The sequence below is a fragment of the Hibiscus syriacus genome, unplaced genomic scaffold, assembly GCF_006381635.1.
Source record: "Hibiscus syriacus cultivar Baekdansim isolate YM2019G1 unplaced genomic scaffold, ASM638163v2 tig00110940_pilon, whole genome shotgun sequence".
Taxonomy (NCBI): domain Eukaryota; kingdom Viridiplantae; phylum Streptophyta; class Magnoliopsida; order Malvales; family Malvaceae; genus Hibiscus; species Hibiscus syriacus.
In genome coordinates this window covers 1,075,655-1,219,833 of record NW_024062923.1, presented here as the reverse complement: position 1 = coordinate 1,219,833, position 144,179 = coordinate 1,075,655, and the positions used below count along the sequence as shown (strand labels likewise).

The window sequence follows — 144,179 nt, the reverse complement described above, 5'->3', positions numbered from 1 at the left end:
GAGCAATATAATGGTTCCAATGTCTAAAGTGAACCTTGCACCCATGTCAATCCAGATCTAACTGATATTTTTCTCAATAGTTTAGCTCTAATATGAATGACATCCATTTGAGTTTAATTGATGGTAAAAAAAATAATTCTTCTAGACATTACAAAATTGACTTGATATAACTAGAAATTTATTGGCTTTGCTTTTACATTTTCCCAATGTATTTCTCCTCAATAGATAATATAGATTTGTATACATTTATATACACACATATATAACTATGTGTGCGCATATATATATAATCGGGGTAATTGATGCATTCAAATTATGAAAAGGACGCATCAGACAGTAATGATCAACATCAATAGAAAGGACAAAAAATATCATAGAGATATAGATAACACTACCAGTCAGCAGATCATTCACTGGCCAAAAGTCCACCAAGATTTAAAAGGGGAGCAAGGTTATATCAAACATCCAATCAAGTCCAGTAGCAAAGTTCAAAATTTAGCAGGAAATTAATCATACACCTTTTACATATGCAACTTACGATCAAGATTCCCAGCATATTAGATACCACTGTCATTGCAAGAGCAATTGCCGTGTTCCCCCCAGCAAGCTGCGTATAAAAAATTAAGGCCTTCTTTAAACACAAAGCCAAAGACATCAAGGAATTTGTGTAGACAATAAACAACAATATGCATGCCTGAGTAAGTGCAACTCCACTTGATAATGTTGTTGGCATACACATAAATATAGCAAGTCCTGCAGTTAAAACAAAAGAAATGATTATTTTACAATTCATGGTTGGATTGTGCCTCCTTGGATCAACCCACCAATTTTCATGGGACTGTCAAGCAAGGGTAAGAAGAAATAAAAAGCCCGAGACCTAATCATTTTTCCTTTCTTTATTGGGCCAGACTAGAATCACTTCTCAAACCTATGAAGAAAGTATAAAGTTCTACTGGAATGGATTGTGGGCCTAGAGGTTTCGAACCCAAGTTAGAAATACAAAGGAAAAGAGTTATCTATTTGGCACTGTTCTTTTTCATATAGATGTAGCTATACAACAATCTCGATTCTGGATTCCATGGTCCAGACGCAATTCCGTGTTTGACTCTTGGGTTTGCTAAGGCTTTCATATTCAAGTTGGGGTGTTGATTAATATTATTTCACACTGAATGAGACTTGAGTTTGTTATGTTTATTTTTTTGAAATAAAGTATTGCTTATATTCCAATAGCATCCTCAATTACAAGTTGTTTAATACAATCAGGTTCATCCAGGAAAAATTCAACTGGATTGTGGTTCGATAAGGCCCATTGAGCCAAAGCATGAGCAACTCTATTAGCGTCCCTACTCACATAAAACACCAATTGCCAAAAGCCAACAAAACCAGAGACAATCAAAGTAAACCCTAATGAGTTTTGAGTATCTTTTTCATATTCTTTTTTTTTCTTTTCAATAGTAAGTTCATCTGTACATCAAATTAGTTTGAAGTTGCCCACGGTTAATATCAAAGTACTTACAGTCCCCTCACAAAAAGGTCAAAAGTGACAAAACTAAGACAAGTATAGCCAAAAGCAGGAAACTTTATTTAGCAGCAGTTCTAAAAGGTAGTCAGATCCTCCACAAAATTGGCACATGCATGAATAAAGAAAAACTAAATGGATAATTCCTAAATGGTCCTTCTCCTCCCCCCCCCCCCCCAAAGAGAAGGAACACAGAATGTAATCTAGTAGAATGAAACCATCCTATACAAGAAAAATTTGACATCTGCAACAAGCATGAATTGGAAGCGTAAAAAATGTTAAATCTCTATATAATTTTGCTAGTATGTACTCATTCCTTTGTGTTTCTTTAAAGGAATTAACAGGAGATGTTTACTTTAACTTGTAACACGGCTGTCATTGGAAAAATCGACTTGTTATAAGGGAACTGGACTCGATGGCCACTTGACATCACCGAGTAGAAATATTCCCAACCATTCATATTGAAAAAATGAGGGAAAGAATTAGATCTTTTGCAAACTTACAAGCAGATAAGAACAGAAATATGATAAGTAATAAATTTTCTCAACTTCATTTTTTCAAATGATAACACCAAGAAAGAACGAAATCACCCTTGAACAATATAAAAGATGAAGTTTTATTATCAAAATTCAAACCTGTAACAAACTCCTGAGGTTGAAGCGGAATTAGCATTATAAGCCTTGAAAAGTATGGAGTAAACAATAGGATGGAACACTGCAATAAAAGAAAGCAATAAGTATTTAACCAACTGTTTCTTCTTTTTCTTCTTCTTCTGGAAGGAAAAAAAGAAAGAAAAAGAACTGGCCTGGCTCATTTAACTAATGCTACATTATAATGCAGAACATTGAAACAAAACCTCCCAAAAAAAGAGAAATGCAACATTTTAGCTCATTCTAGAACTCTGAGGAAGCTCCAAATTAGAGCAGTTGCTCTCAACTAAAGCAGCTTTAAGTCGTTAAAGTAGATAATGAGTTTCCCCTTCGACTCCCTTCCCTTTATTTTTGATCACTCACTCGGACAAAGGAATCTATCCTTTGATTTTCATTTATTCCTGACATTTCCTTTTATCTGAAACACGGCGTAGTAACTCAAATTAAAAATCAGAAATCTGGTTTAATTGGTATAACTGGCAGAGATAATTGCACAGAGAGGCCCAAAAAAACTAATATACATGAAAGAGAGAAGAGCGAAACACAAAATGAGAAATGAACCTACAAAATGAACAATGGAACATAAGAAATTTGAGGTCATACTAGCCCAAAAAGTCCCACGGGCCATGCTTTGGCAGCAGCGCCAATTGCATCACTGCGTAGAGTCAAACCTGCATAATTGGTGGCTAAGATTTGCATCATAAAATAATATCATTACCATGAGACAGAAAGCAGCAATGCTAATATCTTACCTGAGACAACAAATATCCCAAAGGGGCTAAATTTTGACAAATAATATTTATCAGCAAGACAGCCAAGGGTAGGATTTGCAAGTCCAAATGCTACTCCACTAGTAAGTGCTGCAACCAAATTATTGTTATTTTGGAGAATGAAAATAATTATACCACAAAAAGAAAAAGAAATTTTAAAGCCAAGGAAAAAAATTCACGATTATAGGAAAAGAAAAACTTAACATATTCACATTTTCCTCTTTGGGTTCAAGTCACCTTTCGATAACATGAATCGTCGCCAGTCATTAGCAGGGACGAGAAGTACGTAGGTTTATCCACCTACTATAATCAGTACTGGAGGCGTTATTACTAAATTGTGAGGATTCGTTCAAGTTTTCTTTTAGCCCGTGTATTGAGCAAAATTTTCTCCCCTTAGATAATAAAACTAGGGGCATATGTTAAGTTGCCAATGAACAAAAACTATAAAAAAAAAAAACAAAATCGAAGCACTAACATTGTCAATGAACAAAAACGAAAATGCAAGATAAAAATGAAAAATAAAACTATAAAAGCAAATCGAAGCACTAACAATCCCCAAGAACAAAAACTTCATTACCTAGGGAAAGGAATTATCGGAAGCAAATTCATCAAAGGCTTTATCCATTTAATCCACTAGCCAAATCTGAACCATGAATCTGCGACTCAATTCAAACTTCGTAAGTTGCAAGAGGATAAAACGCCAAAAGAATTAGTGAAAGAGAAAGTGAGAGTAAAAGCTTAATTTCTAAGGGAACCTCGTCGGACGGTGTACATGATCTGATAAATGTTGAAATGGAACGACGAGGAGTATTGAATCTGAGGGAGCGACTGAAGAGACAACAAGTTTTCCGGCGAGTAAACGGAGTGGTGACGGCGGAAGGAAGCGTCAAATTTAGAGATTGGATGTTTCCCGCCATAGACCACTCAAACAACATCTGAAAGTGGTGGTGCTCCAAGTCTCTACTCTACAGCCAAAGTCTTTCTGCCTCGAAAATAACAGCAATTTCATTTTTAATAAATAAATAAAGGGCCTAATTCAAAAATACACCCATATCTGAAACTCCGAAATTACATTTCACAAATACACTAAATTAATATATTATAATTAAAGTAACAATTCATAAATAGTAATTATTAATTTAATATTTTTTTATTATCTATTAACAAATAAGTAAATTATTAATCATTAATTAGAATTTTTTTAAAAGAATATTTTTTAAGTTAACTACTAAAAATTTAACAAATTACTCTCAAACTTATCGAGTCGAGTTGGACCTTGTTCGACTCAACTCGTTAAGATTTCAAGTTGAGTTCAAATTCGAGTTGAATCAATCTGAATTAAACATTGATCGAGTCGAGTTTGAGCAGCTCACGAATTGTTCAACTCATTAAGACCCTTAGAACTACCATCTATTTATTTTTTATATTTAAATTAATAATTATATGTTTATATCAAAATTTATATTTATTTTAGGTTGAAGTAAATTACTAAAATTTTAGAAAATGGAGAATTTATAAAATTTCAGAGGACGAAAACTTATTTTTAATAAAAAAATATAATTAAAAATATAAATTATATGATAATTTTAAATTTTAAATAAGACGATCTCTCTTTACTCGATCCATTCTTGATTAAAAAACCTCAACTTTATGACATAAACCAAATTGTGGTAATATAAAATAATTGCCACACGCAGATACACCCACTCAACCAAACTCCGTTTCTAAATAGAAAGGAAATTCATTATGAACCACTCGTATATATATATCTGTGAGTCTGTGACCCCTTAAGTGTTTCACATAAAAATTATTTTACATCAGAAGTAGAAGCTTTTAATGCGTTTCACAAAAAATTAATTATATAGAAATTATAATCTTTTAATAAGTCTTAAAGACTGTTAGAAGCTATATAAATGCATGTATTAATAAGCTCAGGATGTTAGTTGGGCAATTAGGGGGTTCACTATCTAATCACACTCATGTTTTGTCCGTAAATTCATACGATATTAATAATAAGTATTTATTAGATGTTTATTAAAATCATTCATGTGTTTCACGTATACTTTTTATATGTTAATAATTCATTATATATATATATATATATATTCTATTTTGCATGCATAATTATTTTGCTTGAATTATTTCATAATTGTATCTCAATTCATTTTATATAGTTTGCCTTAAATGTTAAGGATGCATTTAAACCCATACGAAAATTTAATTATTACTTTAATAATTATGTCAGTATGGTTATAAAAAAATTTACTTTTCTATATATGACTGAAAGAGTATAATTACATATATTTATATCAGCTTTGAAATGATTCTCCTGAAAATTTATACATTTTATCAAATTAATAATTTAATTAATTTAATCCTTCATATTTAAAAGTTTTATCAATTTAGTCTTTATTTTTTTCTCCTAAATTATTCGTTATTCTCCCAAAAATGCTATATTATTTTCCTGGTATAATAATAATTTAACAAAAACTTTCGTTTGCTTTGTAGTAAAATGAAGTTATCCAGCTATGTTTGGATATGAAAAACTCTAGTTTGGTAGTATTGTAAAAAATGACTAAATTAATTCATTAAATTTGAAGTGTCACATTTATTAAATTGATATAATATCTAATTTTAAAGATTAAAAATTTTAGGTTAAATTATGTATTTAGTCACTCAATTATCATTTTAGTTCCGTTTTGGTCACCCAACTAGTATTTATTCAAAATCATACACAATGTTTCGTTTTGGTTACCGGTCGTTAAAAAAAATAAAACTACTAACGGGACAAATTTTTATTTTTTATACAATGATGACGTGATAATATCTTATGGTAATACTTCAACATCACAATTGAATTTGTAATGACAGGTGACTAAAACGGAACCAAAACATAACGTTAGATGTGATTTAAAAGAACAATAGTTGAGTGACCAAAACATAATCAAATTGATAAATGGGTGACTAGATACAAAATTTACTTAAAACTTTTATTATATCAAGCCCATATCATCACTAGACTGGAGAGCAGAGACAGAATAGACTGTTTTGATTAAACCATTGTACTCAAATTAAAAAATAGTATTTTAATTAAATGATTATATTGTAATTTTTTTAAAAAATGACCTATTTATTAGTAAATATGTAATCGAGTTACCTTTAATGTATTTTACCCTATAAATATATATTAACGGCCTGATTGCCTGATTGGATTCAGTTGAAAATTTTTGCAAGCCGTCGTCCGGGCATGAAAGTACAATAGGCTCCATGCCGCTGGACTTCATTTATTTCTACCCCTTTAAACTCATCAATGCATAAAATTATTATTGTACACTCATCAGTATCCAATACCATTTTCAACCTAATTAACACTAGTAATTTTTTCAACAAAACAAATTATTAAAATTTTGAAACAAAAGATCAAATAACATTAAACCTATCTTAGGTTTATTGATGAAAAACCATAAGCAACAAAATATGATTTTTTCCAACTCAATTAACATTATTACCTAAAACAATATCAATAAATTTCGGTCTAAATAATTATATGATACCTTTAAAAAATAAGCATTTAAATAAAGAAACTGATTAACATAAACATTTTTTTACACAAATTATATTATAGTTTAATTAATATTAAATTTAAAATTCCATCTCGAATAATGTTTTTTATTAAAAAAATCTGAAAAGTATGTTCGTCTGTTGTTTTCGTCATTTAACACCGTGCCACCTAAAGGATGGTGCACGAAAAGCTTTGCCTATGGCGGCTTTAATTACTCCACCTGCAATTTCATGCTCATCTCATTTTTATACGCCCTTAACCCCAATTACCATCTCTCACTACTCAACAATGACTGCTTTCTTTTCATTGCCTTTCTTCTTCACAGTTGCTGCGTTCTTTCTTATATGTCTGCTTCGCTCTTTTTTTCGCAAGTCTCAATCGAAACGTCTCAAACTCCCCCCGGGACCGCATGGTTGGCCACTTGTTGGCAATCTTTTTCAGGCTGCTCACTCTGGCAAGCCTTTCTTTCAATACGTCGACGATCTTCGCCGGAAATATGGGCCGATCTTCACTCTGAAGATGGGGACTCGAACGATGATTTTACTCAGCGATGCCAAGCTATTCCATGAAGCTTTCATCGAGAAGGGTGCTGTCTTCGCCAGCAGGCCCCGAGAGAATCCAACTCGAAGCATCTTTAGTTGCAACAAGTTCACTATCAACGCCGCCGTTTACGGCCCCGAATGGCGGTCTCTGAGACGAAACATGGTTCAGAATATGCTGAGTTCGAGTAGGATTAAAGAGTTTGTCGGCACAAGAAGGCAAGCGATGGATAAACTCATCGATCGTCTTCGAGCCGAAGCCGAGGGTAATGGCGGCGTTGTTTCGGTGCTGAAAAACGCTCGTTTCGCCGTGTTCTGTATACTCTTGGGGATGTGTTTCGGGATCGAAATGGATGAAGAAACTGTTGAGAGAATGGATAAAACAATGAAATCTGTTTTGATTGCACTCGATCCAAGGATCGACGATTATCTTCCCATTTTAAGCCCCTTCTTCGCCAAGCAACGGAAACAAGCACTCCATGTTCGTAAACAGCAAATCGAATACATCGTCCCGTTCATCCAACAGCGTCGAGCGGCTCTTCAAGACCCAGGGTCGGATAAATCCGCCATGCCATTTTCGTATCTCGACACCCTTTTTGATCTAAAAGTGGAAGGAAGAGGCTCGGAACCATCCGACCCAGAGCTGGTCTCACTTTGCTCCGAGTTCATCAATGGCGGAACCGATACCACCGCGACTGCACTCGAATGGGGCATAGCACGGCTGATTCAGAACCCGGACATCCAATCCAAACTGTTCGACGAAATCAAATGGACGGTCGGTGATCGAACAGTCGAAGAGAAAGACGTCGAAAAATGAAATATCTGCAAGCAATAGTTAAAGAACTGTTACGAAAGCACCCGCCGACCTATTTTTCATTAACTCATGCGGCCACCGAGCCGGCAACTTTGGGTGGATTCGACATCCCCGTCGATGCAAATGTCGAGAGCTTCTTGCCCGGGATCAGTGAAGATCCGAAAATCTGGTCCAACCCGGAAAAGTTTGACCCTGATAGATTTTATTCAGGGAAAGAAGATGCGGATTTAACAGGCGTAACAATGGTGAAAATGATGCCGTTTGGTGCTGGGAGGAGGATTTGTCCAGGATTAACAATGGCGACGGTTCATATTCACCTCATGTTAGCAAGAATGGTTCAGGAATTTGAATGGACTGCTTATCCACCAAATTCCACCATTGATTTCACTGGGAAATTTGAGTTCACCGTGGTGATGAAAAATGCCTTGAAAGCAATCATCAAGCCAAGGTCTTAAGGGTGATATCATACACATTGTAAAATATTAACATATTTTAAAGTCATTTTTAAATAAAATTTAGATATTTGAATTTATTACTTATATTAATAAATAAATTTAAATAACAGATCATTCATATATAAGTAATTTAATAAATTCATAAATGATTAAATCAATATTAGATTAATCCCTATTTAATGTGTCACGAAAATATTATCATTTTTCTTGTAATATTATTCACTATTTAATTTTTTAATATTTTCGTCATGAACTCCCATACACGATTAATCCACGTCTACATCGTTTTTTAAAGAATTTGACATAAAACAATATTATTATCATATTCCTAAAAAACATATATGATTAATTAATTAAAGTTTTTTCTTAGGAAAACATTTAGATTATCTTGTTCTTTTCCTGCATGTTGGCATATTAAAGAACCGACCATATAGTTGCCTACCGTATAAATTTTTATTTAATGCACCTAAAATGTAGTTCAAAATTGATAATGATGGTTTAACTTTAGAAAATTGAAATTATTGATTTCATGACACACGTTCTTTGATTGTGTTCATTTGAGAGAAAACATAATCATGTCAACTTCTAAGATGTATGTATCAGTTACTATAATCTCAATATCTTATTATTTCTTATGATTTAATTTTGAACCGAAATTTTATAATTTTATACTTTTTCAATTTTTAATATACTTTTTAAAAAATATTTATACAATAATCTTATGTTTATTCTTATCGTCATACAATTTTTCCAATGGTTAATTTCTTATAAATTTGTAAATTTAAAATCTCACGGTCAAGGATCATTTTGAAACCGATCCTTGCTTTCATATAATACGAGCTTCAGGCATATATATATACAACATGTAGGGTAAAGAATATTTCTTCTATTAGCCTATCTTGATTTAAAGTCGTCAATAATTTTACGACATTGTTGAGTTTACACTACACATGATAAACACATTATATTTTTCTTAGAATTGATTCATCAAAATCTCATTGCATCCGCAATAACATTTCCTTCTAACATCAATAGTTCGTGGACTAAATATTATTTACACATTAAAATAATTCGTTCCTACTTCAATTTTTCAAAAACTCATACTCCATGCATGATTTAAAACATCATGCACTGCCTATAACTTTGATAAAAACATTGAATAAATTCCTAAGCTTCTTGGAAAAAAAATTATTTTTTAATTGACTATCTCATCACCTCATCTCACCGTCCTATCAATGTTCACCTTCACTCAACCTAAAGGAGGGTGTTTCCATCAGGGACGGGTCGGCGTTATAGGCGGGTGGGGCTATATCTAATTACCTTTTAAGTCACCAGTAGTTTTAAAACTATTGCAATTAAGCTATTACCCCTCCAAAAAAAATTAGTATAGTTATTTTTAGGTCACTGTTAGTTTTAGAATTAATAGAATTAAGCATTGACTTTAAATTTGTCTGGTTTAATTACTTTTTAAAACCTTTGAATTTTAAAATCAGTAAAATCATGTAACCCCTAGACCCGACCTATACGTTACGAACAAATCTAGCAGATTACGATAAAATTTTTCAAAACAATCTTCAATAATTTAAAACCATATTACGAATAAATATCTTTAAACATATAGTTGGTAACATTAAAGTTCAATTACAGTAAATTAAAGTCGTAAGAACTGAGTAAATAAAATATTCCATAATCAGTATCGAAACAAATATAACATCAGTAAAAAAGCAACATATGTCGTAAAACAAGTATTTTCAAAATATAGGCACGAGTCACCCAAAATAAATGCAACTCGAAAGATAAAAATATTACAACAAAATGATATTGTACGAATGTGTCAATCCTCTAAGTGTCTGATCCATGTGCCTATCCAAAAGTATATGAAAGGAAAAAGTTTGGGGGAGTGAGCTAGGGAGCTCAGTGTGTTCCAACAATGCAAAATAAAAAAATACAATTAAGTTTCAAAATAGGTTCCTTATCAAAGTTATGAAAACGATAGTAGAGTTGTAGTTTAAATACATAACAACCCTCCAACCATACACCATATGTGATTTCCTATAACTGCATCCATAAGGACTTACCCTAGGCCCAAAGGGCATAGGTGCCAACTTAAGGGGGCCCATTGGGTCCATAAGATCTTACCCAAGCTGAAGCGTAGGTGCCCACCTAAGGGGTGTGCCCTTATGCCTATAAGGACTTACCCAATGCACATAGCAGAAGAGTCACCCTAAAGGAGTACCTTAGGGTCTATAAGGTCTTACCACTATGCCTATTGAGCTTAGGAGCCCACCCAATGGTCGCCTTAGGTTCATAAGAAATTATCAGCTTTATCGGTGTTGAACCTTTATAAGGAATTACCAGCTTGATCGAAGCTGAAAATGTAGAGACTTCATACTAGATCCTAGAGTACACCGAAAAGAATAGTTTTCAAATAGTACTAACAATAGCAAGGAAATTAGAGTTCAAACATATATCAATTCAATAAAAACAGTAACCATAGAACATGAATCAGACAAGCAAGCTTAAAACTTCAATAAATAAAAAATCAGGCTTGAAACAGATAAATCATGCGAAATTAAATCAGGTCAGCTAGCCATATTACAAATCAGGTAAAACAATCATGTGCACATGATATTTCAAACAAGTATTTAAAACAGATATATATATATATATCACAAAGGAACACACCTCGCAAAAGGAATCGGTCTGATAGATCTATCGAGCACCAACTTCACACGTTATTCAATTGTACCAGAATGAGTAATCATGGGCTCTCAAGGTTGAGCAGATCGGGAGGAATCAGGTCGAGCAGACGAATGATCAAGAGAATCGTGGGTACCCAAAATGGCGATCAGCAAAAATGGTTACGACGCAATGACCTGTAGGTTGGGTTTTGAGCGCACGGAGACGGTGAGCCTAGCTACGGTGGCGGTGAGGTGAGTAGATGGACGAGGCGACGAGAATGGGTTCGGTGATGTTCAAACGCTAATCCACGATGAATGGTGTGCAGGCGCGACGAGTGGCTAACGGGTCTACAACTGCGGTGACCAGGCGCTCTTGATAGAGATAGTGGTGACACGCACCGCCAGCCAGAGCAAAGAACGACGATGAGGGCAGCCAAAAAATCTCCCTCTTCCACGCGATGAACGGTGGCTGATTTTGATGTTCCAACGGTTGGGGTCGGGTGGCGGGAGGACGCCGGTTCAACCGACGGTGACGTGGCACATAGACGACGGGCGGAGCAGGGTGAATTGTGGAGGGCTGACGATTGGGGTTAAGGGAAAATTTTGGGGATTTTCGGTTGGTTCACGCTGGGGGTTATGGAAATGGGTTAACCCATTTTATTCAATCTAAAAGAAATGTTCAATTTATCTTCATTGCCATTCTAAGAGACTTTATAGCATGGATAGAGACAATAGATACAACTCCTTGGATGTATATGTAATAGACTGAACCAAATCCTATATTTGGTGGAAATCTACGATATATGAAAATTGAATTTGCTTTTATCTACAACTGTGTTTTTCTATAGAGATAATGTCAATATGAAGCAAAATTGTTGATTTTTTTTAGTCCAAAAATTCTCTCCCCACGGGGACATCCTAGGGGTTAAGAACTTGAAACTCCAATCTAAAGGTCTCAGACGCGATTCATGAAACGATTGTAATTGGAGTACGGGTTGAGTGAGGCTGTCTCTCATATTGTAAGCACAATAGCCATGTCTACCTAAAACACTTGATATGAAAATTACTTTTTTATGCTATTAATGAACTCTGTGTATTCTAACTATTGATAGTAACAATTTTCATATTCTGTTCTTCCTTGTAGGGATGGTTTTTAGTCAGTTATGAAAATATAATCGACTGTCAAAACTGATCCATTTTAAAAAAGTGACACTGACTGAAACATGAGTTAGAAAGTAGACTACTCAGAACCAAATAACTTTCGAGTAACTTCGTTCACTTTAGGTGAAATCCAACTAAGTCATTGTCCAAGCAAAAAGTAAAAATAAAAATAAAATAGCATTTTCATCAGCAAACACTGATGCAAAGGATTGAAAAGTAAAGAACGATTGTAATTGACACAAAAGATTGAGAAGTAAAGAAAGATTGTAACTCTGGTAATCTTTGAAAAGATACTGAGGTTTGCTTCTTCTTCTTTTTTCCCCTTTTGAAAGAAAAATTAAAGTAACAATTGAGAAACTAGGACAGGTGACCTTGTCTCCTTTTGCAAGTGCACATGCACAAATGATGGCGGTTACTCATAGTGAGAATTAAGGATACGAGTGTTTGAAGGTAAAGAGTCGAGTAACGGAGTAGTGGCAATGTAAGGCTTTGTAAAAGTAAGCGTAGACCGCAATGAAGAAATAACAAAGAGAGCGTAATGGTTGGTAGAGGAATGATTGAGACTGGAGGAAGGAGACTAGATGAGAGGTAGCTGCAGTGCAAACATGAGAGAGATTGTTCAACATTTGTAAAGGTAGAGAACAGGTTCAAGTCTTGAGCCCTGGGGAAACCAAAAAAGAAAAAAAAAGGAAAAGAAAGAGGAAATTTAGTATCTAAATTTGTGATAATGTATTTTAATTAAAAGGTAGAAAAAATGTCATTTTTATCGGGTTCGGTTCCTTAAATCAAACACCGAAAACTGACCAAATAAACTGAAATAAGCACCTCTCTAATTGTATTGAACTGAATTTGGTAGTTTTACCTCTCCTTTTATCAGCAGTTTATGCTAGCCCCTAATATCTTATCCTCTGATTTTCTAATCTAAACTCCTTTTATTTGCTCCTTATCCAGTGTGTCAAATGCACCCATGCACGTTTCACGTATATGCAATTCAAATTTTGTTTGTTTCACAGAAAAGTTTAACTAGTTTACGAAATTTCAACTGATTTACAAAAATTATTGTATGGAAGTCTCAAATAGTTGAAGGTTAAACTTAAGAACTGTGTTACATCTTTTGGTTGTTTAATGAATTTGAATGAGAGGTATTATTACTTTGGAATATCTTCAATGTGAATCAATCTGATAGTAATATCTGTAATTATGGCAATCTCAGTTAATGCATGGAAATAGGGATGGCAATGTGTCGGGTCGGGTTTTTGGGTCACTCGACCCGACCCGAAAATTAAGGTTTCACCTGACCCGAAATAATTAAAAAATATATTTTTATTAAATAAAAACAGTGATTTAATTGAAAAAATTTATATATAGAGGGGTAATATTGTAATTATCCCTAAATATATAGGTAAAATTATATATATTTTTTAGGGTCGGATTTTTTTCACCCTAAACCGACCCGACCCGAATAGTACATTTTTAAAAAAAAAATATGACCCGATCGGGTCGGGTCGAGTCGGAACCCGTTGGGTTCGGGTTGAGCTGCCATTCCTACATGGAAATCGTTTTATATTTTGGAGCCATTCTATGATGGGACAAATGCAATGAAATTTTTGCATAATAGAGGAAAGAAAGTGTGTTAACCATTTCGCTTGCTTAGTGTTTATCATTCAACATGCAATGATTACAGGCTGAAATCATCATATGTGGTTTAAAATATGTGAATGGTAGATTGATTAAAGCATTATAGAACCTTTTTTTTCGTTGAAGCATTAACCTAACCTTGAACATGGATCCTATTGGTTGAGTTGTTTGTAAATTCCCAGATAGCGTTCAGCTATTCTTAATACAATAATCTACCGAGCGATCTAATGGTGTTTGGTTGCTTACTCGTGTAATAAATCCTTTTGTACCAGAGTTACTTTAAACTTAGCTGCGCTCATTTCATGTGTTGTCTTGCTCTATCCCATAATTATTTACCGCATCACCTGTTGTCATTTCTTTCGATCTATCTGTTTTCTTATTTTTTTAGCTACGGATGGCTGATATTCCGATACTGCTAGCAGAACACAAAAAATATTCTACCTGAGCATAACACATCTTGGAAGAGAGCGGGAATTGAGGAAGACTGTGTGATTTATATATGGCAAACAATAAAATGGTTGAGTTCTATTGGACATTACTTGATTTTATGTTCATGGGTCCTATTGGTTGAGTTGTTTATAAATACCGAGTTGGCATTCGACTATTCTTTATAAAGTAATTCATAGAGTTGTCTTATGATGTTGGGTTACTTACTAATATAATAACTCCTTTGTTATTGGGATTACTTTGATCTTAACTACACTTGTATCACGTGCTTTTTTCATGATCCATATGGGAAAACGAAGATAGATGGATCATTGTATTTTCATCTTGGAGATAAACCCATTTATGTAAATATTAACTTACCCTTTCCCTCAAGCTGGGACTTGTTACAAAAGTAACTAGTTCAAGCTACATTCAAAGATATACATGCATTTAACCCAAATTCCTGGAGTACCCACTAAATCTACCAAAGAAAATCACGTGGATTTGTTTCAGTCCATATAAATATTTTTGAAGTTCTTGCCAAAAATGATTTCAAAGTTGACATACCTTATCATACTTCCTTTGAGCAACAAATCCAAAGTCCAAGTGGTTGCTTCATGTAGACTACTTGGAGATCTTAGAAACACATTCTTGATATCTAATTGATGCAAAGGCCATTCATCATATAAATGAACATGAGTTAATTTGGCTAACACCATAGGTTTTGCGCAAACCATTTAGCAACAAGATGAGCTAATGATCCATTAGGACTTACTTTAACTGCAAACATCCACAGGCACTCGATAGCTTTTTTCTTGCAAGTATATTTAATAAAACCATAGTACCATTAAAATATATGGCCACCATCTCTTCTATAAGTGGATCACACCAATCAAGGTGAGCGAGACTTCATGTAGGGATTGAAACAGGATCTAATGATGCGATAAAAGGGCTGGAAGGTGAAGAAAATAATTATAAGACACAAATGATGAAATAGGATAAACATGATCGACATTTATCTTTTCAAAGGGAAATATGAGGATTGAGACTAAAATCAGAATCACTAGAGGCAGGATTCACCCATAGAGTTTGGTAGGACATGAGTTTTGGGCTGCTTATCATCTTGAATAGACATGAATAATAGGTGGCTGAGTATATGTCTGATCAGTACAGTAATATTTTGATAACCTAGGTTAATATACACCAACAGATCATCTTCTAATGTGTTAAATATCAAAAATTGAAGATATATAAAGAAAAGAGTATTCTCAAGGAAAGTGGCCCAAGTAAAAACAAGAAAATGTTTAAAGTCGGAAGAATAACATTTGTAACCTTCTTGAAGAAGCTTCATTCATTCAATCCAAGGGCCAAGGGCTTATAATTTGTCAACCTCTGAGAATTTTAAAATGGCAAACCATAACTACCAAGACATGCTTAACCCTAATTCTAATAGACTAGTTGAGCTCCCTTGAAGCCAATTCCCAACCTTGAATTCATCCTTAAAGGTGATATTGCTGAATTTGAATGAGCATGTTAACTGCTTCCACTAGACGTTGCACTTCCAATTCTCTTAATAGAATCCATGTATGCTCCTGAAATTACCAGTCTCAGCTTTTGAAGGAACTTATTCTCACAATCAGTGATCGAAGATGAACAAGGCAAGGCCTTAGCAGCGATTAGAACAACATTTTCTCCATTTTCAACATCAATTTCATATAAATCGGGAAAAACCTCCTGAAAATCATGTATCAACGTCTCATAGAATGACTTACTTGGAGGGATCGCATTGACAACAAAAATCCCAGATTCACAAAGAATTGTTCTAGCAGATAAAAGAACATCCTTGCTTACAAATTCCATGGGGGGAGCACTAACACCGTTTCTCATATTATCAGAATCCAAATCAACCATAATCACATCAAACTTGGGATCAATATGACCTACATCTCCACGTGCAAGTTTATCCATAAGTTCCATGCCATCTCCAACACAAACCCGAATTAGATCCCCATCCTCCAATCCAAAGTACTTGCGAGCAACCCTTAACACCTCTTGATCAACCTCAACAGCAATAATCTCAAAGTCCAGTTGTGTTTTCAAGAACCCAACTAGAGCTCCACCTCCTACCCCAAGACACAGAGCTTTAGGTCTTAACCCAGCTTCAACAAGCTCTTCGATCCGTGATCCAGTCAATGCAAGACTAGCTACCATTGGCACCAAATAAACATGCACTAAAGTCCCCAAATCAGGGCTAAACTCCAAACTATCGTTTCCTATTTCAAGTGAATCCAAACAAGAAACCTCCTTGGGCACAATTCGAATCTCCGTTTGAACCAAATTAGGCATCCGTTTAAACCTCAGTCTCCTCCTAAATTCCCTTCCTTGATTAGCACTCTCTATCTCAACATCTTCAACAAGCATTTCACCAACAAAACTCCCAATACATTTCTCTAAAACTAAGCTACAAATAACATTATCCTCATAACGCGAAAAGGGCACTTCCAAGTTTCCATTTTTGAAGTAAATTTTAGGACTTAAAGCAATTACCAGTGGCTTTAGAGTCATCTCCAGGTTGTTTAGGGAATCGGAATCGATCCAACGGCGGTAAATGGAAGGTGAGCTAGAGCCGTCGATGATAGGTTGTTGTCCGATTAATATGAGGCGTTGGATGTTAGGGGAAGCGAGGAGTAGTTGGAGGTGGCCGGCCTCCGTCGAGAAGAGCCAGTCGGACTCGCGATGTTTGGGGACGATCATGGCGGCGACATTCGGAATGGGGGAGAGGAGGTGGAGGGTAGAATCGGTGAGTCGAGGATGGCGATTCGAATGAGTGGGGAAGCGAGCGAGGGATCGGGAGTTAGATTGGGGTTTGGGATGGTGAAGGAGAGGAAGTGTGAGGGATGTATAGTTTCCAAGACAGAAAATTCTACAGCCATTCTTTTTTGTTTTCGTCAATCTTCATTCAGCTTTGGGCATCTGCAACAGTTGAAGGATTTGTTAAATATAAATCCCTCAAATACTATGACTAACCCGACAAGGCTGGAGGGACATCATATCACTAATTTAATTCAATCATAATATGGAATCAAATTATTTTTCGAAAAAAATTAACGAAGATTAGGGAGGATGAAATTATTGAATTGTATGGGTTTTTCATATCATTCGATTATAAAGATTGGATTTAAAAAGAAAAAAGAAGTTTATATGGGTAGAATTTATGAAAATATACTATTTTATATTTTTATTGAATAAAAATAAAGAAAATACAAACAATTATTATAAATCCTTATATATATTCAATTATTACTTTTTGAGTAAATTTTAAAGATCGATTGTACTTTTCCAAAAAAAATTAAAATTCAAAACTCATCAAGCGGACTTAATATAAAAGTGAATATTATTTTTTTAAATATTTTAAGTTTTAATAATTATTTTTATAGGGTGTGTGCATTACTATATTAAGAAAGTTTTGAATAACACTTTATATTAACTTCAAACCATTCCAAAAAATTTAAAACTAACATGGATATAAATAATAAATAAATAATTTTACAAACCTATGTGAGCCAAAAGAAAATATAAATTAGTGGGCTAAGAAAAAGATAAAACTTATATTACATAATAAACTTAAAATAAAAGTTTATTCTGAGTTATATTATCTTTTTATATGATAAGTCTTCTATAGTTCATATGAATATGATTTTGTCCGTCCTTTTATCATATTTTGTCTATTTTTCGAACATATATTTTAAATTTGTATTCTTAAATTTGTTTATTTAGTTATCTATTATTATTTTTAATTCTAATATTCGATATTAGTATGTACCGTAATTATTGGAGATAGATCACTATTGAATTATAACGACGTCAATTTATCAACAAATCATTATTGACAATATTATATATTAATTTTATATTAGTATTGATATGGTTTTATTTTACTGTTGATAATGGTGTCTATTAATATCTATCATTGTTCAAATTTTTATTGAATTATATATGGTTTTTTTTATTTTTAAGTAATTAATTTTAATTCTTCTAGTATTTTAAAAAAATAGAATTTAACATTTAACTTAATCTTATTTTAACCTCTCTTCTAATTCTTTAAATTACTTTCTAATTATTTAATAAAATTAATAATTATTATTAACTAAATAAAACTTTTATACAGAATACAATTAAAAAAATTAACGTGATCCAATTTTTTTCCCCAAAGAATGACGTGAGAAAACAGTTAAATTATACTAAATCAAACCTTATCTCTTATATATATATATATATATATATATATATATATATATATATATATTAAATTTAAAATAATTAATCCAAGCGAGAACCAGAGTGTTAACAAAGAGTCAAAATCTTGAACTGAGTTTGAAGCCGAGGCTATGGATAAATAGGTAGTTAGAATAGTAACAATACACCTCTTCATGTGGCGAAAAGCCGAAGAATCCAACCTACCTACACCCGCTTCAACTTACCGTCAACGTATTTACGCAACCCTTTCCTTTCTTTCTCTTGAATTTTTTTTAAGAACCTTGAAAGTTGATAAAATAAATAGAGAGGAAATTGGAGTCAACAATCGACGGCCATGGCTGCACTTCGGCCGCCTAAATCGGTATCCGCGATGACACTTCCGATGCTTGCGAGAGGTTGGACGGTGATAGTAGCTGGGACGCCATTGAATGGACCAAAATTGAGGTTTCCCCCTCCTTATTTGGGATTCTAGGGTTATCATTTTTTTTTGTAAATTAATTTATCATTTTCATAACTAATTAACAATTTTGTTACTGTAGCGGGCTACAAGATCGGTTTCGGATGTCGATTTGGAGTTTTTGCTTGAAGCTGAGCGAGTCATAGAGGAGGTATTTCAGAACTTTTTCTTCTATTTTAAATTCCTGTAGAATTTTTTGGAATTATGGATTTTTAATTCTAAGATTGAAATGATGTTAAATAAAGTTTCTGCTTTTTCTTTAAATGTTAGAATTATCTCTTCTTTAACTGTTCAAGAATCTCGAATCATCTCTTCTTTTTCTTATTTTCTTGATTAGTATGTGAATGATGTTAAATAAAGTTTCTGCTTTTTTCTTTAAATGTTAGAATTATGTTTCTTAAAGTAATGGCATTTTGGAATATTTATTTCAGGGCCATGGCGTTGTTCTTGTTAATACTGATGAGGCTGGAACATTGTTTGTTACCAACTTCGACTTATCTTTCTTGTAAGTCATTTGCTTATGGCATTTACTAGTTTGTTACCTATTGCCGTTTTGCATTATTTGGCCAACATCAAGTTAAGATTTTTGGTGAAATGAAGATATTTTGGGTAGTAGCACAGACCATAATACAACTTGAAATAGATACATTGTCCATAGGGATTATAAAAACAGCTCTAAGCTCCTGACAACTTTCTCAGTTACTTGGTAATGGTGGAGTTCACTCTCTAATTTTTAAGGCAAATGGATCCAAATTAATGTATGTCTAATAACTGTTTCTTAATATTGATATCAGCCTTACTATTGGAAATTAAATGATGCCACTGTACTATCTGTTTTGATTAGTAGTCAGCATGGATGGATGTAATGGTTGCTTATGTTGAGAAGAAAATGATGATGGGAGAACAAGAGATGGACGAGATAAATGCTTTGGCAAAGAACTCATTGGTATTACAGGAGATGAGAATTATAATAGTGTTCACATGAGCTAGTGATGATAATGAAAAATAGACAGTACTGCATGTGTGTCGGACTTATTGTTCTGTTGCATTTTATGAAACTTCATTGGCATTGAAATTTACAAATCCCTTTTATGTATGTATCATTAGTAGCATAGTACATGTATCATTCATTTCTGTTACCTTCAATGTAATTGATCAATTTTACCTTTTTTCAAAAGAGTGAAGGCACCAGAAATATTGCTCCACTAGGTACCATTCCGCTGGCAACAATTGAGAAATTCAACAAAATGGTAAGTTAATTATTAGTTTTAAGCTTGGAGATATTAACTTTGAATTAGATCTAAAATTCCTCTCTTATCAAAAAAAAAAAAAGATCTAAAATTCCTCTGTGGATAGATTTATTATTTTTATTTTTTATTTATTCTTTTTGCATTGGTGGGTATATGTATAGGCAGTGAAGAATCAACCAGCTCCTCGCCAAACAGACAGGTCCCGTCTCGTCGTCTCCTACAGATCATAGGTACTTTATGGATTAATGTCTCAATTGTTTAAAAATATGGTTTACTTATTTTTTTCCTTTGGATTAATATACGTTTTCCTTGGTCAGTGGTATGAGTGAGTTAGTTTCAGGCTAAGTGGTCACATTTCTGTAATTTGCACCTATGTGCATCTCTCATTTTAACTCTGGTGGGTAGGCTTGCTGATAAAAGCATAAGCACCAGAATAATAAACATGCATAAAGGTTGTTTGAAAGAGAATGTCCAAGTACATATCAGGAATCATACTTTTCCCATATTAAAATATGTCTGAAAATTTGAAGTTCGATGGGACACAGGGCTAGAGAAAGTGGTAGGAGCTAGGGAAGAGAGAAGAATGATAGGGTTGACTTTTTTGCAGAATGGGTGTAAGGCAGTAAGGGTAGAATTATTACCATTATGCACCACTTTTGAATTAATGCTACAATAGATTCTGTAGCTAGAAAAATAAAAAAATTACTTAGAAAATCCCCAAGTTTGGTTGAGTCTAGAAAGTTGATATTTGAGGGGAACTGAGGGAAACTAGAGTGTACCTCCTACTAAAATAGAATTCCAAAAAAGTAGGCGAAAACCATAACATTCACTTAAATGATAAAAGATGGTTTTATGAGATTGTGTGGTTTTATGGGACATGGGGCTCGCTAGGGAAAGTGGTGGGAGCTAGGGGGGAGAGAGAGAATGATTAGGGTTGACCTTTGGTTGCAGAATAGGCGTAAGGGTAGAATTATTACCATTATGCACCACTTTGAATTAAGCTACAATAGATTTTGTAGCTAGAAAAATAAAAAAATTACTTAGAAACTCCCCAAGTTTCGGTTGAGTCTAGAAAGTTGATATTTGAGAGGAACCGAGGGAAATTGGAGTGTAACTCCTATTAAAATAATTTCCACACAAGTTTAGGAAGACCATAACATTCACCAAAATGACCAAAGATGGTTTTAGGATTGTGTGGTTTACTTTCCAGTTCCTAGACCTCCCGATAAGGTTTTGAAGTAGATACAACTTCTACCAGAAATTTTCTTGTCATAGTTTGATGCAAACAACTATGCTTTGTATTGTTAAATTGTTTCAGTTCTTATTGAGGAAGATCAGTGCTGGTCTCACTGATATATGGAAGTAGAAGGATCCAAATGAATAGAACACTTGTTAAAATCGATCGTGGACTCAGAAACACACCAATTTCCCCCACCTTGAGACCAGCTTTTCCAAAAAAGATCCATTACAACATAGTAAAGGGATTCCATGCAACTCCACTGAACAAAGCCATCGGGACTCCATCTACACTCATAAGTGGATCAAGCAGTCGAACCAAAGTGACACTTCATCCCTTCTGTTTTTCCACGCCTCCTCGAACTCTTCCTTCGACCCAAAGGTTATAATGCAAGAGTTCCAGGTAACCCCATTTAGTTCCCTTGACCTTGATCCCTTTACTAGCCAACCCCTTCACTACTGTCCCCAGATCAAAATGGGATTTAATGATCCCAGTTATTGATCTTTTCACCCAATCATATTCGTCTGGGGAATATGCATTTCCCACAAATTCCTCACCCTACTTCCTTGTCTTTATGGCCTTCCCAAATCACTTTAGACGCCGGACCTTCTCCTTCCATCCAAAGACGCTAACGCCTCCTTGTAAGATCTCTCATCTCTCAGTCGGCTATAAGATTCTGGTCCAGCTCTTCTACTCCGTGCGTATCCTTTTCCCCACTTATCAAACTTCCTTACTGTCGTACTTCTAACAGCCTTTAGTCTCTTCTTCTGGTACTTAGCACTCCTACTGATATTTTCTTACCATCAATCCAGATACCATTAATTTTTGCTATCGCCCTCAACAACCCATCCTCATTAGCAAACTGGACGAAAGCAAACGTATAATTTCTATAATTCGGCTTGTTGGAATTATTCGGAATGTAGACACGAACAACACTCCCCTGTTGATGAAAAAATTTCCTTAAGAGTTTTCCTAGTTACCCTTTTACTCAGATTGTCAACGAAAACCGTCCACTCCTCACCGGAAAACTGACCAACTGAAAACCTCTCTCTCCTCCCACTTTTCCCTGACACTCTCTCATCTTACTGATTGTACAGCAGTGGTTATGAAGGGGGTTTTATGAGGTCTCGCAATTTATCAAAAAAAAAAAAAAAAATCCAAGATTTTTAAACTTATTGAAAAGTACTCTATCTTATTCTAATATAATATTTAATGTTTATATCTTATCATGCAATTATGTTTCGACTTGCTTTAGGTCATAGATTCTGGCATTCTAGTTTTCTGATTTAATTGGTATGGAAATAATGATGGACCTAAAGGCTTCTCTTCCTTTTGCAGGAAAAGATATGAGAATTATTGTGTTTGGTTTCCGCCCTCGAACAAAGCAGGTCAGCTTTAGCCATCTATTCTTTGGTTTCCTTTTATATTCTCAATATATTTTTTACTTCTATATTCTATTATTTGTTTTGCACCTAAGCATTCAGCTCAGTTCTAGGTGCATGTATTCCCCCGCTTAACACCGACTCTAAGCGCATTGGATTATTGGATGTAAGGGGGGAGATGAATCATATAATGTTCGTGAAATAATCACCATACTTGTACATGTTTCAAGGAAGTTCACTTCCAATTATGTTATTATTATTTTTACATTAATGTTGAAAAGGATAACACTAAACTCCTATTCTTTAACCTTACAGATCAATATTTAAGTAATTATATGAAGGGATTAATGTGGTTGTAATTTTTCTATTCAGAGACTGTCATATTTGATGCATTACTGAGTGTGCAAAGCCAGCAAGAGTCTGGGATCTTTATGCCTTTGCTTGTAGACCATCCAAATTCAGTAACCCAAATTCAAAGGTCTGCTTACTGAATGAATACTTCCGCCTCCTTGGAAAAGGCCATCGTGCATCAGTGGATATGGCTGAAGAGGGTCATTTACATTGTCTAATGATTATGGAGAATAAGTGATAAAATTCCAGCTATACAATGGTCCGAGTTACCATTTGCATTGATTGTTCCAAAAAGTATCAGGTAAGGCATTGAGATCCCCTTGAGATAACAAGAGGAAGATGTGAAACCAAACTAGATCCAATCAATCACATCATCGTGGATGAGGCTGGTTTCATAATTTTTGCTCTAGCTAAGGAACTAATTTTAATTCAGGCTTACTATTCTAGTGACGAGAAGTGATCCAAGCTTCAACTTTTCGTGCAAGGTGTAGGATACCTGTAGTTTCTTGGTGTCACCATGGTATGCTACAATTTGTGTCTATGTTGTGTGCGAGAGTTTTTTTTTAAATATATGTCCAAATTTTGTGATGCATTTTTCTATAATAAAATTTGTGATACATGCGTTTAATAACAGGAACCGGAGCAGTTCTTGCCCGTTCATCACAACCTTTCGTGGTCTATGATGATATAGGAGGTATGACTACGTTCTTGATTAACCCTAAAACCTTCTGAAGTTTCATTATAAAATGATGTCCAGGATAAATCACATCTATGACAAAAATGCTATTTGGTTTATCTTTCAAAGACTATGGAGCATCTAATTTTTCATTTAGTTGGTCTTATGATGAATATGAGGAGGTATTCCTAAGTTCTTGATTAACCCCAAAACCCTTCAGCGAGAAATAAGTTGGTATATATTGCATATCTAAGTTTTTTAATAAATTGATGTCTGGTTAAAATGATATCTATGACAAACATATTATTGGTTTTTCTTTCAAGTATTATTACCATCTAATTTTTCTTTTTATGATTCTGCGATAGCAATGCTGATGAAAAATTGGTTGCTGCACTTTGCACTCAACTTGTTGGTGGACAAGGTTCAAGGAGGTACTCATTTTTGTTTGTTTCTGTAGATATCGCAGCTTGTTTCCTACTTAAAATGCTACTGGAATAAGAGGTGCATATCAATCGTCAAAGTAAAATGTGTTCATTTCATTGTTACATAAATCGCAATAGCCCACGATCTACGTACTGAACGTTACGATCCAAAACGCGGTACGAACGCGTTCGGATCGTTTCAAAATCGCGATCCGGTACATCGTAGTTTTGCAGCAGGGATAAGAGAGATGCAATCAGAAAAATAAAGGGATTGGGGTTTGAGAGAAAAAATCAGAGGAAAAGAAGGAGAGGGGAAACCATTCGGGGAAACCAGAAAAAAACAGTGAGTTGAAGAGCCTCTTTAGGTGTTGTCATCGTGGCCTCACAGGAGCTGGAAGAGCCCATCGTTGTAGTAGACATTGATTCTCTCGAGTTGAAGATCTTGGTCTCCTTGGTAACGACCGGTTGGATCTATACCGTGCTCAGCACAAACACCTCCCAAAACTTGGCTCCGATTTGGTTGTCGCACTGGCCACCTTGAGTGTGAAAGAATTCCTGCTACAAAGCAACCACTTTAAAAAAAAAGATGGAGCGATAGGTAGAGAGAGTGTGAGAGTTTTCAAAAAATTCCAAAGATTTTGATGGGGAATGGACCGTGTTCATTGATAATCTTTGTAAGAGTGTGACAAGAGGGGTGTTGAAGTATTTTAGTCCTTTTGGTCAGATTCTGAGGATTTTTATCCCCCGTTTTTTAGAAAAACCAAATTATAAGTCCTCTACTTTTGCTTTTGTCCAATTTGCTGGTGAGGAAAGCAAACAAGGCAATCCAGTTCGTGAATGGGAAGTGGATCGATGGGAGAAGAGTCTCAGTAGGAATTGCTAAGTATCAAAAGGTGAAGAGGAGAGAAGCTGCGGACGGGAAAGGAAGTTGGAGACCAAGTTAGGGGATAGGGCTAATTCAAGATCTGGGAGGATAGCTGAGTCGGTGAGAAGCATGAGATGGCAGATCTTATAAGGAGGTGGTGAATTCTGAATTTAAGGAGAGAGGTGAACCTGTTTCAGGGGCAATACTGGAGGTCAATAAGAAGAACGCATCTGGTGTGAGGAACGTTTGGGAGATGCATATCCCATTAGCCAAAACAGAATAGGTTAAACGTCACTAACAAGGATTATGAAATCTTCCTTTGACCATGACTTGTGAAGGAAGCTTTGGAGTTAGCGGGCATGAAAGTTCAGGTGGTTAGATGGGCTATGTTTGGAATGCTTGCATCATTATTTTCAATTCGGTAGAAGAGTTCTCTAAGGCATGGACGAATAAAAAGGAAGAGCTGTTCATGTACTTAGACTGGTTGGCTCCAGTTTTGAACAAGGAGGGTGTTCCGACGGCCCTTTGCCAGGTAGAGCTATTTGGTTTGCCTCTACAGTGCTGAATGTAGCATTCTTAAGTAAACTTACAGAGAAGTGGGGTCAGTTTTTATATTTTAACGAAGATCATGAGCAGTTCAGACCTATCGCAGCAAAAGTTTTGCTCAGGGTGGAAAGTCCTTATGATGTTCCCGAAATGGTCCCGATAGGCTCATATGGGAGATCGTTCAAGGTCAAGACCTTATTGGGGTCTGTTGTGAATAAACCAGAAGTAGAAGCGGGAAGGAAGAGATGGTGAAATTTTCAAAAATTAGAAACAGTGGTTATGTATTGTCTGACGAGGGAGATGGTAGTCATCCTACTCTGGATGCAAATAGGGAAGAGTTCACAGAGGATGCTAGGCGTAAGTTATTTCTTGGCTTAACTATGGGCAGAACAGTGGAGTGAATGAAGTCAGTGGGGGACAAGTCCAATCGAGTAAGTCAACTAATGATAATTCTGATTGGGGCTGTCAGGTTTCTTGGGAATGAGGACAAGTCAAAATGACAATCACTTGGGCCTGGGTCTGAAGATAAAATTGAATCTGTTCATTCTGAGGACAATGAGGCTGCTGTAGCGTTTCTAAAAAATTGGTTCCTAATGGTCTGCTTTTAATTTAAAATGGGTTGGGATAAGTTTATCTTACAGCCCATGCTATTTTTGAAAATCAGTTTGCTGATGAGGAGGGGATTTAGGGTGCTGGAAGATAATTTACAGGGGGAGAAGGAAGTTCGTCCAAGCACACTGGGAGCTGCAATGAGTAAAGAAAAGTCAGGAGGCATGAAAAGTCTGGAAGGGGATAGCACTAATAATTTACAGATCATAATGATGGAGAAAGGAGCATATTTTCAGTAAGTCAAGCGGAAGGTTCAAAGAAGAAGAAGAAGGTCAGGGAGGACAATCGGTGCAACCTCATTGAGGAAAGCTTCTCAAGTTCGAGAGGAAGGATTAGAAGTAAGGAATACCAAGAGGTTGTATTGCAGATCCTGTGAGGGTTGATCAGATTTTAGCAATGAGATCATCTTCCTCATACTGAACATCAGGAACAGTCTATCCTCGGCCTAAAAGTATGGTTAATCGAAGAAAGTTGAGAATTGCTCCACGTAATTCAGGAAGTGCTTGTTCGGATACTGAAGTGTCTATCAGCTTTTATGATAGAGTGTATAGAAGGGTTTGGAGAAGTTTGGTAAGAGATTCATTGGAACATGTAAGGGAGGTATCCCAGTCGTCCAATTCTTCAGTTAAAGCACTGAACATCAGGAACAGTCTATCCTCGGCCTAAAAGTATGGTTAATCGAAGAAAGTTGAGAATTGCTCCACGTAATTCAGGAAGTGCTTGTTCGGATACTGAAGTGTCTATCAGCTTTTATGATAGAGTGTATAGAAGGGTTTGGAGAAGTTTGGTAAGATTCATTGGAACATGTAAGGGAGGTATCCCAGTCGTCCAATTCTTCAGTTAAAGCAAGGTATGAAGCAGCGGCTACTAGGGAGGTTTGTGAACTACTGGGGATCACATTTAAAGGGGGGCAACAATTATTAGAGGAGGAGATTTTTAAGATGGAGATGAAGGGGTCTTCAAGGAGATCATGAAGGTTTTTCGGGCTGCTATGGGTTTTTAGATTGTTTAGTCAAATGTCAAAGTTAAAAGTGATAACATGGAATATAGAGGTCTTGGGAGAAGAGAAAAAAATCAGAGCAGTGGACAGACTTGTTAATAGAGAGGCCGTTCATCTTATTTCTACAGGAATCAAACTGAGCGTCTATAATAGTGGGCTTTGGAGGAGGTTAGGGGTAATTTATTGAAAGGTCATGTCTTTACTCCAGCTGAGGGTTCGGTAGGTGGGTTGATAAGTTTGTGGAATGAGGATTTTTTGAGGTTACTGCAGTATTTAATCAGAGCAGATTCATAGCAATAACAAGGAAGTTAAAGTTATACAACTTTGATTGTGTTCTAATTAATGTTTATGGTCCGGCAGTAGAGGAAGATAAAGAGGAATTCTTTAGGGAGCTATTGTTGTTTTGTACAGAACTTGAGTATGCCAGTTTGCATAGGGGGATTTTAATGCTTATTTGGATACAGAGGAGAAGTGTGGAATGGCACAAAATTGGCATTCCTTGGATTTGTTTAGATCCTTTGTTCAACAATTGAATCTTATGGGTTTACCGTTAGTTGGGGGAAGATATACTTGGTGCAATAATAGAGAGTCTCCAACTTGGGTAAGGCTGGATAGGTTTATCTTTGGAGGTGCATTCCTAAATCAGTTTCCTAACGTGGTTCAGAAAATACTTCCCAAATCCCTTTCAGACCATAATCCCATAATGTTAGTAGAAGAATGTAACAATTGGGGACCTAAACCTTTTCGATTATTCAATTACTTGCTAGAGGAAGAAGGGTTTGTGGAGTTGGTTGAAAAGTCAATGTCTAATGTGAAGATTACTAATGGTCGAGGGGGTTTATTTCTTTACTTCGAGGAACGAAACAAAATATCAGAAATAGGCCATATTCGACTCTCGAGGGGATTTATGAAGATATTTCTCAGTTAGAAAGCAAGATAAATGGTCTGGAACTGAAGTTACAAGGAGGAGGGATTTCCATCCAAGAACGTGATTTGCTGTTTTTGTCTAGAATCGAGCTGTGGAAGTTGCATAGGAAGGAAGAGAGCATTTGGTTACAAAGATCAAGATTGAAGTGGAACTTGGAAGGGGATAGGATACGAGGTATTTCCATTTAACAGCTACTAAGAGAAACAAAATGAAGGCAATTTCGGCTTTGAAAGTGGCTAATGAAGAGATTTCAGATCCGGATAGGCTGAAAAACTATGTATTTGAGTATTTTAAGCAAAATTACAGTTCACAATCTATGTTAGAGGTAGAGGACATTAATCTTAATTTTGCAAAATTATCAGAGCAGAAGAGTGGCCTGGAGGTGAAGTTTTCAGAACAGGAAGTTTGGGAAGCAGTGTTTCATTCGGACAGTTCTAAAGCCCCGGGTCCTGACGGTTTCACGATGGGTTTTTTTAAGAAATTCTGGCCTATTTTGAAGGATCATCTTTTGAAGTTTGTGGATGACTTTCACAGAGGAAGGAGTTGGGAGCATGGGGTCAATCATGCTTTTATTACATTGATCTCTAAGAAACTAAATCCTGAAGGCATTGAGGATTACAGACCTATAAGTTTAGTTGGTAGCTTGTACAAAATCATCTCCAAAATCTTATCGAGAAGATTGGTTTCAGTGATTAAAGATTTGATCAGTCCATCGCAGTTCGCTTTTATTCCAGGTCGGCAGTTTGGATTTTGCTTTTATGGCCAATGAATCTATTGATTATTGGTGGAAAAAAGGCAGGAAAGGAGTGGGTTTTAAAGTCGATTTTCAGAGAGCCTATGATTCAGTGGAATGGCCAATTATTCTGAGATTATTGAAGGTATTGGGCTTTGGAGATAAATGGATATCTTGGATGGATATTGTATTTCTTCTGCTTCAATTTCGGTTCTAGTTAATGGATCTCCAACACCAGAATTTCATATGGGTAAGGGGTTGAGACAAGGGTGTAGTTTGTCCCCTCATTTGTTCAACATTGTTGGTGAGCTCTTAAATCTAATGTTGAGTAAGGCTGCTATTCTTGGCCTTTTCGAAGGTTTCAGTATTGGTAAGGTCGGTAATCTTTTTAATTTGACGCATCTACAGTTTGCAGACGATCTAATCTTATTCTGCAGAGACTCCTCCACCCAAATTCTTAATATTAAGAGAGTTTTGAGGGTGTTCAGTTTAATTACAGGGCTTCATCTTAACTTGTCCAAGAGTAAATTGTTTGGGATTAATATGACAGAAGACAGTCTACAAGATTTTGCACTGGAAGCTGGTTGCGGGATTGGATCTTTTCCTATGATTTATCTAGGTTTACCTATTGGGGCGAATAAAAATTCTGAGTTGTTATGGGAGCCCATTTTACAGAAAGTTTACTCGAGATTAGCAGGCTGGAAAGCAGCTTCACTTTCGATGGCTGGAAGATTGGTGTTGGTAAAATCGGTGTTGCCATCCTTACCTATTTTTTACCTCTCTATTTTAAGATTCCGGGGAAGGTAAATCAGAAACTAAATTCAGCAATGGCCAGATTTCTTTGGGGTGAAGTTTCAGACAAGAAAAAAGTTTATTGGGTGAATTGGAATACGATATGTCAACCATTTGAAGAAGGTGGCTTAGGAGTTTTGGATTTGAGTTTGACTAATAGAGTTTTGCTTGGGAAATGGGTTTGGAAGTATGCAAATGAAAAAGACTCAATGGAAAAAATTAATTTGATGTTTGCATAATATCAGTACGTTATCTTTGTCAATAGGCAAAGCTGTTTCTCCTCAAGATTCTTGGCTATGGAGAGGGATTCTGAGTAACTATGAGAAAAGGACGTGATTGGAGAGTGTTTGAGGTCCAACTCGAAGTTACAAGTGGGGAACGGTAGGTCAATTGAGTTTGGAATGATATTTGGGTCAATGGATCTTCTCTAAAGATATAATTTCCTAGGATTTTTGCCCTTTCTACTAAGAAAAGGGGTAAAGTGGCTGAATTTGGTGCCTTTGAAAATAATGGATGGGTTTGGAATATTACACTAAGGAGAAATCTTTGTGATTGGGAGTTTGAGCAGTGGTGTGTGTTAATGAGTTTGATTCATAATATTGTCTTGAATGAATCTATGGAGGATTTTCTAGCTTGGTCGGGGAAAGGCGAAGGCGTGTATTCGGCAAAATCGGGTAGACTCACTATTTCAAGTAGAATGGGAACTCCTTATCAGTGGAAGAAATGGGTGTGGTCTGGAATGGCTCCTCCTAGAGTAGAAACATATCTTTGGCAGATTACTCATCAAAAATTGGCAGTTAGAGTGGAATTGAAGAAAAGAGGGATTTCGATAGAAGATGTTCTGTGTCCTTTATGTCATAAATATGAGGAAACAATCCATCATCTGTTTATTTCGTGCTCGGTTGCAGGAATTGTGGTATAGATTTCTAAGACTATGGGATATCTCTTCAGTTATGCCTCAAGAACCTTCTTCTCTTATTTGTTCCTGGTCTTATCTAAGGAGCAGTCTACTATTTGGAAGTTATTCCAGGAGTCGTTCTATGGTCTTTATGGAAAGCTAGGAACTCAGTGGTGTTTGAGAACTGGAAACTAGATACTTCTTCTTTGTTCTTCATTTCCAAGGTTAGATTAGCTAAATGGTTTTTAACGAAATTCCCTAATGCTAATATTCAGGTTGACATACTAGTAGGAGATCCAACGTTGGCAGATACATTTCACTCTATTTCCTATAAATCGAAGAAGGCTATCTACTGGTCTCCACCTCCTACAGATTTCTTTAAATTCAATGTTGATGGAGCAGTGAGAGGTGATGGGCTGCAGGGTGGAATTGGTGGAGTCTTGAAAGATTCGAATTGCAATATTTTAAACTCGTTTTCTATAGCGGTGGGTCATGGTCCTCCTATGTTAGCTGAGCTGAAGGCTATTAAACAAGGAATTGATCTATTCCTTTCGTCTAAATGGGCTTCGAAAGGAAGATTAATCCTAGAGTCTGATTGTAAATCAGCAGTTGATTGGATTCTGTCACCAGTTTTTGCCCCTACGTTTCTCAGTACTTTGGTTAGGGAAATTGGGACCTTAGCTTCTGCTAGGGTATTATTGTTAGATGTATTCCTAGGAGTTGCAATTCGGAGGCAGATAAGTTAGCTAAGGAGGGAATTGGTTGATGATTATAGCTTTATGGTTGGTTTGGTTTGTATTTTATTTTGGGAAGTTATGATGTAAGATGTAAGATTATGTAATTTTGGTTTATTAATAAGATGTGGTACTCTTTTCCTCCTTCCGATGTTGCCTCTTCCACTAGAGCCAACTAAGAAGAAGGTTTTTAATGAGACCTCCTATTCCTATAAAAAAATTGAAAATGGAAGTAGGAAGAGCCTGGTTTTTATATAAAATATATTTCATTTAGTTTTGGTCTAATTTTGATTTTAGATCCTCTATTCTACTCAAATTTAGAGATTAATCCTTTTACTTTTTGATCCCTCTAAAATTCAATATTATTAAATTGAGCAGTTCAGTTGATAAACCTCAAATCTAAATTAAATAAAATAAGGCAAACAAAACATGCATTTCTAAATTTCTTCTATAATTGATCTCTATCTAAGAAACTGGTACATCGCACTGGAGCGATCCGAAATAAGTCTACCCCCCCTCGTACCGAATTTTAGGGACCTAGCAAATTGCGATCCCGTTCCACGTTCCCGTACCGGAGCGTACCACGATCCATGTGACTATGGTTCATTTATTTTATATTTCAACAGATTTTACAATGACATCATTTTCATAATCATGTGGGGGCTTGCTCACAGAGAAAAATCTTCATGTTTTTAAGGAACCATTTTTTTTAGAATATGCCCTGATAATATACGTGGTTTTTGAGCTGCAAATGCTTTGATTATGAAAGTAATGTTTGTATAGGAACTGCTGGTGTTACCTTTATTTAGTATGATTTCTTCTGCCAATTTAGGAAGCTATATATTGCTGATGCAAGACCAAGAAAAAATGCATTGGCAAATGGAGCAATGGGAGGGGGCTCAGAATCTGCTTCAAATTATTTTCAATCTGAGGTCTGTCTTAAGTTTGAGCTTGGAAGATATGCATCTTTGTCTAAAAATTAGTGACCTGAGTTTCTTGTATTCTCCTTATCAGGTAGTTTTTTTTGGGATAGACAACATACACGCAATGAGAGAAAGTTTTGCTCGGCTTAGAGACTATTTAGATACTCATGGTGCTGCATCATCAGATGGAATGTCATCATTTTTGGTTAGTCCTTCGGTCTTATCCCTATTGAAGTGCATCAACTCACCCTTTTCAGACCTGTGTATTTAGAGATAATCATGAGGATATTTGGTGCATTAAATTGGTAAAAGTTCCTGAAGAACTAAGATGCATAAACCTTCTTGCTAAAGAAATTATAATCTACTTTATTTTTGGTGGATAAAAGGCTAGCTGATAATTCCAAGGGTATACTTAGTATGATTTCCCCCTATTGGTAATGGTCCAAATGGATTGAATTCAATGATTTGTATGAATTAGTTAGTATTGTAGTGACAGTGGTCTGTCAGATTTTTCAGAGCATCTGAGATTGGTATTATCAAGAACATAAGTTGACAAGAATTTCACATGAAGTTTTATATGGTCCTGTCAACTATGTAGATGCATGATAGTGTTATAGTGAACATCTAATCTATGGCCATTGTAACTTACAGAGACATGGTGGTTGGACCTGGGGTGGAGGACATCTGAGCAGTATGTCTGCTTCAGTAACCCTTGGTGACAGTGGTTGGTTAATACATGTTCAAAGTGTCTTGGCTGGTTCAGCTTGGATTGCTGCACGCATTGCTTTGGAATCAGCATCCGTGCTTGTGCATTGCAGGTCAGTATTATTTTTAGTTCACGCCTTCATCTATTGATATCTCCATCTTTGTTGCATTCAAGTATTTTATCTATTTATTTTAAAGTTGATTTCTGGGTAGGAAATCTCTCTGTTCTGTTTCAGACTTTTTTTCAATGTCATTTACCAAAATCTCTGTAACTTAATGATCAGCATTATTGTTTTCTTTCTGATCTCAAGTTCAAATTATTGCTTATATATCATTGTTTAACTGGGGGAACCTATGTCACTTTGTGAAATGGACTTCATGACTTCAATTCTGTGCAAAAAGTCATTTTCTTTTTAATTTTGTTTGACCGAGTTGGTTAGGTAGCCTAAATCTAAAATTGTTAAAAATGAGAAAAGAAAAGAGAACATGTGAAAAGCTATCTAATAGTTCAACCCTATGTATAGAAACCTCAAGGCAAAATTCATTGTGATATAAAATGCAAGTCAGATTTCAGGCTCAAACCCAATTTACCTTAGAAAATAGATAAAAGGAAAAAGATTAAAAAAAATATATGTTTCTCTCCATCAGTAACTCTATGGCATGAGGCCACTGCCAAGCTCATCTGCCTCTCCCCACCCCCATAATAAAAATAAAAATAAAAATTCCCTTCTAATCTCCTCAGTCATGCCTTATTCTTGCTTATTTATCATTGTTTAACTGGGGGAACCTATGTCGCTTTGTGAAATGGACTTCATGACTTCGATTTGGTGCAATAAGTCATTTTGACTTTTTAATTTGGTTTGACCAAGCCGGTTAGGTGCAAAATTGTTAAAAATGAGAAAAGTAAAGAGAACATGTATCTAATAGTTCGACCCTATGCCCTGTAGAGATCTCAAGGAAAAATTCATTGTGATATAAAATACATGTCAGATGTCAGGCCCAAACCCAATTTACCTTAGAAAGTAGATAAAAAAAGATTAAAAAATTTCTACCTCTGGCATGAGGCCACTGCCAAGCTAATTTGCGCCCCCCTTTAAAAAAATAAAAGTTCCCTTCTAATCTCTTTACTTCCTTAGTCATGCCAACAACTGCATCTACCGGTAAATTATTTTAATAACATTACATGCGTTGTTGTTTACCTTTTCTTTATGACATCTAGCTTGTCAGTTTAACTATCCTCTCTGGACTGCTTTACTATTTAGTGATGGATGGGATAGAACAAGTCAACTGGTTTCACTTGCAAACCTGATGCTAGATCCATATTACCGGACATTCGCAGGTTTTCAGGTATTTTTCTGAGCAATGGCCTTATCAACAATTCCCTCCATCCTTTGTGTTTTCCATTTTTTGAATCTGTCTCTCGTTTGCAGCACTACAGCTTAAGCCGCATATTTTGTTCTAGATTTTGCTTGTACCTTTTCCTCTTTACTTCCACTTTGTGAGTCGTCATCACAATTTGGTATTACTTTTTAGATAAATAACTATTATATACCCCAACAAAGAAATGTTTTGCAGTTTCAATTCCCTTAAGTCACATCCACATGGGATGCTGATAGTGTTTCAGTGCCCTGAGAACTTGGACTTCGAATAACTTACATAAATGTCTTGTTCTGGACTATTTTATCTTAATACAGGCACTTGTTGAAAAAGATTGGCTAGCATTTGGTCACCCATTTGCAGATCGCATTGGATTGCCAAGTGTGTCTGGAACTTCATTTGATTTAACCACACAATCTTCTACTGGAAGCCTTTCATCCTCTCTAGCGCGCCAATCTTCAGGATCATTTACACCTCAAGCTCCTAATTCATCTCATGCGCAGAACAATTATTCCCCCATATTCTTGCAGGTGCACATGCTGAGATATTTTTGGTTATTCTCTCACTGAAGTTGATTTCTTTGTTGATAATTTTCACTTCTAATGGAATTGTGATTTTATAAGGGAAAATTATTATAATTATTTGGTAGAAGATTCCTTCTTTTAGTTTTAAAACACTTATTCTCCCTTAACAAGGAACAACATGAAAGAACCGTTAAAACGTTGATGAAATATGCTGAAAATTAGATGTAAAATGAATTTTTAAATCTATTTTTTTGTTTAAAGGAGTTCGCCGAACTAGTAGGACACGTTTGTATTTTCACTAAAATCTTTGGAGGCTTCTATCTCTGATGATTCATGTAAATAATAAACGTCATATTTTTTTCTGATGTTAATTAATCGGTATATAATTTCAGTTCACTGAATTATTTGAGATCTGATTGTTGCGTTGGTTGTTTTGCAGTGGGTTGATTGTGTTTCCCAGTTGTTAAGGATATATCCATTTGCTTTTGAGTTCTCCTCAGTATGCATCTTTCTTTATGCATGACATTAATTTCTTTTCGTATCGAATATAATACATTTTTTGTAATGTTGTCCTCTGTTTTTTCCCATTGTTATTGACTTTCTTGCTTTGTGGTGATTTAGACTTTCCTAGTGGAATTCTTGGACTGTGTTCTTTCCTGTCGTTTTGGAAATTTCTTGTGTAACAGGTAAATTCTCTGTCAGTAGCTTTAGCCTGCTGTGTCAGCTTAAGTTGTGCTTTCTGAAGAATATTTTTTTTTTGTTGGGTGGGGTTCTGGGGAAAAAATTGTTCAACAAACATATAGGGCATTTAGAGGCGCACTGGTGGTAGTTGCCCATTCTATGTATTAGTTGTGTTATGAAACACAAAGCAATTCCTTTGAACTAACTTCCATTTTTTTCCCATCCTCCATGATCAATACCTTATAGAACTAAAATTTAAAAGATACTTTTACGTCACAGCAAACATATCTGAACCATGGCTTTACTTGAGACAGATGCAATTTGCTTCTGAGATTGCATTGGGTTTCTTCCATTTGATTGTTAAGAAAACTAGCCATCTGTTACCTTTCCATTCAAAATCATACTGCCTTTTTTATTTTCATAATTTGTCACTTGTATGGAAGAATAGTGTATATTTGTGAGTAACACCTATGGGCATCTTGATTCTGGAATTATTATGTTTATTGTTACAATCATATGCATTTCAAAAATATCAGATGATCTGTAAGCTTGCAGAGTGTCGAACAAAGTGTATTGTTCTTTCTACCTTCAAGTATGAGATACAATTTTTTTCATAAACTTTTGAGGAACCTAAAATTATTTTCTTCACTTGTTATTAGTTTCCTCCAAACCCCCTCTGATATGTCAAGTAACTTGTTTTTATTTTCAGTGAGAAGGAGAGACAACAATGTGGTGTCTATGAAGCTTGTGGATGCTTGTGGGTCTATTTGGCTGATCTGCGTTCTTCGGAGGGGAGTTCACATGCCCATTATAAATATTCTATGACCCATTGAAACATAATGGTCCACTTTTTCCCCCAGCTGCTGCTTTGGCCCCAACACTTTGGCCCCAATTCCATCTTCGTTGGTCTTGTCCTTATGAATCCCAAGCTGATGAGCTCGAGGCTAAATGCAGGAATATGGCTATTAAGTTTTCTGAACTGAAAAAGGTATTTGAAAACTGGGAATTGAAAGAAATTCTGTAAAAGAGAATAGAAATAAATTCACTTTTATGTTTCTTTGAAAAATTCTAGGCTACTATTACTAATACAAGAAACTATCATATTCTAATGCTTAGAATCCGTAAAGTACTAGAGATTAGGCGGCAACAAATCAGGTATTGATACTGAGAAAAATAAAAGTAAAATAATATTCCTAAACTAACTCCTAGAAATATGGAAATTAATAAATTGATGAGCTGTCAACACTCCCCTTCAAGCTGATGAATCTGTTCACCATTTCCAGCACTTCAGAACTAGGTCTAGGAAGTCCTTTTCTAAGGACATATGCTATCTGTTGTTTTCTAGTTACATTGGTCAAGCAAATTAGCCATCTAATATTTTTCCTTTGATAAAATGCCAATCTCTCCTAACATGCTTTGTTCAGTCGAGATGAACTGGAATTTGTGCAATACTTATGGCTGCCTTAATAACACTAAATAGCCTTAACCAAATCAGCTCACAAGTTCCCTGTGAAGGGTTATAAATTCAGCCTCTGAGCTGCTGCGAGCTACAATCACTGGCTTCTTATCCAATACAGATTTAGTCACCATCACTATTCATAAGAATGATTTACATAATCTATAGGCGGATCTTACAAATATGTATGATAATGATTAATGTATTGGGAAGTAAGGGACCAAATAATGGAATGGAACTCAACCCCTTCTTGCTTCTCCAAGTAACCTGTCATTTGGAAACTCCTAAATCTATAATCCACTAGCCATTAATTCTGAATTTACAAAAAAGTCAGAGGAACCTTTGGGTTATAGAATAGTTTGATGTTGGAACATGTGTAACAGCTTGGCATTCAGCAACGTGAACTTATAGTTGTTCAAGTTGTTCTTTGGTAGGCTGATCCTTTTTTTATTCTCCTTTGCAACTGAAAACCTCTACTTTGTTTGTCTCCTTGTTTGCATGACCTCAAATTTACTCTCTTTTTTTATGTATATTCCAGCAAGTTTCTCTAATGTGATAGGGTTTTCACAATCACACCAGCCTTTGCCATTTTTCCAGTTCCCCACTAATCTCCTGGGATTGGCAGCTTGATATATATATATTAGAAACACTTGGTTCTGCTTGGTATGAAGGATAGAAAGGAGTGAGGATGGGAAATTTAGAATGTAATGGTTAAGTTACAGAGTAAGGAAGTGTTATGAATCTTGAACATTTGATTAACAAATTTTCCATCCTTCATACCAGGCAAAGCCTTAGCGACCAGTTCTCTGTTTTTGTTCCTAACTAACATCATAAGCTTCTTGCTTCCTTCCATCTGGCTTCTGCAAATGCTTTTTTAATCGCTGGAAAAGGTTCTCCACAAAGAAAATCAAATACCCAATTTTCTTTTTAACATTGTTTGATAAACATATCCATCTGCTGCCATAATTTAGTTAAATGTTCAAATATTCAGTCACTAAAGTTTGGTGTTTCTTAGAGAAGACTGAAATACAAGAACTACACTTTCGCGTTTGTTCAGTTTGCAAGTGAGGAAGGGAGGAGGAGGGCTATTCAGTGTGTTAACGGAACGGATCGACGGGAAAAAGAGTTTCAGTCGGGTTAGAAAAATATCAGAACAACAGGAATAGAGAAGTTACTGAAGGCAGGTCTACGAGGGATGGGCCAATCCCAATAAGGGTGGAGAAAACAAATGGTGAGAAGCATGCTGGATCTTTGAGAAACCTGAGGGATAGTAGATCATACAAGGAGGTGGTGGAAACGACCAATAGAGAGGATTGCGGAAATGTCAATAAAGAGGATGGTCAAAGGTTAAGGAAGGCTGCTAATGGGATAAGGAATGTCTGGGAGATGCATATCTCCTCGGAGGATTCGACTTGGGTGAAAAGGTCTTTAACAGGGGTAATCAAGCATTCCTTCGAGTAAGAATTTGTTCAAAAAGCTTTGGCAAGTGAAGGAATTCAGGTAAAAATAGCGAGATGGGGTTACGCATGGAATGACTGTGTTGTAACCTTTAAATCGATTGAAGACTACTCTGATATATGGGCAAGAAAACAGGAGGAGATCTGTTTTTGGTTTGATTGGCTGGAGCCATTGCTAAACGAGGAGGGAGTTCCATTGGCGTTCTGTCTTGTGGAATTAATGGGATTACCGTTATTATGCTGGAATGTAGAGTTCTTGGAGAAACTTGTTCAGAAATGGGGAAAGTTCATTGGCATCTTGGATTCTTCAAAGAACAGGTCAGATTTATCGTCGGCAAGAGTTTTGATCAGGGTCGCCAGTCCGTTTGATGTCCCTGAAATGGTCACAATAGGGTCTTACGGCAAATCATACAAGGCCAAAGCAATACTGGGATCGGTATTTTTAAAACCGGAGGAGTTTTCCGGGGGGATTGATGGTGAAAATTCAAATTACGGGTACAGTGAAAATCATTTTTCCGAGGAAGAGTGCGGCCGCCGTCTGACTTTGGAACAAGTTGAAAATTTTAAGTCTTCTGAAGACTCTATGCTGAAGAAAGACAACTGGCATGATCAGGAACAGAGGAGTAGGTTGCAAAAGGGGGATGGGGAGCAGCTTTTACCAAAAAAGTCAAATATGGATATTTTAGATGTCGGGTTGTCAGATTTGCGGGGAAAAGGAAAATATCCTGCTGGGGAGCATGCGGGACTTGGTTTCAGGGAAGAATTGGGCCTAGACTCTCAAGCCCAAGACTGTAACAGTTTGATTTCTGAATCAAGCATGAAGATTTGTGTCCTCCAGGGCCTGCATATAATCTGAAATGGATTGCCGAAGGGTCCAAAGGCAGATTTATTCCCCAATTAAACAGGGAATGGATCAAGTCCAATGATGAACCGATAAAGGACGTAGTGGTCTTGGACAACGAGGTTAGGAATGCAAAGGTGTGGAGGAGGAAAAGGATGATGTTTCAATTAAAACTGTTGGAACTCAACCAATGGAATTACGTAAGGGAACGTTTTCTAATGGTCAGAGGAGCTGGAGTCCGTTGGTTCATTTGTCCAGAAGTTTGGCTTTGACGAGTGTTCCGGTGGGAAGATGGAATAGAGGAACTTGTAATAGAGTATATAGAAGATCAAAAGATAGAAAATTCTGGTATGATCCGAAGATAGAAGAAGAGTTGTTGCGACCAGCTGAGGCACTGGACCAAAATAGAAAAGCTTCCAATCCTTTATTGACCACCCCGATCCCAGGAAGATGGAATAATTAGCGACGATGAGGAAGGAGGTCCATCTAAAATTGTAGTAGGAGACTTGGACCAGCATTCAGGGAGTAGAGAAGTGCCTCGATCAGATTGTCAGTCTCGAGCAGTTATAGGAAAGAGAGTAGGCGACAGAGAAGGATTTGACTAGGGAAGCTTTGGATGTGGCTAGTTTACACACAGTTTCTTCTCCCTCCTTTTCGATGTTTTTGGAAGAAAGCAGTGGCTACGTGGGAGGTTAGTACGATGCTGGGGATCTCATTTAAAGAAGGCAAGAAGGTGTTTTTAGATAAAATTATTGAGCTTGAGGAAGGATTGGGGGTTAGTAGGAATTGTTGAAATAAGGGGTTATTGTGCTTTTTTGATTTGAGGTTTTTGGGATATTTGTTATATTTATGAGTAACATTAATATTATTTCGTGGAACATAAGGGGGTTGGGGAAGAAGGAAAAAACAAGATCTGTAGCTAAGTTGGTCAGGAAGAATAAGCCGAGCATTCTACTTATTCAAGAAACAAAGCTAGAAAACTGTTCTATGGCTCTAAGGAAAAGGATAGGGGGTTGTCTTCTCGAGGGATGTATTTTTTCACCAGCTGTTGGGTCTGCAGAGGGTTTGCTGGTAATGTGGAATGATAATGAATTTAAAGTGTCCAGTAGTTACTTAAGTAGCAGGATTATTGCAATATTTGGGAAGTTTAAGAATGTTGTTGAAGAGTGTGTGATTATGAATATTTATGGTCCTTCCACTGAATCTGAAAAGGATGAATTCTACAGGGAATTATTGGAGTTTGTTTCAGCCCAATCGGATCTACTTTGTGGGGGGGGACTTTAATACGTATCTTGATCCGGCTGAGAAGATGGGAAGGTCTCAAAATTAGCATTCTGTTGATATTTTTAGGAATTTTTTGCAGCAAACAAATTTAATTGATCTTCCGTTGGTGGGAGGAACTTTTACTTGGTGTAACAATAGGGAAGAATCAACCTGGGTTAGGCTTGACAAGTTCTTAATTTCTGGTAATTTTTTGACCTGCTTTCCGAACGTAGTTCAAAGGCTACTGCCTAGGTCCATATCAGATCATAATCCGGTGTCATTGGAGGATTCGTATGTAGACTGGGGTCTTAAACCATTCAGATTTTACAATTATTTATTAGAGGAAGAAGGCTTTGAGGAATTGGTTAAATCTTCAATGGTTGACTTGATGGAAAGGAATAATAGAAGGGGTATCTTCAGTATTTTACAGGGAACTAAAAAGACAATCAGAAACTGGTCAAGCAGGAAATTCAATGGGATTTCAGACTCTATTGAAACTTTAGAAGGGCGAATTAATGAGTTAGAATTGAAGGCACAAGGTAGTAATCTTTCTCCGCAGGAGTGGGACCAGGTGAAGCAATTTAGATCGAATCTCTGGAGGTTGTACAGGATTGAAGAAAGTGTTTGGTTTCAAAGAGCAAGAACGAGATGGATTAAAGGAGGGGACAAAAATACTAGATTTTTCCACTTGTGTGCTCTAAACAGAAACATGAGAAATGCAATTACTAGTCTGAAGATTAATGGGACTGTAGTTTCAGACCCGTCTCTGATCAAGACCCACATTTATGATTTTTTTAAGACAGCTTTTAATTCCATTTCTACAATGGAAGTGGAGAACTTATTTCTGGATTTCTCTAAACTGTCAAGAGAACAGTCTACAAAAATAAAGGAGAAGTTTTCAGAACAGGAAGTTTGGCAAGCTATAGCATCCTCAGACAGTTCTAAATCTCCTGGTCCGGATGGTTACACAATGGTTTTCTTCAAGAAATGTTGGCCAGATTTAAAGGAGCAAGTACTGGAATTTTTTAACGATTTTTATTTCGGAAGGATGTGGGAGCATGGAGTAAATCACGCCTTTATTACCCTAATTCCGAAAATTTTAAGTCCGGAAAGTGTTGAAGACTATCGACCAATTAGCCTTGTAGGAAGTTTGTATAAGATCCTATCAAAGTTCTATCCAAGAGACTTAGCAGCTGTTGGTGACATTATCAGCCCTTACCAGTTTGCGTTTATACCAGGGAAACAATTGTTGGACTGTGCATTTGTTGCAAATGAAGGGATCGATTATTGGAGAAAACAAGGTCTACAAGGGGTTGTTTTCAAAGTTGACTTTCGCAGAGCATACGATTCTGTTGAATGGCTGATTTTGAACAGAGCAATGAAGGAGATGGGCTTTGGTATTAGATGGTGTTCGTGGATCTCACAGTGTCTCTTCTGCTTCAATTTCGGTTCTGGTGAACGGTTCCCCTTCGGAAGAGTTTACTATGGCTAAAGAACTAAGACAAGGTTGTAGTCTCTCTCCGCTCCTATTTAATATTGTAGGTGAGTTGCTGCATTTGATGCTAGATAAAGCAGTTGACAAAGGACTTTTCCAAGGTTTTGTGATTGGGAATTCTGCGGATTCACTTCGGTTATCTCATCTTCAATTTGCCGACGATCTCATCATTTTTTGCCAAACTTCACTTACTCAGATTAAAAATGTCAAAAGGGTGTTGAGGATTTTCAGTCTAATGGCGGGGTTGCATCTAAACTTAAAGAAGAGTAAACTTTATGTTGTAAATGTTGATGAGGATATTTTATTAGACTGGGCATTGGAAGTGGGCTGTTCTGTTGATCGTTTTCCCACAGATTATTTGGGTCTTCCAATCGGTGCTAAGAAGAATTCTGAAGCTTTATGGGATCCTGTCCTTAAAAATTTTAATTCAAAACTAGCTGGGTGGAAAGCTTCTTCTCTGTCCTTGGCTGGCAGGACAGTTCTATTAAAGTCAGTGTTGACTTCCCTACCAATATTTTTCCTATTTTTCTTTAAAATGCCTTGCAAAGTTGGGAATAAATTAAACTCCTTAATGGCCAGATTTTTATGGGGTGACAGTGCGGATAAAAGGAAGATCCACTGGGTTAGTTGGGGTACAGTTTGCAAACCAATGAACAGTGGTGGCCTTGGGGTTCTTGACTTGAATCTTTCTAATCGGGCATTATTGGGGAAATGGGTGTGGAAGTTCGCAAATGAAAAGGAATCCATATGGAAAAGAGTGTTATGTAGTAAGCATAATATTAGTAGTAATACTATGTCTATTAGTAAGGTCATTTCTCCAAAATCTTCTTGGAATTGGAGAAGTATTGCTAATAATTTTTTGAAGAATGATTCGGCGGGTGAGTGTCTTAGATCATTTTCGAAGTTGCAAGTAGGCAATGGTAAGTCCATATCTTTTTGGACTGATCCATGGGTGGATGAGGTTCCTTTAAAAACTCTTTTCCCTAGAATTTTTGCACTCTCTACTAACAAATGGGGTAAGGTTGCTGATTTTGGAAGCTTTGAGTTGAATGGTTGGCAGTGGAACATTATTACTAGGAGGAATTTGTCTGATTGGGAACTGGAACAATGGTTGGATTTGATGATGAAATTAAAGGAAATAAAACTCACTGATTCGGTTGAAGATTTTCTCTCTTGGTCTGCAAGTGGTGATGGGTTATTCTCAGTGAAATCGTGCAGGAAAGCTCTTGGTAAGGAAGTTGGGGGTATTGGTTTGTGGTCAAAAGGGGTGTGGTTGGGTTTGTCTCCGCCTCGTGTAGAAGCTTTCCTATTGCAGTTAGCTCACCAGAAAGTTGCAGTTAAAATGGAGTTAGTGAAAAGAGGAATGTCCTTAGAAGAAGATATTCTCTGTCCTTTCTGCAAGGAACATGAGGAATCTGTGCAACACTTATTCATTTCGTGTTTTGTAGTTTGGGAACTATGGAATAAACTGACAAGCTTCTGGGACTTGTCTATTGTGCTACCACAGGACCCTCCTTCCTTACTTAATTCGTGGGGGAGTTTGAGGTTGAATTCATTGATTTGGAAGTTTATCCCGGGAGTCGTTTTTTGGTCTATTTGGAAAGCAAGGAATGCGATTGTGTTTGAAGGTTTAAACCTTGATAGGCTGTCTCTCTTCTTCCTTGTGAGATTTAGGTTATCTAAATGGTTCCTAGCCAAGTATCCTAAATTCCCTATTCAGGAAGATCTGCTAATTGGGGATCCATCACTTGCTGATGGTATTTCTGTTCCTAAACCTAAGGATCATTCTGTTATTGGTTGGCTTCCTCCACCTGTTGATTTCGTAAAGATGAATGTTGATGGAGCTGTTAGGTTAAATGACTCGATTGGAGGTATTGGAGGCATTTTAAGGGACTGGAATTGCTGCACTCTTTTGACTTTTTCAGAGAATATTGGTCAAGGTCCCCCACCAGTTGCAGAGCTAAAGGCTATTAAAAGAGGCATCGAAATTTTTCTAGCTTCAAGTTGGTCTGCTGGCAGTAGATTGGTTGTTGAGAGTGATTGTAAGTCAGCAGTGGAGTGGATTCACACCCCGTCTTTGGCACCAGTTTTCATGTTGCCTCTTGTTAGAGAAATTTTGTTGATCCTTTCTGAAAAGGTGGTTTTAATTAGGTTAATTCCAAGGTCTTGTAATGGGGAGGCAGATAGTTTAGCAAAGCAGGGGATCGGTTGGTTGTATGTTTTAGTTATAGTTTATTTTTCTATAGCTGTAGGTTCTTGAAGTAGCTGAAGTTGTTAAGTCTAATGTAAAATCATCTGCTGTATTGTTAAGTCTTATGTAATTCCGGTTTGGTAATAAAATGAGGCACTCTTTTCCTCCCTCCACTACTTGATCCTTTCTGTTAGGAAAGGGTCAACTATGAGGGAGGTTTTTAACGAGGCTTCCTATTCCTATCAAAAAAAAAAAATTCATTCAACAACTTAAATACATAAGATACATCCAGGAACAACACCCCTATGTAAAACATAAAACCATATAACGCCCTAAAGCAACCAAAAACAACAAAACAAACTTAGACTAAACCTACTAAGCTAGGTCCCCATCAGCTGCAGGTGAGTCCTGATTACCAAACTAGCAAAATAATTACAAAGAAAGAGCCTATACAACCGAAGAAAAATCAGAAAACAGTACAAGAAAAAGCCTTCTACACTCAACCAATCCCCTGCTTAGCTAGCCTGTCAGCCTCCAAATTACAACTCCTATGAATCCAATTAAGAACACAGCCTTTATCATAAATTACAGCCCCAATTTCCTCCACCAGATCACTGAAAAAGATAGGGGCAGATTGCAGTTTAAGAATCCAGTCCACTGCATTTTTGCAATCACTCTCTATAATTAATCTTCCCTTTTTAGCCCAATCAGACGAATAGAAGAAATCAATTCCTTCCTTAATAGCTTTTAGTTCTGCCAAAATAGGAAGACCAGGCCTTACTGCAGTAGAGAAAAAGGCTAAGGAACAGCTTTTAGAATCTCTCAAAATACCTCCAATTCTTCCTTGCATCCCATCTCCACTAACAGCCCCATCCACGTTAAGTTTAAACACATCCGAAGGAGGAGGAGTCCAGCCAATAAGCTTCTTTGGAGTAGAGGAAAGATGAAATTTATCAGCCCTCGAAGGATCCTCTATTAGTAGGTCAGTCTGAATCTGAACAGAAGGGTGTTTAGCTAAATACCATTTTGCCAACCTAAATCTAATAATAAAGTACAGACCGGATCTGTCAAATTTCCCATTTTCAAACACAACCAGATTCCTTGCCTTCCAAATTGACCAGAAAACAACAGCCGGGATGAACCTCCAAATAATAGAATTCTGCCTAAGGTTCGGCCAAGAAGAGAGAAGGGACGATGGACCTTGAGGGAGAACAGAAGAGATTTCCCATAACCTTAGAAAATTGATCCACATTTCCCTAGCAATAGAACACAATAAGAACAGGTGTTCTATGCTTTCTTCATGGGAATGGCATAAAGGACAAAGCACATCCGCCATGTGAATCCCTCTTTTTTTTTAATTCCACTCTCACTGCTAATTTGCGATGACAAATCTGCCACAAAAAAGTTTGGACTTTAGGAGGGGCTAGTCCAGCCCAACACTTTTTCCACTCAAAACTCCCTTCAGGCCGAGTTTTTCAGATCAGCTACATTTAATTAGCCAAGTCCCATATCTACTTTTCTGTCTTGTAGAATAAATAAGTCCAGGAAATCTTGGGTTCCATGGAATTAATGAATCATGCCATAACCATAGAGTCTTCTGACTCCCAAGTTGAGTAACCTGCTTCTCCTTCCTTTGGTTTTACTTCGGCGCCTATCAAGTAACCCAATTTTCCTTTGCCTCAGATTTCTAGCATAATCGAGACCATTCAGGAAAATCAGTCCCATTAAGTTTTTATTGGGTTATTTGGGGAGAATGGGATTCCCCACCAGTAATAATTGCAGATGAAGACATACTCGTAGAAGGTTCAGACTTCAGATAACACCTTTGAAGTCTGAACACTCTATAGTCACATCTGCCTCGACTGTTTTTAGCCAAAATAAAATCAAATAGCTCTGACTATGAAAACAGGGAAAAGAAAGAATTTATATAAAAGAGAACAGAAAGAAATTGGCTGTTTTCATTGAGGAATTCAGGTACATTATACAAAGAACTATCCCATTTCTAATGCTTAGAATCTGCTAATTATTTGGAATTAGGTAGCAAGAAGTTTGGGAATGATACGGAGTAATCAATGAAAAACAAACCTTGAACTAACTCCTAGAAATCTGGAAATTAATAAATTGATGAGCTGTCAACAGTGTTAAGTTTTACTGTTTTCAGCCAAATTGTCCCCTCTCATTATTCAGAAACACATGGTGTAATAAATAAATTGGGAACATGTTCCAAATTTGTAGATGGTTCGCCTCTTGGAGTCAGTTGTGTTTTTTTTTCACACTAGGATTTGGGTGTTGCTTTCGGTTATTTTGGTTTTTAGTGATGTGAGGCACGGGATAGGTGTGAGTTGGTATCGGATAGGGTTGTTCTTGTTTTATCTGGCCGTTTGAGTTCTTAGAGGTTTTCTGGTTTTTCTTGATTTGATGTCTGTATCTGGATTGGAGTGTTCTTTCCTCTAAGGTGTACTGGTTTGTTTATTTAATAAATCATGAGGTACTCTTTTCCTTCCAATTTTCGTTGACATATGGTTTAGTATGTTGATGATTATGAAGGGGGTTTTAACGAGGCCTCCAATTCTTATCAAAATAAAAATTGGGAACATGTAACTGTTCTTGCTAAGCACAAGATTCTTTTTGAAATATTAATTGGTGGTTGTGATGTTAGCAGGCTAAAGAAGCGGCTGAAAAGAAAGCTAAAGAATACTCGTTGGCCATGGAAACGTTGAAAACAGAGTTACTGAATGAGAAACGGCTCAGTAGCTCTGCAATTAACTTAGCCAAAAGAGCCAGCAAGGAAAGTGCTGCCATTAAGCGAGCCATACAATCACTCGGTTGCAGGGTTAACTTCACAAGTAATGGTGAATGTACTCTTGATGTTGAAAGCAATTCAACAAAAACTCGGGAAAAAATTATGCAGTTTCCTCCTATGAGGGAATCTGATGGTACAGTGCATGATGACAAGTCAGATTTATCTGTTTCAATTACAGTTGTGTCAGACGATGTGGTTTCCAGCAGTCCACTTGGTGGAGTATGTGAAACTTTATGTCCTCTGCGTACACGAGATGGCAGCTGCCAGTGGCCAAATGCTGGTTGTGCTCGGCTTGGTAGTCAGTTTGTTGGACTGAAGGCAAATTTTGATGCATTTGACCACCTTTCTATTTATGATAGTTATTTTGAGTCTGAATGAAAATATGGATTTGTAGTTTCTATATATAATCCAATGTCACAGGTTCAATACACAATACAAGAAACCAGAGATTTTCACTCTCTTGTTAGAAGCCGGCAGCATAAAGGTACCGTCCCTGCTTTTCAGATTCATCTGGGGATACCTTGTTTAGAGAATGTAGAATCATTTGTTATCTATCTAGTTTAGATACGGTAGAGGGCAGAAACTTGAACTTGTGCATTCAAGGAGCAATGCATTTGATGCTGGTTCAGTTCTCGGTACTTTCTTCAGTATAAGCTGCTATTACATGGCCGTTCTTTTCTTGAATAAGATTAGTTAGCGTAAAGATACCAAATTCCTGCACTATCACCCCATAATCAATGTATACTGATTGACTGGCTTCATACAGGTTCACTAGTAAAACTTCCTTTGCTTGATCTTCGTATGTTCTCTCACTCTTGCAAACAAGGTGTCTTCTTGGGTGTCAGGCTCATTTCCGAGTCGATTAATGAAGAAGATGACTTCATGCCTGCTTGAATGAAAATGGAAGCAGATATTAGCCTGTAACTAGATTGACTGGCATGGAGCACTATTCACTTGCCCATGGAATGTCATTTAGTACGTTTAGTATTCCCCTGGTTCTAGGAGTCAAAACCTTATATGCCGAGAAATTCCGAATTTCAGATGAAATTAGCGCCAAGAAGATTGTGTGCATGGATATTTGTCCCAGAAGATGAGGATTTTCAAGGCTTTCGGTGTTTGGAAGCTGTCCTTGTTTCTGTGCTTCGAGCAACCGCTCAGTAAACTGGCTTTGCACTTGGCAGCCACCAAGGTAACTAAACAAAGCTAACACAGTCGATTCTTTTGCTGATGTTTGTTGGTGAAAAAAGGAGACTATGGAGAGGATTCTGTAGTTAAATCCTTCTTACATTAATGATACGATGTAACAAAGGAATTTACACAATATCCCTTACGCTTTTGCCTTTGAATTTTCAGATATAAAATTATAAAATTATAATCAAATATCATTTAATTTGTTTATTGTTTTCTAGTATCATGTTTAAAATATATATTTTAAAATAATATGTTGAACATTTTCTTTTGAATAAAAAGGAGACCTAAGGCCTTAAGTTGGGAAAATATTACTTTACGCAATGACAAGGAGTACCAAGAATATTGTAAGATCTAATATCAACTAGCATATCAGGGGGTGATTCAAAGACTTCATAGATTCGTTAGGTGTCAGCTGGAGCAACCTATTTAGCAATGAAATCGACTGTCGAATTTGTTTCATGGTTTATCAGAATAAAGTCCACTGTTCATGCTTCGTGACAAAGGTAATCAATTGCTCGAACCAGAGAGTGCGGACTAGGGTGGGAGGTTGGCGTCAGCAACTTGTGGGCATGGACATTATCGGTTTGGACAATAAGGCGTTCAAACCCGTTTATCCATGCGAGGGAAAGATCCACAAAGACACCCATAGTTCAGTTTGGAGAATCGAGGATCAACCTTTTTTTTTATTGAAGGCCAGGAGATAGAAGCTAACACAGTCAATTTCTTGTGGTTCCGGGTACAAACACTATATATGTCAGGGTACATGAGTTTAAACTCAAATGATTGAGAGTTTCTGAATAATTAATATCTTATATTCACCTAAATTAATTTAAAAAAAAATTATAAACACTATTTTATCATTCAAATCTTATTTAAATTTTTTCTATGAAATTCGAAAGGTTACAACACGAAGGTATATACTAAAAACGAAGAAAATGGGCTTTATTTTCAAATCGGGGCAGTGGGCTGCACTCTTAAAACCCTAAAGTCGCAAAAGTTTCTGCAAAAAAGTTTAACCATGTTTCTGTCCAGATTTGTAGGGAGGACAGCTCTCTTGGCAGCTGCTAAATCAGAAAGCTCAGCCGCCGCCGCCGCATTTAACCCTCTTGAGCAGTTTTTTGAGGCTGATAGAAACCTCGATGATCAAAAAACCTGTCTACGGTACTTTCTTTCTATATTTTTCCGTTTTTCTGAACTCGGGTTTCCATTCGTCATTTCTTATTTGCTATAATAAAGTAAAAGCCACTGGAAATCTTTCATGTTCTTTCAAATTTTGAATCTGTGGATTACTGGTACCACTTACATGCTAGTTTATGTCATTCACTGCCTGCAATTGATTTGTTGTCTTATGCTTTTTAATGGGCACTGTTTCCCAATGGTGGAGTTACATTCCAACTTAAAAAAGTCCAAGATGTGATACAAATTGCAATTTTAAAGGCTTAGTCGAATTTTAGTAGTGTCCTTTATTTGAATAAACAACGATAACTACCTGTTAAAAAATGTAGATAACATTGTCATTCTAGCAAAAATCACTCTCTTGCATCATCTTAATCAACTTTCAGTTACCCACGGACGGAATCATAGCAGTGGCCGAAATATTAAACTATTTAATAAAAATATAAAGACTTATTACGTATTTAAACTCGAAATTCAGCATAGACCAATCAACCTTAGTAATTAAGGGATTGTTGTTATCCTTGAGTTCCCGGGTTCAAGCACTTATGTAGGGGTACGAGCGTTCATTGTCAAATACTTAAAAGTATTTATACATATATTACCTTGTATTCACTCTAAATTTAAAAAAAAAAACTCAAAAGACAACTTCTAATTTGTCTAATATTTAAACTTACAATGACTTAAATTGTAATTAGACCAAAAATTTGAGAACACAGACTTATCATTTTTTAGTTTTACCCCTACTTGATTAAATATTTAATAAATTTTTATAATTTTTAAATTTAAATATTTATTTTTACATAAACCAAAATACTATTAAATCAAAATTATATCGAATATATAAATTTTAACATGGGCCGGGGCCCCCTTGGGCCCTAAGGGAGCTCCGTCCCTGCAGTCACCTGAAATTTAATCCTGATGCTAGTGATGTCGTAATTAAGAAAATATTCAAGTTATGGCGCGCATACACCACAGACATCATTCTTCCTGCCACCTCGGGTGAAAAATCTATTTTATCACTCTGTATTTATAAAGTTATTTCCTGCTTGTTTAAACTGATAGTCATCCATTGTTTCACTAAATTTTGATTCAAAGGTTATCTGTTTGAAGTTGCTTGTTAGTAGGTGTTGTGGGATAGATTACAACTTTGGTATCAGTGTGATAGTCTCATTGGAATCTAATATGTGGTGGTATGCTTTAGTTTTGATAAACTGGTCGTGAATCACTACAACAAGATTCTTTCAGCAGATCTATGTATTTGCTGGAAATGCCATTTCCTTAAGGAGTACAACTTGTTTTTGTTAACTTTTCCTGGAGTAAAGGATACACTGGTATTGCAGTATTTTCCTCCGATTAGACAAACGATATTTTTATGTCAACAATTTCTGCATAAATTTGTATCTGGTAAATTAAACCTTAGTCCGAAGTCTTTAGTTTTCTGTTCATTTTTTTCATAATTAAACCAAATAAAGTTCTCAATCCCTGCCCTTAAAGCGCCAGCTGTAATTCAAGACCCGAGCCATGTAGCCATCATTCTAGTTCAAGTTCAAGGGCTTTTCTGATTTGTGCAATTCTTAAAATTTCATTGTTTCAGGTCGAAGTTGAAAGCTTCTGAACTGCGTCTAAAGTCCTGGGATGATCTCCATAAACTATGGTATGTTCTGTTGAAAGAGAAAAACATGCTGATGACACAACGACAGATGCTTCAAGCCCAGAACCTGCGTTTTCCCAATCCAGAACGCATCCCCAAGGTATAATAATCTAGCTGCTACTGCTTGTCATTTGATCTAATTTGTTTTGTTGCTGGAATATCCTCAAGGGTCTGTGTGGATGAGGTATTTTAGAAAGTAAATTCATTTGTTAGGATATGAAATGCTTTAAATCCAATTGCTTACTGGGTATTTTTCTTGCTGCTGCTGAAATTTAGGCGAGGAAGTCAATGTGCCGTATCAAGCAAGTACTTACAGAAAGAGCAATTGAAGATCCTGATCCGAGGAGGTCTGCTGAGATGAAGAAGATGATAAATGCTCTGTGATATTGTACTAAACTGCCTATCACTTTTCTTGAAGCCTTCCTATTGTTTTGTTGTAGAGATTTGATACTGCCCTACTGTTGCATGTGCAGGACTTTATCCTTCCATTATTGAATCAAAGACATCAGTTCTTTAGGGACATTACTGGTATGTCTTTATCTGTTTTGGATTCCAGCCACATAATCAAAAGAATGACCCATTGGGGTGTATTCAATCAATAATTGGATACTGCCCTACTGTTGCATGTGCAGGACTTTATCCTTCCATTATTGAATCAAAGACATCAGTTCTTTAGGGACATTATGGTATGTCTTTATCTGTTTTGGATTCCAGCCACATAATCAAAAGAATGACCCATTGGGGTGTATTCAATCAATAATTGCAGCTGATCATGAAGGAACACTCTTTAGTCTTTCCCTTCTGTACTACTTGACTTTCTGTCCTGAAAGTTTCTCTGTTAATTGGAAATTTTCGTTTATCGATTCAGTCAGCTAGAAATTTAGCCATAACTTGACTATTGCATCCAATTTTGGCTCTATAAGCATACGATTAAGAATTTAGTTGTAAAAACAGAATAGGTCTATTCGGTTGAAGAATGCAGATATCCACACTGAAAATTTTCTTATTATTGCTATTTTACTTTGATTTTAATCTGGGTTTTGATTTTACCTTTTGTTTCATTCTTTTTTGTTTATAATATTAAGTGTTCAAAGTAGTATCGAAATTGAATGATTTATCTTGACATAAACACTTTCAAAATCATGATCATTTGGATTATTTTTACGCTTTCCAGAACTAGATTCAATGTCATTGACTTTAAAGAATTAATTGACATTTTTCAATGTCATACAATTTGTAATTTCATTATCATATATTATTTACAGTTAATTGACATTTTTCACGATATATAATTTGTAAATTTCATATTCATTGTATATTTGCTTTAAAGATAAATGACATTTATTAGTCATTTAACTTTAGGTGTTGTCTCATTTCGGTTACTGAATTATAAAAAGGTTCCAATTTTACCACTAAACTTTTTGATTATTTTTTGTCACTAAATCGTTAAATCATTAATAATGTGGTAGTGTGGTTGATATCTTTATCGTTTTCCTACAAAAAAACAGTTGACTCCTCCATTTATTGTCTCGGATCGGTCGTCAAATATCATCAATCATCGTAAGATTAATTATAATAAAAATTTATAGTAATTGTTAACTTAAATTGCAATAAAATTTTATTACATTTATTTTATAAAATTTATTGGTTATAATAAAAATTATGAATTAATATAAAAATATATTTATAACATAAAAATATATTAATTTTACAACAACTAAAAGATTAATGAAGAATAGGAGTCAAAATAATAATAATAACTATAATTGATAATGTTAGTAACTATAACATAACATTTAAAAATTTAGTGATAAAAACATAAACATACATAAATTTATTGACATTTGGTGTAGTTTGCCGTAAAAAATCATCTAGGTTTAAGATGCCACCCGCTTGGCCGCCTAGTTGCAACTTGCAACATTACAAAGAATGGTTCAAATGAATGCAGCCGAGCCGACCAAGACGATAACCGGTTAAGTTGAAAATTACATTTTTTTTTCTCTTCACTTTGGCTTTCATTTCACTGTGTACTTTTGAAGTTAAGTTTCTGGGTTGTGATGATTGAACCATGTTTTATTATTTCTGCAAAACACTAATCTCCATTAGAGGTGGAATCAGAAGGGTTTCACCAGCACCTCTGTATCTCAGTTTTATTCAAAATTGTGCAGTAAATTCATTATCTATTAGATTCATTTCAAAGATTCCAAGCAATGAACACCCATTTACAGTTTCTTACCTTATAAATTCTTGTGGGTTCTCTCCAGAATCCGCTTTATCAGTTTCCAAAACAATACACTTTGAATCCTCCGAAAGGCCTGACTCTGTTATCAGCTTCTTCAAGAACCATGGCTTCTCACAATCCCAAATCAGAAACCTCATTAGGAGAAGACCCAGATTGCTTTTTGACAAATCCTGATAAATCCCTTGTGCCTAAATTCCAATTCTTTTTCTCTAAAAGTATTTCACGTTCTGAGCTTAAAAGGGTCTTATCTTCAAATCCCCATGCTTTAGAATATGATTTAGATAACAGAATTGTCCCCGGTTTCAACTTCTTTAAGGATTTGACTCAATGTAGTGATTATAATGTTTTTCTAGCTTACAAGAATTGCTCAAGCATTCTTACACTCAATTTAGAGTCCATCTTGGCTCGTAACATCGCGGTTTTGCGAGAGAAAGGGGTGCCTGAATCGATCCTTGTGAATAAACTTATTGTTCACCCAAGAATCTTTGCTGTGAATCCTGAAAAATTCCGAAGAACAGCTGAAGAAGTTGAGAAATTGGGTTTTGATCCCTTAAAGCAATATTTCCTTATAGCACTTCAAGCTTTTATACAGATTAGCAAATCGACATGGGAAAGGAAATTTAATGTTTTTAAGCAATGGGGATGGTCTGATGAAGATATTATTTCTGCTTTTGGGAAGTATCCTAGGTGTATGATCTTTTCCGAGCATAAGATCTCCGCGATTATGGATTTCTTTGTCAACGAAATGAGCTTGAAATCTTCTTATATTGCAGACCATCCAGTTGTCCTTTCCTATAGCTTGGAGAGGAGAATTATTCCTAGGTGTTCGGTTCTTAAGGCTCTGTTATCCAGAGGTCTGATCAAGAAATACTCCGTTTGTTCTTTGTTGCTGTATACTGAAAAACAGTTCCTCCAGAGATTTGTGACCCCTTTTCAGGATCCTTATTTTTTGAAGTTATATGAGGAGAAGCAAGCTCTTTCACATTAGATACCATGATCGTAGATGCTAAAACCGAACAAATGCGACTGTCCATCATGTTTTTAGGTAAGTTTTGGTATTCTTTGTTTAGAATTGTTATATGACCAGTGAAACTTTTTTCAGCTATTAATCATTCAGTAAACTGATTAACTATCACATCTGTGTTTAATTTGTGCTTTGTAGTTTGTATGGCTTCAAAATTTGATGAACTGAAGTTTTGCATGATGATATGCATCTATGTTCTAATCTCGTCATAGTATTAATCTTCTTGCCTTGAATGAGATGTGTTGCTTACTATATTGTTTGGACTTGCATGTGAATGTCAGTTATGTGTTTCACTCTTGAGTTAATATCGTTAGTAAGGGGCTGTTTGTTTACTTCAGAATGATAAGCGCTGAATTATTCAAATGCTGAATGATTCAAATGCTGAATGATTCAGAGGCTCTGTATGAATAAACTCTGAATGTGACATGTTGTTTGATAATGACTCTGAATCATTCAGAATGTACTTCAGTGCTGAATCATTCAGAATGTACTTCAGTGCTGAATCATTCAGAACTATTTTACTGAATCAGTCAGCACTGAATCATTCAAAAGTGAGAAACAAACGCGCTGAATGTTGAACGGTTCAACATTCAACGCTGAATGGTTCCATTTATAGCCAAACAAACAGCCCCTAAGTGTCGTATATGAACCGGGGTTGGACTAAGTGCATTATAATTATTTTAGATAAGTTATTAAATATAGTTTAATATTTTAAGGGAAAGAGAAAAATAAAAGAATTTGCATACCCATTTTGTTGAAGAAAAAGACTTAAAATTTTTGGATCCTCATTTTCAAATTTTTAGATCAGCCATTGATATGAACTATTATTTTGTGTATTATTATAATGTATGTGTTAACGTTGTTGATAAGTGTTGAATCAGTCAACAAATATTTACAAATATATAATACACAGAATGATAGTTCGGTATCACATTGGATATTTTGTCATAATTCATATGCTATATTAGACAACCATGATAAAATAAGGGTTAATGCAAAAATTAGTGTTTAAATTATACCCTAAATTAATTTTAGGTGCCTAAAGAATGTTTTGTAAAAAATATAACGTTTTCTCCGTTACATTTTTTTATTAATTCTGGTTAAGTACAAAGTAATATATGTTCAAAGATAATTCAATCTTTTAACATTGAACGCTTGTACCTCTGACATTCATGGTGCTTGAAGTCGAGACCTCAAGAAATAACAACAATTATATATCACTGAGGTCACTAGGGTTCGTGCTTCGCTATACTTTTAAGTGTCTATGTAGCAATGACTTAAAAAAACCTCGTTAAGTGACATGTGTCATGTTCATATATTTTTTAAATTTTTATTTTTTAAAATTAACTTAAAAATAATATTATTATTTAAAAATACCCAAATGTTTCAAAAACATCAAAAATACCTTAAGTTTCCTAAATTCAAATTATCCAACTCCTTTGTCGGTCGTCATTTCCGTTGATGTCGGGCGCGACAACTATTGTTGCTGTTGTCGATTGCATACCCGATTTGTTTACTCGTCAATCATGTTAAAAAATATATGGTATTTATAATGAAAATATATGATTTTTCGAGTCAGGAATTCGACACGCTATTTTTTCTAGGTTTCTACGTCGGGCCCAGGTAAAAAAATCCTTTACCCGGGTATCGTCGACCTGATGCCTGATTTCTTATACATTTTTATTTTTATTTTATATTAAAATTTTTATTCTTAATTCTCAAATTATTCTAACATTTTAAATTCCTAATTTCTTAAATCATTTCACTCTAACATTCTAAAATATTAATTTTTAAAATTATTTTACCCTAAACAATCTAAATTATTTCTTTTAATTTCAAAAATTAAATTAATTATATTTTAAATAAATTGTATCTTTTAATTATACAATTTAAATTTTATGAATAGATTATGTATTATAGATTTTTAAATTTTAAATTTTTATTTATTTTTTAAAATAATATAATTTAAAAAAAATACTAAAAAAATTAACCAGATACCTATGACTTAAAAATGCAAGTACCCAAATTTTACGGATATGTAATTTATAGATACCTAAAATTGTGGATACTCGATTTTGAACACCCTTACCAAATCGACCTTACATGTCAGTCGGAACCAGTGGTTGCACATCTTTTACCGAGTTGACAGTTGGTTCTGGTCTAGTGGTGTGGGTTTATTCTCACGTAATCAAAACCTTGGAAGCGAGTTTCCCCGCAGGAATAAATCAATTGATGCTATCACCTCTGATTTCATGGAACATTACTCATCTACTCCTCTAAATTCTCTTCTCAATGAAATACTGAGCTCTTTGCCTTCTGCAATTGGGGTTGACGGGTCTTCATCATTTGAACAATCTTTTGATAAGGACACGGGACACCGAAGGAAACACCGATAACGATGCTAGTAACACACGAGGGAACAATGATGGGAATGGGACGACAAGAGATTTCTTGGGTCTTAAAGTATTTCCCAACTTAGCCGAGCTTAAATATCATCGTTTCAGCACTTCTTCTTTAATATATGGGCAACAAAACCAGCACAGTTAAACACCATGGCAAGGTTAGGCTATGGTTCTTCAGATTTCCCAAGCTCTATATATAGTGGCAAGGGCACTGCTTCATATTTCATAATTTTTTATGGAACTTGATAATTTCTTTCAATTTTAATTATAGTTCAATTGTTACATATATCAATACAGTGAATTCCTTTTTAGAACATTTGAATTCCTATACATTTTATGTAATTAAATAGTCTTTGTCCAATGGAAAACGAGGGTTGAGTTAAGTAGTGGTACGAATCCTATCCCAATATATAAACAGCGCTTGGATTTTGTCTGTAAAACAAAAGGGAGCTGCTCCCTTAATGGCTATAGAGCAGAAGAGTGGGGTGGTTACGAACGGCCCGGGGGGTGTTGGTTTGGGTTTTTTAACCTCATAGAAGGGAACGACCGGTAGATACAGTTATGGCGGCAATGACGATGACGGCCGAGAAAGAAATTAGATGATTTAAGTTTAGGGAGTTATTCGAAATATTTGAGTTTTTTTTCCGAAATATTTGAGTTAAAGGAGTTGCTCCCTTTATGGCTATAGAGCATAAGAGCGGGGTGGCTACGAACGAGAGAGGGAGGGGGACTTGGGATTTTTGACCTCATAGAGGAGGAGGATCGGTAGATATATAGTCAACGGCGGTCGACGACGGTGACGACAATAATGACAATGATGGCTGAAAAAGGAGTTGGATGATTTGAGTTTAAGGATTTTTTGATATTTTCGAAATATTTGATTTTTTAAATAATAATTATGTTTTTAAGTTAATTTTAAAAAAATAAAAAATTCAAATATATAAATATGAAATTTGTCATTTATCATAGTTTTTTTTAACTGTCGTTATTGTTTGGACACCTAAAAGTATAATAGAGAAACATTGAGCAAATATTTTTAACGGAAAATTCTTTAGATACCTAAAGTTAATTTAGAATATAATTTGAACATTTATTTTAGCATCAAGCCTTAAAATGATCTAACAAAAAAAATAATAGTACAAATATAATAAAATATTTACACACTAATTTAACACCCTTGTGCCAAAAACAATCACAATATAACAAATTTATGATTAGTGAAATGTTAAATTTGCAACATGATATATTATTGGATAAAAATACAAATTTTTGCCAATGTGTAATAATTCAAATAACAGACCGTTTTGGGTGAAGAAATCGAATTATCTTGTTCAATCAACTGCTCATTCTTTCATCATCGGAGTCCAACAAGATTTAGTTTTAGGGTTCCAAATTGCTGGAACCAGGAATCTCTTCCCTTCGTTTCCAATGGCATTGTAATTCCCACCCGTTTTAGAATCAGTAAGGACTTTTCCGGGGTCTCCTGGGGCGGCGCATTCACCAAAAATGCTTCTGCAAACCGTTGCTGGTCCGAACGGTTCGAATTCATTTCCACAGAAAAGCCATAATTTTGGGGACTGAGTACTGTATCAACCAGTGCTCCGGCAAAGGCAGCTACCATTGCATCACCCGCCATATTTTGATTTGGTGGTTTTAGGATCGGTCCCTTTGGGCCACTGTCAGCCTCGAAGAAAGGCCATCCGCATGCTCCAGGGCATTCCGTTTCAGGATTTCCCACCACGATGTATGATTGGTTGTTCTCTATGATAGAGATTATTTGATAACTTAATAATTATGTAATTTGTATGTTATAACTAAAATAATTATATAATTTACGTGATTTATTAATAAAATAAAATATAATATTTTAATTTAATTTAAAATAATACTTATTTTATAGTAAAAGTTATATTTTTAATATTTTTTTTATAATTTATTTATATTTTTCTAATTTATATTAATTGGTTGTATTTTATATTTATCCCAAGTTTTGTAAGTAGTATATAAATCAAAATTTAGTTTACAAACGTGTACTATGCTCTTACCGAGAAGGCCTTTATCGGCACATTTTCCTGCGCAGAGTCCATCGACGGTGACATCCCTGGCGGCAACGATGACGGGGAGGAGGTCAGTATCTCCATGAGTGACATCTTTGATGAGATCTGGAATAATTTTTTGCTGGGTCAAGACTTTCCCATATTTGGGACTAGTACTCTTCTGTTTCTCCGCCACCACCTTGATTTCCGGCGGTTCTCCGGGCTTGGCTCCCGGGAGTAAGGATTGGTAGCTTTCAACCACTTTCCACCATGTCTTAACTTGAGGCTGACCTTTTTTTGTGGCGGATTTCCTTTATTTGATGAAATTCCTAATCAGATTCTTCTGGACATTATCATTTTGATCCGCGTACCAAATAAGCATTAACTTCACCTTTCCGGTGAGGATTGGGCCGCCGTGATGGGTGATTTCTGTTTTATCTGTGAAGGGGTCGAAGCTGATTCCATTGCCGATACATGGAAACAACGAAAGAAGCAAAAAGAGGTAAATTATCATTGTTGCAAATTTGTTATTAGAATTGGGACGAGCCCAGAAATTAGTTGCTAACGGACGAGTTTATTTCAAATTTAAAGGAGAAAGATTATGCTAATTGAATACACTAATTTCGTCCTTATATTATACAATATATATATTTATATTATAAATTATATTTACATTTTTTTTTCTTTTTCTTCTCAGGGCCCAACAGTGGACCAAACCCAAAGTTTTCCAGAAACCCTAGCAGTTTCCCTCCTTAGCGCCGCATACCCAGGGACTCCCCATGCTCCACGCCTCGCCAGCTGCTCAACACACCCGGTTCTCTCGGTCACAAGCAACGGTCGTGGGTTCCAAGCAACTAACAAGCATTCAAACAATGAGTTTCAGTTTGTTTAGGACTCTATGACTAAAAATAGGATGTAAATAAACTATAAATGGATGTAATCAGAACCCATCAAGGGACACTTTTTTTTTTCACAAAAGGTTAGACCGAGAATACAAAAACAAAAATTACACAAAAACTACGAGCAATATTGGGTTGATATCGAAACATTTTTTTTCAAGATTCTCGAAAGCAACAGAAGGTAAAGTCCATACCGTGTACGTTTTGAGGCTTGCATGCTTGTTGTTTCGTTGTTCTTTATTCAAAAAATACCAAAGAAAACTGTTTGGCCGATGAACTTTAGGGGAAGGATCGAGATTTTGATCTCAGATCTACCCTCCCCGAGGCCTATTTCAAAAAAGGATTTGAGATTGAGTCGAGGGAGAGAAAGGCTTTCAGAAAAAACCAATTTTTTTTGGGTTTGCCGCGATGATCGGTGGCCGGCGCCGACCAACGGCGGCCGGCGAGGCGGCGTGTGGCCTTTCTGGGATTTTACGGCGGCGTGTTCTTCATTTCTGAAGAACACGCATGAACAGATGAAGGAAACGAGAGAAAGAGAGAAAGCTCTCGGGCGAAGAGGAGAGAAATGAAATCTCAAAAAAATATTTGAGTCATATAGTTAGCCCAGCGGACCAAACCGGCCCGACCCGTGCTTATATCAGATCCGCGTGTTTTGCTAAAAGGGGCAAACTGCGTTTTGGCTCCCTCTGTTTTGAAAAACATTCAATTTGGTCCCCAAATCGGTGGGTAAACTTCATTTTGGCTCCTCTGTTTGAAAAAAACATTTAATTTGGTCCCAAATCGGTTTAATTTCCTGGTTATATTCTAATTCTGCCATCTAACCTTATTTGTTTCATTTTACCCTTTATACTTATATATTTTAGTATATCTCGTATTTGCTCTTTTATACATTGATATTTGGATTTTTATTATTTACACTATATTATATTATATTCCTATTAGTTTATATATATATTACATATTCTTCTTTTATTACATGCTATTTATTATATATATATTACTCATATTTGCCTTTTTATATATATTATTTTCTTTGTTTTTATATTTGTTGTTCATGTATATTTCATTTACTATCTATTTATATTTTATATTTTTTCTTTATTTGAATTTTCGTATTTTTCCTTGTAAATTTTATTCATATTTCATTCTTAATTCTTGTGTACATTATACTTTCTTTATTCGTTTGTTCGCCTTATTTTTTTCTAATTTTATTTTTTATTATCTAACCATTTTTTCAATTTTTTAAGGATGTTTTCAAAACAATCAGAAGTAAGTAATTCAGGGTCAAATTTTACCTTTTTAATTTAACATTGCAATTTTATTAAATCATGACAACTGGAAATTACGTAGTACCGAAAGGGCGGTTCAAGGGTGCTAATCCTTCCTTGACCGTAACCGACTCCCGAACTCGACACATCTTTGGTAAGACGCAGATCAGGTAAGAAATAAGGTACCCGGTCAACCCATTTATTTTTAAATAAATGATCGGTGGCGACTCCCAATCCACTTTCCTAAGTCAAAGCCCAATTCCGGGGCACAACCGAAAGACGGTTACGACAGCTTGGCGACTCCGCTGGGGACACAGGTAAGTGAGTCAGGCTAAGGTAATTTCCAGTTGTCTTTTTAACGAAAAGGGTAAGTTTAAATTTTAAGGTATATTTCGATCCTTATTACTTATTTTGATTATATTTTTCGAGTAAATAGTTGGACTGACCGTTTTCTAATGATTTCAGCTTTCCAAACATTTTCATCTAAAGCTCTAAACCCGAGCTCCGAACCCTATTTTAAGTGGGGGTGAAAGCGACGCCTTCGTGTGAATTTATTCACCGTGCGGGCCTAGCAAGTAGCCTTCGGGATTCATATACCTTATGTCTTCGTGTGAATTATTCACCGTGCGGGCATAAGGGAATGTGTCCCCTCGAGTTTAACTTAGTCCATACAAGCCTGTGATGGGTTAGGACTAAGGGTCTGGCAAGCCCAAGGGGGCACCGACAAGGAAAACTCGGGTACCGTTTTTAAAACCTAAACCGGGAGACCATGAAGAATTAGAGCCTACCCCGAAACCACGTTCCAAAACTTAGGATTTTTTTTTTACCCTAACCATGTTTTGTTGCGCTTTTTTTTTCCCTTCCGTCATTTTTATTTGTATTCTTATTTTACTAACGTTTTGCCTTTGTGTTTGTTTTCTAGCATTTGCATCATTACAAGAGGCTATTGATCCCTAAAAAGCGTTTGTTATACACAAAATAATTCGAATTAATGGACAAAGGTGTTGTAATACAAGAGATTGAAAACGCTGAGGCACGACTATGGTCGAGAAGGCTCAGAAAGAGAAGGGAGACAGCCTTCAAGGAAACTATGTGTCAGAACTGGTTAGTTATGCCGCTGTCAGCCTGAAACAGAATAATGTCCAAGAACTGCGAGACATTTGGGACAGTTGGAAGAATGACAGAAAGCAGAAGTTCAGCCAACGATATGGTGATATTGCCCTCTTGCTCCATGTCAAGACTGATGAGCCCTTACTCCGAGCATTAATTCAATTCTGGAACCCGGGATATAGTGTTTCACCTTTAACCAGGAAGACATGGTGCCCACTATCGAAGAGTATACTACTCTATTGCACTGCGAAAGCATCAAACTAGAGAGGGCATATATTAAACATGTCAAGAGTCAGCCCTTTAAGAACGGACTGGCCAAGATTGCAGGGGTTGATGAAAAGTGGGTGACTGATCGACTCCGGCACAAAGGTAGCGGGGAAGGAATCGAGTGGATCCATATAAAGCAACTAATGAAAAACCACCCTGATGAGTGGAAGACTATAGACCTTTTTGCACTGGGTCTGTACGGTTTAATCATATTTTCGAAGGCTTTGGGGTGCATTGACGCTGCCGTGGTGGAATTATTTGAGCAACTTTCTAAACGAGTTAACCCAGCACCAGCCATCTTGGCCGAGACCTTTCGATCTCTCAATCATTGCCGAAGAACTGGCGGAGGAAGATTTTCCGGGTGTATTCAACTCCTTCAGGTTTGGATTCACAGCCACTTCTGGAAGACTGACGGGGTTGCCTACTGCCGTTTCAGCACCACCTATTCACCTCTAGGTGAATTTATTACCTTAAAATGGCATGAAGGCGCCTCGAAAGAAAAATGGATGAAGGTCTTTACGCATCTTCAAGACCGAGATATTGTCTGGAGAGCCCCTTGGTTATTCCTCAGTGATGTTCTTTTTCGATGTGGTGACTCCGACACTGTGACCTTACTTGGACTTTGGGGAGCAGTCGGGTATGCTCCGCTATTAGCACTTAGACAGTATGGAGCACGTCAGTTTGTCCCAGCAACATGCGGTTTAGCTAGGTCAGAGTTTGAGTATCACGGCGACAGCTATAAGAAGATGGTCAAAGAAGCAGCCAATTCGTGGAGGAAAGTATTCCGAATGGATGTTGTAGCTGCCAGAAGCATGCTCACTCCAGATTATATGGAGTGGCGAAGATTGAGAAAGAATGACAATATCCCGGTGCCAGACTGTGATGACACCCGGACCATGGAAGAACATCTCAGGCATGTCCCTTCTGAACTCGAGATAGCCAAGACCGAGTTTGAAGCCGTGAATAATGAGCTGAAGCAAAGAATAAAGGAACTTGAAGCTGAACGTTATCAGTGGAAGCTTGATGCTGACTCTCAGAAAGATCGGGCAGAAAAACTAGAAAAAGAACAAAAAAGAGTCCGTTTTGAGCTCGAAGACTTGAGAAAGGGGTATCAAGATAAGGTCAAGGATAACTCCAAGTTGAAGGTAACCACTGAATACTGGAAAGACGAAGCTCATAGCCTGAAAAGGAAGTTTGAGGGGCCTGATGAGAAAGCTTGGAAAGAACAGATGAAGACTGCCCAAAGACGCTTGGCAGATAGTCAATATCAGAACCAGCGCTTGAGAGTTCGGATAGCTGACTTAGAAAAAAGACATGAGAAAGATGACAAGACAATAGCTGAGTTAGAAGCTATTATAGATGGGTTCAAGAGGCAAGCAAACGAGTTTCAGATAGTGCCTTTCGACGGAGGATTACAATGGCGTTTCGTTGGGAACAAGCACAGCGAAGGGTGAGGGCCCGAGACGCAACCATACGAGATTTCCTGGATCAAGTGCAAAAAGCAGCCCGTCATCTTCACGGCCTAGCAAGGGAGGCTGGTGTGGTTCGACAAGGCATCCTACCAGTAACAGAGGAAGGCAGAAGACTTGTCAACCTACTGGAGGCTGTTCGGGGTCTAGAGGATTTAGTCCGAATGTACCTTTAATATGTTTTTATGTCTCTTAAAAGATAAGACATTTTTGTCTGAACAAGGGTTATTTATAATAATGAACACTTTTCTGGATCAATGCCTCCAATTGCATACATCATACATTGCATTTTATATTTCATGTTTGGTTATTTTATATTTTCCATGTTTTTACATTCGTATTAACTAACAGAACATGTCTCAGACACCGAGCTTACCACCGCAAGCATCAGATACACATCACCCGCACAATACTCGAGCAAAAAGAGACAAATGGAAGCCAGAATAGAGAAGATCGAAGAACACATGGCAAGACTTCAAAAAGAGCTAGAAGATAAGATGGCTCAGAACAGTGAAAGTACTCTTGAGTCCATCAAGAAAAATCAGGAGTCCTTGGTCGACCAAATCGTAGCCAAGTTGTCGGGTCTACAACAAGCTAGTGCATCAGGGGGCAATTCTTCCGAGGGGGTGGCCATACCACCAACCCCGCAAGTGGTTCTCTCACCCGGAATATTACCCGGGGACGCATCTGCTACTAAAGGGAAAGCAGCACTACCCGGGGACTCATTCGTTACCAAAGCGAAAGTTGCACCTGCTGTGAAGATACAAACTTCTACAATCATCCCTGATGATCATCTGGATGATTATCACGTCCCAGACTTTGACGAGGAAGATAAAGCTAAAAAGATGGAAGAGAAGATAAAAATATTAGAAGATCAAATAAAGATGGTCCAGGGAGACCATGATTATTATGGAGTGGACGCAATGGAGCTGAGCCTAGTTCCAGACTTGGTGCTTCCACCAAAGTTTAAAGTTCCTGAGTTTGAGAAGTTTGATGGGAACAGTTGCCCTTCAGCCCATATTACTATGTTCTGTCGAAAGATGACAGGATATGGCGGGAATGACCAAACTCCTGATCCATTGTTTTCAAGAGAGCCTGTCCGGTTCAGCTATTCGGTGGTACAACCAGCTTAGCCGAACTCATATCAAGACGTGGAAAGACTTAGCCAAGTCTTTCCTGGAGCAGTATAAGCATATTAACGATATGAGACCAGACCGGGTCATGTTACAAAGCCTGGAGAAGAAACACAATGAGAGTTTCCGACAATACGCACAGAGATGGAGGGATTTATCTGTGCAAGTTCATCCACCTTTGGATGAAAAGGAAACTAGAAAGCTGTTTGTACAGACCCTGAAGGCACCTTACTTCGGGCATTTGGTAGCAATCACGTCGGGGAGTTTTTCAGATTTAGTCATGGCCGGCGAAATGATCGAGTTGGCCATTAAACAAGGAAAGATTGAGGGAGGAGACTCCAGTAAAAGGCCTCCCACGAAAAACAAGGAGCGAGAGATCAACAATGTGAACACCTACAACGTCAACAAGGGGGTTACAATCTCAAGCTCAAATTCCACAGCAGCTGTACCATCCGGTACTTCTAGACAGAACCAGAGAGAACCGAGAAGAGAAAGGGAAAGGGAGCAGTTTGACCCCATTCCCATGACGTATAAAGAATTATACCAACAGCTCTTCGACACTCATGCAGTGTCGCCTTATCCTATGAATCCAATAAATCCCCCTTACCCGAAATGGTATGACGAGAGCGCTCACTGCGAATACCATGGCGGTGTGCAGGGGCATTCGATTGAAAGTTGTCTTGCATTCAAGAGACTTGTGCAAAGAATGAGAAACAAGAATTGGATCACTTTCAACTCCGGAGCACCAAACGTCGCTCAGAATCCCTTGCCCAATCATCAGGAGACAGGAATCAATGCCATTACTACTGAAAGGGGAAGGAGAATTAAATCAAGTGTTTCAGAGATCAAGTCTCCTTTGGCTTGGGTGTGGAGCCAAATGGTGAAGGCAGGGCTTCTTGCACAATACCCAGATACGACAGAAAATGAAGATGGTAACCATTGTTGTTACCACAACAAAGAAGGGCATAAAGTGCAAGATTGCCCAGAGTTCAAATTGTTAGTCCAGCTCATGATGGATCGAAAGGAGTTGGAATTTTACGAAGAAATTCAAGATTCTTGGGAAGCAGATGTTTGTGCCACCGGAGAATCATCAGATAGAAAATTTGGTAGGGGTAGTCCTTTGATAATTACCCCTAAGGCAAGTATGACAGTGACAACACCAGCCAAGGTGGTAATCTCCGCACCGCGGCCTTTTCAATATAAGGACAATCGGCAAGTGCCATGGAAGTACGAATGTCGGGTGAGTACTTCCGGAGGAGGTAATAGTAAAGTGGGGCAAAGACCACTGGAGCCATTCAAAGAAGATATGCTAGTCGTCAATGAACCTATAAAGGAGGAAGAAGCTAAAGAGTTCCTCAAGATCTTGAAGCACAGCGAATACAACATTGTAGAACAGCTCCACAACTCACCTACACGTACTTCAATGCTAGCACTATTTTTAAGCTCGGAAGCACACCGAGAAGCGTTGTTAAATGTCCTTAATCAAACGTTCGTGCCACAAGACATACCAGTCAGCAAGATGGATCGACTGGTGAACAATATTCAAGCTGATAATCTCATCTCGTTTTCAGATGATGAGATTCCATCCGGAGGAAGAGGCCGAACAAAGGCGTTACATATTACTACCTACTGTAAGGGGCACGCTTTACCAAGTGTCTTAATCGATAATGGTTCAGCCCTGAACGTGATGCCTTCGATTACATTGAAGAGGCTACCAATAGATACCTCTCATATGAGAGCTTGTCAGAATGTGGTCCGAGCATTTGATGGGACCAAAAGAGAGGTAATCGGAAAGATTGAGGTACCATTGACCATCGGACCAGCCACCTATGATGTTGAGTTCCTTGTGATGGATATCATGCCGTCCTATAGCTGTCTTTTGGGAAGGCCGTGGATTCATCAAGCAGGTGCAGTACCATCCACGTTACACCAGAAAGTTAAATTTGTCATTGACGGGGCCTTGGTAATCATCAACGCTGAGGAAGATATCGTGGCAAGCGTGACCACAGAGGCTCCATACATCGAAGTAGATGAGGAAGCGGTAGAATGTTCGTTCCGCTCCTTGGAATTTGTGAATGCCACATTCGTGGCAGAAGGAAAAAGAATCCCGAGACCTCGACTCTCCAAATGCACAAGGATGGAGATCAAGCAAACCCTAGGCCGAGGCGCAAGAACCGGGAGAGGTTTTGGGAAATATTTGCAAGGAATGATCAACCCTGTCCGTCCTATCCCAAAGTTAGACCAATTTGGGCTCGGTTTTCAGCCCAGTTATCATGAAAAGAGAAAGGAGATCCAAAAGAACCGGGAGAGAAGATTAGCCAGATTGACTGGGAACGAATTTCAAAGGAAGCCATGACATTCCCGCCGCTTTTCAGAACATTCAAGTCAGGTGGTTATGTGTTTGAGACCACCACATCCGAGTTAGAAACGGCTCTGGAAGATCTGAACGTTAATGCCGTGACCACAGAAGATGTTGACAACGGAGATAGATCCGGGATATGCCTTCTGCCACATGGGTTCGTGCCTAGCAGTTGGTCGGTGGAAGAATTACCTGTGGTTTACAAGAATCTTTCAGAGTAATATTCGAACTATCCCTATTTGCCTATACCGGGGCAATAGGTGATCTTTTGTAAGGGTGAATAAATATTTTGTTTAAGTTTAATAAAAGATGCATTTTTCTTTTCCATGGCAAACAAACTTTTCTTTTATTTTTGAATTCATTCTCTATCTCCTTCATTCCAGTACTTTATTTCCAGTTACTCTCAAAGTTAGTTCTTGACCGTTCCGTGTGGGATATTATCCTCTCACACATGCATATTTTCTTCCTTTCAGGTTCTCAGATAACGATAATGGGGGTACTAATGATCCTGATCCTGAGGTGGATTTTGAATCAACCATTTGTCTTGGGGAATTTGAAGAATGCGATAATGAAGAAGAGTACAACTTACCTACCGAATTGTTGAGAATGATAGAAAAAGAAGAAAAGCAAATACTGCCGCATGAGGAGGCGATCGAAATCTTAAATTTGGGCACTGAGGAATATCGAAAGGAGGTTAAAATCGGCACAACTCTTTCGACTGAAGCAAGAAAAAACCTGATAGCCTTACTTCAGGAGTACGAAGATGTGTTTGCTTGGTCGTATCAAGACATGCCAGGACTAGACACAGATATGGTAGTTCACAAACTGCCAATCAAACCAGAATTCAAACCTGTGCAGCAAAAACTGAGAAGAATGCGACCAGAAATGCTCCTTAAGATCAAGGAGGAAGTCAGGAAGCAATTTGATGCCAGTTTTCTCGAAGTGGCCAAATACCCTGAGTGGGTAGCCAACATAGTGCCTGTGCCGAAAAAGGACGGGAAAGTACGCATGTGTGTCGATTACCGGGACCTTAATAAGGCCAGTCCCAAGGACAACTTTCCTCTGCCACACATAGACACTTTGGTGGACAATACGGCCGGGAACGCCTACTTTTCATTCATGGATGGATTTTCGGGGTACAATCAGATCAAGATGCATCCCGAAGACATGGAAAAGACCACTTTCGTCACAATGTGGGGAACTTTCTGTTACAAAGTGATGCCTTTCGGATTAAAGAATGCTGGGGCAACATATCAGAGAGCTATGGTGACCCTGTTCCACGACATGATGCACAAAGAAATCGAGGTTTATGTCGACGACATGATTGTCAAGGCACAGACCGAGAGTGAACATGTCAAGAATCTGAGGAAGCTCTTCCAGAGATTGAGAAAGTTCCAACTGAGACTAAACCCTAGCAAGTGTACCTTCGGGGTAACATCTGGAAAACTACTAGGCTTTATAGTCAGCAGGAGAGGCATACAGGTCGATCCAGATAAGGTTAAGGCTATCCAAAATCTACCTCCACCACGAACCCAAAAAGAAGTCCGAGGTTTTCTGGGCAGACTAAACTACATAGCTCGATTCATCTCTCAGTTAACCGACAAATGTGACCCCATCTTTCGTCTTCTTCGGAAAAATAGCCCTGGGGCATGGGATGAAAACTGTCAGATTGCATTCGAGAAGGTGAAAGAGTACTTATCTCACACTCCTGTCCTGATGTCCCCTCCCAGGAAAATTTTTGTATCTCTCTATATTTGAGAACTCCATGGGGTGTGTTCTGGGTCAACACGACGAGTCTGGGAAGAAGGAAAGAGCCATCTACTACTTAAGCAAGAAGTTCACCGATTGCGAGGTCCGATATCCTCCTATTGAGAAGGTTTGTTGTGCCCTGGTCTGGGCTACAAAAAGACTTCGACAATACATGTTGTATCACACCACTTGGCTGATTTCCAAGTTAGACCCACTAAAATACATGATGGGTGTACCTGCTCTATCCGGAAGGTTAGCCCGATGGCAGATGCTTTTGTCTGAATTTGACATCGAATACGTGAGCCAAAAAGCGGTAAAAGGCAGCGCCATATCCGATTTTTTGGCAAGCAGAACTGATGAGAGCTATGAGCCGCTGGATTTTGATTTCCCAGACGAGGACTTAATGGCCATATCGTTAGAGGAAGCAAGCATTTCAACGGACGGTTCCTGGAGAATGCACTTCGATGGGGCATCAAATGCACTAGGACATGGCATCGGAGCAATTCTAGTCTCCCCAGAAGGGAGTCACTACCATTTACCAGCAGACTGAACTTTGATTGTACCAATAACATGGCAGAATATGAAGCCTGTGTCTTGGGAATTCGGGCTGCACTGGGGCAAAATATAAAGACTTTACGGGTGTATGGAGACTCAGCCTTAGTAGTCTATCAGCTCCGAGGAGAGTGGGAAACCAAGGATATAAAGCTGTTAGAGTACCGAAAACTAGTATTGGATCTGCTCGAAGAGTTCGACGAAGTCACCTTCCACTACGTGCCTAGAGAAGAAAATCAAATGGCTGACGCTCTAGCTACCTTGGCAGCCACATTCAAGGCTGGCAGGGAGTCTGAAATGATGCCAATTAACATGCAGTCGTATGAGTACCCAGCTCATTGTTACCAAATTGAAGAAGTGAAAGACACTAAGCCTTGGTACTACGACATTCTGCAGTATATCAAGCATCGGAGTTATCCAGAAAAAGCCACTGAAACCGATAAGAGAACCCTTAGAAGGTTGGCAGCTGGATATGTCCTTGACAGAGAGGTTTTATACAAGAAAAGCCATAACCAAGTTCTGTTAAGGTGCGTCGATACTGAAGAGGCAAAAATGATAGTGGAAGAAGTACATGATGGGGTTTGTGGAGCACATGCAAATGGACATATGATGTCAAGACAAATAATGAGATGCGGATATTTTTGGTCCACACTGGAAAGTGATTGCATCAACTATGCTAGGAGATGTCATAAATGTCAGATTTATGGAGACAAGATAAATGTTCCACCCCATCCACTTCATGTAATGACGTCACCATGGCCTTTTTCCGTGTGGGCATGGACGTTATCGGGCAAATCCATCCGAAGGCTTCGAATGGTCACCGTTTCATTCTCGTAGCAATTGATTATTTCACGAAATGGGTAGAGGCCGCGTCATACGCCAGTGTCACTCAATCCACTATTTGCAAGTTTCTGAAGAAAGAAATTATATGTCGGTATGGTCTACCTGAAAGGATTATCACCGATAACGCAACAAACTTGAACAACAAGATGATGAGTGCTGCTTGCGAACAGTTCAACATAAAACATCACAATTCCACTGCTTACAGACCAAAGATGAACGGAGCAGTAGAAGCAGCAAATAAAAATATTAAGAAGATAGTGGAGAAAACAACTGAAACTTACAAAGACTGGCATGAGAAGTTGCCTTTTGCTTTGTTCGCTTATCGAACCTCGGTACGAACTTCGACTGGGCAACTCCATTTTCACTAGCCTATGGAATGGAAGCAGTGCTACCCATTGAAGTCGAGATTCCGTCTCTCAGGGTCTTGTCAGAAGTCAAACTGGATGATGCAGAATGGGCACAATCCAGATATGATCAGCTTAATCTGATAGATGAAAAGAGACTGAAAGCCATTCATCATGGTCAAATCTATCAGAAACGAATGATCCGAGCACATGACAAAAAGGTGCGCCCGAGAATGTTCCGCGAAGGGGATCTAGTGCTAAAAAGAATTTGGCCAGTCCATAAAGATGTCCGAGGAAAATGGACGCCAAATTGGGAAGGACCTTATGTCGTGAAAAAGGCTTTCTCCGGAGGAGCCCTCGTCCTGGCTGAAATGGACGGACCTGAACTGCCACATCCCATCAACTCGGACGCAGTCAAGAAATACTTCGCTTAGGATGAAAACCCGAGAGGGCGTCCTAAGTTGAAAAAAAAAAAAAAAAAAAAACGTTTAGGGTGAAAACCCGGAAGGGCGCCCTAAAATTAAAAAAAAAAAAAAAAAAAAAGAGAAAAGAAAATAAGGTGGGTTCAAGATGAAAACCCGCAAAGGGCGTCTTGCAACTAAGGATGGGTCCAAGTTGAAAACCCGGAAAGGGCGATTTGGATATCAACAGTGGAAACATCCCGGCACATGAATCTTCTACGAACTCAACAAATCGGAGAAATGTTGCACCCTCCCAAACATTGTCGCATTTTCAAAGATCCTTTGGCAAAGGCTGCACTCAAAGTCACCAAACGGCTTTTCAACTCAGATGTGCCCACGTTATCGAGATCTAAGACATTCATTTACACGTCATTGTGTATTCGTTTTCTAGAATGTTTGCCATGTATTATTTGTTCTTCTCCGCCTTTATGAATAAAGACCATCTTTCCTCCAATACCTTTTTGAGCATCTTGAATTAGATTTAAACCTAATGGTTTATTTATTTTTATGAAAGATAATCGCATATTGCTGTACAAAGATTCATTGAAAAGTACAGGTACCCAGAAGCCGATCAAGGCTCATGCACATGCTTGAGATGGTTGAGGAGCATCTTCAAAAAAAAAAAAAAAAAAAAAAATCATCAAACGTTTGAAGAATTTAAGATCAGAGATCGGAACTTCAAGCTCAAGAGTCAACAACGACAGGCCACCGGAGATCGAGATTACTCTCCAGAGCTCAGAATAACATATGTTGCATATGCATTTTAGGCATACCTAAGAGCATGACATCCATAACATCACATATATGCATATCTTTGCAGGTTTTACCCAGAGCCAATTTCAACTTCACAACGAAGGATATTGGACTCCAGACAACGCAAGTTCAACTTCACGACGAAGGGACCGCTGGTTGTCAACAAATATTTCTCAATGTCAGAGCCAATTTCAACTTCACAACGAAGGATATTGGACTCCAGACAACGTAAGTTCAACTTCACGACGAAGGGACCGCTGGTTGTCAACAAACATTTCTCAAATACAGAGCCAATTTCAACTTCACAACGAAGGATATTGGACTCCAGACAACGCAAGTTCAACTTCACGACGAAGGGACCGCTGGTTGTCAACAAACATTTCTCAAATTCATAGCCAATTTCAACCTCACAACGAAGGATATTGGACTCCAGACAACGCAAGTTCAACTTCACGACGAAGGGACCGCTGGTTGTCAACAAACAACTTCTCAATGTCAGAGCCAATTTCAACTTCACAACGAAGGATATTGGACTCCAGACAACGTAAGTTCAACTTCACGACGAAGGGACCGCTGGTTGTCAACAAACATTTCTCAAATACAGAGCCAATTTCAACTTCACAACGAAGGATATTGGACTCCAGACAACGTAAGTTCAACTTCACGACGAAGGGACCGCTGGTTGTCAACAAACACTTCTCAATTTCAGAGCCAATTTCAACTTCACAACGAAGGATATTGGACTCCAGACAACGCAAGTTCAACTTCACGACGAAGGGACCGCTGGTTGTCAACAAACATTTCTCAAATTCATAGCCAATTTCAACTTCACAACGAAGGATATTGGACTCCAGACAACGCAAGTTCAACTTCACGACGAAGGGACCGCTGGTTGTCAACAAACAACTTCTCAATTTCAGAGCCAATTTCAACTTCACATCGAAGGATATTGGACTCAAGACAACGCAAGTTCAACTTCACGGCGAAGGGACCGCTGGTTGTCAACAAACAACTTCTCAATTTCAGAGCCAATTTCAACGTCACAACGAAGGATATTGGACTCCAGACAACACAAGTTCAACTTCACGACGAAGGGACCGCTGGTTGTCAACAAACATTTCCCAATTTCAGCTCCACAACGGAGTATCTTTGGCTAGAAGACGATCCATGAGCTACCTCCAGAACTCTGAGTTCGATTTCAGCTTCACGAGTTTGATTTCAATTTCACGACGAAGGATTCAGGCTCAGAATCTTCCAGTTTTTAACTCAACCTCATGACGAGGGAGTCATCTCGTGTTTTTTTAAAAAAAAACAGTCTCAACATCGAATTTCAACTCTACGACAGAGGATATTCGATATGGACGAAATTTATGTCTTTTAATCTTTGCTCTATCTTCGTTACACGACAATGAGCAAAGAGGGGCAGCTGAATACACTAATTTCGTCCTTATATTATACAATATATATATTTATATTATAAATTATATTTACATTTTTTTTTCTTTTTCTTCTCAGGGCCCAACAGTGGACCAAACCCAAAGTTTTCCAGAAACCCTAGCAGTTTCCCTCCTTAGCGCCGCATACCCAGGGACTCCCCATGCTCCACGCCTCGCCAGCTGCTCAACACACCCGGTTCTCTCGGTCACAAGCAACGGTCGTGGGTTCCAAGCAACTAACAAGCATTCAAACAATGAGTTTCAGTTTGTTTAGGACTCTATGACTAAAAATAGGATGTAAATAAACTATAAATGGATGTAATCAGAACCCATCAAGGGACACTTTTTTTTTTCACAAAAGGTTAGACCGAGAATACAAAAACAAAAATTACACAAAAACTACGAGCAATATTGGGTTGATATCGAAACATTTTTTTTCAAGATTCTCGAAAGCAACAGAAGGTAAAGTCCATACCGTGTACGTTTTGAGGCTTGCATGCTTGTTGTTTCGTTGTTCTTTATTCAAAAAATACCAAAGAAAACTGTTTTGGCCGATGAACTTTTAGGGGAAGGATCGAGATTTTGATCTCAGATCTACCCTCCCCCGAGGCCTATTTCAAAAAAAGGATTTGAGATTTGAGTCGAGGGAGAGAAAGGCTTTCAGAAAAACCAATTTTTTTTTGGGTTTGCCGCCGATGATCGGTGGCCGGCGCCGACCAACGGCGGCCGGCGAGGCGGCGTGTGGCCCTTTCTGGGATTTTACGGCGGCGTGTTCTTCATTTCTGAAGAACACGCATGAACAGATGAAGGAAACGAGAGAAAGAGAGAAAGCTCTCGGGCGAAGAGGAGAGAAATGAAATCTCAAAAAAATATTTGAGTCATATAGTTAGCCCAGCGGACCAAACCGGCCCGACCCGTGCTTATATCAGATCCGCGTGTTTTGCTAAAAGGGGCAAACTGCGTTTTGGCTCCCTCTGTTTTGAAAAACATTCAATTTGGTCCCCAAATCGGTTGGGTAAACTTCATTTTGGCTCCCTCTGTTTTGAAAAACATTTAATTTGGTCCCCAAATCGGTTTAATTTCCCTGGTTATATTCTAATTCTGCCATCTAACCTTATTTTGTTTCATTTTACCCCTTTATACTTATATATATTTTAGTATATCTCGTATTTGCTCTTTTATACATTGATATTTGGATTTTTTATTTATTTACACTATATTATATTATATTCCTATTAGTTTATATATATATATTACATATTCTTCTTTTATTACATGCTATTTATTATATATATATTACTCATATTTGCCTTTTTTATATATATTATTTTCTTTGTTTTTATATTTGTTGTTCATGTATATTTTCATTTACCTATCTATTTATATTTTTATATTTTTTTCTTTATTTGAATTTTCGTATTTTTCCTTGTAAATTTTATTCATATTTCATTCTTAATTCTTGTGTACATTATACTTTCTTTATTTCGTTTGTTCGCCTTATTTTTTTCTAATTTTATTTTTTATTATCTAACCATTTTTTCAATTTTTTAAGGATGTTTTCAAAACAATCAGAAGTAAGTAATTCAGGGTCAAATTTTACCTTTTTAATTTAACATTGCAATTTTATTAAATCATGACAACTGGAAATTACGTAGTACCGAAAGGGCGGTTCAAGGGTGCTAATCCTTCCTTGACCGTAACCGACTCCCGAACTCGACACATCTTTGGTAAGACGCAGATCAGGTAAGAAATAAGGTACCCGGTCAACCCATTTATTTTTAAATAAATGATCGGTGGCGACTCCCAATCCACTTTCCTAAGTCAAAGCCCAATTCCGGGGCACAACCGAAAGACGGTTACGACACTAATTTAGGAAGTCAAATCAAATCCATTTTAAGAATGGTTAAAGTTAAATTTTTAGTTTTTTTATATATATATGTAGGGGGGAAAACATTCTAAAATAGAGATAAATTTAAAAAATAAAAATTTCATACTTAAATACATGTAATCTTGCTTGAACAATGAAATGGGAAAAAATATAAGATATAATAGAAATTATTTTTGAACTAGATTTTTGCTACAGCAGTAGGTGGAAGTTGTAAAATTACATGATGATTCCTACTTAAAATCATGGTTTCGTCTATATGTTTAAGTTGTCGTATAATTCTCACAACCTCCAAAAGTTGCTGCATAATTCTGATAACTTTTATCGAGTGATATAACAAAGACACCAGTTCAGAAAATACTTCCTATTATACCTTATATAAGTGTTTTTTCACCCTATTATTCAAGTAATTTTACCCTCAAATACTAGTTTAATTGATACGTCTTGAACCATATTTGATAATGTTTTGATATAACAAATTTAAACAATATTTTTGGACTATTGAATTTGTTTAAAGATTTCAAAAATAATTCAAAATCCATTAAACTAGAATTTGAACACAAAACAATTTTTTGGGTACGTAGTACCGATATTGTTCTTATAGTATCGATATTGTTCACGTGATACCAATACCAAAGTTAAGAGTGGTATCGATACTCTTTTGGTAGTATCGATACTACTAGTTGTTTTTCAAATTGTTCAAATTCCAGAATGTAAAATTGGTACTGATACTCAAGGGATACCGATACTACTTTACACAGTGGTATCGATACTATGAACCCTGGTATCGATATTGGTCGAGCTCAATAATCTTTAATGGCTAGTTTTTTTAAATATTACAAAGGTAGTACCGATACTCATTAAAAGAGTATCGATACTCCCTGTTTTGGGCAGTTTTATTTTTGCAGAAATTTCATCTCCAACGACTAGAAACGGCTACAAGCTCATTCTAACATATAAAAACAAGTTGATGATACTTAAATGTTACAACATCTATCCAAGCAATAAAGATCAAGAAAACAACTCTTTCACTCTTTATTTACCTTTTGCTCTCGTACATAAGTGTTTGAGCTCATTGTAAATCTTTTATTTGTTTTCTTGTGAGCTTAATTATTGTAAACATATACGTTGTGAGGTTTTTCTTGTTTACATCTTTCAATCTTTGTAAAAGGGGAGTGGCTCTAGTTTAGCCATTGACAAACTAAGGGGTTTATAAAGGTTATTCTTGAGCCTAGAAAAAGAAAGAACAAATTAGTGAATTTGTTAGAAAATCATTAGTGTGGAGATAAGGTAGTGAATGTAGACTTCGTTTAGAAATTAAATCATTATAAATCATTGTGCAAATTGTCTATATTTTTTTACTCCGTACTCAAAATTTTCAAAAGTCCAATTCACCATCTCTTGATATTTTTTTAATTGACCAATTTGAGCTTCATAAATCTTAACAATACGAGATTATCAATCTTTGAAAATTATAAATTTGAATAAATCATATTAACATTCGTTCCTAATTTTAACCGATTGGTTTGTTAAGATTTGATGAATTGATATATTAATTTATATTTTAGATCATTAAATGTAACTTTAATTTTTATTTAGATCATATCTATTAAATTAAATTATCCAAATATATATTACTAAAGTAAGTCTTTTATACTAATATCACTAAGTAATTCTAAATTTCTAATGAAAGAAACCATAAATTGAGGTGCACGCAACGGTACAGTATGAAAAAAGGTCGGTACACTCTCAAGCAAGTGAGGATTTGATATTGTACCAACGTTACTCACAATTGAGCAAACAAAATGTAAATTTACCAAAAAAAAAGTTGACGCCAAGTTGAGATTTAATGATATAATTACTTGATTGTTATAATCGATTAATTAAGTAATTTGACTATGATTTTTTTAAATACAATGACCTAATTGTAAACATACTATTAATATAGTGATCTGGAGTGTGTAATTTAACCTTTATATTCCTATTTTATTTGGCTAAAATGTTAAAATAATTAAAAAAGGGTAAACTATTATGTGGTTCATTTTGTATTTGGTCTATCTTATTTTGGTCATCAGATTTGAAAAGTTATATTCTGGTCATTTTGTATTCAATTTGTCTTATTTTGGTCACTGAGATGTTAACTTATGTTAGTTTAACGACGTAACATACTACTAAAAAACGGTTAGATCAAAACAGGAAAATCAGAATGTATTCTGAACAAGAAAATAAAAAAGTTATCAACTTAAACAAAAACAATTTGCCAATTTGGGACGAAAATAGGAAAAAGCATAAGCTAATTCAAAAATAAAATAAACAGTGTGACAAAAATAAGAAAAAGCAAAATCGAACCCTAATAACATAAACAACCCAAAAAATACATTAAAAATAAAAACATATCATACTCTACCGCATTATTCTTTTAATCATTTTGGAAACCTATGGGCGAATAAACCCTTATCACATAAACAAACCTTAAGGGGCGTTTGAATCATAGAAATCTTGTTTACTGGTAGTATTTACGTTTAGATGGGAAAGATTCCATTTGAGGGTATTATCTCATTGTCAACAGTAAATTTATTTACTTTTTTTACTGAGAATGTCATTCCCATATATTAAATAGGTTTTAATTTATTCCCTGGTATTTGGGCTAAAATACCCTTTCTTCTCTTCTTCTCCCGTGACTTCGCTTCTGTCCAATTTCCTTTGCTGAGAATTTTTTCTGGTAAGATTTCTACTCCACTCATTTTCTTTTAATTTCCCAGTACTGTTTTTTGGTTTCATATTTTGTGCTTTTGTTTCTGTTAACAAAAACCTCTTGAATGCACATCGATGTTGTTTTTGATTCTTTTCTTGGTAGTCTAGTTTCAATAACTTCTCTTGAATTCGACCTCCATGCTTTTGATTTGAGCTTACAGTGAGTATTAGTTATGTTGTGAGGATCCAGAAATCACATGAAACTCTTATTTTCTCTGACTTTGCTTCATAATGTTACATTGCTTTATTCATTTTCCTGTCCATAAAGTACACAATTTCGTGCTTTCTCAGCTGAGTTTGTTTTTTTTCGTATGTTGTTTAAGCGTTTCGAACGTTTCAGTGTTAAGCTTAGAATGCGGATTCTTTTTCCTTTTCTGCGCAAATAATCCAAGTAATCAATTGTTGAAGTTACGGGACTGGAAATCTTTTATCTGTCTCCGTTATTAGCAATGGGAAGAGGAAAATTCAAGGCGAAGCCCACCGGTCAACGCCACTTCTCCACCCCTGAACAGATGCGTATGAGTTCTTCCTTTTATTCCATACTTTTCAATTTTAATGCTTCTTTTTATTTCTATACCCGGAAATATTCGATTAAAAGTAAAACATTCAGATCTTTTTATTTGGTTTTAGTGGGACTTGTTGAAGTATGTACACCGTCAGTTTACGATCGACAAAGTTGAAATTGCAAATTTTCTATTTAAATTTTTGGAAATTTTTATCACTTTGATATTTTCTAGTGGTTTATTGAAAATATGTGTCAAAAAACGTTGCTTGAGAGGTTAAGAGCAATTGTTTTGTTTAATTTACTATTATTTGGTTAGAGTAAATTTAGGTTAATTATTGTTAGTAAAGATTGTGGATGATTATCAGACATTGTCTGATTTAGGATTAGGGTTAACTGTTTCTTCTGAAACCAATCGTGCAAACACACTGCCTGAGGAAAACCTTGTTTTCTTTTGTTTTTTGTGTGTTTGCAGTTGCTGGTACATCAACTCGTCCTCGCACTTTTAAGAGGGTATGCACTCTCTCTTTTAGATTCACTGACCCACACTTTTAGTAGTTATTTATGCTATTAAACTATAAGAACTCACTCTTTACTCATTAATGTTGTTAGCAAGAAGCTGAATACAAGGCGGAGGAAGAATCAGATGATGAATCTGAACAGGAGTCTGGAGAAGAATCTGATGACGAAACTGAAGTAAGTTTTATCATAACTGGGCTTCTGTTTGTCAATTGTTTCTGCATATGAATGATTAGGAAATCTGAAAATTTCCTGTTGCAAACCAACAGCAAAAGCGCAAGGGGACTCAAGGTGTGATTGAAATCAACAATCCTAATTTGGTGAAGCCAAAGAACTTGAAAGCTAAGGATGTCGATGTCAGTTTCACGATGTCTCCTTATATATTGTTTCAATGATTGTATGTTACAACTAATGCTTTATATATGTTTTGATTTTATCCAATCTCATTTGTAGGCTGGGAAAACTACTGAACTTTCAAGGCGTGAAAGGTTTGTAAATTTATCCAATTTTTTCTTCCAAATTCTGCTTTTGATGCATTTTAAGTCATGGTTTGTTGTCTGGATCTATTCTTCTGTCTTAAGATATAACTTCTGTATATTCTTTCTTTATGGTTTTTATGTGAATGCTCCATCATATGTATATTCCCTAATTGTTTACAGGGAGGAACTAGAAAAGCAGAGAGCCCATGAACGATACATGAGGCTGCAGGAGCAGGGCAAAACAGAACAAGCAAGGAAAGATTTGGGTAAACTAACAGGATATTCCTTTACCTCTTATCAAACCTCCCTCGTATCACGCCTTACTGATCACATTAATTTAATAGAGTGGGCTAAACACTGACAATGCTAACATCTGATTCCTTACTCATTATGCCAATCGTCAATTTATCTTCCAACATGATCGTCTACTTCCCCTATCAACTCCAGTTTTAAGGCTGATTTAATTTTTTTCTAGTTGGCTAGATTTTGGGGGAGTTGAATTCTATAGATTAGAAACCTAGAATGCTTGAAGACTGAAGAGGCTGTAATTGTTACACATTAAACTGAGAAGACATGTGCCACTGTGGGATGATGAACAAGCTGAGTGCTTTTAAAATCTTAATTTTGCAAAATTGCTTCCTATAACCAAATTTACTTGCAAAATGACCGATATGCCTTATCACTTCTATTAGTGGGAAAACTGAAAAGTTGAATCTAATTGATTCCTGCTTTGCACTGCTATTTTTCCTTGATAAGAACAAAAGAAAGCATTTCTAACTTGGAATGTTGTGGTAATACAGAACGCCTAGCTCTTATTCGTCAACAGAGAGAAGAAGCTGCTAGAAAACGAGAGAAGGAGAAAGCCTGTAAGAATCTGGAGCCATGACTATTAAATGTCGAACTTTTTTTTCTTTTTTGGCACTGATGAACATCCATATTTGAATTTGTTTCAGCGAGGGAGCAGAAGAAGGTTGATGGTCGAAAATGACATTTCTTTTTACATACAGCAAGTGTTTCTTCCAATAGATGATTATATGTGTACTTTCTACAATTTAGCTGGCAATTGATTTATATTCAAAGATTCTTCTTTTTTATATTATTTTTCTTTAAAGGGTGATGGTTATACATCTCATTATACATTTGTTTCTTCCTATTTGGTGCACATTATTTGATAATTTTGTTTGTGTTTTTGAGTTAAAACTCATTTTACGCTCTGCTAATTTTAGCCTCTATTATGAGATTTTTATCAAAGAGTTAAAGGTGGTTTGAGGCCTTCCAGTGTTAGATTATATCCGAAATGGAGTTTGGTCGAGTTAAATCGTTAAAATATCTGAAACAGGCTGAATTTTGTATAAAATTAGTAACCTTAGTTCTAGAGTTCAAGCTACCATTCACATTTGCTTAAGCATGTTCCGAAGCATAATGTCAACCGGTAAATACTTTTGTTGGTGTTCGCTTTCACCATTCAACATCCTCCTCCTTTTATGGCCGTTACATCGTCTTTCCTTTAGGCAAAGCCAATAGGACATCTCCTACATTGAGAGTTTTCTTGTTCACAACATGATAAATCTGGACCAGCACTTGTGTAAACGCATCCTCAACATTCAGACTCTAGTGCAGATGCCCACAACACGATAAATCTGGACCAGCACTTGTGCCGACTCGGTAGCCGCCATGTAATTAGGCACCGTAATGGCATTATTTCCCGTGCCGCTACTTGTACCGAAGCTGCAAGTGTAATAGTAATTGGACCTTAAGCTTGGTGTTTGAGATGAAAATGAGCTCCGATCATCTCGAACACGACGAGGACTAGCGGACCGAACTTGAATAGGCCTGGTTTTGGACGGAGAGAGTGTAATAGGAGAATGGTGGAAAGGTGCATTTTGTTGAGCTCTATGCAAAGGTGAACTAGGCCTTTGGTGATAATGGTTTTAATTTGTTCTTCGATAATGGAGAAGGAATCTTCTATGAATTTTAAACAATTTGCTTGCGTTGCTATTGATTGATCAAAACTCTATCCTACCTAAGGATCTGCGATGGTCCCAGCAACACTAGTTGCTGCCTTTGTTGGTTCCATTATTTGTAAGAGTGCTTCGGTATTTCATTCCCCGGTGAATCTCATCAATCATAATCACCCCACTTTCATGTATATTTTTTAACGTTAAATTATATATTTAGTCATTTAACTAAAGCTAAAATCAAACAAAACAAAATTAATTCCCTTCTTTTAGGAAGTTAAATAAATTTATTTTAACAAACCAAGAATCAAGTGAACAAAAACTCATATCTTCATGTGGGATTAGGATTATGAACTTTCATTACACTGTATTTGTCATCTTGTTCAACCGAATAAATTCATGTGAACACTTTTATGGATTACACAATCATCCAAGAAGATTTTAATGAATTAGCTAGCTATATTTTGTAATGTGGTTCTCGTTATAATAAAATAAAAACTGATAATCATAATTTCTCAAAATAAAGATACATAGTTTGAATTTTAATTTACATTTGTATTCTTACTCAAGTATTATCTCATTTGTTACATAACAAAAACTCATTTTAATATATTTTTACATAAATTATGTAAAATTTAATATTAATTAAAATTAAAATAATACATTATATATTTAAATACTCAAGTAATATATTATCAAGAAATATAATTTTTATATAAATAATTTTTATTTAAATATTTAGAATTTCACTTGTTAAAAAACAAATATAGAACAAGGACAATTTGGTAAAATATACATTCCAGTAATCTTTTATTCCTTCAACCAAACACTGTAATCTTACATTCCTGTCAAATTAACCAAACACAGTAATGTAACATTCCTAGTAATCCTATTCCCTGATAATCTTTTATTCCCACTGGTAATCTTACATTCCGTGAACCAAACGCACCCTAAACTTAAACAATTCAACTAGTTACGTTTTACAACCCATCACTCAAGCCTTTTCGTTATTTCAAAGAGTGCATGAATCCTAGAGAGAGTTTCCCAAGACCTTTCGATTAACCCCAAACAATAATAAAGCCTGTGATTTACCCCTGATTACTTGAGTCTTGTTCCCTCGTTAATCATTTAAGTCGATCTAAACTCATTTAACGTACTTAATTCCTCATATTAATGAGATGTTTAGAGAGTCAAATGATCGATCAACATTTTCTAATCCAGGTGTAATCTACGTGAAAATGAAGTATTATTATTTAAGTATTATTATGGGATAACAATATTTAACGGTCTACTTATCAAAATGTAATAAAATAATGATATAAATGACTGAAACATAACTTTTCAAATCTAGTGATCAAAACTAAATAAAACCGAAACAAAGACGATTAAACTTGTAGTTTGTCCTATAAGTTTTGTCTTCTATGAAAGTATTTGGAAAATTCAGTTTAACGAGCGTGGCCTAAAATTTTCGAAACAAGTCCTGTAAATAATATATAAGACATGTTAATACCATTGGTTGATTCTTAAATAAATCCAAAACAACAAAATCAAGCATATATGGAAACATATCTTTTGTGTGTAATATACAACATGTATCATATAGCATTGTTTTATTCATCATATATGCGTAATATCCCAATCACGTCATTAAATCCACCAATTTTCTCTTTGGAGTGGTGACCCCGATACTAAACTAATTAAATACGATATAAATATAATATTTAAAATTAATTAAAGATAATCATCAATATCACATTACAATTATATAACTCGATTTGATTTTTTTCCCACAGTTAATATAATATTTTGTTTTTTTAAATCTACAGAATAGTAATTAAAATAAAAATAAAAAGCTTTATAGAGCGCAGGCGTTCAACGGCGAGGCACTCTCTATTAAATTGTGCCTTTTTTTCACTTGTATTATATTTATATATTTGCCTATAAAATCTCCTTCAAACGGCGAAAATGAGAGCTTCTAGCTAAAATACATAAACCAAAAAAACAGGGGAAAAACATCTGTCGTTGACTTATTTCGAGCTTTCCATTCTCTTCACCGATGGAAGAAGGAGCAGGTAGGTCCGTCAAGTGTGGGTCATGGATCCGTCGACCCGAAAATGGCAATTTGGTCGTGCTGGGACTGACGATGACCCGACCCAGTTCCTCTTCTTCGGTTGCTGCTATCGAGATTTTCTTTTTTATTTTTCTCCCTTAGCTTGGGTGTTCGAGAAACATTATGCTAATGTTTATTTATTGTTTTTGTTTCAACTTTTGGTTTTGGGAAAGTTGATTTCTGCTTCTAGGAGTTTATATTTTATGTTTAGGTTAGACATGAATTTGAAGAGAGTGATGGTGACCCAATAACCATCGCAGTGCACCCGAGTGGAGATGATTTCATTTGCTCTACCTCTAATGGCGGTTGCAAGTGAGCTCTTTCTTTTTTATTTTATTTTCTTAAAATTATAAAAATTAAATTCAACCCCTTGAAGAAAAGCACATCACATTTAACTAAATAAATCCGAATAGAACGATAAGAATAAGAAAAAGTACAGCAGTGTAACATGCCCTGCTTCCTTCCTACTCCACTCGTCTGAGGCTTGAGATAAGATTAAGCCAAATCTGGTTTGTTCATTGTCCAAGAAATCATGTACCGGTGTTGAGAGCCACCCGGAATTGCTCTGGAACACGGAGCAAGGGTGCTTGAATTGAACCAGGGTTCCCTAGCTTCCCACACGCAGCCATCTGATCATCACCTCTACTAAATCGCATAAAAACAGTGCAACCACCTTTGGCTAAAACATTTCTAAACTCGATCATCTTCTCGTCGCTGCTAAGTCTAAATTGAGACCCAGAATGAGGATTAAAAGAAATAAGATTGATTTTGCAGGGAATACCCTTCACAAGATTGATTAACCTGTTAGCATCCTCAATGCTGTTATTAATTCCCGCAAGCATTACATATTCAAATAGAACTTTGTAGTTATTTTTGAACATTAGTTCCTCCCTAAGGGTCTCAAGAAGAAGGTTCAGTTTATACTTCCGATTGATTGGCATGATCCAATTCCTGACCTCATTAATTTTACTTTCCCCGAGTTTTTTTTATCTGTTGATTGCCATCGCTTGGAGATGCATGAATATTCAATTTTCTTTTGAAATGCTTCGTGGTGTTCATTGGGATGTCATTTTATTGAAGTAATCAGAAGCTTAATCTGCTCAAAAAGAAACCATTTCCAAACTATATGATTACTACCCAAACCAAGCTTGAACTAATAAAACTCAATCTATGTTCATTCGTCTATTTTTGAGCTTGTTCATACTCGCTAAGAAGTTCAAAATTTTGTTCAAACTTGGTTCATTAAACATTATGTGTGTGTGTTCATTCAGTTAAATAAAATGTGCTCGTTTGCAAAAATTAAATGAACATGTTCATGACTAATATATTCATGAACGATAGGCTAACAAATCTGAAAAATTTCAAACAAGCAACAAATAAATGACTTTTAGATCTGATAATTATATTATAAAGCAATAAAGGAAAAAAAAAGAGTAAGTTCTAAATTATATCATAATAGAAGAATAAATGTGTTTTAAATGAGCGCTGAATTATTTATCAAGCTAGTTTCAAATGATTCAAATACAAGTTTTTTCTTAGTATAAACAGAGTGAAGTCGCTTGAGTTCTGTTTCTTTAATAAACGAGTAGCAAAATATTGGTCATATTCGTTTATTTAGCTTGATAAACGAATATAAGTGAACAAAAATTGAACTTTTTTTAACTGTTCACCAAATGCTCTGTTTTGTTATGGTCCTATTTCTTTTAATAGTTTGTTAAGGTCGTGGAGAAATGCGAGGGCTCAAGGTATTTTGATCTTGAGGGTAGTAATCATATAATTTGGAAATGGTTTCTTTTTGCTTCCTTTTGGCTTTGGAACTATTGGATGGAGAAGTGGGGTATTGTCTCTTCTTATGGGGGCTTTGTGCAACACAAAAATATACTAGAAATCTCCTCTTTGCTCGGTTATCTGCATGTTGGGCTCTCTGCATTATTTCGTATCTGGTTGGTGGACTCATTTTGGCCTGCTTGGATTTGAGGAATGAATTCGTAATCAACAGTGTTCGGTTCTCTGTTCTGGATTTTTCATTCGTATTCTTGAACCTTGCCCTTTTTTGAGTTGTTCGCTTACTTTTTTGCTATGCTCATTGTTGATTTCAATTATATGATATCCAGAAGCATAATAAGTTCTTGGTGCTGCTTTGAATCAGATTGCTTTGAGATGTCTTATAAGCTCTTCTAAATACTTTATATGTTCATTTTGTAATGCATCAACTTTAAGTTGGTAAGTCTAGTTTTAAAGCAAATGTGGAAGACCTCAAGTTATATTGGTTGTTTAACATTCCCTCTTGCCACCCCCTCCAAAAGAAACGAAGTTGGTATCTGGAATTGGACTACTGAATCCTTTATGGCCTGAGATAGAAAGAGAAATTTCTACATTTTTAGATTGATGTTTATCACGACAAACAATTACTTCATCTTGGCCTCAGCTGACAATTCTTGGGCACAGTGTTTTGATAGAATGAAATATTTTCTTGTATGGGCAGGTTGTTTGAGGTTTATGGTCTGGAAACAAAATTGAAGCTGCTTGTCAAACAGTTACCTCCTCTCCAAGATGTTGGTCCGCAGAAATGCGTAGCATTCAGTGTTGATGGTTCTAAATTTGCCGCTGTTGGAGTGGTAAGCAGTCATCTTGAATTTGATCAATGCTTGTTTTCCTTTCTCATGTTGGTAACTTCTATTGTGATCAACAATAGGATGGGCATCTTAGAATCTTGGAATGGCCAAGCCTGCACACTATTGTAGATGAAGTAAGAGCACATGAATCCTTTCGGGATATGGATTTTAGGTAAAAGTGAGCCTATTTGCATGCAATCGTAATGTAATTACTGTCTAGAAATCTTATTGACAATAAGATGTGCCGTTATGAGACTTCTTGCTCAACAAAAATATTCTAATGACTTTTAAAGGGGTTGAAAAATCTTCTTGCATGTCATTTTTTTTTGTTAAAAAAGTGAATCATGTATATATTTTCTATAGTTAAATTTGTTTCGATGGTTTTTCATTTCCAACATGACTTTTGAATTTTGCTTGGTTTGCTTTTCATACTCTAGCCTCGATTCAGAATTCTTAGCGTCAACATCTACAGAGGGTTCAGCAAGAATCTGGAAGGCAGATGATGGTATTCCTTTAATGACTTTAGGTTGCAACTCAGTATCATTCCTTTAACCAATGATTTTCTTTATATATGCTAAATTTTGTCTTTCTGACAAACTTTTAGTCTGTTTTTGTTTGTAGGATGAAAAGATTGAATTATGTCGGTTCTCCCTGGATGGGACAAAACCATTTTTGTTTTGTGCTGTTCAAAAGTTTAACCATGCTTTAGTTTGAAGCAAACGATTTATTTTCAGTTATTAAATGACTTTTACAAAAACTGCATGCTGAAATTTGACAGGTAATAAAGCAGTTACTGCAGTTTATGACATAACCAGATGGAATAAAATCGGGCATAAGAGGCTACTCAATATTTACTTCTTGATAGCCTTGTTTGCCCCTCAATATTTACTTCAGTTATCATCTTCAAGTGCAATGACAATGGTCTATTATAACCCAATGCTTTACTCTCCCCTCCAGATTTGCTTGCTTGTATTTTCAATTTTCCATCTGTTTCTCTCTTTTGTCATCTCCCCACATGCTTTAATTGTTTAAGAGAGAAAAGTGTAGAAGTTCCTAAAACTAAAGGTGTTCATTTTTTATGCGGTTCTGGTATCTGTATCTTTCGCTTCAAGTCTACAACTATCAATTTTTAGAGTTTGCAATGTTTGTTTTTCTTGAAATAGGTTTCATTTTCCAAAAAAGATAAAAAAGTTATCGAAGAAAAAAATACAAGAAAGTAAAGGAGATGTAATGTACTTCTGGGCATGCCTTGAAGTTGATCGCAGTGGTGAAGGAACCATCGATGCGCTTACATTTTGGTCAATGTGTGATATATTAAATGCTGGGCACTGCAGGTTTGTTTCACTATATATACTAGGTTTGGGTGTAATTTCTACAGCTTATGTGAGGGTCTTTTGCTTGCCATGTTGTAGATATACGGATTATCTCTTCCTACAATGAGTTGCTTTCTCCTTTGTTCCTTCTTCCTCTATGTGTTGGAGGGTCATATTCTTATACCCATGTCTGAGTATGCATCTCCCATAGGTGTCAGACACAGATACTTCCAGAAAAATAAGTCAAATAAATATCTCTTGGGATCAGTTTTGTCAAAATTTTCTTGTTGAAGCCATCATGGTACAGCTCTGAATACTGTTACCAAGCACAAGATCAAGGAAAACATTATACTATTGTTATGTTTACATGGTAAAAACTGCTTTTTCCTGTTCAATGACATCTTTTAGCAAGCCAAAAATAGCATAGGTGGGCCTGCAAAGAGGTGAGGGCCTAAGTGTTGTGTTTACATGGTAAAAACATTTTTTCAGGTTTTAAGCCTGGTTTGATCGAAGTTCAACTTCATGAATCTAAACATGGGCCAACATCAGGTTCAATAGGTTAGAAATGATTATTTTTTATTGGTAGGCTAACTCAGAATTTGTTGCTCATGAACCTTGGCTGGGGGTTGGATTTAGTTGTAGAAGGTGATCATCTTCCTATTAAAATTTGAACAAACTTCTTGCCAAAAGCTTGGCCTTGGGGAGTCTAAGTTGGTTAGTTGCTGTGCAGCTTTGTTATTTAACTTGCAATAGATAGGCGTGGATGTTAGGTTACTTTTAATTACTGTATGTGAAGTATATGGATTGGTTTAGAAGATTTTTTAATTGCCTGCAGAACTGCTTTTGAAAATGCCTTCCGGAAGATGTATGTCTTGCCATCTGATATGGAAGCTCTTCCTCCCATGCCCAATGTTGAAGGTCACTGGTCTGCCTTGCACAGCTGGGTGATGCCTACCACTTCCTTTTTGGAGTTCATAATGTTTTCTCGGTAATTCTATGAGTACTGTCTTTTTTCATATCATCTTTTCTCCTTCTTTCAGTATCTTTTTGGATTATTGCACAGTGAGATGATGAGTGTAAACTTGTATAATCGAATTACAGGATGTTTGTCAATTCTCTACATGGCTTGCATACCAATTCTAGCGATGTCAATATTTGTTTGTTGGGTTCATCGGATCTTGAGGTAAGCTTTGTGGTTTCATATGTCTTCCGTTGGTTCCATTGAGAGTCTGATCATAGCATTCCTCTATATGTTCAGAAAAAACACTGTTACTGTCGGGTTTTGGAACTCTTGGTCAATGTCTGGGCTTACCATAGTGGGCGTAGGATGGTCTACATTAAGCCGCACTCTGGTTTGCTTGAAGAGCAACATCCGGTCGAACAACGAAAAGCATTTATGTGGGCTAGATATTTTAACTTTGCATTATTAAAGGGCAAGGATGAAGATCTAGCTGGGGCTTCAGACGATGATGACCAGCCAAGGAAGACATGGCTATGGTCAATGACGGGCGAAGTGCATTGGCAAGGGATTTATGAGAGGCAGAGGGAAGAAAGATATAGGCTGAAGATGGAAAAGAAGATGGAAAACAGGGAGAAAAAATTGGGAAGGCGTAGGAATGGATACAAGAAGAATCCACTTGGATTATAGGATTACCTAGAACCTAATAAATGGCCATATTCTAACTTGGAAACACCAATCTCTGAAATCCTCTCTTTTCTCTAACTGGAAAGCAGGAAAAACTACTGTGGACATGAGAAGCCTAGTTACATCTAACATCACACGGTTGGTCACACTTTTATTTGAGTAAATGCTTTTCAAGGAGTGGAGGGGAAACAACAATAGCTTCCCAGACTATTTGCCTATTTACAAGATCCTCGCACCATATCAGGTTTTTGTTTAGAACTTTCATAACATGTAATTCAATATATATATATATTTACACTATTCTTTAGTGCTAGAAGTCTAGTAGATATATTCTTTCGTCATTGTACATATATCTTATATTATTTTCTTTAATGGAGGGGCAATTTTGATGAGAAATGTAGGTTAGTCTTGGGTACAGGCTTGCCATTCTCAATTCTAATCGACAGTTTGATGAATCTTTGTTTCTTTCCTCCTGTGTGAATTGGTTTTCCATCCTGAAGTATTTGTCATAAATATGGTCTTTTGATTTAGAAAAGAAAAGAAAGGTGGAACATGGTCGGATGGGTCGTTCGGCCCGGCTCATGCAAATTAGGCCAAGAGTTTCGTCAATGAAGGTTTATTCGACTCGAATTATAACTTAATAATATATTTTTTTATTTATATTGAATTATAAAATAAAAAATACTTGTTCAATTGTGAGCTAGGTCATTCTGTTGGCTTGAGTTAGGCTTAGGTAAAAGAAGTAAAAAAAAAATGGATTGTGTGGCCTGCTATTTAGTCTAGCTGAAGGTATTTCTGTATCCATATTAACCTTCCGTCAATGCACCTAATATTATATATTTTTTCAATTATTCAGTCATTAATTATCAAACTAGAATTAAATAGATTTATGATACTTAACATAAAGGGTTTGATCTCTCTATTCGCGCGCATGATTAACTGTTTACTTTTTAAAGAGTTTTCAGAAGAAGAATATTTAATCTCGATTGTCGGGTTTTAATAAAAAAATCTATATGGATTCTTATGAATAATCTTATTTATTTAATTATATTTAATATCAAATGTTTGAAAATTATATTTATTCAATAATATTTAAATAAATACTGTCTTGTACCTACCCAAATTAATAAAAAAAAATTATGTTTTAAAAAAAATAAATACAAATGATAATTTATGAAATTAAAATTGTTACTGTATTAAATAACAGAACTTATGTAAATTTCACTCACAAATAAATGATTAGGAAACAAATATGGTTAGCTCTTTTTTAAGAGAAGAAAAAGAGATGTTATATATATATCCCATCTTCTCGGGACTAGTCTTGTACCGAGAAATGCTGCGTGCTGCAGCAGATAAAATTTTACAAGTTTAAGGTCAAAACAAAAACATCAAAAGAGGATTTGCCATTGAAAGCTCACAAAAGGCCATTAAATTATCTTCTTAAAAAAAAAAAGAGAAGAAAAACCGGTTCTTGTGAAGATGCGGAAATTATTACAGTTAAACTAATTTAAAGGCCGACAAGATAGCGTAAACACCTCTACCAGGTTTTTTGTTTTCTATACAAACAGAGTTTGAATCAGCAGAGAGAGTACTCGCAATCGAGTAAGCGAGAGAGTATCTCCTCACAACTTGGCCGCTCCTCTGGTTCTGCCCAGCAATCTGCAATCACCAAAACATTATAACGTACTAAATTTTGCGTCAAATGAGGGAGTAGTTTCACGGCGAGGAAGGCTTATGCAAGTTATAACTAAATATGATATAAAATGTTACAGCAATTGTATCATTTTGGGTACATACTTGAAAGGTAATTTTTCTGTATATACATAAATTTATGTACATACCCAATATGTTACAATTATTGTAACAAATCAAGTTATCTTTAGGTAAATATTTGTAGTAGCCTTCTGTCTGGTACGTGGTCCATGTATTTGTTGCCATGAAAGGAATCAAGATGAATGAATTAAAAGATTGTACGGTAGACCTGAAATTAGCCTGCTTAGGGGGCCTTCTGGAATCTCCAACCGTGAGCCTTCATTGGCGACAGCATAAACCACCTGAACCAATGTAAGAAACATACCATGTATCTTTAATAATCGAAAGATTAAAAAAAAACTAAATCAAATTGGTTTGAAAGAGACCGAGTAACAGCATATTCCATATACCTTTTTCGGCGGTACACCTTCCCAGGGTCTATTTAGAGTAGAGAGCTCCCACATTATCACCCCGAGGCTAAAAATGTCGCACTTCTCGCTGAAGGGTTCATTGCGTATGAGCTCAGGAGCCATCCATTCTGGTGTTCCTGCAGATGCAGAATCTTTCATGGGTCGGCTGTTCATTATTCTTGAGAGCCCGAAATCACAGATCTTCACAGTCCAGTGCTTGTTCACAAGGCAATTAGCACTTTTCAGATCACGGTGTACTATTTTCATCCGATGTATACACATCAACCCCCTATATAAACACGAGATAAATATAGTCAGTGTGGCACTTCATGCAGTGCCTCTATCCAGGGCAGGATCAATTATAGTTTTTACATAAAAACCAAGGAATCACTTGTAGATACAAACAGAAATATCACATTTTAACAGAAAGTACAGTGAACTTAAGAACTAGGAAAATTATTTAACATATAAATGTAAATTCATATGCTCCTATCAAGAACATAAATAGTGAAAAAAGAAAGAAAGAAAGAAATCAAGTACACATACTAAAGCTATCAGACACCCGTAATTCTAGTTCTTCGTTTTCCATAAACTTAAATATACAGGTTCAAAGATGGAATTTAAAAAAATCCCTATGCAAAGCGTGATTAGTCAAATGTTATTAAGGTGTCTCACTGGTTGATTGTTCCTAAAGAATATATATATATGACAACTGGAACAAAGAAACCAAGTATGACCCCGCTGAATACATACTCGTGTGACTCTAGGTATAGACTTAATTTGAGAAAATGATAACACAACGAATTGCACTATATTAAATTTAAATATGAAGGCAGAGGAAGATGTTTTGCACTTTTCAGAGTTATTAAAAGGCCTATCATACCTGCATATATCACGCAACATTTTAAGTCTCTTACGCCAGTTCAATCTATTTTTCTGACCACTCAAATGGATTAAAAAGTGTAATGATCCCATCTCCATATATTCAGTAATCATTGAAAGCTGTGGTGGCTTTGTGCATGCACCCAAAAACAAAATAACTGCAAAAAACAGAGCTCCTCAGTTCACTGAATGATGTAACAAAACAAACTTGCCAATGTTTTGTATGGTGCAATAGAAAAAAATGAACATATATTTGATAACTTATTGTAGACACACTGCCAATGCTCAATTTATTTATTTTACTCCATCTCTCAGTTCTGTATTTTATTATGAAACCATCCTAAACAAACAAAAGAGTACAATTTAGAAAAGGTAGGAGTACCATTGGGATGTCGAAGTCGGCTGCAAGTACAAACACATGGAAACACAATAGATTGAAAAGAGGATTATGTCAGAGAGAAAGATATATAAACATGAAAATATTAATTCTTTGAACATATCATGGAAAAGATACCCAAGAATTGATATCTCATTGCAGAAGTCTTCCATATTTTCTTCAGTAAGATCTTGTTCCAGAAACACCTTGATTGCAACATCTGTTCCATTCCATACACCACGAAAAACTTCTCCAAAAGACCCTGGAGAAAACACACAAGAATTTGGAAAAACACGATTTGTTCAGTGGAAATTTCTGGAGTGGCCAACTTCCAATGCAAAATTAAGCACAAAAAGATAATGCTTTGCCTAGTGAATCAGTAAAAGCAGTTTACAATTAGATTTCGCCATTTCCAACAATAATAATACACATGAAACAAACAAAGGATGCAATGAGTATCAATCAGATTTCCCAAAGATAGTTTGCCAGGGGCATCTAAGCATAATTAAATCTGCCTTGCTCTAGGATATTCTTTTACCCTTTTGCACAAGATGTGTCTAGGTTCTTTGCTCAAGGAGAAAGACAAACATCACCTTGAAAACAAACTCATCTGTTCTGTGACTTATATCTTTTAGGGTTTTATTATTATTATTATCAGCCTCACCATCGTCTTTTAGTTATTGAGGAGGAATTTTGTTACCATGGCCCAGGGCATGCTGTTTTCACACCCTTCTCAAATTATAATCTCCACAACTGATACCTCCAAAAAGAAGCTAAACAAAATAAACAGAATAAATTTTGAAGCATAGAAAAATTTATGTATAATCTTCTCAACACACACATGTGCATAATTGTCCTCAAGACAGTACCTCTTGAATGACAGCCTAACAAACGGGGAAAATTTATGGGTTAACAAAAAGAAAAAGAGGCCTAGATAGAAAAATAGATGATGAGTAAATAGCCCTAAATAAACACAAGGCCAAAGAAATTTAAACAACAGCAATATCTATTAATAAGAAACATGATTTCATCACATAATTTTAGTTGTTTCTTTAAATCTTTATTTGATCCAATTTCAGTACTTAGTATTTATCAGTTTATTTCTTGACCCAATTTTGCAAGATTGATGTTATTACATTAGTAATTTCTAAAACTAACCTTTCACACACATCAAATAAAAAATTTACTACATATTTCAGAAGCTAAAATAAAGAAACATTGAACTGGCATTATTTTAAGTTCCTCCCAGATGCATCTGCTGTATTTAAAATAGCATTTAGGATGGAATGCTTTAGCATAGAACATAGACGGCATGAATCTAACAGAATGAAGCAGGCCCAGAGAAGTTTCATAGCAATGATATTGAACCTCAAATAGTGCTTACCTATCCCAACACGAGTTCCAACAGTTAATTCGGAGAAATTAATATTCCATTCGGGGTAAGGTAGTAAAGGGTTATTGTTGAACATTCGAGATTCAAGAATTTTATTCCATGTTCTAATCATTTCATCATTTGGTAGACAGCCTGAAAGTCCACTTCTCTCTGATGTTTGGCTTCTATAAGCATGTGGAGATGATGGCAACGACACTGCTTTTTGAGAATTTATTTGATCCCTTGAAAGGTTATACAATGCGGACCTCCCACCAGCAATTTTATTGTGGCCATCAAGTTGACAATTGGATACCTAAAAGAACAAGCATAATACTTCAGTTATCTATTTTTTTTTATAAGAAGAGAAGGCCTCGTTAAAAACCCCCTTCATGATTAATGGAGCGCCAGAAGGTGCTCCTTAATCAGCGGAAGGAGGAAAAGAGTGCCTCAGAATTCATTAATAACATAAAAGATACATAAAGTTTAAAAGTAGACAAAATCACCCCCCTTACAATGAACAACCCGAAAAACAGAAAATAAACTTCCCAAGCAACATCTAATTAGCCAATTCCAGCCTTAGCTAAGCCATCAGCGTCAATATTAGCTGTCCAAGCTACCCATCGAATTACACCCTCCAAATCTTTTAACTTATAGACAATGTCCTTGACAATTGTAACATACACATCTGGACATCTATCAATATTCTTAACCCATTCCACTGCCAACTTACTATCACTTTCAATAAACTTCAGTTATCTATTAACTACATTAGGTAACTACATCCTCTCAAATGGAAAGATTTGTCAAGTTTTACCTTTGAAGGCCAAGCCAGTAAAAAGGGTTTTGCAATCAGAAAGCAAAATAAAGAATATAAAAAAAGCTAAGTGTGACTATCTGATGACAATATGCATAAAAGTCCGCACAAGATTAATTGTACAACAAATGTTTGTTTCTTTTGCAATCACATTGTACACATTGCAGTGGGACTATCTATCTGTTTGGGTGTGTGGGGGGGGGGATGCAAGAATATGAAGTGTAGAACTATGTTTTTATTCTATAATCAGTAGCAGAAAATTATAACATTAAAGGGGGAAAACATTGGCTAGAGGAAAAAGTTCTTCAATTGACCTCTTAAACATTAAAAACAGATGACTTAGTAGGGGCGGAAGGAAGAAGTCAATCTTTAATTTGCTTAAAGGGGAGAAATCTGCGGTGAAGAGATGGTCAGGAAAGAGGCATTTGGAGTTACTGGGCAGAATTTCTAGTCTTGAGAAATCAATTCAGGAAATGGAATTGGCTATGCAGCAGGGTTCTTCTACGGTGTCTATGAAATTAGTGGTTCAAGCGAAAAAATAATTATGGGATCTATATAAAAAAGAAGAACTGATCTGGTTACAAAAGTCGAAACTGAAGTGAGGATTTGAAGGTGACAGGAATTCTAGATTTTTTCATCAGTACGCTGGAATCAGAGGCAGGTTGAATGGCATTAAATATCTTAAAGTGGATAAGAAGCTGATTTCTGATCCAAGGTTGATTAAAGCTTGTGTGATGGATTTCTTTCAAAAAGTGTATAGCCAGAATACTTTTGAAGTTGAAGAAATGGACTTGGACTTTCCGAAACTCTCGGAGGTTCATAGTTCGATTTTAGAAAGATCCTTCTCGAAGGATGAGATTTGGGATGTAATAACATCCTCGGATAATAATAAAACTCCCGGACCCGATGGATTGAACTAAGGTTTCTTCAAAAAAAATTGGCCGAATTTGAAAGAAGAGATTGTGGCTTTCTTTGAAGAATTTTACAAGGAGAAGAATTGGGAGAAGGGGGTGAACCATTCTTTTATTACCCTTATTCCAAAGAAGGTCAATCCGGATTGCTTGGATGATTACCGACCTATTAGCCTTGTAGGAGGGCTTTATAAAATTCTTTCGAAGGTGTTATCAAGAAGATTGAGGTTATGTATTAATGATATTATTAGCCCTTCACAATTCACTTTTATTCCGAGGAGACAAATTATGGATTGTTCGTTTATTGCGAACGAGGGTATTAACTTTTGGAGGAAAAAAGGGTTGGAGGGAGTTGTTTTTAAGGTGGACTTTAAAAGAGCTTATGATTCTGTGGATTGGTCGATTTTGTTGAGAATCATGGAGCATATGGGATTTGGTGAGAAAAGGTGTTCTTGGATTTTCAAATGTGTCTACAACTTCCATATCAGTGTTAGTAAATGGCTCACCTATGGATGAATTTAAAATCACTAAAGGGCTGCGTCAGGGCTGTTCCTTATCCCTTTGTTTTTTAATTTGGTAGGTGAGTTATTAAACTTGTTGCTTGCTAAAGCAGTGAATGTTGGGCTGTTCAGAGGTTTTGAGTTAGGTAATCAAGTGCGTTCCTTTATGTTGTTGCATTTGCAATTTGCGGACGATCTTATAATTTTCTGCAATGCCTCATTAGGGGAATTGCATAATGTAAGAAGGGTGTTATCAATCTTTGAAATGATGGCTGGGTAGCAATTAAATTTAACAAAGAGCAGAATTTTGGGCATAAATGTAATATCCCAAATCAGGGTCAGTGACTAAATTGCAAATTTTGAAAGTTTTGTGCTCAATTTAGAAATAAATTAAAAGTCTCGAGAGTTAAGTAAAGAATTTTAATATTGGATTAAATAGCAATGATGGATGAACTAAAGGGGCAAAATGGTCTTTTCATGGGAAAGATTTTTATCTTCCCTTTTTGAGTATTATAAAACGTGGGAAATATGAGAGAGTTCCAGACTTATCTTCTTCATTCTCTTCTTTTCCACCGTGAAGCCATAAGCAAAGGTAAGATCTCTTGTTAGTTGATATTTAGCTGAATTTAGGATTTGGTTATGATTATGTGAAAGTGAACTATGTGTTATGTGAAATGATAAGTATAAAAGAAAATGCCCATGTTATGTGTCTTGAGAGCTAGGGGTATACTTGATCCCTAGTATATGTATATGATTCTTAAGGAATGATATGTGGTCCTTATGGACATTATTATATGGCACTACGGTGCAATTCTACGCGGCACTCCGATGCAATTCTACGTGACACTTCGGTGCAATTATACGAGCTGTGGTGACAGCATTAGTGCACAACCTCTATAGACTCACATATATATGGTTCTCACATGTGTACATGGGCTAATAAAGGAAATAATATAAAAGAACCTTGCATGATAGTATGTGATTGGTTTGTAATCTTTATGGTGTGAAGTGATATATGTGATATGATGATGTGTATATAGCTTGGTTAAGAGGAATTGATGCAAGAACATATGACAAAAAGATAAAGAACGAAAATAAGACTAATAAAGAGATAATAATAAATACCTTACATATGATTTACATGTTTTGTGCTATTAAACCTGTTATAAGAATATGTGAATGATGTGTGTATACAAGTGGATAGTGGTTGCATGACAGAATGTATGATTTTGTATGATATAATAAGTATAGATTATGAATGCATTAATAGTGGTTATATGTTTTTATGCCTCACTAAGTCATCGACTTAGCGTGTAAGTGTTTCACACGTAGGTTCCGGAAAGCTAGAAAAAAAGTGAAGAGGAACAAGACCGGTCAGTTACTTCTTATCGAAGATCAGATCAGAAAAGATGTCTTGAATTAGATGTATTCTGTATATTGAATATAGTTGGCATGTACTAATTGATTGAGTTAAACAAACCGCTGTGACTTTAATGAAAGTTTTAAATTTTCTCGAGTTTTTATCTTGAGTCAAAGTTTGAAAAGTCAATGTGACACCTCGGACTCGTAACCGGGTCGGGTACGGGTTGGGGGTGTTACAATAAACGTTAATCCAGAGCTCATAAAGGTGTGGGCTAATGTTATTGGTTGCTCGGTGGGTTCATTTCCGTCTGCGTATCTTGGTTTATCTCTTGGGGCTAAAAGGAATTCAATGGCTATATGGGAGTCGATTGTTCAAAGATCTAATAAAAAGCTGGCTGGTTGGAAGGCATCGTCGTTGTCCTTAGCCGGAAGGGTGGTATTGGTGAAATCAGTGTTGAGTGCTCTCCCTATCTACTTCCTCTCTATATTCTGATTACCGATATGTGTATTGAATGAGGAATGTTCTATATTCAAAGATCTATATGCTGAGTAATTTTCTAATGTCGCCTTTGGCGGAGGACTGTTAGGTTTGGACAGGGAATGGGGAGGACTGTTTTTCAGCCAAGTCGTGTATTAAGAATTTTTTGTTACATCGGCCGCTAATCCAATTTGGGTTAGAAACGTTTGGTTAGGTGTAGTCCCGCCTCGAGTGGAAACTTTCGTCTGGCTGGTTGTTCATCAAAGATTAGAGGTAAAAGAGGAGTTGTTGAAGCGTGGAGTTGCAAGGATCGCGGATTCACTTTGTCCGTTGTGTGGTAGGTTCTCGGAGTTTGTTTCTCACTTATTTGTCCATTGTGATGTAGTTTGGGGATTATGGTATAGATTTTTGCACCTTTGGAACGTCTCCCTTGTTGTTTCGGAGAGTCCGACTGCTTTGATCTCTATTTGGGCAGATCTAGTTTCGCGCTCGACGATTTGGACTTTCATTCCAGGGGCGGTAATGTGGTCGGTTTGGAAGTGTAGGAATGAGATTATTTTTAGAAAGTTGGACTCAACGCTGTTATTTTTTCTTGTAAGATATAGGATTGCAACATGGTTTGTAGCTAGATTTTCGGATTTGGTAATTCCTTTTGACTCTTTAGTGGGCGATCCAAAAGTAGTTGATTTTGCTGTGAATTCTAAGAGGGTCAATTTTACCTAGGTGCGTTGGGTTCCTCCTCCTTCGGGCTTCTTCAAAGTCAACATGGATGGTGCTATGGTTAAGGGGTGGTCAAGAGGAGGTATTGATGGTTTGCTTAGGGACAGTGAACGTGTGCTGCTGTGTTCATTATCAGAGAATGTTGGTCTTATCTTTGCTGAATTATTGTTGTGTTCATTATCAGAGAATGTTGGTCCTATCTTTGCTGAATTATTGCCTATTAAAAGGGGTCTGCTCTTATTTGAGGAGACCATCTTTATTCAAGGGGGAGGCTTAGAATCGGATTGTTCTACTGCTTTGGAGTGAATCAAAAATCTGGGTTGCTGCACTCCGTTGTTCGAGTCATTGGTAATGATGTTGTTGTTGTGGTAGAACAAGATGTTATTGTTAGGCATATTTTGAGATCCGCCAATTGGGAGGCGAGTGGGTTGGCTAAAGTAAGAATTGGGTGATTCCGATGTTTTCAGGGTTGGGTAATTTTGTTAGGTTTTGGGTGTTGCTGGTTGTTTAAGTGTGGTTTTGTATGTTTGGTCAGTTTTGGGTTGAGGTGTATTTTGATTGATTTGTTTGTATGGTACTTAGTATTATATAAATAAAATGTTGAGGCACTTTTTTCCTCCTTCCAATGTCCGTTAAGCTACTTCCGTAGCTTGAAGGTTATGAAGGGGGTTTTTAACGAGACCTCTTATTTTTATCAAAAAAAAAAAAGCAAACATAAAACAGAGGGCATCGGAATGGAAAATCTTTGATTCTAACAGAAAAAAAGACAACTTCATTCTCTCCTTAACGAAGGCAATACTCACGTACAAAGTAATTTCCTAATATAAATACCAGCAAAGGTAACCACACAAACGTCAAAAGTTTCCTATGACTCGTTAGTCCTAAACTGAATTCAGGTTCTCAGATATATAACCAATTTCACTTTTATAATAGTTAAATGTAATTCTATAATTCACAACAACCATAGAGGAGTTCAAGGCATTGAGGATGGTTTATGTCCTCTTTGTAAAATGGTTGAGGAGTCTTCATCGCATTTATTTTTTACTTGTTCGGTACTGGTCCTTATGGAACAAATTTTTGAAATTTTGGAGGTTTAGTTTTGTTTTTCATGCAGATGCAAAAAATTCTCCTAGCTTGGGATGAGTTGAAGACAAATTCTGCTATATGGGCATTCATTCCTGAGGTTGTTATTTGGACCATTTGGGAAGTTAGAAATTATATTGTTTTTGAAGGGGGGAAGCTTGACCAAACAGAATTATTCTTCTTAGCAAGATTTAGGCTTGCTTCTTGGTTCTTAGCTAAGCATAAGGATATTTCTATTCCTAAGGACTTTTTAATTTCTGATCCTTCAATAGGGGATTCTTACTCGTCCTACAATATCCTGAAGTCATCTATAATCCCTTGGTCACCTCCTCCTATAGGCTTCATCAAATTGAATGTGGATGCTGCCACTAGCAGTGATTGGAAGAAAAGTGGTCTTGGAGGTGTTTTAAGGGATCATTCAGGTGTAGATTTAGGATCTTTTCAGGAGTCTACTGGTTCGGGACCTCCGACATTGATGGAACTTAAAGCTATTCAAAGGGGTTTTTCTTTCTTCGCCTCTTTTCAAGAGATGGTTAAAGATCGGCTGATTATTGAGAGTGATAGCAGGGTAGCAGTAGACTGGATTAACAATGTTGATTCATGCCCAGTTGTGTATGCTTTTATTGTTAGAGATATAGTGGATAATCTTAGAATTTTTGAGGGGGTTGTTAGATGGGTTACAAGAACAGCAAATATAGACACTGATGCTTTAGCAAAGGCTGGTATAGGCTGACTTTTATGTTGTTTGCAGTTTTCGGTTGGTTTTCTGGTTCCAGTACGGGTGGGGTTTGTTGCTTATTGTAAGGGATTTTTGGCTTAGATTTATCTAGGTTGTAATTCTAATTTTGTTTAATGAAGTTCTAAGGCACTCTTTTCCTCCTTCCGCTGATTAAGGAGCTTCTATACAAGCTCCATTAATCAAGAAGGGTGTTTTTAATGAGGCCTTTAAATCTTATAAAAAAAAATCATAGAAGAAAACAGGGGCAAATGCTATGAAGCAACAGATGCAACAATCCCAAAGTATATTCATTCAAAATTGCAATACCAGAGTAATTTATACCAGCAAAGGTAGCCACACAAATCTCAGAAGTTTCCTAAGACTCGTTTCTCAAACTGATTTCAGGACTCAGGTCTTCAGATATATAATCAATTTCATTTTTATAGTAGTTACAATGTAATTCTAGAAATCAAAACAATCATAGAAGAAAATAGTGGCAGATACTATAAAGCAACGGATACAACAATCTCAAAGTATATTTATTCAAAATTGCAAAACTATCAGTTGTCTCGTATTATGCCCATTCACCCCAAATATCCTGAATCATTGACAGTCAAGTAAAAAAAATATATTTGTGTATAAGCAAAAAGGTAAAGACGTGTTTGCCAACATGAAGGGCTAGAAATAAAGACTTGCTAAGGTGCTGCACATTCTACCAAGAGAAAGTTAAATTTTTTTAGTTAACTAAAAACATACATTTTTCTGAAGATCAGGACTGTCATTCCTATCGGTTGAAGAATGGGAAAAAGACCTATCTTCCCTGTGCTCTTGCAAAAGACGATTTTGCTTCAATGTTTCATTCATAGCTCTGACAGCCCTGAAACAGTTCAGACATGATCCAACTTAAATCACCATTCAACAGAATGTAAGCCCCACATGCAGAAAAAACCCAGAAAGTTTTGAACACACACATTGATATCTAATGTTCAGGTAACACTTGGGACAAGCATATAAATATAGGCAAGATTTGGTTCAAGTGATCCAAATATACTAGTGGACCGAAATCTGAGATTCTAAGATGTACTGCTAGACAACTTCATTTTAACCACTAATGTTATGTTTGGTTACATAAGTATTAACACAAGGAAAAGCTTAATTATTACATGAGTTTTTAAAATAGCTTGTGAGCAAAAACTCAAGTAAAAATAATACTTATTCAAGATAAGTATTATTTATTCCTTCGCTTTGTTCAAACTTAGTCATGCGATTGGCTAAAAATTACCTAGTAAAGTTAGGTTATTGCAAACACATGTGCTAAAACATGAGGAAAAAATAGAATACCTACCAAACGTAGCATAAATGTTTAGTTCAAGATCCAAATTAAAATGAGAAAAAGTAAGAAGCCAAAAAGTTTGGAGGAAAAAAAAACTAGATCTTTTCCATCCATTAGACAAAGTTCAAAGAGAAGATATTAGATGATGTAACCACAAAATTAATATCTTCTATATAAAGAAAGATAATGGAGAAAAAGACGTAAGATTAGAGCCCATCCATTTTTCCTTAATAAATAAAACCATATTAGGCTAATAATAAAATTTAGAAATCCTTGTTTCCAATATTCTATACAATAGTCAAAAACACTTTTTCCGACATTTCGACTACATTGGGAAACCCTTGTTCATTTCTTCAAAGTTCATATTAATTATATTTAGAATGTAAAGTGAAAAAGAAAATGAAAGCATTTCTGGAACCAAAAAGGCACCAAGGTTCAATAGCATCGAACATGAGAGCAAATAGAGCAAGAACTTTATGGCATCAAATCTACTGAACATTTGGAAAAAAATCAAAAGTTGGGGAACTTTTATTAGCATTCAAAATAAAAATGCTAGCAAGAGAATCTTAAGCAAATTAAACTAGTAAATCAATATGCCTAAGATTAAACAATAGCTCCAGCTGGAGAAAGAAAATTTGTGCAAATTAGATGCCAGTCAAAGCAGATTGGATACATTAGATTTAATACTAGGTAGACCTTAAATAAAGAGAAAACCGAGTAACTTGCCTACCAATTATTTCTCCATTTTGGAGAAGGAAAAAAAAGATGGCTTACATTTTAAGATCTATCACAAAACCATCTCCTACAATTGTAAACATAAAGGTTCGTGCTCCCACTGACAAAACAGCTGAATATCCACATTATTTTCTACCCTCCCCATCCCTTTTTCATTTTTTGTTTTTGGATGATAGATATTTGTCCAAGCGATGTGAGCATCACCAATGATATGATCTAGAAACATGCTTGACTACGAGGCCACATTTAGAACCACAATACTCTATCATGTGTACATCATTTTGTCAGGGTTGCTCTCTTTCCCCGCTCCTTTACAATTTGGTTGCCGAACTGTTGAGCTTGATGTTGTCGAAAGCTGTGAGGTTAGGCTTGTTTAGAGGGTTTGAGATTGGGAGTCCGGGAGATTCTTTTCAGCTCTCCCATCTTCAATTCGCAGATGATTTGTTAATTTTTTGTAATGCGTCTATTGGGGAATTGAAAAATGTGAGAAGGGTGCTTCTGATTTTTGAGTTGATGTCAGGGTTGAAGATTAATCTTTCAAAGAGCAGGTTATTCGGTATCAACGTGAATGACGGGATTATTTCTGAGTGGGCTGCTGCAATAGGGTGCACAGTGGGTTCTTTCCCAACGGACTACTTGGGGCTTCCTCTTGGGCCGAAGAAAAACTCAGTTTCTCTATGGGATCCGATTATTCAAAAGTTCTACAAAAAATTGACCGGGTGGAAGTCTACCTTCCTATCCAACGCTGGTAGAGTGGTGTTGATTAAGTCGGTCCTTTGCTCCTTACCAAAATACTTCATGTCGATTTTTAGATTACTAAGGTGTGTTTCAAAGAGGCTCAACTCAATTATGACAAGTTTTCTTTAAGTGAAGTCGAGTGTTAAAAACAAAATTCATTGGGTTAATTGGGAGATTGCTTGCAAGCCTAAGGCGTTGGGAGGGATTGGGGTTCCAAATCTTGAGCTTATGAATAGAGCTTTATTAGGAAAGTGGACCTGGAAGTTTGCCGATGAGAAAAACTCCTGATGGAAAAGGATATTTTGTTGCAAAAACATTATTGATCCGAATACTATGGGGGTGGATAGTTCGGCCTATTACAAAGCTTCTTGGATATGGAAAGGGGTTGTGAAGAATTGTTGTTCAGATGACGAGTTTGGGGAGTGTTTGCGAAGTAACTTTCTGCTGAAGGCGGGCAATGGGGACTCAATAAGATTCTGGCATGACGCTTGGCTGGACGGAGTTTCATTGAGGGTACGTTTTCCTCACTTGTTCACATTATCAATCAACAAGGAGGGGAAGATCACCGATTTCAGGAAAATTAATTCGTCACGCTGTTTTTAGGATATTGGCATGAAGAGGGGTGGATAGTTCGGCCTATTACAAAGCTTCTTGGATATGGAAAGGGGTTTGTGAAGAATTGTTGTTCAGATGAAGAGTTTGGGGAGTGTTTGCGAAGTAACTTTCTGCTGAAGGGGCAATGGGGACTCAATAAGATTCTGGCATGACGCTTGGCTGGACGGAGTTTCATTGGGTACGTTTTCCTCACTTGTTCACATTATCAATCAACAAGGAGGGGAAGATCACCGATTTCAGGAAAATTAATTCGTCACGCTGTTTTTAGGATATTGGCATGAAGAGAAATCTTGCCGATTGGGAGTTGATGCAATGGAATGAGTTTATGACATTGTTGTATAATTAAAATCCTTCGTCATCGATGGATGATAGTCTTGTATGGGCGGGAGAAGGTGATGGGAGGTTTTCAGTGAAATCTTGTCATGAAATTTTTCTTGGAAGCTCGGTCAATAGTTTTCCGTGGGAAAGAAATGTCTGGGCCGGTGTAGCTCCTACTAGGGTTGAATATTTTATTTGGCAAGTGGTGCACAAGAAGGTTGCAATCAAGGTAGAGCTAATAAAACGTGGGGTGCAAGGTATAGGAGATCTTTATTGTCCGTTTGTGGGTTGGTTCAAGAAACGGTTTCTCACCTATTCTTTTCTTGCTAAGTGCCTTGGGGGTTATAGACTAGCTTTTTACGCCAGTGGGAGGTTTCCTTTGCAATTTTGGAGTGCCCTGTAGCCTTATTTTCAGTTGGGTTTGATCTTGTGCCACGCTCATGCGTTTGGGCTTTCATCCCAAGAGCTGTTTTGTGGTCAATTTGAAAAATGAGGAATGTTATTATTTTTAATAATGGGAAATTAGATTGCGCTTTGTTATCTTTTCTCTCAAGGTAGAGAGTGGCATCATGGTTTTCTTCAAAATTTCCTAAATTGATGGTCTCTTTCAATAGTCTTGTGGGAGATCTGGTGCTAGCTGATCGTGTTATATTCGATAAAAAAATATCTCAAAAGGTAGCTAGTTGGTCTCCACCTCCTACTGGTTTTGTTAAAGTGAATGTAGATGGTGCTATGGACAGGTGGTGGTCGAAGAGAGGCATTGGCGGGCTTATCAGAGATGAGAAAGGATTGATGTTGGGTTCGTTCTCATAAAAAGTGGGATCCGATCATCCTATTATGGAAGAATTGATGGCAGTGAGGAGAGGTTTGAATTTGTTCCTGGATTCGGGTTTGTCGGTGAATCGAAAGCTTATTTTGGAGTCCGATAGTGTGGTGGCAGTGGAGTGGATAAAAAATACAGCTAGCTCCACTCCAATGTTTCTATCCATTGTTAAAGATATTGTGGTCAATTAATTGGGTTGTTGTTGTTCTATCCTAAATAAAGATTTTCGACTTTTGCTTTTGAGCGAGAATCAGGTTTAAAGAGAGCGATAGATATATTAAATTGATAGATGGGAGAAGGATTTCAGTTGGAATTGCAAAATACAATGATGTTTGTCCAAGGATAGCAGGGAAGGTCAGTCCAGTTATTCTGGCCCCAGTCTTGAGTGCAGCAGGACCTTCAAAGTTGAAAGCGACAGATTTTACCAGCAGGAATATTAGGGATGAAAGATCGTATAAAGCAGCTTTATTGTCTGTTAGTTTGAGAAATAATGCGTTGGGATATTCGGAGCTTCATTCTGAAGGGAGTCACAGGGAAAAAGTAATGAAGAATGTTCTGGAAATGCATATTCTGTCTGAGAGCTCGAGTTGGGTCAAAAGTTCTTTAATGGGGATTGTTAAGCTTTCCTTGGATTTTAACTCAGTTAAGGAGTTCTTTGATGATGAAGGTTATGAAGTTCAGATTGTTGGCTGGGGATATGCCAGGAATTCCTGCGTTATCTCTTTCAAATCCTACGAAGATATGATGGAAGCTTGGACAAAGAAGAAAGATGTGCTAAACTTGTGGTTTGAAAGATGTAATATAAAGAGAGAATGTGCGCGCTAGGAAGAGAGAGAATTAGAGAAAATTCGAAAAAATCCATTTCTTCTGTGGGAATGGATTGTGTTCATTGATAATCTTAGCAAAAGGGTCTCTAGACTGTGTTAAGGATTTTTTTAGTCCTTGAGGTCAGATTCTAAAAATTTTCATTCCAAGATTTTTAGATAATCTTAAGTCCTCGACGTTTGCTTTTGTCCAATTTGCTGAGGAGGAAAGTAGGAAGAAAGCAATCCAGTTTGTGAATGGGAAGTGGTTTGATGGGAAGAGAATTTTTGTTGGAGTTGCTATGTATCAGAAGGATAAGAGGAGGGAAGAGGATAAGGGGAAGAATGGTGGAGATCAGTCAGGGGAAGGATATTTCAAATACTGGAAGGCAGTTTGAGTCGGGTAGAGGTATGAGAGACGACAGATCATATAAGGATGTAGTAATTTCTGAATGTAACTTGGAGGTGTTAAGAAGAATGCTCCTGCTGTGAGGAACATTTGGGGATGCATTCTATCAGACACTCAAAATGGTGAAGAGATCATTAACAGGGATAATGAAACCTTCTTTTGATCTCGTTTCGTTAAAGGAGCTTTGGAGATGAGGGGGTGGAAGTTCAGATTGCGAGATGGGGGTACGTATGCAATGCGTGCATCATTACATTAATTCAGTTGAGGAGTTCTCTCACGTATGGATGAATAAGAAGAAAGAGTTGCTCTTGTGCTTAGACTGGTTAGCAGCAGTATTGAACAAGGATGGAGTTCCAATGGCTCTTTGTCAAATAGAGTTGTATGGATTGCCTTGTTATGTTGGAATGAGTCATTCGTGAAGAACTTTCTGGGAAGTGGGTGATTTTATTTGTTTTAAGAAGGAATCAGTGAACAGATCGGACCTGTCGGTGGCGAAAGTTTTGCTAAGGGTGGAAAGTCCTTATGATGTACCTGAGACGGTTACAATTGGTTCTTATGGCAGATCCTTCAAAGTTAAGATTTCGATGGGTTCTATTCTGAAAAAACCAGAAGAAGCGGGGAGGAAGATGGTGGAGAAAATTTCAAAAAAATGTAACAGTGGTTATGTCTTGTCTAGGGAAGGGGTTGAGAGATGTCCTTCTTTGGAAGCAGATGGGGATGAGTTCTCAGACGATGGTACATTCAAGTCATATCTTGGCTGAATAATGGCAGAACAGTTGGTGTGAATGGAGTTTGGGGGACAAGTCCCATCGGGAAAGTCACAGCAGAAATTCAAATTGTGGGCTGTCAGTTTCTTGGAAATAGGACTAACCAGATGGGAAGTCATGTGGGCCTGGGATTGAGGGGTTCAAATGATCAGGTTGACTTTGGTCAATCAGAGGAAAATGAGGTAGTGGGTTCTCCAATTAAAAAACTGATTCCTAATGGGCCTGCTTACAATATAAAATGGGTTGGGAAAAGGTTTATTCTACAGCCCAATCCCTATTCTGAAAATTCCTTGAATGTTGTTGATGAGGGAGAGGCTGGGATGATTAAGGAGAATATGCAGGGGGAGATGGAAGTGGTTCCAAGTGAACAGGGTGTCGAATTGGAGATAGTTCAATCTGCTGGCCAGAGGAGTCTAGATGGAGATCATGTATGTAGCTTTCAGACCCATAGTATGCAGAAAGGGATATAAGGTCAGATGATCAGTGGATGAAAGGAGATGAAGGTTATTGAGGATAAGCAATGCAGTCAAAATGAGGGAAGTGTATCAGTTCTAAGTGTAAGGATCAGGAATTATGAGAATCACGAGGGAAGTACTTCAAAACTGATGAAGGTGGGACAAATTTTAGCAAACGAGGATCACCCACTTCCACTTCTCAATCAGGTGAAGTGTAGTTCTCGATCTAAAAGTCTTAAAAATCAGAGTATACTCCCTACCAAAAAGAAGATGAATCAGAGGACATTGAGAATAGTTCCACATCGCTCAGGGAGTGTGTGCTCAGATAGTGAAGTGGCTATCAGTTTTTATAACTGAGTCTATATAAGGGTTGTTAGAAGGATGGTCAGGGATTCGGGGATCAAGATAGGGGTCATCTCAGTCTTCTCAACTTTCAGTTAAAGCTAGGAACGAGGCTGCAACTAGAGATCTGCGATTTGTTGGGAATTACTTTTAAAGGGGTCATCTATTAGAGGAAGAGATATTTAAGATGGAGATGAAGGGGTCTTCTCGGGGAGTATGATTGTTTTTGGTTTGTGTTGGTATGTATGACAGTTATTTCTAATGTCAAAGTTTAAAATAATAACATGGAACGTTAGGGGTCTAGGAAGAAGAGAAAAAACCAGAGCAATGGCCAGACTTGTTAATAGAGAGAAGCCGGTTATTCTTTTACTGCAGGAGACAAAGCTGAATGTTTGCCATTAAGGTCTATGGAGGAAGTTAGGGGGTAATCTTTTGAAAGGTGGTAGCTTTAATCCTGCCGAGGGCTCGGCTGGTGGACAGTTATTTATGTGGGATGAAAACATTTTTGAGGTCACAGCAGAACATATCCAAAACAGATTCATGGCGTTGTCAGGGAAGTTCAAGTTGCTTAACTTTGAGTGTTATCATAAATGTATATGGTCCATCAGTAGAGGCGGATAAAGAGGAGTTTTTCAGGGAATTGTTGTGCTTTGTTCAAGGTCTAAATCAGCCAGTTTGTATAGGGGGAGATTTTAATGCATATTTAGATACCGAGGAGAAATGTGGAGTATCTCAAAATTGGCATTGCATGGATTTGTTTAGATCCTTTGTACAACACACTAATCTTATGGATCTTCAGTTAGTTGGTGGAAGATTTACTTGGTGCAACAATAGATATTATCCCACTTGGGTAAGGCTTGACAGATTTATAATTAGCAGTTCTTTCCTTAACAAATTTCCAAAAGTGATACAGAAAATGCTACCCAAATCCCTCTCGGATCATAATCCGGTAGTGTTAGCAGAAGAATGCAACAATTGGGACCGAAGCCTTTTAGATTTTACAATTACCTGTTAGAGGAAGACGGGTTTGCTGGATTGGTTGAAAAGTCTTTGTCTAACCCTATGATGGACAATGGTAGAATGGGTATGTTTTCTTTACTTCGAGGAACAAAACAGCAGATCAAGAAGTGGCCTAAAAGGAATTTAAGTGGGATATCTGAAGGGATTTCAGAATTAGAAGGTAAGATTAATGGTTTGGAACTGAAGCTACAAAACGGTGGAATTTCAATGCAAGAAAGGGACATGCTGATAATGTCTAGACACGAATTGTGGAAGCTGCACAGAAGAGAAGAGAGTATTTGGCTACAGAGATCAAGATTGAAATGGAGCAAGGATGGGGATAGGAACACGAGGTTTTTTCACTTAACAGCATTGAATAGAAACAGAATAAAGTCTATTTCATCATTGAAAGTTGCTGATGAAGAGTGTTCAGACCCGGATCAGTTGAAGGCCTTTGTTTATGATTATTTTAAGGAGAATTACAATTCTAAAGATACATTAGAGGTGGAAGAAATCAATTTCAATTTCATGAAATTAACAGAGGAGCAGAAGAATGGTCTGGAGGTCAAATTTTCAGAACAAGAAGTGTGGGAAGCAGTTTTTCATTCGGACAGTGCTAAAGCTCCGGGTCCAGATGGTTTCACGATGGGCTTTTATAAGAAATTCTGGCCTTTCTTGAAGGATCATCTAATGAAGTTTGTGAATGATTTTCATAGAGGAAGGAAAGAAGTTGTCTTCAAAATTGATTTTCGTAGAGCTTATGACTCAGTCGAATGGCCAATTATTTTGAGATTATTGAAGATCATGGGGTTTGGGGAGATATGGATTTCTTGGATTCGGTATTGTATTTCTTCTGCTTCAATTTCAGTTCTCGTTAATGGTTCTCCAACAGCAGAATTTCAGATGGGCAAGGGGTTGAGGCAAGGCTGTAGTTTGTCCCCTTTGTTGTTTAATATAGTTGGGGAACTCTTGAATTTAATGTTGTGTAAGGCTACGAATCTAGGTCTTTTTGAAGGGTTTAGTATTGGTAAGGAGGATAATCCATTTAATTTGACTCATTTACAGTTTGCAGACGATCTTATTTTATTCTGCAGAGATTCTTTAACTCAAATTCTCAATATAAGGAGAGTTTTGAGAATGTTTAGTCTAATTTCAGGGCTTCACCTCAATTTGTCTAAGAGTAAACTGTTTGGAGTTAATGTGGAAGAGGACATTGTGAAAGATTGGGCATCTGAAGCAGGTTGTGGGATGGGTTATTTTCCTATGACTTATCTTGGTTTACCAATAGGTGCAATAAAAAATTCAGAAGTATTGTGGGAGCCAGTTCTGCAGAAAGTGTACAGCAGGCTAGCAGGTTGGAAAGTTTCCTCTTTATCGATGGCTGGGAGGGTGGTGTTGGTGAAATCGGTGTTGTCTTCTTTACCTATTTTCTACCTTTCTATCTTTAAATTACCGTTGAAGGTAAATCAGAAACTAAACTCTATAATGGCTAGATTTCTTTGGGGTGAAGGACAAGCCAAGAAACAGATCCATTAGATAAATTGGAATATGGTGTGTCAACCTTATGACGAGGGTGACTTGGGAATCTTGGATATGAGACTGGTTAACAGAGTATTGCTTAGGAAATGGGTCTGGAAGTATGCAAACGAGAAAGAAGCTCAGTGGAAAAAATTATTGTGTTGCAAGCTTAATGTCAGTAATTTATCCTTATAAATATGTAATGCCGTTTCTCCCATAGACTCTTGGATTTGGAGAGGTATTTTGAATAATTATGAGAAAGAGGATCAGATAGGCGAGTGTTTGAGGTCCAATTCGAAGATTCAAGTGGGGAATGGTAGATCAATTGAATTTTGGAATGATGTTTGGGTCAATGGCTCTTCCTTAAAGAGTCAAATCCCTAGGATATTCGCTCTATCGAACAATAAAAAAGGAAAAGTGGCAGATTTTGGGTGCTTTGAAAATAATGGTTGGGTTTGAAATATTCATTTAAGGAGGAACTTATGTGACTGGGAATTGGATCAGTGGATGTCATTAATGCTTTTGATTGATAATATTCGCCTGATTGAATCAGTAGATTTCCTTGGGTGGTCGGGGAATGGTGATGGTTTGTTCTCGGTTAAGTCATGCAGAATGGCTCTTTCAAGCAGAAATGGAGATACTTTTCAGTGGAAGAAGTGGGTCTGGTCTGGTTTGGTACCTCCTAGAGTGGAAACTTTCCTATGGCAGATTTCTCATAGGAAAGTGGATGTTAGAGTGGAACATAAGAAGAGAGGAGTTAATCTAGAAAATGTTCAGTGTCCATTATGTCATAATTTTGAGGAATCAATTCAACATCGTTTTGTATCTTGTTCGGTTGCAATGGAGCTGTGGAATAGATTCATAAATTTTTGGAATATTTCTACAGTTTTGCCCCAAGATCCGGCTTCACTGCTTTGTTCTTGGTCTTATATTAGGGAGTACTCTACCATCTGGAAGTTTATTCCTGGAGTAGTTTTCTGGTCACTATGGAAAGCGAGGAATTTGGTGGTATTTGAAAACTGGAATTTTGATAGCTCATCTCTGTTCTTTATAACCAGATTTAGTCTAGCTAAATGGTTTTTAGCTAAATTCCCTCTTGTTAATATTCAGGCTGATTTATTAATAAGGGATCCATCGCTTGCGGACAGAATCCATACTAAGCTATCTAAGAAGAAAAAGGTTATTTGTTGGTCTCCGTCCCCTCATGATTTCTTTAAATTCAATGTTGATGGGGCGGTGAGAGGGGATGGGCTGCAGGGAGGAATTGGAGGAGTTTTGAAAGATTCCAACTGCTCTATTTTAACCTCTTTCTCTATAGCTGTGGGACCTGGTCCTCCTATGTTTGCTGAGTTAAAAGCTATTAAGCAGGGAATTGATATATTTCTTTCATCGGAGTGGGCAACGAAGGGAAGACTTATCCTTGAGAGTGATTGCAGGAAAGCAGTGGATTGGATCTTGATACCTATTTCTGCCCCAACGTTTTTTAGTTCTTTGGTTGAGGAAATTGGGGCCTATGTATCTGCTAGGGGTTTTATTATTAATTGGATTCCAAGGAGTTGTAATTGGGAAGCAGACAAGCTAGCAAAAGAGGGGATTGGTTGAGGTGTTGTGTTATGTTGTTGTAGTGTTATGTATTTTATCTAGGGAAATTTATTATGTAAGCTGTATCTTATGTAATTATGAGTTATTAATAAAATGAGGCACTCTTTTCCTCCTTCCGCTAGTTGCCTCATTCACAAGAGGCAACTAAGAGGAAGGTTTTTAATGAGGCCTCTTATTCCTATAAAAAAAAGATTAACTCCTTTACTGAATGGGGATGGAGTTCCTATGGCTTTTTGCAAGGTTGATATATTCGGGATTCCTCTACTATGCTGGAACGAATCTTTCTTAGAAAGAATAGCTGGGAGATGGGGAAATATGGTGGAAATTCATGACTCCACCAAGAACAGGGATGATCTCACTTCTGCGAGGATTCTTATGAGAATTGTTAGCCCGTTTGATGTGCCAGAATTTATTTTTCTTGGATCCTATGGGAGATTGTTCAGAGTTAATATTAAGATTGGATCGGTTTATGATGATTCAAAGACTTTTTTCAAAATTTCTCCGGTGGTCGGAGCAGTTGGAGAAAATTGTGGTGAGCTGAGGTATGAGGACGAGGAAGATAGGGTTATGTCAGAATTTAAGGAAAGTCCAGTCAAATCAGCAGAGAAATGCAAACAAAAAGTTGACTTTTGGATCGAGGGAGTTTTTTCTGGCTTAGCAGAAACTGATGGGGAAACACATTCTCCAAGATGTACCAAACATGGGAAGAGTATTAGAAAAAGTTTGTCAGGTTCACAGAACGTTGGGAAAAACAGAGGAGGAGAGTTTGCAGGTTTGGGTGTCAAGAATTCAAATATTTCGGCTAATGGATCACAGGCCCAATCGGATGATTTTGAGCTGCCTGGACTGGATTTTTATAAATTAATTCCTTATGGGCCAGCTTACACAATTAACAAGTTTGGTAAACTAGTTAAAAATAGAAGAAAAGCAGAGGTGAGCAGTGATATGAAACAGTTAAAAGGGTCCAGTAAGAATTCTGATTCATTTGGCAGTGAAGACAGTGAGGCTAAAGAAACTAAGTCATTGATGTTAGTTTCTAATTCAGAGATACTAAAAGACCATTCCAGAGGTCGTTCGTTAACAGTGCACAGAAGCTCGCATTCCTCCAAGAGTGTGCCTTTAGAGAAGAGCAGAATGCCATGTTATAGTAGAGTTTACAGAAGAAGGAGAGGAATTACTGGCATGAGAATGATCAGAATGGAAATATTGTTAACGAGGTTGTTTCAAATTCAAAGATGGTTAAGGATCAGTTTTGCTCAAATGTTCACCAGACTTCTAAAACAGTAGGGCTTAATTTACTAGATTGTGAGATTCCAAATTCAGTACTGGAATCCTGTGGTGGAGGTATAGATGGAGAGTCTGTAGGATGTGATTTGGATAAACAACCTTTTCTATCCAATTCCCGATTGACCAGTAGAAGAGTTAAAAGATTGTTGTTTAGGGAAGCAGTAGATCAAGTCAGTATTTCTACAACAGCTTCTTCTGTCTTTTCCAATGTTATTAAAACCGGACCGGACCGGCCGGTTCGACCGGTTGAACCGTGAACCAGTGGCATGTCCGGTCCGGTTAACTCCAAAAACCGGATTAGCACAGAACCGGCTAAAAACCGGGAAAACCGGGGTGAACCAGCTGAAAACCGACGAAACTGGTTTGAACCGCCGGTTCACTTTTTTTCTTTAAAAAAAAATTAAACCAAACAACGTCGTTTGTTCAACGAGCCGAGTCAAATTCGAGTATTGTTGAGCTCGACTCGAACTCGAAAACTTTAAAAGTAAGCTCAACTCGACTCAAAAACTCACGAGCTAAAAATTATCAACTCGAAATATAATATTAAAACTTGAAATCGAAAAGCCTTGAACTCAAAAAAAAATTTAGAAGTTCGATTGAAGCCTAAAATTTGAATTGAAGCGAAAGAATAGTTCGCTTTGTGCTCACCAAAAGGCTCCATGATTTTGAATGTCAAATTACCTCTATTATTTATAGAAGTAAGTTGGGATGCTCTTCTATGTTTCTTAGCCATGTGGGATTGTTTTGTTCTCATATTTTTTTCTCTTTAAACTTTTGGGATACTCTTCTATGTTTTTTAGCCATGTGGGATTTTTTTTTAAAACAATTAAACCAAATGACATCATTTGTTATGATTTTTTTAAACCCCAATTTTATTTTTTTGATTATAGTTATATAATTATATTTATTATTTAATATGTTTTACCTTAAATATTATGTTGTAGTTGATTTGAATCATTTTGTTTCACTTGATTTTATGGTTTTTCATTTATACATATTATGACTTGTGATATTTTTATACCTTTTAATATTGTAAACTTAAAAAAAGTGTTACATATATATTAATATTGCTTTGAATATTATGTAAAATTAAAAAAATATATTATTTTATATAAAATCCGGTTCAACCGCGGTTGAACCCGGTTGAACCAGTGAACCAGTACCTTCACCGGTTCAATGTCTGGTCCGGTTTTGAAAACATTGGTCTTTTCAGACCTCTTAGATGAAGCAGTCGCTACATGGCAAATTAGTCAGATTTTTGGGTGTTTCCTTCAAGCAAGGGAAGGAAGCTTTTTTGGAAAAAATAATTAACTTAGAGAAAGGTTGTAATATGGCTAATTGAGAGTCGTATTGGGGTTTTGGGGATTGTTCAGTTATTAATTATGAAGAAAAACTTAGCCATAATCACATGGAATATAAGGGGTTTGGGTAAAAAGGAAAAACAAAGAGCGGTGCAGAGATTAGTTGCAAACTCTCATCCTTCTTTTCTTTGGCTTCAAGAAACCAAAGAAGAGAAGATACAAAGGTCTTTTCTTAGAAGAAACGGGTTAAATGGTTTTCAAGGGGTTGTTGAATCGCCAGCTATTGGTTCTTTAGGGGGTTGTTATGTTGCTGGGATGATGAAGTATTTGAGAGGGAAGATCATTGCATAAATAGAAGATTCATTGCGGTTACAGGAAAATTCAGATTTAATCAGTTCAGAAGTGTCCTCATTAATGTGTATGGTCCTTCTGTGGAGGAGGAAAAAGAAAGCTTCTTTGAAGAACTTAGTCAATTCATTTCGGGACAGAATCTGCCGGTTTGTGTTGGAGGAGATTTCAATGTTTACTTGTGTGAAGATGAGAAGATGGGTAGAGCACAGAATAGAGTTTCAATGAGGATTTTCTCTCATTTTATTCAGTCTGTAGGATTAATTAATCTGCCTATGGAGGGGGGAAGGTTTACTTGGAGTAATCAATGTTGAGGATGGGGCGTTAGCTACTTGGGCGAATGATATTGGTTGTTCGGTAGGTAGTTTCCCATTAGAGTATCTAGGTTTACCCTTGGGCTATAAGAGAAATTCGGCTGCCATGTGGGAGCCAATAGTGGAGAGATTTCACGCTAAGTTGAGTGGTTGGAAGTCTAATTCCCTGTCGCTTGCAGGAATGGTGGTGTTGGTTAAGTCAGTGTTGTGCTCGCTCCCTGTGTATTTTCTTTCCATTTTCAAAATTCCAGTTTCTGTGCTAAAGAAACTAAATTCTATCATGGCTTCATTTTTGTGGGGGGGGGGGTGCAACGGATAAAAAAAATATCCACTGGTTAAATTGGAGTTCGGTTAGTAAACCAAAAAGATTGGGGGGTCTAGGGGTCCCTAATTTATTACTCTTGAACAGAGCATTATTGGGGAAGTGGGTTTGGAAGTTTGCATCAGAGAAAGAGTCTTGGTGGAAGAGGGTGGTATGTTGTGTTTATGACTTGGATCCGAAATGCATAATGTGTTTATGACTCGTTGATTTCGGACCCTTCAATACGGGATTCCCATTCGTCCTACAAGTTCCTGAAGTCTTCTAATTTTCCCTGGTGTCCTCCTCCTATAGGCTTCATTAAACTGAATGTGGATGATGCCACTAGTAGTGATTGGAAGAAAAGTGGGTTGGGAGGCCTTTTAGGGGATCATCTTGGTGCAATATTAGGAACTTTTCAGGAGTCAGAGGGTCCGGGTCCTCCAACTTTGAAGGAACTTAAAGCTATTCAAAGGGGACTTGTTTTCGTCTCATCTATCCAAGGGAGGGAAAAATTTCGTTTGATTGTTGAGAGTGACAGCAAGGTAGCTGTGGACTGGATTATTAAAGCTGATTCTTGTCCAGCTGTGTATGCTTATATTGTTAAAGATATAGTTGTTAAACTTAGGTTTTGCGTGGGATTTGTTAGATGGGTTACAAGGACAGCTAACATGGAGGCTGATGCCTTAGCAAAAGCTGGTATAGGCTGAATTTTATGTATTTTGTTTTCGAGTGATTATTTGTAAGGGTTATTGGGTTTTCTTCCTCTAGGCTGTAATTCCTACTTTATTCAATAAAGTTATAAGACACTCTTTTCCATCTTCAGCTGATTAAGGAGTTTACACATTAACTCCATTAATCAAGAAGGTGGTTTTTAACTAGGCCTTCAAATCTTATCAAAAAAAATAACAGTCAACCTTACGATATCATCACCAATCTCTGGAGTCATGCTCATGCTTCTTCTTCTTATTCTACGTGCTTCTGGTGTTGATGCACGATCTGATCTGTGGCTAGAACTACAGTTCAAAGATACAATAACAATTAGTGGAAATTTTGGTGCTTCATTCTAAGCTTAGTTTAAAGAACGTGGTAAAAGGGAACAGAAACAGTTTAATAAAGACCATCACATAAATTTCATTAAGCCACAGTTTGCATATTAAACTAAATAAAAGATGATTCAAAACAGGACATCATCAGCATGAGAAGCGAGAGAACACAACCAGATTACATGAACAAATGCCTATGCAGAGCACAATTATCTATATTTCAACAAAAATGGTAAAGATGGTGAAAGAAATGCTTATAATAGAGAAATATAAAAGGAAGTACAAAAACTACTTGCCACCGTCTCCCCATACAATTTATAGGCTTAAATGAACATTTTGCAGCAACAAAAGAAGAATACCATGGGAAGGGGGATGGATATTTGTATTTTCTGACATGAAAGCCACATGCCTACTGCTACTACTATAGAGCAGAATAATTGTTTCATTCATGAGTAAGAGATATATAATCTTCAGTAAACATGAGAATCAATTTCGGGAAGAAAAGTGAGATGTATTTACTGAAAAAGGATCAAATGAGAAAAACCTTGATGTGGCAACATCAACACCATAGTCCCTAAGTGAATTCCTATCACCATTTAGCATGGACCTTGCTTGTGCTCGAAAAGAAGGATGCTCAGGACTCGGAAGGCATAACAATTTTGAAAAGAACTAGAAATGCTTGAAATATCAATTTTCATATTTAATAATTTCCTTTTCAGTTTAGAAATAGTTACTCTCATAATCGTACTGCCTGCGGCATGGAGTGGAAAGACATTTTTGAAGAAAATATTTTAGCTTGTAAACTTTTTGCAACTGTCCTCTATAAAAAGAATTCAGGTTATAATAATGAAATCAGTAGCACGGTTTATAATAATGAGAGAGAGAGTCTTAGGAGGTCCGCACTCTGGCGAGGAGTGGACGGTGTTTGTTGATTATCTTAGCAAAAGAGTCACTTGGAGATCATTAAAGGAAATTTTTAGTCACCATGGGAGTGTTTTGAGAGTTTATATCCCGAATAGTTCTAACAAACCAAATTATAGAGATCATTCATTTGCGTTTGTTCAGTTTGCGAAGGAAAAAGAAATGCTGGAGGCGATAGAGAAGGTCAATGGTACTTGGATTGACAGGAAGAGAGTTTCGGTATGTGTAGCTAAATATCGGAGGCAGAGGTCCTTGCAAGTTGGTGGAAGTAAGTCCAGAAAAGATGAAGATAAGTCGACTAAGGGTGCGAAACAGAGGAGTAGAGCGGGATCTGAGTCTTTTAGTCGGTTTAGGGATGAGAGGTCATATATGGTTGCTTTAACCTCGTCTGATGGGATGAGGAAAGTCCCGGTTGATGAAAAGGGTAGGGAGGGTCACCCTTGTAAAGATAATGGAATTAGAAATCTTTGGGAGATGCAAATTCCCTCTGATGAAAGGGATTGGGTGAAGAGAGCATTGACAGGGATTATCAAACCTCACTTTGATCTGGAGCTAGTGCTTAAGGGATTGGCAAGTGATGGGTTCAAGGTTAAGGGAGCTAGTTGGGGTTATGTGTGGAACTCTTGCATATTAACCTTTGATTCGGAGGAAGATTTTAAGGAGGCGTGGTCGAGCAGATTAGTGGAATTGTCCTTCTGGTTTGATTGGATTGATATCCTTCTGAATGATGACGGGGTACCGATGGCTTTCTGTTCAGTAGAGTTAATTGGTATCCCGTTATTATGCTGGAATGTCCTCTTTATGGAGAAACTTGTCTCAAAGTGGGGGAAGCTAGTCTGTATCCACGATTCGACGGTGAAAAGAGAGGACATGGCGGTGGCCAGGGCCTTACTGAGGGTGGCCAGTCCCTATGATGTTCAGGAGTCTGTTACGCTGGGCTCGTATGGGAGATCTTTTAAAGTTAAAATTAACGTGGGGTCGGTCTTTATTAAACAGGAAAGTTTTTTGGTAGGAAATTCAATGGTTGCCGGAGAGGATAGGTCCAGAGATGATGAATTTTCAGAGGATGAAGAAGAACAGTGCGCTGTTGGGGGTGGTAGACCAGACCTGCCAGTTGAGGATACTAGGGACAGAGTAGACAGATGGTTAGTAGGGGATGGAAGTTCAGCTTTAGTAGGCGATGAAGCAGGTCAGAATTTACTGTGGAAGGAGGGAGAAAGTCAATCTAGTGGAGTAAAGGTGTCAGACTTTCCAGCAGAGGATTTGAATTTGAGAGGGAATTATCAGGGTATTGGGATTAGGAATATTTTTTCTAATGAAAATGATAAGGCCCAATCAGAGGACTTGAGTGAGCCCATTAGACTTTCTACGGCTGGTCCAGTTGTTATTTTAAAGCAGCTGGGCTGTGGTAATCTAATAGAATCTGGGGTGGTGGAACTTGGAGACTTACAGCAAAAGGAGATGGATTACTCAAATAGGCAGGGTCGGGATAGAGCTACGCCGCTTTGCGTACCATTTTTGCTTAAGGATGGTACGAAAGTCAGTTTACAGAATATTGTTTCTAATGAGGTCTTGATGGAGGAAAGAGTAATTCGGGATAAAGGAGGGGGTAATGCGGACGGAACAGAGGTGGAAAGGGTTGAGAATCCAGTTATACTAACTGGTTTCCAGGGGCGGATTAAAAAGAAAAAGAAGTTAAGGATTGCTCCAACGAGGTCTGATAGTTCTGGTTTGGAGGGTGAAGTGTCATTTAGTTTTCATGATCGAGTTTATGAAAGACTTGATAGAGGTCTGGATAGGGAAAGTTTGGATTGAACCAGTGTTAATTCAGCGCCCCCAAACAAATGTATTGAAGCAAGACTGGAGGCTGCTGCTTCTAGAGATGTTTGTGATATGTTGGGGATCTCTTTCAAAGGGGGTAATCAAATTCTGGAAAAGGAGATCTTGAAGATGGAGCTTAGTGAGAATAGTAGAAGCTATTGACTGATTTTTTCAAGATAGTAAAGGTTGTTGCTTTTATTAATTATGTCACAAATCAAATTGATTTCATGGAATGTGAGAGGGCTTGGAAAAAAGGAAAAATCAAGAGCTGTTGCTAGATTAGTTTCAAAAATCAAACCGATGATTCTGTTTCTCCAGGAAACTAAGTTGAACAAATGTCGAAAGGGATTGTTGAGGAAAATAGGGGGAAATTTCCTAAAAGGGTCTAGCTTTCAGCCATCTACTGGTTCTGCAGGGGGTCTAATCAGTCTGTGGAACGAAAATCTGTTTGAAGTGAGCAGGGAGTTTAAGCATAATAGGTTCCTTGCTTTATCAGGAAAGGTTAAGACTGTTAACTTTGATTGTGTGGTTATTAATGTGTATGGGCCGTCGGTTGAGTCTGATAAAGAGGGGTTTTTAAGTGAGCTAATGTGTTTTACACAACAGCTTGATTTGCCTGTATGCTTAGGGGGGGATTTCAATGCTTATCTAGATCCCGAGGAGAAAATTGGAGTCCAACAGAATTGGCATTCTATGGAGTTATTTTCCAACTTTGTATTTAATCTTAACCTTATGGATCTTCCTTTAGTTGGAGGGAGATTTACTTGGTGCAACAATAGAGAAGCTTCAACGTGGATTAGATTAGATCGGTTTCTATTAAGTGGTGCTTTTTTCCAGATATTTCCAAAAGTTATCCAAAAATTGTTGCCGAAATCCTTATCTGATCATAACCCTATAATGCTGGAAGATGACCACAACAATTGGGGCCCTAAACCTTTCCGGTTTTTTAACTATTTACCAGAGGATGAAGGGTTTGATGGGTTGGTTCATGATGCTGTGGGTGATTTAAAGAGGGAGAATGCAAGAAGGGGTATGTTGAGTATTCTTCATGGAACGAAGAAAGCCATTAAGAAGTGGCCATACAACAATAATATGGGGATGTCAGAAAAGATTTCAGAGCTCGAAAATAGGATAAACGACTTGGAATTAAAGTCTCGGGTCGGGGAATTTCAACACAAGAATGGGGTCAACTAGTAGCTTGGAGGAATGAATTGTGGGGTCTGCATAGGAAGGAGGAGAGTATTTGGTTCCAAAAATCACGTAATAAATGGATCAAGGATGGGGATAGAAATACCAGATTTTATCACATTTGCGCTCTGAATAGGAGCAGAATGAATGCTATTTCGTCTTTGAAAGTGGCTGGGATTGATATTTCTGATCCCAACATGATTAAATCGGCTATTTTTGATTACTTTAAAGTAAAATACAATGAGATATCATCTCTGGAGGTGGAGGAATGTAATCTGAATTTTGCCAAATTGACCGTGGAACAAAAGGCTGGATTAGAGGTTAGTATCACTGAACAGGAAGTGTGGGATGCTGTTTTTAAGGCGGACAGTGCTAAGGCACCTGGTCCGGATGGATTTACTATGGGTTTCTTTAAAAAAAACTGGACTATATTGAAAGACCTTGTCATGCAGTTTGTTCAAGATTTTCAAAGAGGGAAATTATGGGAAAAGGGAGTGAATCATTCCTTCATTACGTTAATTCCAAAGAAGGTTAACCCACAGGGAATTGAAGATTTCAGACCCATTAGTCTCGTTGGCAGTCTCTACAAGATTATTTCTAAAATACTCTCGAAAAGACTAGTCTCTGTTATTCAAGGTTTGGTTAGCCCTTCACAATTCTCATTTATTCCGGGTAGGCAGTTGCTAGATTGTGCACTTTTGGCAAATGAAGGAATCGAATATTGGAGAAAACAAGGGAGGAAAGGAATTGTCTTTAAAGCTGACTTCCGTAGGGCATATGATTCGGTTGAGTGGCCTATCTTATTCAGGATATTGAAGGACATGGGTTTTGGGGATAAATGGATCTCATGGATTAAATGTTGTGTTTCAACGGCATCTATTTCGGTGTTAGTTAATGGTTCCCCTACCGAGGAATTCAATATTAGTAAAGGGTTGAGACAAGGGTGCAGCCTTTCCCCTCTCCTATTCAATTTAGTGGGGGAATTATTAAATCTTATGTTGATTAAGGCAGTTGATAAAGGGCTGTTTCAAGGGTTTAGCATTGGTAGGATTGGCAATTCCTTCCAGTTGACTCATCTGCAGTTTGCTGATGATTTAATACTCTTCTGCAGCGATTCAACAATGCAATTTCTAAACTTGAGAAGAGTGTTGAGGGTCTTCGGTGTCATGTCTGGGGTGCATTTAAATCTGTCAAAATGTACTGTATTTGGGGTTAATATGGATGCTGATAGGGTTCAGGATTGTGCTAGGAAAGCAAGATGTGGAGTGGGGTATTTTCCAATGTCTTATCTTGGTTTACCGATTGGAACTAGGAAAAATTCAGTGGGTATGTGGGAACCGGTTGTCCAGAATTTTAATAAGAAGTTAGCTGGGTGGAAAGTAAATTCACTGTCGTTGGCGGGCAGACTTGTTTTGGTTAAATCGGTGCTTTCATCTTTGCCAATTTTTTACCTATCGATTTTCAAGATTCCACACAAAGTGTCTCAGAAGTTGAACTCGCTGATGGCCAACTTCCTTTGGGGATATGATCTTGAGAAAAAACGAATCCACTGGGTGAATTGGAAGTCGGTGTGTCAACCAATCGAAGAGGGTGGTCTGGGTATACTGGATTTAAGGGTGATTAATAGGGTCCTTCTAGGGAAATGGGTTTGGAAATTTGCTAATGAAAAATATAGTCAGTGGAAGAATCTGATTTGCAGCAAATCCAACGTTAGCACTTTGTCTCTCTCAATTTCAGAAGCGTCTACACCTTTTGATTCCTGGATATGGAGAGGTATTCTCAGTAACTATAATAAGAATGATAAGATTGGTGGATGTTTGAGAAATAATTCAAAGGTCATTGTAGGGAATGGGCGGTCGATTGCTTTTTGGAATGATATTTGGATTACTAATCTGCCTTTAAAAAGACAATTCCCAAGAATTTATGCTTTGTCGACAAACAAATGGGGGATGATCTCTGAGTTTGGTGAGTATGAAGATGAGGTTTGGGTGTGGAATATACAACTTAGAAGAATGTTGTGTGATTGGGAATTGGACCAGTGGATTGCATTTGTCTTTGATTGACAAGGCGTCGCTGTCACGATGTGTGGATGATTTTTTGGGCTGGTCAGGAAAGGGGGATGGCATTTTCTCGGTCAAATCTTGTCGATTATCGTTACAAGATAGGTCGGAAGGGAGTTTTGTATGGAAAAAGTGGGTTTGGGAGGGATTGGCGCCTCCAAGAGTTCAAACTTTATTATGGCAGATCTGTCATCAGAAAGTGGCAGTGAGAGTGGAATTGAAGAGAAGAGGACTTCAGATTTCGGATGTTCTTTGTCCTATGTGTCATGATCAGGATGAAACTGTTGCACACCTGTTCCTAACGTGCCCTATTGCCTCGGAATTGTGGAGTAAATTTCTAAGGTTATGGAATATCTCTACGGTGATGCCTCAAGACCCTTCTTCAATTTTGTGTTCGTGGTCGAACCTTAGGAATAATTCCCTTATTTGGAGGTTTATTCCGGCTGTCATATTTTGGTCTATTTGGAAGGCCAGAAATGAGGTTGTATTTGAAAATGGCATATGTGACTCTACTGTTCTGTTCTTCATTACTAGATTTAGATTGGCTAAATGGTTCTTGGCTAAATACCTGGGGGTTCGGATTCTGACAGACCTTCTAGTAGGGGATCCTACGCGGGCGGATTTATTACCCTCTAATTCGAGTTCTAAGAAGATTAGTTGCTGGACTCCTCCTCCATCTGATATGTTCAAACTCAATGTCGACGGGGCAGTGACTGGAGATGGGATGCAGGGTGGTATTGGTGGGGTTTTGAGAGACTCCTGCAGCTGCACTTTAGCTAATTTTTCTTCCGCAGTGGGCCCTGGTCCCCCTATTCTATCTGAACTGAAAGCGATTAAGAAAGGATTGCTCTTCTTCTTTTCATCCGATTGGGCCAACAAAGGAAGACTTATTTTGGAAAGTGATAACAAATATGCAGTAGATTGGATTTTAAAACGGAGTCCTTCCCCTACTATTTTCAGTGAGTTGGTGGAGGAAATGGGAGTTCTTGTTTCTACAAAGGGTGTTGTTCTGAGATGGGTTTCTAGGAGTTGCAATATGGAGGCAGATAGGTTAGCTAAGCAGGGAATCGGATGAGTGTTGAAGGCTTAGTGTTGTTCGTTACGATAGTGTTGGTGTGGGGTTAGGCTGATGGGTGTTTTTTTCCCATCGCTTTTTGTATTATGGTCATGGTGTATTTTCGAGGGTTAGAGTGTTATGTTTATCCTGTGTTTCTCAGGATCAGGATGTTTTGTGTATCTTATGTAATTCTGGTTTTTCAATAAAATGAGGTGCTCTTTTCCTCCCTCAATCAGTTTACATCAAATGTAAACTATGAGGGAGGTTCCTAAGGAGTCCTACTATTCCTATCAAAAAAAAAAAGAATTCAGGTTACTTTTTCTGTTTTATATTGTTATGGTTTGCATATCCAAGTATCAGGGTTTGGCATACATACTTTGGTTTGAAACTAGGTTTAAGATCATGAATATTGCTTATTTCTCCTTGTTGACTTTTTGCCTTGTTTCTCTTTCCAATTCTTCAATTCCTCTCCCTATTTTAGATGTTTCTCCCTAATCGATATAGCAGATCTCTGATTTTCCCTCTATATTACTATTATTTATCTTTTTCCTCCAATTTGTCATACGTCACTAGATAACCATGGCATCCCATCTACAACTATTAACATAAAAGGGTATGAGAGAAACCTGGAATTGGTAGTCCGCTGTTCAGCAATAATCTTTCGTCGGCTACGATGCCAGAAAGCATTGGCAATGTTGGGTTCACTATGTGACAGGCTATGGGAGAAAAACAAATAAACATATAAACAACATAGAAATTTATAATATCAAAAATGCTGTAGTGTATATATGTTTCAATCAAGCAGATCTGATCTAGTGAGATGTCATGTTAGATTACCTTAACTTCCCATTAATGGAGGTGGAAGATCGTAGCATCATATTCCGCAATGAAACACCAGTTATATTGGAAGAGCTATCCAATTTTCGAAGGAACTGAAGGTTCTCATCTTTTTCAGCACTGCAGCATATGAAATGAGAATTACAACATTAAAAAGGACAGCAACTTTCTAAACAACTCATAAAGAAAAGTTGGAAAAAACTTTGGAATGTTTCAAACACCATTCACTGACCTTTCAGGATCAACTCTCTCAGAAAATCCATAGAGAGGACTGTTTGGCTCCATCGGTGAATCACATGAATCATTTTCAGCAGAATCACTCTCCCCTGCTGGTGAAATATGGGTCATAAAAATAGCCCTTGTTGATCGTGGCATCAATTGACCCGGTAAACGTATAAGATCAACCAGTAGCTCCACAGAATTTAACACAACCATCACAGACATGTGCTTATATGAATCTGCACACTCAACAGCCCCATCATTTGGCAAACCCTGAAAGAATGACATAAGAAAATATTGAGACAGCCCCATCAGTTCTTCCCAATTTGCTTTCATTCCAGGTCGATAAATCCTGGATTGTTCTTTTATTGCTAATGAGGGAGTTGACTTTTGGAGGAAAAAAGGAATTAAGGGTTGTGTGTTTAAGGTGGACTTCAGGAAGGCCTATGACACGGTGGATTTGCCTCTTCTATTTAAAGTGATGGAGAAGATGGGTTTCGGAATCAAATGGAGCAGTTGGATAAGAAAATGTGTAACAACAGCCTCGGTGTCAGTTTTGGTTAATGTGGTTCCTTCTGAGGAATTTCCAATGGCAAAGGGTCTTAGACAGGGTTGCTCCCTATCTCCACTGTTGTTCAACTTTTTTTTTATAGGAATTGAAGGCCTCATTAAAAACCTCCTTTTTTTTTGATAGGAATAGAATGCCTCTTTAAAAACCTCCCTCTTAGTAGACCCTTGCCCATAGGCAAGAACCAACTAGCTGAAGGAGGAAAAGAGTACATAATTTTATTAAATATAAAACTTTTACATAAAACTTAAGAACTCTCCAGCCAAATACTACCAACATAAAACACTCCTGACACACTATTCCTCTACAGCATACAAACCAACTAAATCCATAACTACAATCACCCAATTCCCTCCTTCGCTAACTTGTCAGCTTCACAATTACAACTCCTAGGAATCCACCTGACAATAGCATGAATTAAAGAAACAGAAGCCACAATTTCCTTAACAAAATTAGACAGAAAAACCGGGGCAGAAACTTGATTAATGATCAAATCCACTGCTGTCTTTGAGTCACATTCGATAATAAGCCTGCCCTTCAACACCCAATCTGAAGAAACAAAGATGTCAATGCCTTTTTTGATAGCTTTAAGTTCTGCTAGAATAGGTGTGGTAGGCCCGACACTTTCAGAGAATGAAAGAAGAGTAACCCGATTCCAATCCCTGAGAATTCCTCCTATACCCGCCATCATCCCAACACAGCAAACAGCCCCATCCACATTCATCTTAAAATAGTCCACCGGAGGAGGATTCCAGCAGTACACAATGCTGTTCAGAACCTTAGGAGCAGAAAAATTGTCAGCCAAAGAGGGATCACCAATTAGAGAGTCTACCTGAATAGAGAATAGGGGATACTTTGCTAAAAAACCATTTGGCTAACCTTAAACGAACAGTGAAAAACAGTAAAATTCTGTCTAGTTTTCTTTCTTCAAAAATTAACTCATTTCTCATTTTCCAAATGGACCAAAAAACAGCCCCTGGAATAAACTTCCAAATAGCAGAATTAGGCCTCAAAGCAGCCCACAAACAGAGCAGACTAGGAGGGTCTTTTGGAATAGCTAACTGAATACCCCAGTACCCTAAAAGCTTAGTCCACAAATCCCAAGAAACAAAACAAGAAATAAATAAATGCTGAACTGATTCATCCCTTTGATTACAAAAAGGGCAGAGAGTGTTTTCCCCTAAATGAACCCCTCTTTTCAACAGTTCCACTCTCACTGCAACTTTTTGGTGGGATAGTTGCCAAAGGAAAGTCTCCACTCAAGGGGGAACTAAACCCTGCCAAACACACTTATGCCATTGAAAAGAATCATCAAGAGAAGAAGAAAGAACTCTCCTACAAGCTTTAACTGAGAACAGACCCTCACCCGAACCATCCCACAACAAACAATCCTCCAAATGCTCCAAAAGATTAATGTTTTTAAGCATATCCAGTAACTCTGCCAACTGCTCAATCTCCCAATCACAAAGACTCCTTCTCGTCTGAATATTCCATCCCCATCCATTCGAATCAAAACTACCAAAATCCACTACAGTACCCAATTTATTTGTAGAAAGAGCAAATATCCTTGGGAAAAGCAGTTTCAAAGGTAACTCCCCAATCCATAAATCGCTCCAAAAAGAAATTGATTTGCCATTACCTATTTGAAGCTTAGCATGAGATCGGAGACAACCACCAATAGCATCATCCTTAATAAAATTATTCACAATTCCCCTCCATATCCAAAAGTCTTTTGGAGAAAGGACCTTAGAAATATCCATGGAATGACAGCTCACATCGTGTTTGCTACATAAGAATTTCTTCCACAACGAATTTTTATCATTAGCAAATTTCCATACCCACTTTCCCAGCAGCGCTCGGTTTGTTAGATTCAAATCAGCAACACCCATGCCTCCTCCACTCAACGGCCTGCAGATAGTATTCCACCTCACCCAATGCATTCTCCTCTTTTCGACCCCTCCTCCCCATAAAAAAATCGACATCAAGGAATTTAACCGATGACAGACAGTAGAGGGCAACTTAAAAATGGATAGGAAAAAAATAGGGAGAGATGATAAAACAGACTTGATTAGCACCAATCGGCCAGCCATAGATAACGAAACAGCTTTCCAACCTGCCATCTTCTTTGAAAAACTGTCAATCACCGGATCCCACAACTTCTCTGAATTCTTTGACGCCCCCAACGGAAGTCCAAGATAAACCGATGGAAATGTACCTATAGAACATCCAATCTCCCTAGCCCAATCTTCAAGGATATCATTCTCCACATTAATACCAAAAAGTTTGCTCTTAGCTAAATTAATATGCAGTCCCGAAATCAAGCTGAAAATCCTCAAAACTCTACTAACATTCTTAATCTGGGTAATAGAAGCTTGGCAGAAAATAATTAAATCATTTGCAAACTGAAGATGGGACAACAAAAATGAGGAATGATTCTCACCAAAAGAAAACCCTTGAAAGAGACCCGAATCCACTACTTTAGACAACATCAGATGAAGAAGTTCCCCAACCACATTAAACAGCAAAGGAGAAAGGCTACACCCTTGCCTTAAACCTTTTGCAATGGGAAACTCTTCTGTAGGAGACCCGTTTACTAAAACCGATATTGAAGCAGTCGAAATACACTGGTTAATCCAAGAACACCACCTCTCACCAAAAGCCATATCTTTCATTAACCTTAGAAGAATTTTCCATTCAACTGTATCATATGCTCTGCTGAAATCCACTTTAAAAACAACCCCTTGAAGCCTTTGTTTCCTCCAATAATCGATACCTTCATTAGCTAAACAAACACAGTCCATCAATTGCCTACCCGGAATAAAAGCAAACTGTGTAGGACTGATAATATCCTTGACACAAGATATCAGTCTCTTTGAAAAAACTTTAGAGAGAATTTTATATAGGCTTCCCACAAGACTAATTGGTCTATAGTCTTCAATACACTCCGGATTACATTTCTTAGGGATCAAGGTAATAAAGGCATGATTTACTCCATGAGACCAATCCTTCCCATAATAGAAATCTGAAAAAAAACTTCATAATATGCTCCTTGAGATCCTTCCAATATTTCTTGTAAAACCCCAAGGTAAAACCATCTGGACCAGGAGCTTTTGAGCTATCAGAAGACGAAATTGCATGCCACACTTCTTGCTCTGAAAATTCCTCCTCCAAAAAAGCACATTGGGTTGCTGTTAACTTCAGAAAATCAAAATTTAGGCCCTCTACCTCCAAGGCTGAAATATTCGAATAAGCAGTCTTGAAATAATTAAACACACTGCCTCTTAATTTTCTCGGATCCGAGACTAATTCCCCTTCTACTTTCAATGAATGGATAGAATTGACTCTATTCCGTTTCATAGCACTAAGGTGAAAGAACCTCGTGTTTTTGTCACCTTCTTTGAGCCATCTATTTCTTGATTTTTGGCACCAAATACTCTCCTCTATCCTTAGCAAACTCCATAACTCCTTCCTGAATTCAACCACCTGACCCCTCTCCACCGATGACAACCTGCCTCCTTGTGACTTTAAATCCATGTCAAAAATCTTCATTTCAAGAGACGAGATAGATTCTGCCAGCCCTAAATAACTAATGCCTGACCATCTTCTTATCTTCTTTTTTGCAGCTTGTAACAACCTAAAAATACCACCACTATTTACCTTCTTCTTCTCTACTGCCACAAAATTTGTAACCAATTCATCAAAACATTGATCCTCTAAAAGATAATTGAAGAACCTAAAAGGTTTAGGGCCCCAATTAAGACAGAAATCTTCCAGCAATACTCGATGATGATCTGAAATTGATTGCGGTAAAAGGCTTTGCGAAATCTAAGGAAAACTGTCAAGAAAACTTCCACAAATAAGGAACCGATCTAACCTAACCCATGTAGCCAATTCTCTATTACTACACCAAGTGTAAGATCCTCCTGACATGGGCAAGTCAATGAGATTAGCTTGATGTACGAAAGATCTAAGAATATTTATTGCATGCCAATTTTGTGATCTCCCATGTTTTTCATCCGTTTCTAGGTACGCATTAAAATCTCCCCCTATACACAATGGCAGATTCAACGAAACAACAAAATTCAGCAGTTCCCCATAGAATTCCTCCTTTTCAGACTCAATAGCAGGACCATAAACATTAATAAAAACAAACTCCTTTTGACAGTTCATAAAATTCCCCACTAAAGCCAAAAATCTTCTATGAACATGTTGCACAGTGACCTTGAACACATTTTCATTCCACATGCTAATTAAACCACCCTTAGACCCCTGAGCTGGAGATACCAGCACACCCTTTAACAAATTACCTCCTATCCTCCTTAAAATCGAAACATGACAATGCTCCAATTTAGATTCTTGAATAAAAATCATAATCGGTTTTAACTTCTTCACTTGTTTTGCTACTGCTACTGACTTTTCCCTCCTACCTAACCCTCTAATGTTCCACGAAAAAATACTTAGTTTATTCATGAGAAGACTACACTCCCAAAACAACTCACCCTTGACCGCCAAACCTGCATATCAACCTTCCTTAACATCCTCCGCACCCTTCTGAAGACTTAAGATTTTATCAATGAAAGTCTTCTTCCCCTCCTTGAAAGAAATACCTAATAACTGACAAACTTCCCAAGTGGCCATTGCTTCCTCCACCAACTTTGAGAATTGGGGTGAAAAGACAGTGGAAATATTGACCAAGTCTACAGCTTCCCTGGTAAGAACTCTTCTTTCCCTTCTAATACTTCTTCCTCTCCCTGAATCGAAAAAAGAAACCACTTCCAGGCCCTCAGTAATGTCCAAAAAATTATTCTGATTATCAACAGAACCATTGAAAAATTCTTCCTTCCCATTTTCTCTATTATCCGAAGAAAAATGCTGGAAATTTTTGCCTTATGAAAAATTCTGATCTAGAGTTGGAATAACCTCTGAACTAATGACCTCAGCCGTTTTACTGGAACGAGGCCTAATTCGTCTAACTCTTTTCCTTCTATATACTCTAGCATAGCGACCAATACCCTTTCTTCCTTCATGATCACATCTAACTGTCAAACCAACTGGAACAGGATAACCCAGTTTCCAGCATTTAGAAACCTTCTCATTGCTTCCAGACTTCTCCTCCTGCAGCACCTTTCCTTCTTCTATCTCACCCGGAACAGAAGCTTCAGCTTCAAGGACTCCCGCCAATTCCTCCTCAACTAACTTGCTTCTATCCTTCTCACCTGAATCATTAACAGACTTAACTTGCCCACCCTGCTTGAAATTTACTTCCCGCCCAGCAGGAATTAATTTAGTGACTGGGGAATAAGAATCCCAATTAGAATCAGATTGGGCTGAAAGAATATGATCCACTTCCCCTCGCAGCCCAAGGCCTGCATAATCCCTTATAGGGTTAGATTCAAATTCAAATTTATCAGTCAACCCGTTAGTACTGAGATCCGTGTATGATTTCTTTTTCATAGAAAGTTCCCCATCACTTTTAAACCTCCCACTATCTTGTGTTTGCTGAAGCCACGTGCCCTCCTTTGACCGAACCTCCTCTTCTGATTTTTCCCTGTTGACTTCTTCCTTCTCTGAACTTCCATCTTCTTCCTCCTTCGAAAGAGCAACACCGTAACCATCATCTGAGGCCTTCTGCATCTCTTCCTCTATTACAACTGAAAAATTTGTACACTTCAATCCCGAATTAATTTTAACTTTAAAGGATCTACCATAAGACCCTACATTTGTAAATTCGGGTATGTCAAACGGACTAGCTACCCTTAACAATAATCTCGCTGCAGAGAGGTCTACTTTCTTTCTAGTCTCCTCCATGATACTTACGAACTCCCCCCACGTACCTGCAAGTTTCTCCAAGAAGGGTTCAGACCAGCACAGAAAAGGTAATCCGACCAACTCCACCATGCAATACGCCAAAGGAACACCTTCCTCATTCAACAACGGAGATAACCAATGAAACCAGGAAGACAACTTCTCTCGGCAATTCGACCATGCCTTTACGAACTCTTCATTAGAGTTGAACATAACAATACAATCATTCCGAACATAACCCCAACTTACAATTTTAACCTCGAATCCCTCATTCTGCATAGCCTCTCTCAGCATCTCGAGCTTAAAGGGATACTTGATAACCCCTGTTAAAGCATTCTTCACCCAATGTGAATCTTCAGTAGGAATGTGCATATTCCATACATCCCTTAATCCATTTACTTTCTTGTCATGACCTCCCTTCTTTTCCACTAATTCCTGGTCCCTCCTCCCACTATTATTCGCTTCCACTACCTCCTTGAACGATCGGTCATCCCTCAAGCTTCTTGGTTTTTCCATAACCACCTGCTGCTTACCTTTGACCTCTCCAATTGACTTGTTTCCTTCCCTCTGAAATTTTTCCCATCTAATTCTCTCCTCATATCCTTCTTATACCTTGCGACCCCCACTGAGACTCTCTTCCCGTCAATCAACGTTCCGTTAACGTTTTGAACTGCTCTTCTTCTACCAGCCTCCAACGCAAATTGCACAAAAGCAAACGTCGATGATTTATAATTCGGTTTAGCTGTAAAACTTGGAATAAAGACCCTCACAACTCTTCCATAATAGTTGAAAATCTCTCTTAACTCACTTCTAGTAACTCTCTTACTAAGATTATCAACAAAAACAGTCCATTCCTCAACGGAGGATGAACGACCTGTCACTCTCTCACTCTCTCTCTCTATCTTTCTCACTCATCATTTTTTAGCTTTATTAAAAACCTCCTTGATTAGAGGGACTTATAGATAAGCTCCTTAATCAGCGGAAGGAGGAAAAGAGTGCCTTAGGATTTCATTAAACATAAAAAAACTAATATACATCCAGAGATCGACCCCCTACATAAAACATAACACCATAAAACAACCGAAAACACCCCCACAGCAGCAACAAAACTCAACATAATCCAACATATCAACCGCAACAGCCTCTAAAGGACTGACCCGACTGAAAGCCTAACTCTTGGCTCGAAAGGCACCAGAAAACAAAACTCCTAAAATAAAGACCAAAAAGTACAGCTGACTAGAACCAAAGAAGCCAAAATAAAACACAACATCCAGGAGCTTCCACACGAAGAGGGCAAAAAACCCAGCTGTAGACTCTTTCTCCAAAGCTGGACGAATCTCTCTCTTCAAAGGAATGGGAAGAGTTAAATTCCCCTCCAATACTCTAAGAATCTGTTCCAAATCCTTATCTACACACCCTGATTTAGCTCTTTCATCCAAATTGCCAATCACATCCCATCCTGTTGGGCCTCCACACCCTTGGAATTACTAATAGCACGCTTTTTGATAATGTTAATCACGGTCTTCATCACCTTTGCCTTTAACTGACCATCCAAGTTGGACGAATCAAAAAAATCCATTATTCCCACTATATCACGTGCAGACTTACAACTTTCGCTTCTTTCAAAAACTGACTCTCTCGCCGCGTGTTCCAACACAATCTCGTGCTCCACCACATCCTCGAATTCCGAAGGAATCTTCCCCATACCAACAACATTATTCCTTAAACCCATAATGTATTGCTTCTTAAGGCGGTTTCTGCGGGGTTGTTCTGTGGTTTGGTAATAGGTAGGAATGAGGGTTCTTTTAACTTATCTCATCTGCAATTTGCAGATGATCTCATCATTTTCTGTGGTGCCTCGAAGATGCAGATATTAAATGTTAAGAGGGTATTAAGAGTTTTTTAAGTCATGTCTGGTCTTCAACTGAACCTCAATAAAAGCATATTATTTGGTATAAATACTAGTGAAGAGGAGGTCAAGGAGTGGGTGAGGGCTATTAGTTGTTCAGTTGGAAGTTTTCCTTCAGCTTACCTTGGGCTACCTCTTGGTGCAAACAGAAATTCATCAGCCCTATGGGATTCGGTTGTCCAAAATTTTTACAAGAACCTTGCCAGTTGGAAGGCATCAACACTCTCATTGGCAGGGAGATTGGTCTTGTAAAGGCGGTTCTCTGTTCACTTCCATTTTATTATTTGTCCTTATTTATGATTCCTTCTTCGGTTAATAAAAAACTTAATTCCATTATGGCAAAGTTTTTATGGGGCGGAGGAATTGAGAAAAATAAGATTCATTGGGTTAAATGGTCCACTGTGTGCAAATCCAAGAATGAGGGTGGACTGGGTGTGTTGGATCTATATGTTATGAACAGAGCTCTGTTAGGAAAATGGTCTTGGAGGTTTGTTAATGATAAAAATTCCGTTTGGAGGGAGATGATTTGCATCAAGTACAATCTCGACTCGACCTTATTATTGTTTAACAACAAGATTCCAGCTCAAGCTTCTTGGCTTTGGAAATCGGTTGTGAATAATCATTTTAAAGAAGACTTGTTTGGTTCCAAGTTTTGCAACCTGTGTAAAGTCCAAGTGGGCAATAGAGAGAATATTCGGTTTTGGCAGGAGAATTGGGCGTTGGACTCTCCTCTCAAAGTTGTTTTCACTAGATTGTTTTCCCTTTCTTCAAATCAGAAAGGTAAATTAATGGAGTTTGGTGAGTTTCGATCAATAGGTTGGTTTTGGCATGTACAGTTGAGGAGAAACTTGAATGACTGGGAATTGGAACAGTGGTCAGATTTGTTGTCTATCATTTCTAAATTTAGTCTGTCTGAAGTGTCGAAAAATGGTCTAATATGGAGAGGTAATGGGGTTGGTGTCTACTTTGTTAATTCGTGTGCTAAGTCGTGCTCTTCGGGTTTGGAGGTTGTTCCTTTTTGGAAGAACGTCATGTGGAGGGGATTGGTGTCTCCAAGAGTGGAGTCTTTTATGTGGCATGTTGTTCTTCAAAATTGGCAATGAAGACACAATTAATTAAGAGAAGGGTTTCCGGAATTGTGGATGTTTTATGTCCATTTTGTAAGTTGGCAGAGGAATCTTCCTCTCGTATATTCTTTTCCTGCTCTGTTGCGTGGACATTATGGAATAAATTCCTGAAGTTTTGGAGATTCAATTCGGTTTTTCATGAAAATGCACAGTTTTCTTTTAGCTTGGGAAGACTTGAAGTCTAATTCTTTTATTTGGCCCTTTATTCCGAGTGTCGTTCTATGTACCATTTCGAAATTCAGGAATGCCATTGTGTTTGAAGGGGGGAAGTTAGACCAAACCGATTTATTTTTCACGACAAGATTTAGGCTTGCTTCATGGTTCTTAGCTAAGTTCAAAGAGGTTTCTATTCCTAAGGACTCTCTCGTCAGTGATCCTTCCCTAGGGGATTTATGTTCGTCCTTCAACAAATCAATTGTCTCACAGTTACCTTAGTCCCCTCCTCCTAAGGGCTTCATCAAATTGAATGTAGATGCAGCAATCAGTGTCCTGCTTTGATGGAGCTAAAGGTTGTTCAGAAGGGATTAACTTTCTTTGAGACTTTTCGAGGGTGTATTAAGGCACGGTTGATAATTGAAAGTGATAGTAAGTTGGCAGTGGAATGGGTTAAGAATTTTGATAGATGTCCAGAATTTTGATAGATGTCCAGATGTGTATGTTACAATTATCAAGGATATTGCAAATAGGTTAAAAGATTTGGAGGGTGTAATTTGATGGGGGTGCTAGGACAGCTAATATTGAGGCAGATGGCTTAGCTAAGGCTGGAATGGGCTAATTAGAGTGTTGTTGCTGGGGATGTTTGTTTTCTGTTTTCGTGTTGTTTTATAAGGGGTGATTTCGGATGTTTTTAAACTTTATGTATCCTTTTTGTTATTAATGAATTATAAGGCACTCTTTTCCTCTTTCGGCCGATTAAAGAGCACCTCTAGGCGCTCCATTAATCATGAAGGGGGTTTTTAACGAGGCCTTCCCTTCTTATAAAAAAAATTAAGACAGCCTTTCAGTTATAGATTTAACAATAGGCCACCGTTAAGGTCTTGGGAAATCTTCTATTTCATTCAAGTTAGTTTTACAAGTTTAGAAACTGGAAATTGATATATGATATATATATGAAAGAAATGAATCATTTAGTCTGACCTACAATAGAACATGGTAATACAAGATCTTACCACCATGAGCCTACTTTCAAGCCCGACAGTGTCTGCTAAAACTTTAAACAAAATTGCTCGGGGACGACATGAACCATTCTTTACTTGCCCCAGCATCTGGACACTTCGGTTCTCAAATATGTAGGAGTTTACTTCTAGTGCAGCTTTTGCTGGACTTTCCACAATTGTACGTTTGTAAACATCAGCAACCTAGGTAAAAATCAGGAATTACAAAGAGAAACTAAGTTTAAACAACCAAATTAGAATTGAAAAGATGTAATAAATGCTTATAATGGAGCTCCAGCAGGAATACGAGTATGAAAGGGAATTGACGAAGAATAAGAAGTTAATTTCTTTTCCCATTGTACAAGGTTAAAGCAGCAAGCTTTGACTGTGGGTTTTAAGTCGTATTTATTTATTTGAGCTAATGTGCAAAACTGAAATTAATCTATATGCCAACCTAAGAATATACATTATCAACGTTTAGAAATAACTGAATTCCAAATTTAGAAACTTTATTCAAGAAATGTAATGACCCTCCTATGGTGCAAACACAAATATAACACCAGTTTTTTGTAACCAGATTTATTTCAGGCAGGTTTCCTTAAATTGCCTGAATTCTATGAGAAACAAATACTGCATACATTTTGCAAATATCAGTAGCAAATTGTTTGCACTGAAAGAGAAATAACTACTACTTATTTTATTACATCCTATATGCCACTAGAAGAAGCTGAAATATGTTCAAAGTGGCACAGTAGGAATTCTTTTTCAAATATGGCAAATACCCTACACCTAAATGGTCCAATTACAGCCCATGCATTAAGGATTGACTATGTTTGCATATAAAGGAAATTCATTTTCAAAACGAGATAAAGAAAAGAATATTGAATCAATCTGCTAACAGAAACATAAATAGATGCATCTAGCCATATGTTGTTAATGACAATAGAACAAAGCAATCTGAAATATGGACAATAAGAATGGTGGGACAAGATTGAAAGAAAAAGGACTAAAGAAAAAAAATATCAAACTATTCTCACCAATACGGCAATCTTTTTAATCACTGCAGCTGGATTTGAGTTCAATCCTTTAACCAGTGCCACAATCAACTGCTTCAGCATAGATAGTTTTTTATCTTTCTCAGCATCAACAAGAATAGTATCAGCTCTATAACCTTCTCCACCCAAAACATGAAGCTCTTCCAATGTAGGAATAGTATCAAATCGCTCCTTAAGCCTTTTATCCTGAGAGTAGTAATACTTGAACTTAAGAATTACTCATACAAATAGGACAAATGGAAATCTACATGCATACTTCAGCCATGTTTTAGAGTCATTTCACCAGCAATATATGAGCCATATATCATCCAGATAAAAGCATTAAATGGGTACAATAATAGTTTTACGATTTCACATTTCAAGGACTCCACAGAATCCTTTGCAGAAGTGACTGGCCAGGTTTCTTTGACAACGGTCAAAGCATCCGAGTAGGAAGTGTAAAGAAAACCTGCTAAATACCTGCTAAACGTTAATTCTACACAGTTCTTACTAGTTAGCACCACCAAATCTTTCATAAGCAATTAATTTCCATCTCTTTATATGATTATATCATCAGTTTTCCTAGAAAAGTACAGTTGCAAAATACTTCAGAGTCCTTACAAGTTAATAATCATCAAATCCTAGAAAAAAAATTATTTTTCTTTAGAATCGCATGAGACTTCTCAGCATAGAAGCACTGCCAAGGAATTGAATTCTAAAGCATATTTTCATGCATAAACTGTCAAGGGTCTGCTTTAGGAGCAATCAGCCACTCAGGAGAGCATGGCTGTCAATGACAACAGAAATCTTATAGCTGATGTACCAGATAACACTGCTCAGTTCTCAGTTGTGGGTTTGATCAAATATCATTAAGGACTCTGACTATAAAATGATATGCAGAGTTAGAGAAAATATGCAGTTGAAAACTACAGAACCAAGTGAAAAGTTTTAGATGATATATACATTGGAGTGTATTTGAAGGAGAAAAAAAATTCAATTGGTTAAAAGGAAGTGCATCGTCAACAAGGCCTAATTCTTTTAGATGGTGTTCTTTGCTCTTTCATTCTTGAAAAAAAAATTGAAACAAACAATATTTTGATACATGCAGCATTGCTCAATCTTACAACCTCGCAGTAATAGCATATCCAGTCTATTAAATTTTGGATATAAGACCAACAACCAGTTGGTCTAGTGTGATGAGACACTAGGTTTCTTAAGCGAGGTTAGGGGTTTGAATCTTGGCAAATGGAGCAAATTGGGTTGGGAGGGTCACCCCCATATTGGGCCTCTGCAGTAGTCGATTAATAAATTGAATACCGATAGTTATACCAAAAAATTTTGGATATAAGGATTAATAAGGGCCTAAAATGTTCTCTTTTCGTTCTACAAATTTTAAGGTGCATGATTTGATGCTTTATTTATAGTTATTATAATGGAGACTCCATTAAACTTAGGTTGGTCTAGGCAAGATGCAAACATACATCAAGATGATCCTTCTCTAAAACACATTGTAGTGTTCCACTAACAGTAACAAACTGGAACACAAGGAACCATCCTACTTTTCACCTAGAAAAAGGGATGGTATCCCACTTAGATTCAATCCTCTGAACAACTCACTCCTACATTTGTCCCCAAAAGTAAAACTAGTACCTTGTAGATGAAAGATCCTTGAGATCAGTAAATAAAACTTCCGCTTACTTTGCTTTCTCATCAATATAACTTAATACCTTACAGATGAAAGATACTTGAGATCAAAGATACCATAGTCATTTTCCAGAAGTTATTCAAGTTTTTTCCATTTTTTGGAATTCTTTAAAGATCAATTATCAGATACAGATGGCTCTTCATTAACTTTGCTACAAATTTCACCTAAATTCCTCTTACCATAAGTACCAAATCCCAATCCCCATTGGTTTCCTCTTTGGTGGAAAAAGGGAAGATTGGTATTCATCACAAGACCACCCATGTGGTGATGAGGCAACTAGCAATGAAAGCTTTTGTCACTAATGAATGAATTTTAACCCCTAATCTATAAACATCATTGCCCTGTCATTTTAACATATTGTATTCCTATCCTATGTCATCAACAAACGACATCTTGTGCAATAACTTGTGACATTTGCATAAAAAACGTGGTAAAGATCCTCAATAAATCTATGAATAGAAAAAAAATCAATATCTCCAAAAGCAAGTGGTAAAGACCTTAATGAATGTATCAATAGCAAAAATCAGTTTGCTCCCGACCGTATTACCGTCTCACCCTAATACCTTTTAAGTAATTTGTTGAATCCAACAACAGATATCTCAATAAGCTATTCAATGTCATTTTGCTCAATTAAAGTATATGATATAAATTTCTTAGGGTAAAAGACACGTGAAGTCCCTAAACTTTCTTTTATAGTTCTAATAAGTTCCCCACTTTTGAATAGTTCCAAACATGTCTATAACATTAAGTCTAGTATTTTCCTTCATTTTTCGAATTTCATTCGAAGTTAATCTAAACAATAAGGTTTTAAAGCAATATGTATCCCGAAAAATGAAATTGGAAATAAACTCCTCAAGAAGTATATTATTAGTAAATACAATTAAAAAACTAGTACAAGTAAGAGAAAATAGCAGAGAAAGACGGGGAAGAAGTAAAAACCCATTATCTTATGAACCTCAGTTTCAACCTAAGAACAAGAATAGTTAAGCAGCAAGTGAGGTACTATTAATTACAAAAGACATAAATCAATCCTCACCGGAATGACGGAATAGAAGCCATTTGGAATGGGTTCGGAAAGCATTCCAGTACTCCACAAAATCTGTGATGCTGTCTGAGATGCCAATCCATATTGCTCAAAATTTCTAGGAGATTCCCTGTTACTCAAACTCTCTCCTTGAGAACCCAAAGAAACAGAACCAAACTTGTCAATAAAATCTGACGACCACCAGGTTGCATTAGAAGACCCTTGCTCTGCTGACCCTGCATCATCTCGTGTATCCTCCATTTCCTCAAGCATGCGAAATGCAAAACCATATTCGCACTACCCCTCACCCCATAAAAGTTATTTTCAATCTAGGAATAGTATTCAGGCAACATAATATATGATGAGGAGCTTCTTTTGTAATGACTTGTTTGTGCTGGAGGCCATCAGACCTGCAGACCAAAACCATTAGACCAAATGGATAAATTCTTCTGATTTCAATAAGAGTCTAACACCCTATTATCAAAATAAAAAAGTCAAACAACGATTTTCAAAGGGGAAACGCCTACAGACAAATGAGGAAAGTGCATAAACCAAGAAAATAAATTGTGAAAGTACTATACAATGCAAAATATCCTTCAGCTTCAAATAAAAAGGCCTAATTAAAATCTAACAATATGCATACATCTAGAATTTCTGCTTATCATTATTTCACAAGTTCTTAAGCCAACCCATCCCAGAAACGATTTTCTGCTAAGATAACGATATATTCAGCATGAAACAATCCCCATTTATAAAATTAGAAGAATCGTTTAGATGATCGACTAATAATCACTCTCGTACGACATAGCAAAGTAGCAACCAAAACAACCCTAAAATGAAACTTAAATTCTTCCCCGCCAAAAAGAACATATATTCATTCCAGTTTTTGGAAAATAATCAGGAGTTCTCTCGAGTGATTAAAATCTAATAAACAAAAAAGAAACATGAATCACGAAGAAACTCAAATATACATCAAATTAGAAGATCTATAAAGAGGGGAACGCGATTTGATAAATAGTTGAAACAAATCAAAATCAGCAACGCATTCTGAAAATACGAACTAAAACATTACGCTAATCCGATAGCATTGGAACCTCAGATCCTCCTTGAGTGAATTAGCCCAAAAAGAAACCAGTAATTTATTTTTTTATATAGAAACAGAAAAGTGAATAAAAAAGGCAAGGGTGAAACGAGAAGCCTAAGAAGAAAATACAAAATGTAAATCTAAAATGAAAGATAGATTGTATTTAGTGTTGAATAAGTGTTGAGTTGGTTTTGATTGATCGATGAAGAAGGCAATGGGGTTTCTTTTGTTATGAGATTTTGGGGAAAGAGGTAGGGAGAAGGAGGGGGTGGTGAGTCACGTGTCGAGGGATCTGGCTGGGCATCTGGGGACCTCTCCCCGACAGCCAGCTGGCAATGGGGTTGCCTCACCAACCTGCACTCTTTCGTCCCGCGTGAATCACCCTTCTTTTCTCATCTCTTTCCTTTTTAAAAAATAAAATAATTTAATTTTAAAATAAATTAAAACGAGTAAGCGTTCGATATTTTATTTGAATGTAAATAATGACTTTATTAATAAAAAATATCATAGCAGCAATAATGAAAGAGAAACAGAAAAAAAAAACAGCTTCAAAATACAAAGGCATAACATTTAGTAGAGGCATAGGTAGTTAAAACATGAGTGGAGTCATTGAACTCACGGCGAACAGAACCAACAGTAACTTAAGGGTGAGCATCAAGGAGTCGGTGAGCCTCATAGAGATAAAATCCGAGCACATAATGAGCTGCACGATGTTCCTTTAACTGTCGTACAACATTGAGAGAATCACTTTCAAATTTCAAATATAGCATTTGGAAATTAAATATTATAAAGTTAAGGTAAAGTATATAAATAGTCCCCTAACTATAAGATATTACTTTTTTGATTATTTCGACTATTAAAAATTATAAAATAATCATTTGACTATTTATATATTCCAAACTTATCCTTTTTCGTTAAAATTTGACGGTTGTCTAAGGTAGACGTTAACATACTGACTGAGATCTGGTAAAATTATATTTTTAATGATGTCTATTGGCACCAACGTTACTTTCAAACGCCGACTCAATAATATAATATTTCAAAAATTGACTTCACAACATAATATAAACGGATAGATTTACCATAAAATACAACTTAAACAGCTTTGAGATCAAATTTTATCATAGCACAGTCAACGGGTTAACATTCAACATATATAGTCTTTAATTTTTTAACGAAAAATTATTTTGATAAAATGTATCACATAAGTCATTTTTTTAGGACATGTCTTTATTAATATGTTAGGGATTTCAGACGAAACTTCCAAAACGATGAAATATGTGTTGCATATGTCAAAGATATATATTTGTACAATTACATGTGTGTGTATTTTGGAGGTTCTATCCAAAATCCTTGTCACGTTAATAAAAATACATTCTACAAAATACGCCTTTTGAAGAAAAAAAATGTAACTTATGTAATACACATTTATAAAAAAAATTATTAAATAAGTTTTTAGATGGCTATTTATATAAATATAAAAAACATATTATTGGTATAAAAATACCATTAATGTACTATTTTTATAAAATAATATACAATTTTATTGATAATCTAACTCAAATTTATTAAATTAAAAATCATTTTTTAATAAAACACTTAAAAATTATTATTTCTCGGATTGACACTTTTTATGCAACGTATAACAAAAGTACTTTCTTTTCTTTTTTTTGCATGAAACACGTTTAAAAATACTTTTTTTTGCAAGAAGTACCCTCTACGGCTCTATCCATGTGATCGTGGGTTGAACATTGCTTAAACTAAAAGGAAATAAAATAAAATAAAGAAGAAGAAAAAAGAAAATTACGCTTTTGCCTCTCAAAAAAATATTTTATTTTATATGAATCAATATAAGAACTCCTTTAAGAAAAATAACAAAAAAATATTTTATATAGAATAAACCTTTTATGATTTTTCCTTAAAAATAAGGATTATTGAATTTATTCATATTAAACGATATAATCTTGGGTGGCTAAATAAAAAATTTCATATTTTCAATTAAATTTTTTCTTTATTTATTTCAATTAAATTTATGTTTATCATACTGTTAAACAGAAAATGCTTCGTGCAAAATGCAATTTTAAAGGTATTTACTATGAGAGTTACTTTTTGTTATGTGGTATAAAAAATATCAATTTAAAAAATTATATTTTAGTGTTAAACTGAAAAAAATAATTTTTAAATGAAACATTTGAATAAAAGAGTCAATTTTATCAGGAAAAGTGCTCAGATAACGATATAGAGATTGTTTAATTCCTAAATTAACGTGCTCATCCGATTAATTCTCCGGTGTTTTCTACAGTAGATTTGGGATGTTTCGACATCTTCAAGGTTGAACCAGATTTTTTTTGGCGTTTTGTTTGGGATCTCCCGGCGTCTTGTTTGGGATCTCCCGACGTCTTGAGGGTGTTGCATTGTTTATGGGGATCTTCAGGCGTCTTTAAGTTATCAAGAAAAAAATTTGGCCTTTTTACACAAATATAACCTTAACATAAATTAATTATTTGTTAGACACTGTTTAATAATATTTTACGGATCTAGTAAAATTTTAAATATTTTCTATAAAATTTTTATAAATTTTATATAAGTTTACTCAGTATATAATTTACCTAAAATATTAGTGACACACCACTTAATGATGTTTCCATTGTAGCCCATTCTCTCTTCTTTTTACAATAATATTTTAACACCAAAAAGTATCGGTCAAAAATATACCGAACTTTAGTATAATATATGATAAAATATATAAGTTTTTAGTTTTGTACAACTTAATATTAAATTTCAATTTAATTTAATATTTATAAATCATTAAATCATTATTGTCGTGTTATTATTTTATGAGTGTCAAAAAAAAAAGAAAAAAATATCTCAAAATTATATAAAACTTAAATTAAAATTAAATAAAAAATAGTTAACATATATTTACATATAATATATCGAGAAGTGTATTTTACATAAATTTAATAAAAAAGAAAGTGTCTTTTATCATGAATCTCGTACGTTGTAAGATCGAAGTTTATAAGTCCATCTTAAAAGATGTGTATGTATTGTGTTATATTTTAAAATAATATATTTTTAAAATATTTTATAATTAAATAAATTTTTAAAATATCAAAACTTTTCATATTATTTAAAATGGTATTTTTAAAATTTTGCTAGATCAATAAAATATTCTTAAACAATGCCTAATAAGTAATTAATTTATGTTAAGGTGATATTTGTGTAAAAAGGCCAAATTTTGTTCTTGATAATTTAAAGACGCCCGGAGATCCCCATAAACAATCCAACACTCTCAAGACGTCGGAAGATCCCAAACAAGATGTCTGAAGACGCTAGGAGATCCCGAGAAAGATGCTAAAAAAAACATAGTTCAACTTTGAAGACACCAAAATATCCCAAATTTACTGTAAAAAAATACCTCATTTAAAGAATTAATTAGATGAATACGTTAATTTAAGAATTAAACAATCTATGTAGTGTTATCAGGGCACGTTTGCCCAATTTTATCACTTGAGGAAATTGTGCCAATTGTTATTCAGAAAAATCAAAAATATATTTTAGAAAAAAAAGAAGTCAATGGTCTCAATCTCAAGGCTTACCTAAGAATCATCACTCCCTCACACACGTGGGAAAATGGTCGCTCAACATTTGTTTTATTTCCATGGTTTGTGTTACGCGTCATATGATAATTGATCGAGTCCATGGGATTTTCAATGCATACCATAAACTGATACTTAGAAAAATGTGTCGAAATTTAAAATTGTGCTGTCATTATTTTAATTAAAATAATGTAACTTATTAAACAAAATGTAAAATATACATTAGATAATATTAGTTTTTCTTTTCATAATTATTAGCATGGTGAATATCGAATTGTTTGGGTCGGTGGAATCTTTGAATATTTAGGGTGTGTTTGGTTCACAGAATATAAGATTATCAGTGAGAATAAAAGATTATCAGAGAATATGATTACTGGAAATGTTGTATTTTGTGTTTGGTTGGTTTAATAGGAATGTAAGATTAT

General features: G+C 36.7%; 7 protein-coding genes and 5 pseudogenes across 11 annotated transcripts; 7 read left to right on the top strand and 5 right to left on the bottom strand.

The window, feature by feature from the left end:
• LOC120147513 overlaps positions 1 to 3,918 on the bottom strand; it is a 7,548-nt pseudogene extending 3,630 nt beyond the window's left edge.
• A 2,712-nt stretch (positions 3,919 to 6,630) lies between these two features.
• LOC120147774 lies at positions 6,631 to 8,312 on the top strand (annotated as a pseudogene).
• A 7,024-nt stretch (positions 8,313 to 15,336) lies between these two features.
• LOC120147548 lies at positions 15,337 to 17,172 on the bottom strand (annotated as a pseudogene).
• A 1,399-nt stretch (positions 17,173 to 18,571) lies between these two features.
• Positions 18,572 to 47,862, top strand: LOC120147549 (annotated as a pseudogene).
• A 1,376-nt stretch (positions 47,863 to 49,238) lies between these two features.
• Positions 49,239 to 51,544, top strand: LOC120147428 (39S ribosomal protein L47, mitochondrial-like). 2 transcript variants are annotated; one of them, XM_039160809.1, is made up of 3 exons: positions 49,239 to 49,420; positions 51,030 to 51,186; positions 51,363 to 51,544. In XM_039160809.1, the coding sequence occupies exons 1-3, from the start codon at positions 49,278 to 49,280 to the stop codon at positions 51,468 to 51,470; spliced, it is 408 nt and encodes a 135-aa protein (XP_039016740.1). In that variant the 5' UTR covers positions 49,239 to 49,277; the 3' UTR covers positions 51,471 to 51,544. The 2 variants fall into 2 exon arrangements, with proteins under 2 accessions (XP_039016740.1, XP_039016739.1); XM_039160808.1 differs by having other exon boundaries at positions 51,030 to 51,189; positions 51,366 to 51,543.
• A 1,739-nt stretch (positions 51,545 to 53,283) lies between these two features.
• Positions 53,284 to 54,453, top strand: LOC120147681. The gene has a single exon (XM_039160991.1). It carries the CDS (start codon positions 53,432 to 53,434, stop codon positions 54,314 to 54,316), a length of 885 nt encoding a protein of 294 aa, XP_039016922.1. The 5' UTR covers positions 53,284 to 53,431; the 3' UTR covers positions 54,317 to 54,453.
• A 3,633-nt stretch (positions 54,454 to 58,086) lies between these two features.
• LOC120147547 lies at positions 58,087 to 59,310 on the bottom strand (annotated as a pseudogene).
• An 18,675-nt stretch (positions 59,311 to 77,985) lies between these two features.
• LOC120147436 (28 kDa heat- and acid-stable phosphoprotein-like) lies at positions 77,986 to 80,680 on the top strand. 2 transcript variants are annotated; one of them, XM_039160820.1, is made up of 9 exons: positions 77,986 to 78,040; positions 78,396 to 78,588; positions 79,050 to 79,087; positions 79,187 to 79,270; positions 79,363 to 79,449; positions 79,547 to 79,581; positions 79,753 to 79,838; positions 80,373 to 80,438; positions 80,526 to 80,680. In XM_039160820.1, the coding sequence occupies exons 2-9, from the start codon at positions 78,522 to 78,524 to the stop codon at positions 80,558 to 80,560; spliced, it is 498 nt and encodes a 165-aa protein (XP_039016751.1). In that variant the 5' UTR covers positions 77,986 to 78,040; positions 78,396 to 78,521; the 3' UTR covers positions 80,561 to 80,680. The 2 variants fall into 2 exon arrangements, with proteins under 2 accessions (XP_039016751.1, XP_039016752.1); XM_039160821.1 differs by having other exon boundaries at positions 77,991 to 78,040; positions 78,481 to 78,588.
• Positions 80,681 to 84,170: 3,490 nt separating this feature from the next.
• On the bottom strand, positions 84,171 to 84,581 carry LOC120147483 (dual-specificity RNA methyltransferase RlmN-like). Its single transcript, XM_039160855.1, has one exon. It carries the CDS (start codon positions 84,579 to 84,581, stop codon positions 84,171 to 84,173), a length of 411 nt encoding a protein of 136 aa, XP_039016786.1.
• A 1,521-nt stretch (positions 84,582 to 86,102) lies between these two features.
• LOC120147466 (SEC12-like protein 1) lies at positions 86,103 to 87,031 on the top strand. Its single transcript, XM_039160840.1, has 4 exons — positions 86,103 to 86,258; positions 86,336 to 86,427; positions 86,693 to 86,792; positions 86,877 to 87,031. The coding sequence occupies exons 1-4, from the start codon at positions 86,118 to 86,120 to the stop codon at positions 86,967 to 86,969; spliced, it is 426 nt and encodes a 141-aa protein (XP_039016771.1). The 5' UTR covers positions 86,103 to 86,117; the 3' UTR covers positions 86,970 to 87,031.
• A 386-nt stretch (positions 87,032 to 87,417) lies between these two features.
• On the top strand, positions 87,418 to 89,430 carry LOC120147542. 2 transcript variants are annotated; one of them, XM_039160889.1, is made up of 5 exons: positions 87,475 to 87,589; positions 88,058 to 88,213; positions 88,404 to 88,556; positions 88,670 to 88,751; positions 88,827 to 89,430. In XM_039160889.1, the coding sequence occupies exons 3-5, from the start codon at positions 88,432 to 88,434 to the stop codon at positions 89,214 to 89,216; spliced, it is 597 nt and encodes a 198-aa protein (XP_039016820.1). In that variant the 5' UTR covers positions 87,475 to 87,589; positions 88,058 to 88,213; positions 88,404 to 88,431; the 3' UTR covers positions 89,217 to 89,430. The 2 variants fall into 2 exon arrangements, with proteins under 2 accessions (XP_039016819.1, XP_039016820.1); XM_039160888.1 differs by lacking the exon at positions 88,058 to 88,213 and having other exon boundaries at positions 87,418 to 87,589; positions 88,827 to 89,422.
• Positions 89,431 to 90,768: 1,338 nt separating this feature from the next.
• LOC120147729 (serine/threonine-protein kinase EDR1-like) lies at positions 90,769 to 140,186 on the bottom strand. 2 transcript variants are annotated; one of them, XM_039161034.1, is made up of 17 exons: positions 140,166 to 140,186; positions 139,084 to 139,481; positions 136,346 to 136,564; positions 135,324 to 135,512; positions 124,759 to 125,018; positions 124,527 to 124,646; positions 124,316 to 124,405; positions 117,187 to 117,282; positions 116,514 to 116,612; positions 101,348 to 101,468; positions 94,018 to 94,318; positions 92,772 to 92,895; positions 92,640 to 92,659; positions 92,259 to 92,415; positions 91,376 to 91,664; positions 91,195 to 91,267; positions 90,769 to 90,872 (listed from the first exon to the last, which is right to left on the bottom strand). In XM_039161034.1, exons 2-17 carry the CDS (start codon positions 139,342 to 139,344, stop codon positions 90,790 to 90,792), a joined length of 2,502 nt encoding a protein of 833 aa, XP_039016965.1. In that variant the 5' UTR covers positions 139,345 to 139,481; positions 140,166 to 140,186; the 3' UTR covers positions 90,769 to 90,789. The 2 variants fall into 2 exon arrangements, with proteins under 2 accessions (XP_039016965.1, XP_039016966.1); XM_039161035.1 differs by lacking the exon at positions 140,166 to 140,186 and adding an exon at positions 140,144 to 140,165 and having other exon boundaries at positions 136,346 to 136,549.
• Between the last annotated feature and the right edge of the window lie 3,993 nt (positions 140,187 to 144,179).

Coding starts and splice junctions, on each gene's coding strand:
- LOC120147436 (XM_039160820.1), top strand. CDS start 78,522: ATGGGAAGAGGAAAATTCAAGGCGAAGCCCACCGGTCAACGCCACTTC. Junction 79,088..79,186: donor GTCCTCGCACTTTTAAGAGG/GTATGCACTCTC, acceptor TAATGTTGTTAG/CAAGAAGCTGAATACAAGGC. Junction 79,839..80,372: donor ACAAGCAAGGAAAGATTTGG/GTAAACTAACAG, acceptor GTGGTAATACAG/AACGCCTAGCTCTTATTCGT.
- LOC120147542 (XM_039160888.1), top strand. CDS start 87,486: ATGTACTTCTGGGCATGCCTTGAAGTTGATCGCAGTGGTGAAGGAACC. Junction 88,557..88,669: donor GAGTTCATAATGTTTTCTCG/GTAATTCTATGA, acceptor ATCGAATTACAG/GATGTTTGTCAATTCTCTAC. Junction 88,752..88,826: donor TGGGTTCATCGGATCTTGAG/GTAAGCTTTGTG, acceptor CTATATGTTCAG/AAAAAACACTGTTACTGTCG.
- LOC120147428 (XM_039160809.1), top strand. CDS start 49,278: ATGTTTCTGTCCAGATTTGTAGGGAGGACAGCTCTCTTGGCAGCTGCT. Junction 49,421..51,029: donor GATCAAAAAACCTGTCTACG/GTACTTTCTTTC, acceptor TCATTGTTTCAG/GTCGAAGTTGAAAGCTTCTG. Junction 51,187..51,362: donor ATCCAGAACGCATCCCCAAG/GTATAATAATCT, acceptor GCTGAAATTTAG/GCGAGGAAGTCAATGTGCCG.
- LOC120147681 (XM_039160991.1), top strand. CDS start 53,432: ATGGCTTCTCACAATCCCAAATCAGAAACCTCATTAGGAGAAGACCCA.
- LOC120147483 (XM_039160855.1), bottom strand. CDS start 84,581: ATGCCAATCAATCGGAAGTATAAACTGAACCTTCTTCTTGAGACCCTT.
- LOC120147729 (XM_039161034.1), bottom strand. CDS start 139,344: ATGCTTGAGGAAATGGAGGATACACGAGATGATGCAGGGTCAGCAGAG. Junction 94,319..101,347: donor GTCCTGATCTTCAGAAAAAT/GTATGTTTTTAG, acceptor TTGTTCTTTTAG/GTATCCAATTGTCAACTTGA. Junction 91,665..92,258: donor ATGTTGCGTGATATATGCAG/GTATGATAGGCC, acceptor GTGTTTATATAG/GGGGTTGATGTGTATACATC.
- LOC120147466 (XM_039160840.1), top strand. CDS start 86,118: ATGGGCAGGTTGTTTGAGGTTTATGGTCTGGAAACAAAATTGAAGCTG. Junction 86,259..86,335: donor AATTTGCCGCTGTTGGAGTG/GTAAGCAGTCAT, acceptor GATCAACAATAG/GATGGGCATCTTAGAATCTT. Junction 86,793..86,876: donor TGACTTTAGGTTGCAACTCA/GTATCATTCCTT, acceptor TTTTGTTTGTAG/GATGAAAAGATTGAATTATG.